General features: G+C 41.6%; 4 protein-coding genes across 9 annotated transcripts in view; 3 read left to right on the forward strand and 1 right to left on the reverse strand.

The window, feature by feature from the left end:
• The window catches only part of spen (spen family transcriptional repressor), a 25,254-nt gene extending 19,667 nt beyond the window's left edge, over positions 1 to 5,587 (forward strand). For both annotated transcript variants that reach the window (XM_006785352.3, XM_087833660.1), the window contains 5 exons: positions 1 to 2,688; positions 2,828 to 3,166; positions 3,256 to 3,450; positions 3,653 to 3,811; positions 3,928 to 5,587. The exon at positions 1 to 2,688 is cut by the window's left edge and continues 5,113 nt beyond it. In XM_006785352.3, the coding sequence (XP_006785415.2) occupies positions 1 to 2,688; positions 2,828 to 3,166; positions 3,256 to 3,450; positions 3,653 to 3,811; positions 3,928 to 4,059 (3,513 nt within the window). In that variant the 3' untranslated portion in view covers positions 4,060 to 5,587. The remainder of the gene's footprint in view (positions 2,689 to 2,827; positions 3,167 to 3,255; positions 3,451 to 3,652; positions 3,812 to 3,927) is intronic.
• Positions 5,588 to 30,720: 25,133 nt separating this feature from the next.
• On the forward strand, positions 30,721 to 53,509 carry epha2b (eph receptor A2 b). Of its 2 annotated transcripts, none has more exons than XM_035905622.2 (17): positions 30,721 to 30,886; positions 31,542 to 31,621; positions 33,079 to 33,727; positions 44,132 to 44,287; positions 44,650 to 44,994; positions 45,178 to 45,305; positions 45,592 to 45,763; positions 45,840 to 45,936; positions 46,659 to 46,714; positions 46,834 to 46,959; positions 47,679 to 47,876; positions 47,977 to 48,038; positions 48,203 to 48,412; positions 48,521 to 48,670; positions 48,803 to 48,996; positions 49,898 to 50,053; positions 51,423 to 53,509. In XM_035905622.2, the coding sequence occupies exons 1-17, from the start codon at positions 30,721 to 30,723 to the stop codon at positions 51,529 to 51,531; spliced, it is 3,054 nt and encodes a 1,017-aa protein (XP_035761515.2). In that variant the 3' UTR covers positions 51,532 to 53,509. The 2 variants fall into 2 exon arrangements, with proteins under 2 accessions (XP_035761515.2, XP_006785414.3); XM_006785351.3 differs by having other exon boundaries at positions 30,756 to 30,886; positions 47,679 to 47,864.
• An 11,889-nt stretch (positions 53,510 to 65,398) lies between these two features.
• Positions 65,399 to 83,855, forward strand: fam131c (family with sequence similarity 131 member C). Of its 4 annotated transcripts, none has more exons than XM_087833960.1 (7): positions 65,399 to 65,490; positions 66,383 to 66,630; positions 68,120 to 68,178; positions 69,801 to 69,885; positions 76,936 to 77,181; positions 77,435 to 77,524; positions 83,365 to 83,855. In XM_087833960.1, exons 2-7 carry the CDS (start codon positions 66,600 to 66,602, stop codon positions 83,637 to 83,639), a joined length of 786 nt encoding a protein of 261 aa, XP_087690086.1. In that variant the 5' UTR covers positions 65,399 to 65,490; positions 66,383 to 66,599; the 3' UTR covers positions 83,640 to 83,855. The 4 variants fall into 4 exon arrangements, with proteins under 4 accessions (XP_087690086.1, XP_087690087.1, XP_006785413.1 ...); XM_087833961.1 differs by having other exon boundaries at positions 66,539 to 66,630; XM_006785350.3 differs by lacking the exon at positions 65,399 to 65,490 and having other exon boundaries at positions 66,333 to 66,630.
• A 3,019-nt stretch (positions 83,856 to 86,874) lies between these two features.
• Positions 86,875 to 108,995, reverse strand: clcnk (chloride voltage-gated channel K). Its single transcript, XM_087834211.1, is given in 20 exon segments — positions 86,875 to 87,192; positions 87,431 to 87,517; positions 89,059 to 89,139; positions 89,752 to 89,822; positions 90,202 to 90,332; positions 94,334 to 94,550; positions 94,838 to 94,948; positions 95,255 to 95,324; positions 95,889 to 96,041; positions 97,771 to 97,855; positions 98,071 to 98,172; positions 98,539 to 98,623; positions 100,680 to 100,805; positions 101,336 to 101,411; positions 104,106 to 104,183; positions 104,305 to 104,444; positions 105,929 to 106,057; positions 106,137 to 106,268; positions 108,456 to 108,566; positions 108,569 to 108,995. Coding segments are annotated over 20 exon segments (2,049 nt in total). The 5' UTR covers positions 108,594 to 108,995; the 3' UTR covers positions 86,875 to 87,153.
• Positions 108,996 to 116,603: the final 7,608 nt, after the last annotated feature.

The following is a 116,603-nucleotide window of genomic DNA, read 5'->3' on the forward strand; positions in this document are numbered from 1 at the left end:
GGGGCGGAATCTAAGGCAGCTGAAGATCCCATTTTACTTGAAACACCCAGGAAAACCGGAAAAGTTAGAGCCAAAACCACGAAAAAGACAAGAAGTCGTAAAGGGGCTGGTAACAGAAAAGGGGATGCTGCTGAAGAGGTTTCTCAGTCAGAGTCCACTCCAGTCAAGTTACCTGAATCAATCCCAGAAGACCCAGAAACCAATAATTCAAAAGCAGTCACTGTTACAGCTGCGGCCACTTCAGCAGCCTCTGTAGTCACTGCTGTTGCTACTTGTAGGCGAGACTTAACAAGTGCCATAACGGTCGACACACCCAAAGAGGCAGAACAGCCTGAGGTTGAACAGCCTGTGCCTAAAGAATCTGCTTTTCATTCTGGCGCAAACAGTATCTCCAGTGTTAAAAAGCACCCCCAAGCAGCAGAGCCATGTACTCCTACATTTACCCCTGCTCCTGCTTGCACACAACCTGTATCCCAGTTAAGTGTACCTCTGTTGCGGCCTGCCAAAGTGCCACTTTCACCTGACTGGCCTCAGAGATCTGAAGAAAGCAGAATCTATGTTGCCCCTTCAAGTCATGTAAAAGTGGTAACTCCTTCAATGCAAGCATCAGCTGCACTTGGAACCCCTGCAGCAAATCCTCCAATGCCTCCAGACACCAAGGCCTCTGACATTGACCCCAGTTCAAGCACGTTAAGAAAAATTCTGATGGAACCTAAATATGTGTCTGCGTCAAATAGCAATTCTATACCTACCACTATAGTCACACCAGCACTGTCAGAGCCTTCACGGATGTCAGAGAATGAAAATCCCTCTGATGCAGTGGGTTCAAGACAGTTACATTCTGAAGAGAGGCCACCATTACCTCCCCAGCCCATGCATCATAAACCATCTCCACTGACAGAGTCACAGCAGAACTGTGGAGAGAAAAACCAGCATACAATTATTTCTCCTGCTACCTCAGTAATAAGTCGAATTCCAATGCCTTACGATACAGAAGAAACTCCACGTATTTCACTAAGCAACCGAAGCATTGGCCTAACCATTCCCAAGCAAAAATTCAGATCAAACTCCAATGAGAACAGCCGATGCCTTGCTATGGATATAGTAGAAGATGGGACAAGAGGACGCTCTGTTGTCGAAAGCACTCCATACATTACTGGTTCCAGTCCTGGCCTAAGGGTCAATACATCTGAGGGTGTTGTCGTACTCAGTTATTCAGGTCAGAAAACCGAAGGACCTCACAGGATGAGAGCCAAAATTAGTCAGATTCCTCAAGCCAGTGCTGGTGATATAGAGTTTCAGCAATCTGTTTCCAAATCTCAATTAAAACAAGACCCAGTCATCTCATCATCCCAGTCACCTACTCCCAAAGCAGCCCCAACTCCTTCTGGTTATGGTCACACAGGAGTCCTTTTAGCCGGCCAGTCGTATAACTCTCAACCTGTTATTTCTAGTACCAAGCAGGAGAGTCTTGGATCTGACAAATCTGAGTCTCCATATCACACAGCCCCCCAAGGCAGTGTAGTAAAGATGTTCCAGCAACCAGTTAGTTCTTCTCAAGTCTTAATGTACAACCCACCTGTGATACAACAGCAGCATGGCAAGAGAGGACTAGGGTCAGAGCCTCTGTCGAAAAAGATGGACCCTGGCAAAGCTGCGCAGCAGTCTAATCTCAGCCCAGTCACACACCACCCATCACTTTCTGGAACCCGTATGAGCCCCAGCCCTGGCATTGTAAATGATCGGTCAGCTCTGCACCTTAAGCAAGAACCACAGTCTCCACGAACAGCTGTTCACTCTCCTTCACCTTTTGTCAAAGCCTGTCCTCCAAGCAGTTCTCCTATTGGCACATCTGTTGTTCTGACCCATGGCATGCCACCAATGTCTAGCTATCATTCTGCGATGCATCACTCGCACTCAGAACAGTCCTCTGTCATAATTCAACCTCACAGTGTCACTCAGTCAATGGCTCATGATGCCAGGATGAACACCCCACCGATGCCTGGGATAAATTATGGAAGGCGAGGTGATTCGCTGTCTGCGCCGCTTCCGGGGTCTCAACAGCGCTCAAACCCACAACAGCAAAATGTCATTCGAGATATGGTTCTGCACTGTCATTCAAGTCCCCAAGGTTCAGTATCAAGTGGTGGCGGCAACAGTGCAAGTGAAGAAGAGCCTAGACACTTTAACCAAGCACTCAGTAGACCTTCAGTTCCCCAGCTGCAGTCAGATGTAATGATGATTCACAGTGATCACAGAGGACTTCACCCAAACATACGCATGGAGCAGTACAGAGACATGCACCAGCGCATCCTCATGCACCAGCAACGGGGTGAACAGGCTGCTGTAGAGGCAAGACAGTCACGCAGAGACTCGGAGACTGGAACAGCATCTTCAGGCAATATCTCTGGACCTTCAAAGAGTCCTATTTCGGGGAAGAGCATTGATCTTTCTGCAAAGGAACCTCTCAAACCACTCGAAGGAAAGCTTATCCATCCAAACTCCAGTGAAAGCAGAATCCGAGGAGTCCATGCATCTAGTCCTGTCATGGTGTCGCCTCACCCTCATGGGGTTCACCTAATGCATCCAGGTGGTGCAGGCTCCTTTCCAGTTTACAGGGACATTCGAGGCTTCTCATCCCAGTTTTCACCACACAACCTGGCTAACCAAGGTGTTACATCTTCACAGGTGAGTTAAGATGCTTTAATGATTACATTTGTGCAAATAATACTACTACTATACATTTTCAACTTAACAAGCACATTTAAACATATACATAAAATATAAATAAAAAATATGATGTCTCTTGATGGGTTCGGATTATCAGGTACCTCCAGATCCTGAACTGGGTAACCGTGGTAAAATGTCTCAGTCCCATGGGTGTGGAAGTGATTCCAAGTCTGAGACCTCCCACCTTCGCCATGCTACCTCTTCGGACCTCTCACACATTTCCCGAATACAGGGGGATACAGTCTCACCCTCATACCAGTCTCCCATGATGTCCCCTATGGGTCTTACACACAAGTCAGATCTATCTCTTCAGAAAGGCCCTCCAGCCTTCCTGTCTACTTCAGCAGTACCCTCTTCGACTTCAGTACAGCCACGGCCGGATGCCAAACTGGAACATTCAGGACATCGTTCCGTTGACATGGTGCAGCTATTGACGGTAAGAAGAATGACAGACCAGCTCTTTGGTGACGTGTAGAATTTATTTTCAGGGAAAATAAAGACGTTTTTTTTCTTTTCTTCATGCAGAAGTATCCTATCGTATGGCAAGGCCTGTTGGCATTGAAAAACGACCAGGCTGCTGTCCAGTTACATTTTGTTTCCGGCAACACCATGCTGGCCCAGCGCTCCCTTCCACCCCCAGAGGGAGGTCCTCTTCTCCGTATTGTTCAGAGGATGAGGCTCGAGGCTTCCCAGCTGGACAGTGTGGCACGCAGAATGACTGTAAGTATTTGATTTCTGCTACCTTTGAACAGCAGGTTCTAAAATTTGGCTGAATATAGATTTAATCAGGACCCTGACTTTGAAGAACTGACTAAAACGATGGATCTATGAATTAATTAAGCAATAACGTAAGATAGTGCCGTTATCTTTGTTTTTCTACATATATATACATTTTAAGATTAAAACTTGATATGTGTGGCAGGTGGAAAATGACTACTGTTTGCTACTGGCTCTACCCTGTGGTCGAGACCAAGAAGATGTCCTTGGTCAAACCCAAGCCTTGAAAAGTGGCTTCATCACATACCTGCAAGCTAAACAGGCAGCTGGCATCATCAATGTGCCCAACCCTGGCTCTACTCAGGTTTAAGCATTTTATGTTTTTATATTTGCACATTTTACTGTGTTTTAAGACAGCTAAGATGTTGAAGATGTTGCTCCTTCTCTCATCGTGTTATTTTTTCTTCTTTGGGTTTACAGCCAGCTTATGTGGTTCAGATTTTTCCACCTTGTGAATTCTCCGAGAGCCACTTGTCACGTCTGGCCCCGGACCTTCTCAACAGCATATCCAGCATTTCCCCTCACCTCATGATTGTCATCGCCTCTGTTTAATTACCTCCATTTTTTTTCCTGGACTAAGCCAACACCAGCCCTTTTGGACTCATCCAGTTTGTTGGAAGCTGGAATTGCCTCATATTTTTATGAGTTGGACTTCTTTTTACGAAAAAAAACAAAACAACCTAATTTAGCATGAACTCACCTTTTCTCCTTCACTTCACCAAGTCCTTAAGTCACCCAGTGATGTTGAATTCCAAAAACTATACCTTTCTGAAAAGGATATGAAGGGTTGAGGGGGATTTTATTTTTGGATGAGGATTTGCTCATTTCATTCTTGCCATTTTTGGAGGTGTTGTGCATAGCCTTTTTTCTTATTCATAGCATTCATTAAGCTGTGGATGGATACCTTCGTATGGGATATTTTTTATCTTCATAAAAGTGATTGTGATTTTTTTTAAGACTATGTCAGAAGTCATTGCACTATGTTGAAGAGAAATTGTGAACTTTGTACAGATTTGAGTATAAAATGATACATGTTATGGACTAATTCTTGTGATCACATCAGTCATGCTTGTGCAAGATAAAAGAAAATCATTGCCTGGAAAAACGATCAATCAAGATCAGTCATACATGCTTTTGCTTATTCACCATCAGCAAATTTCTACTTAATTTCTGGACTCAACTCTCCATCCCAAAGTGTTCCCTGCCCCAGGAACTCGTAAGGGGACGATTAGAGTTGTACAGTTTACACTCAATGCCTCAACAGGGGACTATATAAAGAATATTTAATTAGTTTATTTTTGTTTGCATCTTCTTTAAGCCTAAAGGTATTGTTGACAATTGTGAAACTGTAAATATTATAAATATTTAAAGACTGAAGCAATGTGGAGAGACCAAGTGAATATTTTACAAGACAGATCATCAGATCTTTCTTTGGACCGGGGCAGGGATGGGGAACAGCGGGGGAGGATCTGTACAAGATTACCGATTGATATTTGCCCCCCAAAAAAACAACAACAAAAAAACTTGATTTTGTGCCAAAACATTTTTTTGCTAATACTCAACACGCGCAATGTATCTAAAACATTTGATCAGAACATATTTTCATATGTGACTTTGTATTTTGTCATCCGGAGGGCAGATTTGATTCCTTTTTTTGTATTGTTCATAAACCTTTCTCTGTTATTACAGTGCTTTTACATGATGGAACTCTGTGTTCATTTCAAAAGGACCATTGTACTGTAGGGTTTGCAATTCTGCTCCTATTCCTGTTTTTATTCTCCCTCCATGTGGTCCTGTACTGCCCCCTGCTGTCTGAAAAACAACTCTCTTACTTATTAGGCACTGCATCTTGAGGTCATTTATCCACGACTTCATGGCAGATATGCATGCTTTTATTTTTCAAATTCTAAAAAGCTAAAGTAGGATCATAAAGGCAAAGAATGTGACTTAAACTTGACATCAAGCCGCTAATGGATGTGTTAATCATCTGTCTCCACCCCTCCCCTTAATTGTGTCCTTGAGCCAAGCTGTAAATACTGATCTCCTTAATCTGTGCTCTCGTGTATTCCCCCCCCCCCCCCCCCCCCCCCACCCTTATAATTGTCTTTCTTCAGGGTCTTTCTTTTTGTTTTGTGCAACAAAACAACGCAGTCTGAAAGAGACGGGAGAGGAGGTGAACCGATGCTGAAAGTAAAAACCATGCTTGTCAGTTTTGTGTTGTAAATATTTCTATGACTGCAAGCTGAATACTCTCATGGTTATGTTGAAGGCACTTATAATTTTTGATAAACAAATGAAAAGAAAAAAAACTTCAAACAGCGATTAATATGAAAACTGTCTTTTGATCAACCTTCATTTTGAGTGTATTTTGCTGTTCCTCCATGAGGACATTTTAAACTGTAAAATAAATGGTTGTTTAACTTACTTCTGAAGATCATTAAATGGTCCGTAACTCTGTTTTTCTTCTTCTCCTTTTGTGATTTGTGAATCTGAAGGTACAAGTGAAGAAGGATTTCACCAGAGACCTTCAGTGCTTTAAACTTTAGCTTCAATGCTTCTCTAACATGTTGCAAAAGCTGCAAATGATTCAGCAATTAAAATGCTTAACAAGAGCGGTCTTACCTTGGATACCTGTGCATCTAGACTATTTCTTAATGTTCTTCCACTATTCTTTCAATTTAGAATTTATTGATGAAAATATGGCACAAAACGTACAATATTGTCTCTCCAGCAATGCAAAGACTCCAGATCTGAATGAACTGGATGAAGTTAGGCCAAACTCTAGTGAAAGTTTTCACATTTTGGATCAATCCTGCCACCAAACGGAAAAACCAGTCACAATATTCTGGGCGGAGGTAGAAATACTTTACCTGGCATCCATGCATCAATCCGTCTTCTTGATGGGCATGTATACTCCAGACAGAAAGGTCGATTCAAGCCCAAACCACTGCCCCAGCATGCTGGCTTACTCGTTATTACAGTTGTTGCTGCGATGTTTACAGCGGTCAGAAGATGTCACTATAACACTAAACTACAAGGCTTATTTTCAAGCCATGGTACGCTTCGGGAGTGTGAATCAGACAACCACAGAAGGCAGTTGCAACATAAACCTACCCTGCAAGTATGAGTTTTCCTTCACATGACAGTGCCTGTCCTGGAGCTTAGATTTTCTACAGTGTTTGAATTAGAAACTGTCAAAGAAATACGTCCACCTAAGCAGAAGATCTTTCTGTCTGTCTTGCTGGGGGAAAAATTCTAAACACAGGATCACTGTATTACTGCTGTAATGGATAAGGAGGATACAATCAGGTCATCTCCTCCTGCATTATGATAACACACAGATGTTGACAGAAGCTGACAAGCTTCGTCACAGTTAACAGAAAAGAAATTGTATCAAATAAATAGGAGTGCTGGCATCTTTTAGACTCTTAGGCTGTTCTGTTGGGCAATACGGTCAGGGAGGATCTCGATCTGTGCCAAATTCCAGGCAGGGTGATAAAGACCTATCTTCACTGACAAGCATAACAAGGAGTCCTGCAACCACTAAGCCTTGATTTCAACATACAGCGCAATATTGTATGAAGACATATAAAACACTGAGTGAGCCTCAATCCACAGAAGAACTGTTTAACTTTGTCAGATATGCACAGAACCACACATCTGTGATAAAAGCAAAGGGCACTCACACCAAATATGATTTTAATTTCCTTATTTTTTTGTTTTGTTTTTATATTTACTGCAATTACCATAAAGTTATTTCAAACATGCGTCTGCACTGTTGTTGAATCAGTCTCATTGCCTATGAATTCTGTCCAAACGTGAGTGTGGCAGAGTCTGAAAACCTCTTTGTGGCTCCGTCTTTAGAGCAGTGCTCAAGTGGATATGGAGCAAGACAAATGAGCACCGTGGCTGTCAAAGCTGCAGTTACAGACTCATCCCTGAGGCAGGCAGCTCTATGGTTTTGGAGGAATTTTAAGACTGTGGCTGGAACATCAGGGTTTCCGGCTTCACCCGTCCAATTCGGGTGTATGCTAGTTGTCAAATTCCCCAGAGGGAGGCCTGTGGGGATTTAGAGACGATTGGATTACTATTTGGGAAAGTTTGGTGGTCGGGGCTGTATTATCTCTCATTAATTTTGGAAGTACTCCTTAGGCAGGGAAGAAAATTCATTCAAACACATGCAGGCGGTGATTTGATCAATATTAAATACAGTTTTTCATTAAGTGTAATGCATCACGTCAGTGCTTCTCAAAAAAAAAAGGACAACAGCTGCTGAGAAGGCTAAAGGGCTCATACCCGAGCTTCACTCATTTTCTCCCTCCTGTCGTTATGCCTACAGTAGAAAGGACCAGAAAGAGGTGAGGCATAAGTGATTTACAGTGGCCTGACAGGCCAAGGCTTGGAATGTTAATTGACACCCTGTTCGCAGCGTGAGAAGAAGCAGGTCAGACATGACAGAGGAACACCAAGACGAGAAAGACTTCCGCTGATGCTCTCCCCACAGCCTCCGCCTTCACAATCGTGGTGCTTCTAAGATTACACACTTTGCCTTTGAGCGTTGGAGCAAAGTGCGTGCTTTTGTCCTTAAAGCGGGCCTCGTTCATATTTCAGAGCTGGTTTCCTCTTCAATACATTTCCACAGGATGACATTTTGAAAGTTCAGCTTTTGCCAGAAAATGAGAAGAATGTTGGAAATTTAGAGGTTCTTTTTTCAGAGACCGATAAGTGCTTGTTTTCTGGTTTGTGTCCTTTGGACAATGAGCTCCATGCATTCCACCATGTGGCTGTCAGACAATTTGTCCTTTCATGAGAGCGTAGAAAGGATACAGAGGAAAAAAATCATTTGCTTTGATTACTTTGTTGCACCTTTTAAAACCCATTGGGTGAAATGAATTCTTAGTGCATTGCTTCCATCATGGGGACCTAAACTACCAGCCACTGCAACAAGGTCGGTGGTTAGTGCAACTGAAGTTTACTGTGGGATACATCAACAGTGATGATTTCGTTTTAGTTCAGTTTCTTAAGATGCCCATTAACTATTCTTCCTGGCGTCATAAATCTTTATATTTAGACAGTGCACTAAAAAACATATGCACACACACAAAATCCAACTGGGATCAAACGTCAGACCAAATAAACATTTTAAAGGTTTTCTAAACCCAGTTTTATTGCTTTCTTGCATTATCTGTATTGCCAGTGAATAGCTGTGTATAAAACTAAACCAAAACTTAATTGGTTCTTGATATGGTTGATAAAAAATGTCCTCCTGTAGCCTGTCTGTTAAGCTATTAATGTCCATCTGCACATAAATACGCATTTTTATGCAAAATGATTGAAACTGCTGTAAGAATAATGCTTGTAATAAACACAACTAAAGAAACAAATCTATTCTTGCAGTTAACCTAATAAGACAATTATGCATTGTTACAATATTTGTAACCCACGTTTAAAAACTGTTTTGACAAGGACACTGTAACCACCATGCTTTTGATTAAGCATCTAATGATAACACATAAGAACTCATTTAAGTTCTTCTTTAGCTTCTTTTTGAACTGAAGCCTGAAATGTGTCTGAGGCCTTGTGATCCATGGTTTTCCTCTGCGGGCACTGTCTTCCTCATAGAGTCCTGGGTTTTGGGCTACTAGCTGTATTTCTACATACTTGGCAGATTTTTGGTTATTTTTTTCATCAAAAAAAATAATATTAACAATAATAACCAATGAAAGTTTTTTAAAAAGCAGCCCTGCGATGGGTCAGGAATCAGTCCAAGGTGTACGTACCCCTTACCTTTTGCCCTATAACAGCTGGAAAAGGCTTCAGCCTTCCCCAGAGCTTGAACTGGTGAGCAGTTATCCTTTTTCTTATTTCCTGACACATACATAGACTATATTGTGATAATGGTGGATGCTCACATTAAATCAGCAGTTAAACAGCTCTGTGTTATGCCCCTCTGCAGTCCCTATTCTCCTGTCAGTGGCAGTACAAGAGCCTTAGGGTTGCCTTAGCCTGCTGACAGTCTAGACCTGTTGCGGAGTGGATAAAGGCACTCCTGTCGTCAGCTTGGTGCTTCTCACCAGATCTCATCATGTCAGATCTACAGAGTCCGGTGTCATTATTCAGGTCACGATGAGCAGGTAGTAACAGAGGTTACACAGGGATTACTTGTGAGCCAGCAGGTAATCCCTGTGTAACCTCTGTTGCCTCAGAGTGTTCTAAATGTCCCATACAGAAAACAATACTGAAACAGCCACTCACACAAAGTGAACATGACTGATTTCCCTGTTAGGCTGATAAGGTACAGTAATACAGGTGTTTGTTTATTATCCATGCATGGAAAAAAAAATTATCAAGGGGAATATGCGAGATATAAACGCTGACTGGAGCCTGAGTGTAAATGCTTTAATCCAAGCAATATATTATACGCTGTAAAAAACAAACGAACTGGAATGTGTTAGATAAGATATTATTTTAGTGTTTTAGTGAACCTATCAAAGCATTAAAGACAGGAAGAACAAGAGCCAAAGGTCATGCAGATAAATACACAAAGGCTCTATTAACTACATTAAAGTTTACAAGTTAGCTTTTTATATTTCCATTAGGTTCCATTAGGGATTTCCATTAGATTATGCATTCTTAAACACTCCTTGGTGCACTTTTTTATAAAGTCAATTTATCTTTCTGACCTGTAAATATGACCAGTTTTCAGAGAGTGAGTGTGACACATGGCCAATTTATAATAACTGTCCATGTGTAGGAATGTTTCTCCAGACTGAAGAGGAGAGGTCGGTGCCAGACAGGCACATATATTGTGATCTCCCCGCTTTACAATGCACAAGAGTCAGAAATGGATTAAGTGACTTACAGGGTCACAGTACACATTAGGTGTGGACAGGCTGCAGTGGAGTTATAAAGGCCTCACCCTGGTGACTCAATCCTCATAAACGCAGCACCTTCCCCTGACATTGTGGCTCGGTGGCCTACTTGCAGTTCAATGTCTGTATCAGACGTGATGCACACATTTTCATATTATGCTTCTCACTTTGAATGCCTGCTAATGTAATGAAAAGTATGCAATGCTGATAAACACATAACATTGATATGAAAATCAGAGTTCCAAGTGTTTATGTCTTTTACATTTCAAGCATTCAAATGATATATTTGGCACCTGAACTGAAATGCGGTCTTTGTCTTGATGGTCTGGAAATAATTCAGATTTCTGTAACGCTTTTTATACGACTCGACAAATGTTTTATTACTAGCGTTACTAATCTGTAAGAGTCAAAACATGGTTACTAGTACATTATCAGTCTAGCAATTTATTCGGTGAACTTCCAAAGAGTCACGCTGTGGAGTTCTTTAAAGGGTTGCGTGATGAGAATTGGCAGAATATTCAGGAGAGTGCGTCATTCATGGGACAAATCAGCTCAACAGTAAAAACAAAGTGCTTATCTTATATCTTGTTTAAAAATAAGTCATGTCAGAGGAGGCAACGCTCTACATCATGCTGAGTGAAAGAACTCAAATGTTCACACTCTGTTTCTGATATCAGAGTTTTATCATGCAAGCATGTGTTTCCTGTTTTTTTTTTAAAGTACTTAGTTTTCGTGAAATTCCACTTCCTGGTCTCGTCTCCAGCTTTGCTGCCCATTCTCCCTCCTCCTGCCAGCCCTGTGCCTCCTCCTGCCCCTGGCGTCTGCCACTGTCAGCCCCGTGCACTCCTCAGTTCTCCTCGGGCCTTTGCCATGTTGTCTTTGGCTTCCTTGTGTGTTCAAAGCTTTCTTGTGCGGGGGAATAAAAACCTTGAATTCTGAAGAATCATTATATATCCAGTGTCTGCATATAAATACTTTTGAGAAACATTGCAACATGTTTCAATGGTACTTCAAAACTAACCAGTGTTAGGGTTCCAAAGGTTCTGCAAAACTTACTGCGTTTACAGTACTTTTAGTTTTCTGAAGGTTCCTAGATGTTGGTGCAAGAAACTAAAAAGGCTGGTCCCATAAAAGTCCCTGTGACATCATTAATGGTTCTCCTAATGTGGTAAAAACATACTGTAGAGACTAGTGTAGTGTAGAGGGAACATCCTGTACTGATGGACACCAAAGTCGTAAAAGTCCTCTGAATGTCCACCAAATAACGACCTACCACTACCTGGATGCATGAGAACCTACACAGACACATCTGAAATATCACCTACATTCAGCAGCCACTTTGTTAGGTACACATGTTTAACTGACAATGCAGTTACTTGGCAACAACTCAATGGAGTTTAAACCGAGCATCAGAATGACAAAGAAATGTGATTAAAGTGACTTTGAATGTGGCATGGTTGTTGGGTTCTGAGTATTTCAGAAACTGCTCAACTTCTTGGCTCTTTGTGCACAATTATATCTACAGTTTACAGAGAATCGTCAAAGAAAGAGAAAATATCGTGTTGGTTCTCTGGGTAAAAACTTCCTCGTTGATGCCAGAGATCAAAGGTGAAATCTCTTCTGCTTATTCTTATTGAGGTCATGGGGGGGTGGAGCATATCCCAGCTACAGTAGGGGGAGAGAGGGGGTCTGATGCAGGGCTAACACAAAGACACAGATGACCATTCGCACTCACATTCACACCTATTGGCACATTTAGAATCACCAAACGAGCACGGGGAGAACATGCGAACTCTACACAGAAAGGACCCGGCCAGATGGTGGCTTTGCTTGCAGCCTTGCTGTGAGGCAACAGTGCTAACCACCATGCCACTGTGCTGCCCTTTAGCATTCAGTTTTATTTACATAGCGCCAGTTCACAGCAACAGTCATCTAAATGTACTTTATATTGTAAGGTAGAGACCCTACAGTCTTACAAAGAAACCCTAACTATCAGTCATACCTATGAGAAAGCTGATAGGAAGGCCACTTTAACTCAAATAATCACTCGTTATAACCAAAGTATACAGGAAAATGGTTGAAACCTTGAAGCATATGGGCTACAGCAGCAGAAAAATACACCACCCTGTCAGCTAAAAATAGAAACTGAGGTCACAGTTTACACAGGAACTCACCAAAATTACGCAATAAAAGATCAGAAAAACTTTGCCTGGTCTGATGAGTCTTAGTTTCTCTGCTGTGACATCTTCTGATGGCTGCTTCCAGCAGGATAACACGCCACGTAACAAAACCCAAATCATCTTGAACAAGACCGTGATGTCACTGCCAAAAGATCTCAATCCGACCTGGTACTAACAAGGTGAATCTAATAAAGTTGGTACTGAGGGTAGATCTTATTAAACACTGACAGTGCTGCACACATGACCAGGTTATGAAACAATCGCCTTTGAGTCAGCCAAATGAGTGTTTTCAAAACTATCGGGAGCTCTTTAACCAAAAGCCAAGTGACATTAAAAATGTTAAAAAGTAACATTGTTACTGCCAGAAGGACTGCTGGCAAACTAAAGAGTTTAAAAAGAAAAGTTGGACTTTCATCCAAATGCACCAGTGTGTTCATATGCTTCACCAGTAAATTTCAAAATAAAGCAAACACTACACATGTAGCGTAAGCATAAAACATGTCAAGTCACTACGAGTTACCACTGCATCAGAATTAGCAGGCAGTAAATATAGTACTATGGTCCATATAGTTACAGTGTGTGTGTGTTGTTCCATTCCTTCTCCAAAGCGGTAGAGTCTGAGTCGTGATCTGGCCCCAGGGAGATGTGAAGCTGATTTGTGGTTGTTTCACTTTTCAGGGAAAATAAAAGACGGGCTTGTGTGTTGCTGTCTTTTTTTCCAGCCTCATCTATTCTGAACTTAACCACTCTCCGCCTCCAGAACCCAGTCTGTCAGCCACTGTGATTAAGTGTGAGAGACTCGAGATTATGCCTCAGGCATTCGACTGGCAAAAGTGGACGCAGGTCACATGAGGCGAGCGTATAGTTTGTATACTGTGTATGCAGGTCTGACTCACTCTCAAATACAGTCGGTTTCCAGGGAGGGACAACAATAAGCTTTTATGCCATCCTGGATGTGCTGATTGTTTGCCTGCTTAACGTTGAGCACACTCTCAGTGAAAATGACAAGGTTCAGAATTTTTTTTAAGACTGGAAAATACAAAAGTATAATTAAGGAAGAGATAAAGCACAAAGGAAGCCATTTAACTGTCAGGATTCCTCAGCAGCTTTTTCCCCCCTCACTCTCTCGCTCCCATTGTGTGTCTGTGTGTTTGTTGGTGAGCTAATTGTTGCTGCATAACTGGCTTGTGAATCTCTGCTGCTAAGCATCCAGGGTACTAACAAGTTATAAGCTGTTTATAGGAATATTACTGCCGCCCTCAAACCTCAGCCATGTTATGATTTATAGAAAGCTGTGGTCTCACCAGAGATTTAGGCAATTACCAAAGTCTAGTTTCATACAGATTTATGTCTTGGAGAAAGTCTCTGGAGCCTTTTAAGTTGTATAAACTGGAACTAAGTCAGTTTCTCATTTGTTCGGCGAGCCTCTTCCAATTTCACCCAAAACTTTTCAAGCAAAAAACGACCCTTTCATGGCTCAAAGTGAAAAACAGTGCTACCTAAACTCTGAGACGTTTAAGGGTGCTACTAATTATCTCCAGACGATGTATTCATAACATCCTTGACGAGCATACTCCCCAATGTCCTATTAAAGGGCAAAACATATGGCATATACTCATCGACGAGTGCCACTGTTCTGCTTGTTCTTATCAAGTCGCTCTACATGTTCAGGATTCGTCCTTGGATGCAGTTATTTTGTATCATAGTCAACAAGATTCCTCTCTTTCTATTTCCTTAAAGGGACAGCTTCTTCTTCTATTAGCTGCTTCTTTAAGGATCATCTACCTGCATCTGACCCTATCCCCAGCATCCTCCTCTGTCGCACCAGCCCTCTGCTTGTCCTCCTTCACTACATCCATGACTCCTCTCTGTGGTCTTCCTTCTTTTCCTCCTGCCTGGCAGCTCCATCTTCAACATGCATGGTCCAATATATTTGCACTATGCCTCTCAATATAATCACTAATCAGTCTAATGCACTCATTTCTAATCCTGTCACTCCTGGTCACTCCCTTTGAACATCCTAGCATCGTCAGCTCTGCGACCTCTACGTCATGCCTTTTTATTAGTGCCACTGTCTAGAGGTGGGTGGATCGATAGCATCAATACAAACTCTGGCATTGGTATCGGATCAGTGACTGGACCAATACTTTGTTTCTATCATTCAGATCAGTATGTATCCCACATACATACTAGGGGTGGGAAAAAATCGATACTGTGTAGTATCGTGATATTTTGTTTGTTAATAATGTATCTATACAGGGACAGCAGAAATCAATATTTTGTTACAAAAAAGGTTTTTGTGCTCTGACTTCAGAGCATGTTGATCCTTTTTCTGAGCAAGAATCCTGACATTCCTTCACTGTCCAAATGTGACAGTTTACTTATTTTAATTTCAGACATGTTTTATTTTAATTAAGTTTAAAACCTTTTTATTTAATGTAAAATTATATTTTGTTTTAATTTACTTTCAAATTCTTCAGTTGCTGAAGGGGCTGCATAGTTTTCACAAATTGCATAGTTCAGAATAGCTATAATTGTACCAGATGGTTGCATTCAGTTAAGTTGGACTAGACTGTAATACAAACCGTTCAGTTTGTCAACAATAAAACTGACTGAAATGAGAGAAAGACTGAGTGTGATATTAGATAAAAATGAATATTGATAAAGTTTACCTTTATGTACAGACTCTGAATATCGCAAAATATTTTTAAAAAATTGCAATAATATCATATCGTGCGTTAAGTATTGTGATAATATCGTATCGTGGGATGTACGGTGATTCCCACCTCTAATACACACCTCAAACATGCACAGTAAAAAATGTTTGAGCCTTTTCACGTCTATTTTATTTACACCTTATAGTACTTACAAAACAGAAGTTGCCCCTCAGTGCTTTAGAGACAGCCACACTTAGATTCCAGATTTCCACAAAACCCAGTTTCAAAATACACGGAAAGCTGTGAAGCGTGTTTTGTCATGTTAACTAATTATTGTGGAAAATAAAAAGTGATTCATTGGTCATTAAAACGTGTTCAGAATTTGCAAATTGAATGTGATTCATCTCATAAGTCATGCACACTCCTCTCTTCTGCAAAAACTACCTTAGTGAGTTAAAAATATTGGCATTGATATCGGCAATTCAGGCGCTGTATTTACTGGGTCAATACCAAAGTTTGCATTATGGCACAGCACCACCACTGCCTCCAAACCACACATCATCATCATCATCATCGGCGGGTTTCACTGCTGTTATAAACCTTCCAAGATGGTAGTGAGACTTGCCATAGCCTATGGGGACAAGAGGCCAGTGTACTCCGACTGCCGATCCCAAGCCTGAAAGAGATGGGGGAGGGTTGCCTTTGGCATAAAGTCTTTGCCAAATTAAATATGTGAATCATCAAGAGTGGCATTTTCTTCAAGACAGATCATGTAAGAACGTTTTTCACATAAAGCTCGACTTAAATAGCCTCAATAATTGCTTGACTCAACTGCGACTTGGTTGTTAGGTGTTCGTGGTTACTTCTTATTTAAGCTGCAGGCAATTTGTACAACACAAAGGAGTTTCCAAGAAAACTCTCAGAATACGAGGATTATCCCGCTTATCCCGACACGTTTTATGAAAAACATTATCTGTTATTCTTCAATTATTTGATCATTGTGTAAGTCTTACCTTAAATCCCAAAGAACTGATTAGCAAATGCTAAAGTCATATGTTTTGTACCACAGTGCAACTCACACATTTCCAGCTGATTAAGTGAATGAATGTGAACTAATTAATTATGATGTTTTAACCAACAAGCACAATTTTCTACTCCAAACCTGCTGAACAACCAAAGACTAAGGCCGATGTGCACAATGGAAGCACAGTGGTATTTGAAGTTACTTATTCCACATAAAAGATCATATTATTAAACAAAAAATGAAGTTCAGTTATGTAATTTTTTTAAATGATTTTCAGCATTTGGGAGTCAATGTCAGGTATATCGCAAAACTTCAGCAGATAAAATCGCAACTATCTGCATGGCTGTGCACCATAGATGTATTTATGAAACATAACTCAACATCTCGCTATTAAATCACTAGCTTATTATTAAATACGCTCAAAAGAAAACTGGTTACTCAGAGTGAGCAGGTTATGCGGGTAATCGGAAATTGTCTCAGTTACGGATGAACTTCCTTTGAGACGGGTGAGAAAATAGTTTGTAGGACTGAGAAAATCTTCCCAGGAACATGTTTGGGCTGGTAATACAAAAGACAAAACTATGCAGCTCAAAAATGCAGCCATTACAAAGCTTATTTTCTCTTTTATTCCCCGTCTCACGCCCACACTATCTATGCGGCCTCCTCGGCCTCACAGGTGCACGGAAAGATTTGCTGTGGTATTTGGTGTTTGTTGAAAGAGATCAACAAGCAAGGACAAGCTCTCTGCGAAGCAGTCCTGACAGCCCGACATCATTCCACGAACAGCTGTCACGCTCGTTGTCTCCAGCACCACCTTCACCCTATTCGGCCAGCGCCAACGGCACCCCATCAGCGCTGATGCACACTTGCTGTCAAATATGGCAAAGAAGTAAAAAGGCACAGATTGCACCTGCATGTGTACAAGCACACACTGTGCATTCCCACACTTGAATCTGTAGATGTGACAGCTGCAGGGAGGGCTGTCCAAACACAGCCACTTCTGACAGCACTTCAAGTGAAAGTGAGCATGTGGAGGTTTGTAGTAATTTGCCATCTGGAGGGTCACTTTTGGTGTCTTTAAGGTGGCAAAAGGTTAAAAGACTGGAAGTTTCAGTCATCTGCGACGAAGGTAACAGTCGGCTAAGAGACGTGCGCTCCTCTCTATACAAGAAAGCAAAGTGATACCATCTCCAGTGATTTGGCATTTTTGATCTGCCCACACACATACATGCCTCGCCTTGCATTATTATGTCATTGCAGCCCACCTCCTTCTGTAATTCCTATTGGCACACCTGGGTGTGGCAGCTTATGAGGATTCATGTTTGGGTACTTTTGAAAATTACTTCCAGACATTTTGTCCCGGCACTGTTAGGTTTCGTAAGACTTTCATCTCCGAAATGGAAATTAAACAAAATCACTAATGTTAAGTATTTACCTCGGGAATTTGCAAAGTGGAAAATTAAAGAGTAGAAAGAAAGACCTTTTCATTTAAACCGAAGATACTGTTACAGCCGCTATCGTGATTACTGTTGCTGCAGCGATTAACTCCACAAGTGCTGGAGTGGCAGCGAAACACACACGTGAAAGCTGATCATGGAGTTTAATGTCAAGATGGAAGAAGAAGAAATGTGAGTGTTAAGGGTTTAAAAGCAGGAACACTGCTCGGTGTGCACTGTGGGCCTATAAGGTTCCACAATTTATCAAAAATAAGTCTGTAATGATCTGTCAATGCAAGGAAATTTGGTTGGGCGACGACTTAACTGAAAGGTTAGTTAACTACATTTGTTAATATGTAATTTGCACTTTCGGACAGTTTGCTCACATAACTTCACACAAAGCTGACAGTCAGTGATTTACACTGCTGCCAGGACACTGACAGCCTTTCACACATACAAACGCATGTATAAACGGGTTCATAAAGAAATTCTTCTAAATCAAATAATGACTCATCCTTTAAATGCAGCTGATGTAGCCTCCTCCTCTGTCAAAAGGGAATTACTTCCGCCAAGGCGGTTGTGTTTGCATGCATGTGTGTCATTCTGTCTTTAAACATGATAGCTCAAAAAAGTTTTGAATGAATTGTGATGAAACTTTGTAGAGGTGTAGAGTGGGCTCATTTTAACAATCTAGCTCACAGGTGTTGAACTCCAGGCCTCGAGGGTCAGTGTCCTGCAGGTTTTAGATGTGTCCTTGATCCAACATAGCTGATTCAAATGGCTAAATTACCTCCTCAGCATGTCTTGAAGTTCTCCAGAGGCCTGGTAATGAACTAATCATGTGATTCAGGTGTGTTGATCCAGGGTGATATCTAAAAGCTGCAGGACACCGGCCCTCGAGGCCTGGAGTTCGACACCCCTGACTAGCTTAATTGGTTGAAAATTGACCAAAAGTCTCACAACTTAGAAACTATGATTCTTACAAGTGTGGTTTATAGAGTCAACATAAAGAAAGTAACGTATAAAGATTTCAAAAGGCTCATATGTGACTTCTGACCTCTCCTTTAAGGTCAGTCTGAAGGTCAAAGTGATAATAATGGTACATAGAGCTGTTTAAACTACCATTATTTGTATTGACAACATAAAGGCATGTAGGGGAATGATATAAATATAATGGGATTTTATCCTGACTTTGTTACATAGATATTTGATATCAAATACAAACATTATAGTAACAGGTTATATTCATTTAAGTATGAATACATGTACAGTGTTTCTGAAGAAGTATAATCTTTGGGCGATCGTGCCTCAAGAGTTGGGAGGTCGCCTTGTAATCGGAAGGTTGCCAGTTCGAGCCCCGGCTTGGACAGTCTCGGTCGTTGTGTCCTTGGGCAAGACACTTCACCCGTTGCCAACTGATGGTGGTCAGAGGGCCCGGTGGCGCCAGTGTTCGGCAGCCTCCCTTCTGTCAGTGCGCCCCAGGGTGGCTGTGGCTACAATGTAGCTTGCCAGTGTGTGAATGTGTGTGTGAATGGGTGGATGACTGGATGTGTAAAGCGCTTTGGGGTCCTTAGGGACTAGTAAAGCGCTATACAAATACAGGCCTTTTACCATTTTAATACAAATTAAATGCAATCTAATTATTGTGGAAGTTTTGATAAAATATAATACATTGGATATTTTAAAAATGAACACCTTAAGTAAATGTGTACATACTGGTATCAGATGCTCAGCTTTTGTAGAAGCATTATGAACAATTAAGAGGCGCAAGTCATGTTTTAGCTAACCCTACTTTTTCTTTCTTTCTTTTTTATTTTTTCTAATTTTACAACAGAATAATTTGCTGAGGTTCTCTTGTTTCATGTCCAATTTCAGGACAAGTGTGCCAAACTCCTGTTTCATTGCTGTGTGTTTTGAGAATGTCTTAAACCTCCCAAGTACACGTCCAGTCTGTGCTTCATATTCTGGGTATGAGGAAGCTCACACCCAGCTGTCCCAACACTTTCACTGCCATAACAGCCCTTTATTACTTGGAGTCAGAGTTAGACATGCCTGACGTGCCTACCTCAGCAAACCAAAAACCACATGGGGAGGTGGGATCCAACCGCAAGGACAGGTGCTACTGAGGTGACATCACTGCCAATTGTGGGTCCTGCTGAAAAAGCTCTCACACATCCAGGACCAAGAAGTGATGACGGATACTAATGTGAAATAATAGAGCTACAATAATCTAGCATGGCCAACATAAGGTCCTAGCAATGCTGTAGTCATTTGTTTTTAGAGATCAGATTTAATGTTTTCAGCAGCAGTGGAGATAAACAGAGATTTATGAGTAAGGCTGGCTCATTGGATCAGAAAAAAAGAGAAGAAGACGTCAACCGAAACCTTCTTTGGTTTCATCTCCGAAATTATTCATGACTGCCGAGCTGTACAAATAATCAAGCCTGAGACTTATACCTAGAATTAAAGTTTTTGTGGGTAGATTTCACAAGTTGATGTTTTGTTGAGTTCGGCACAAGTAATTTCCATGTTGTGTGAACATAAATAAATGATTTGATATGTCAGAATCTTGGCAGAATTGAGAGTCCTCTGTTTGCTTTGAAAGTAAATTGTAAAGCTTGGGCATGTGACCAACTGAGATCAACAGTGAAGCATGAAAGTAGCGTTCTGTGCGGTTGTCAATCACCTGTTGCTAATTGCTACTGGCATGGCGAGTGGTGGGAGGAAGGGAACGGAAACTGCAAAACTGTTTATCTTAGTGTTGATCTTTAAACTTACCTACCACAGCTCCGACATCTGGGGCACCTTTTTAGGCAAGTTTATGCTTAACAGGACTGAGTGAGCAATTTTAGTTTGACATACATCCAACTGAGAGTGCTCGCGCATAAACTGTTAACATAACTGGGTTTGCTGGGCTTTTAGTGTCTGTAACTGTTTGACTGGCAGAGTCTCTGTTGTACTATGCTGCTGTGCTGAATAAGGAGTCAAGACAAAAGAAAAAGCTTTCAGAGAACCAGTCGAATCACCGGCTAATTCCTGGGTGAAAGAATGAGATTATGTTACAAATTAGTCTCCTTCATAGCGGTGGCATGCACGACATATGGCTGTAGCTCAAACTACTCAGAAATATATAAGCAAATAAAACAATCATACATAAAACAGGGGCTGCGAGAGAGTTTGGAGAATGGCTGTGGCAATGTATTTCACATAGGGGATGTTGTGAAGATAGCAATATGAGATGAGTTGCACTGTTTGTGCATGTTTCCTAATATGAGGACTACACAAACACTTATCAAGTGGCTCTGCGCTGGCTCTTAAGAAAACCACATTCACAAAATATCTTTAAGATCAGAACATATTCACAAGCAAAGCAAAGGCTTTACGTCATCAACTAAAAACACTAACACATGTGTGTGTTAGTGTTTTTTTAATGCTCTGTGTGATGGCAGAGCATTAAAAAACTTTTTTTCAGTGCTGAAAGAAAAGTATGTTTGTTGTTTTTAGGATTTACTCTGAGATGTTTCATTAATAACAGTCGCTAGTTTAAAACACATTAGCCTTTTGCTGCCTTATCAGCAAAGAAATGGTAACATACTCAGGTCATCATTATTACTAGTCTAATGTATGAACAACTTATTGATTTGCCATGTTTGGCCATTTTCAAGGATTCGTAAAAATAAAAAAAATCCGTTCAGATTTACGTTGCCATTTTTATTCAAATTTTCATGTTGCTCACCTGTTTGCAACTTTGTGACCACTCTTTAGAAATGGACACTTCAGTTAGCTAAGATCTACTACAGCCAGTATTAAAATCCTTCTGTCAGTTTCAGTCATAACAAGAAACCTTTGCATGACTGTATTTTTTCTCCCATTCGTACGGTGGCCCTGAGAGATCAAATGCACTGCAACTCAAAAGCACACAAAACACAACAGAAGTTGGAAAAAACACCACAAAAGTTAGAAGAAATTAAAATAAATGAATAAAATCCCCGAAACACAATGGAAGAGACAATAACGTAAACTAACAGTAAACAGCTAACAGCAAACATGTATCTGCACCATTACATGAAGCTAACAGACTGTACCTTACAGCCTTTCCTTCCCTGCAACACCAACGAATCCTCTGTTTCTGTGTGTTTCAGTGCAAATCCTTTGCATGCTTTTGTTTCTGACACTTCTGCAGCTCTTCTGTCACATTATCATCTCCCCAAAAACACTTCTGTTGTGTTTTATGAGATTTTTTTTAATAGCTCCATAATGTTTTCTGTGCTTTTGCAGCATTTTTCTATTTGCTGATGTTTTCTTAAGTTGCTGTGCATTTGACCTCTGAGAGCCACCATACATTTGCACCCATTTGGCCTTTTATTTCGACCAATGGTAAAGGGTACGTGACCCGGACCAAACATGCATGGATAAACACATTTCCACACACTTCCAATCACTTCCTGCCTCTTTCCATTCCATCTGATATCACTTATACCTACTTACCCAGTAGGTTCATCTGGAACCAGATCAACAGATGCATTTCAATGGAGGCTCTCAGCAGCCCAGAGGCCTCTTGTCAGAGCCCACGGGACATCCCTCCTTCCCTGACCCTCCAGGAATCCCCCTCAACTATTCTAAGCACTGTCTCCTTTTGCTCTTTCCTCTGCGCCTCCTTAAACGTCCACAAAGGCCTTCAGGTTAGCAGTCACTCGATATGGCAGCAGGAGAGGAAGGAGGCGCCTGAAGGAGCAGGTCATTCTACTTGGGTGAGCAAATGGGAACATCTGCCACTTCATTTTGGTCCGTGTCTCTAATAAAAAAACACAGGAGGCGTCGTCTGAGAAAATGAGCACGTTCCAGCTCAGGGCATCGGAATGCTGAGTTAATGTTGTGATAAGGAGTTCAATGAATTATATGGTATAACTATTCTGCCGTTCCACCCGCAGGCTAGGCCAGTATTTTCCAAGGACAGTTAGCTGGAATGGGTAGAACGGGAGGGAGAGGAAGTTTGTCAGGATAGCTGTTTGAATGATTCATGACTTGATTCACAGGTTAGGTAAGCTGCTAAACCAGGGAGATGATGCTGTAAATGAAATAAGTTTTGAATTTGAATGAAAAGGACATGGAAAAGTTTTATGTAAATAATGCTCTAATAAAGTCTTTAGTTAATGCTTAATCTGACAAATTCCTTCAAAGATAATGACTAACAGAAACATTTGTATGTAAATACATTAGCATTTCACTGTGAACAAAAACCACTTCCAGACTAAAATGAGCTTTTGTAAGGCCTGGGTTCTCTTTACTTAAAGTTACTTGAAGGAAGATTTGGTAAAATCGTTGAATAATTGTGATTTTGTTATCATGTCGGTTTATTTTCTCACACGTTAGAGTTCAAGTTTTACATTTAAACTCGGGTACTGTGGTCAAGAAAAACATTTAATAAATAAATGGATCAACTTCAGTCATAAATCACATTCAAAATCCCACTGTGGACAAAAACTGTAGGGGACGTTGTTGGAGATGGAGTATATTTTGTCTTGGGATACAAGAATTTCAAGTCTTTCAAGTCATAAAAGCCTGCTGCAATTGCATATTTTGTCATTTCCCTTGGATGACTCAGTGGTCTGATGCTGGGTTCATGCCATGTATTTGGAGAACTTTGTGGTTTGATTCCATGTCGGCTTGGGAACATTTCTGCATTATTTCAAGACGGATACCCCGGTTCCTGGCCGTGTATCACACCATATAAAGATAAATTACACTCAAATAATTGTGTTTCACATTTGAGGTATAGTCATCTAAAAAAAAAAAAAAAAAGTTTTCACATGGCTCTATGAAGTCTATTAAAAACTAAGTATGTCCTTAGTGCTTTCACAGGAATTTAGAGCACCAGGTGTTGCTAATCAAATGCACTCAACTAACTGACTATAGAAGAGTGTGACCACCTCTAAAAAAGCAGAGAATTCAGGTGTGTGTTTACACAATGCAACAATCTTCACAGGAGTGGACGTCCCAACAAATTCACCCCTAGGTCAGACTCAACGCTCAGAGAAACTGCAAAAAAAATAAAAATAAAATAAAAAATCCAAAATATTTAAGATCATCACAGTGGGAAAAAAACGACTGAAAAAGCATGGCTTTGTGTGGAAGGGCAGCATAGTTTCCAAACATGCATCCTTTGAAATAACTTTTTCCTTTGGACAGACAAGTAGAGATATTTGGTTATAATGCACAGCGACTTGTTTGACAAAGAAACTCTAACACCCTGTATCAACTTTCGGGCACAGTGGTGGAGGAGTAATGATTTAGATGTTGTTTGGACACCTTGCAGGCATTTAATCAACCATGAACTCCCGAGGCCTGACCAACAACTAAAGCTTGTACCAAACTGGGTCATGCAACAGGACAACTATCAAAGCATAGGAACAAATCCACAACCGAATGAATGAAAAAAAAAATCTTTTACAAATCAAGGAGTTACAGTGACCCAGTCAAAATGCAGGTTTAAACACAACCAAAAGGTGTGTCCAAAAGCTATCAAATCACCCGGTATACTTGGTTTTTTAGAGGACTGTAGATGCCAGCCTAGATGTAAGCCAGCTATAAAACTGTGCTGCTCCTTTAATATCAGAGTTGACATCAATGCAGTGACTTTGCAGCTATTTTTGTACCGAACTTCATTTTTTGCAAAGCAAGCAATTAGAGTCTTGTCATTATGGTCTCTATGATGTGAATTCAGTACAAGAGGAAGATGCTACTGGATGCACTGTGGCACTGTAATAATGTGTGTGTGTGTGTGTGTGTGTGTGTGTTTAAAATTAACCCAAACTAAAGAGCAGTATCGGGATGCCTGGCTTAGACTTCTTTATTTTGAAGTAATCTCTTGTAAGTTCCTCCACCTTTAAGAAACTCAGCAGAGGGCCCCTTTAATCAGCAACATTCAATCTGAGTAGTTTTAGCGCATGACTAGCAAACATACACAAACCCAAAAAAGAAAACAAAATGGGAAAAGTAGACGATAAAAGCAATCACAGACTAAACTCTGAAAGAACCGGAGATTAATCTGAGCATCAGCTGTCCCTGAACGTTTCCCTGCAGCAGTGGCCTCTTTAGCTGTTTGAAATACAAATGACCACAGTGAAACCAGCCACACATGGGTGGTTTACATTACACATCAACACATATCGGTCACACATGCCCCCGGGCCTCCCAGCTTCTCACCTCAATACACGCATCAAGTGGACATTACCACCAACATTTACCCATTACTGCATACTCACATTTGTATATGTAATATATACAGCTCTTACAGATGTCTGCCTTGTATGTTGATGTGTAAAAATCCAGCTGCCATGTGTTTGGCATTTACAGTGACTGATGACAGCTATTAGTGCTGAGTGCTTTCAGGCTGTTGCGCATTGTTTGGGGTTGTATAGCTAAAAATTCGTAGTGATCAGTGTCTTTCCTTAACATGGGGCGATTGTGGCTCAAGAGTTGGGAGTTCGCCTTGTAATCGGAAGGTTGCCGGTTCGAGCCCCGGCTTGGACAGTGTCGGTCGTTGTGTCCTTGGGCAAGACACTTCACCCGTTGCCTACCGGTGGTGGTCAGAGGGCCCGGTGGCGCCAGTGTTTGGCAGCCTCGCCTCTGTCAGTGCGCCCCAGGGTGGCTGTGGCTACAATGTAGCTTGCCATCACCAGTGTGTGTGAATGGGTGGATGACTGGATATGTAAAGCGCTTTGGGGTCCTTAGGGACTAGTAAAAGCGCTATATAAATACAGGCCATTTACCATAACATCCAAACTATCCATGCAAAGCCCAAGTACAAACGGCTTGGTGTTTCTTCTTCGCTCATTTTTTCTCTGTGTCTACGACCCTGGTGCTGTTAAAAATGAGTTTTTCTTTCCCACTGTCGCCAAGTGCTTGCTCATAACGAGTCGTCTAATAGTTGGGGTTTGCTGTGTTATTGTACGTTCTTTGCCTTACACAATAAAGCACCTTGAGGTGATTCGGTTCCATTTGATGCTTTATGAATACAATTGAATTAAATCGAAAGTAGCCATAAATGTGACACGTTACATGGAACTATTTCTCAAGCCAGCTCCTGAATATAGAGAAAACCAAAGGGATCAGGTGCTGAGGCTGAGGTGGGTGGGGGAGGGCACTATTTGGAGGAGATGGAAGTTCTGGGCTGTGCAGCTTATAAGACAAACAGACAAGCCAATGTCCTGTTTTCACATATGCTGGCCTGAGCCACACTTGTTTCCCTGTATGTGTGTAGGTGGAAACAATGCCCCTGCTGTTTGCCCCCCACCGCCTCTGTCACTGCTGCTGTAGTTGCTCTACACCTGTGCTTGGCAGAGCTCCCAGCATTTCCACCCCCTCCAGGAACAGACATTACCTCAATCTAATCTACCCGCCACCCCCGCCTCCACAGACCTCAACCGCACACCCCAAATCCACTTTAGGTCTCAGTTTACACCCTGCACTAACTTTAAGCGCTGCAGTACAAAGAACAATACATATTCAAGAGCTGCACCATGGTCAGATAGTGCACATGTGGCCCCTTTTTGGATGTCTTATCATTTCAAGATGGAAAAGAGGACAAAATCAAAGGTTTCTTTTAGCTACTTGCATCCCATCATGAGCCTCAAACCATAACCTCCCCCGTGCTCGCAGCTTGAGGATGAGGCGTGAGTAAGGGGTGCGTGAAGGCAGCTGTGGAGGAGAGCAGGCGGGCAAGTGGCACGTTTTTTAGGGGGTTCATAAGCTCACGAGAGCCATGATGTTCTTGTGGTTTTAGAGTGGGGGAGCTTTGTGAAACCGGAGTCCCCTGAAGGCATAAAGAGGAGGGTGAGGGGAGGGTGACTGGGACACAGCCTTGACCAGCCGAAGCCCACCTCTTTTCCCGCAGTGTCAGCGTCACAGGTGTGTGAACAACAATGCATGTGTGTGTTTGTAGGAGGCCCATGTCTAATCAATGACACACTGTATTGTAATCGTCTATTGTGGGGACACAACTGGTGCGCAAATGTAAACACAATTAGGAATAAACTCTTGGGAATCAGGTACAGCCCTCTGGCTGGACCGGGATATGCAAGATGGAGTGGGAAGCAAGATGTAAAGCGCGGCAGCGATTTATCGTTTCTATAGCCGGTTCTCAACATTTTGTCATAGAAACAGTGCGCAACAAACAATGAAAGCAGGTCAGATAAAGCTCAACAGTGAATTCCACTCTGCAGCAGTTGCTAGGTAAAGGACTTTTCCTAATTCCCCATATTCATACTGGACTCCCTCACTCCCACTCCCACATACCCTCCTGAGACTGAAAACAAAGATTAAACCTTTTTTTTTTTTTCCTTCATAACTTGACCACTGTCTATCTCCAGGGTTGGCAGGGTGCTGCATTTTTGGGATATTTCCCATAAATTATGATGGGTATCAGTAGGCCAGCTGTACTTTTGAATTCTGGTATTCTGAGTTGCTATTATGCTGATATGAATACATCTCTCTCCGCCTGTCACAATGATTCTGCTGCTGTATGTGGCAATGCACAGAACAAAGGTCGCCAAGTAAAGCGGCTCCCACTCCTCCTTGCGCCCATTCAGTGTGGCAAATAATTCTAAATCAATATTTCCATGCAAATGGTGCCATGCAGGCTGCTTGATAGCCAGGTAGGTAAAACTATAACCAACCCTATGATGCCTTCAAGTGGCCCCGGTAAAATGAGCTTCTTTTGCATGAAAACTGGATGGCTGATGGTTCATAATTTACTACAAGGCAAACAGAGCATGAAGAATTCTTTGGTCTACAAATGAGGAGATTTAAAGTTTAAAGTTTTTTTTTTTTTGTGTGTGTGTGTGTGTGTGTGTGTGTGTGTGTGTGTGTGTGTGTGTGTGTGTGTGTGTGTGTTTTAACAGAGCAAAAAGGTTTCAACACAGCATTTCTTAACACTACCTAAAGAATTGTTGATGCTCACAAAGCAGGAGATATACAAAGTAGCCAAAGCTTTCCAGAGTGTCAAGAACTGGAGAACAAAATATCATTTAGAAATGTAAAGAGAACCACACAGCAAAGAACAAGCCTGGCTGAGGTAGGAAGGGAAACATTTCAAAGACTCTGGAAAGAAAACTAGTGAGATGTTTCTCAAGACCAGCAACTAAAGAACAGCTGCAGAGACACGAGTGAATGACTTTGCCAAGTCAGGCAAAGTAATACTTTCAAAGAAGATGATCACTAGAACCCTGCACAGGAATGGACTTTGAGGTTGTAGACCAAGAAGAACTGAAGTATGACTGAAGTATGCTGAGGTCTATTAGGATTATGTATACTGGAAGTGCCTCGTTTGTTAAGATGAGATGACACTAGAGCTCTTGGGCCACAGAGATGCTGTTCATGCTTGGAGAAAGAAGGAAGAGGTGTACAACACCACCCTCACAGTGAAACAGGGTGGCGGGAGTATTATGTTGTGGGGACGCGTCAGTGCATCTGGTACTGGGAATCTTGGTCATGACTGGTAAGGACTGGTCAGGAATCTTGGTGAAGACTCATTGAGATTTTGAATTTAAAAGAAAACCTCCAGCAGGCAGCAACAATCCTGGGTCTGGGTCATCACTTTGTTTTCACTCACAAAACATCAGTGTTGGGTAAGTTACTTTAAATTAGTAACTTAGTTACATTACTAGTTACTTCTATCAAAAGTAACTCAGTTACTTCAAGTTACTCGTTACTTTCAGAGTAACTAGTTACTAGGGAAAGTAACTTTGGTTTTACTCAGAATTCTCTTGTTAATGTGTTGCTTCCGTAACTGGATACCCAGCAAGATTGCCAGTCTTCTACCTTGCTTACTTGCCACAAGTGCACTGTGCCACCTACCAACAGAAAGGAAAAAATAATGTGCACATTTCCACGAGAGAAATCCCACGCCTGATTCTATCCTAGCCTGCTTTTTACATCCAACACAAAAACTGCAGTCATGGTGCTTTCGATTGTACTCAGAACTCGGAAATTCTGCCTTCTGAATAGGAAGATGTAGGCAACACCAGACTGCAGATGAGCTGCATACAGGGCTGGACTGGGACAAAAAAAATCGTCCCGGGCATTTTGACTAGAGACCGGCCCACCATTATAGGAAAAATCATAAAGCCTTTGAATGAAAATAAACACTGTTGTGACAGTGATGTACACTGTTCTGATGGTATATATGTATCAATCTATCAATCGTTTGTTGTAAGACTCAGATAATTATTTTTTTAAAAGTGAGACATTTTAAATGAGAATAAGAAAAGTATTTCCTTGTGCCCCCTTTTCCCTTTTAATGCCCTACATGGAACCCTGGCAACACTTTGCTAGACCCGCCCCTGCACAGTTACCAGCTGTCATCTCCTGGTTTCATCTTCATGTTTCCCTCTCACCACATATTCAAACCGATATCATGACCAGCAGGTTTACAGCTGTGGCTCCAGCAAACATCAGCTGATACTTAATTAATAATAAATAAATTCTAACAACAGCTGATCAAGCTTAAAAGTGCTGCTGTTGTTTACCGTGACATCCGCTGGTTTCCTCTTTCTGGCGCAAAGTGGGCGATAAATAAACAAGAGAGAAAAGCCGATCAGCTGATCATTGATCAGTTTCATGATTGAAGTAGAAACAGGAGAGGGGGGGGGGGGTGAGAGGATGAGAGAAGAAGAGGCAGCTGTGCAGCGTAAACACAGAATAATTCCAACTTTGTGTCTTTTTCATTGTAGCTGAAGTCCGGGACAAACTGTGTTCCTTTTCAGCTCAATACAAAACGCGTGATATTTTCTCTGAATACGAATTCCGTTTTTTACAGGACGGTTGGCAACTCTAATAATTAACCTTATGAACAAAATAAAGTTCAACATCAGTAACATAGCACCCACCCAGCTGTATAGAAACTCCGTCATGCTAGCTAGCACGCAGTACGAAAAAGTCAGCATAACGAAAATAAACTCCACCTAAACTTGGTTCATATCTGACCCAGATGGACTGCAGGTTATAACTTCTTACCTGAAGTTCAGTTCACCTGACACTCTCGGACCAGCGGCCGCTTCGGGTCTCTCCTCTTGCCTCCCTTTTCCTTCATCCACCTGCTGGCTTCCACCACTTGCTAATGTTATTGAATCTGTGGAAGCTCCGCGTTAGCCACCACACGAAGTAACGAATAACGAGCCTATCTAAATCCCAGTAACGAGTAACGCGTTCCTGGTTTTGGCATAATAACTAGTTACCGTGCGCGTTACCACAATAATAACGTAGTTACTGTAACGCGTTACTTAATAACGCGTTAGTCCCAACACTGCAAAACATACATCGCTCCTTGTGAAAAACTACCTCCAGAAGACCAAAGTAAACATTGCTGACTGGCCTGCACAAAGCCCTGACGCGAATCCCTTTGGAAATCTGTGAGATGAACTGAAGATCAAGATCCGTGCCCGAAGACCGTCAAATCTGGAGAAGCTTGAGAGATTCGTCAAAGAACAAGAAGCTGGAATTGCTCAGCAGACATGTGTTTTTAAAAAAGCTGACTATTAGCATCTATTTTGACCCTGGTAGGATTGGGGAGTTTTGTGATTTATTTTTGTGTGTGTGCAAAGTAAAATAATGTAACTTTCAATAATGCAAACTTGGATGCTCTGTTTGTTTGTTTTTAACAGCATTAGGAAATATTAAAAAAAAATATTACTAATGTAATTTTCATTGGAGGGTAATAGTTCTGTCGTCTAACCCTCCTCTCTCCCAGAGGCTAACAGTGCTTTGCCCTTTTAGTGCAATTTGAGGTTGATTGCACACAGAAATATTTCAGGTTTTCTCTGGAAACTTGCACCAGGCTGTACTAACTATGATAAGCTCTTTGAGATGTTCGTGATGGTTCGTTTGTAATTGTGAAATGTCCAACAGTCCCTAAGTGCCTCACCACCCCACTGCCTTTCACTCCCACCTCTGGAAACGCTAAACACACCATGCACACACACTCGCTCACACAAACACACACACATTCCAGCGGGCGGAGTCCGTGACGTGTCGTGCTGTTTGTGAATGAGCTGCAGCGAGCTGTGCTCACCTCTCAGAGTCCCAGCCAAGCCCAGCAGCGGAGAGAGGAAGGAAAAGTTTTTCCAAATGGATTTCTTGGGTGGAATCAAACGTTATTTGTTTTCATACGTACTTCTCAATGGCATATTTATTACAATACAAACTAAAGAAGGTGAGGGACTTTTTTTTTTTTAAGCAAATCATTTAAAAACCTGTTTGCATTAAATCTTTCTGTGAGATTTTGCTTAAGGGAAGCACGCGTGCCATGCGGGACACCAACTTAAAAGTTGTTTTTTTTAACAACCAGGAAATATTCTTCATGCTTTATGACAGTCCTGCACTGCTCTGTCTCTTTCTTTATTTCAATGTTTTATTTGGATAAAAAAAAGAACTTCCCGGAGTTTGGTTTGATTATTAACCATCAGCAATGCTGAGACTTCGTGTGCGCTTCAGTAAACCACGTCGCACCAGCAGGTGAAATCTGCCACAATTTGAGTGATCGCGCTGTGATGTTTTTTCCTCCCACTCCTTCTCTATATTAAAAGAGGAATAATAGATTTCAACACGCTGACTCGAGTATATCAAAGTTTGCTGGCATGTGGCAAATGAAACGTCTAATACTCATGCAGCGCGCTGCCGCTCTTATTTAACTAAAGTCTGATCGCTTCTTTAGTCTAAGAGCAAAACTCCAACTTATTCATGGCTTCTTATTTACAGATATCTCTTCTGAAGAATCAAAAGTCAAATATTTTTTACTTATTTCAAACCAAACAAAATGTTTTCTGGATAAATATTGTGAAATTGAAATTGTTCTCGTGTCTCCACAGAAGTGCTTTTGGACATGAGGGCGTCAGGAGATGAACTGGGCTGGCTGACTTGGCCCTTAGATCAGGGAGAGAAGACCGGGGTGAGTAAAGCTCTGCTTCTGGTTTCTCCTCCAGCTCCCACGTTTCCTGTTGGAATTTGCCTTAAGGACAAATCAGCATGGAGAAAATGCACGGAAAGGCTCCAGCTGAATGTAGACCCTCCACTTTGATGACACTTGACTATTTGACTCCTGTGGTTAGATGTGGAGCGGCTGCTGTGTGTGTATGTTTAGTTTTTTTTTTTTTTAATGAAAATCAGTTAACCTTATATGCCATAGAGTAGCTGGATCCTATCAGGAACTGCATCCAAGCATGTCTGGACTATACCAAAAGCTTAGGCAGACAGAATAGCTGCTAGCGCTCAACTGGGAATACTTGTGGCTTCTTGTGGTTTGAAGGCTTCAGCTCCAGAATTGTATGTCAGAGAGCAATTAACTTTTAAAGTTTGCAGCATGTGGTGCCTCTCTATTTTTTTGGGGGGGGGGGAGAGGATGGATTTAGGATGGAGGGGGAAACGTAAACGTCTACATTTAGTGCAGTGCCCGGCACATTATTACACCAGTGTACTAGAAACATATAATGCCTTCTGATTGGGCTGCAGTTTCACAGGAATTGACCAGTCAGGCTCATGCAAATTCACAGTAAATGGCTTCATTTCATGTACTGATGAGTCAAAGGCATGTGCAGGCGTGTTCGTGATGGCTCACCCAAATTTCTTGAAGAGGAAAAAAAAGGAAAAGAAATAAAACCTTTACATAAGTTTCACTTTTTCATTAATCAGCCTCAGGTGTTTTAAGGGCCCCTCGTAAAAATTGTGAAAAATGTTCACCAGCTGTTTTATAGATGTGTGGGTTCTGCTGCTGCACATTTAGTTTATATGCACAGCCACACAATCGGCCAGCTAAGCCCTTTTTTTTAAAAATTTAATTAATAGGACAGGGGCTACATGCAGAGACTAAACCACAGCCTCTGTCTCCGTGGGGCCAGTTGTTTCTCAGGAGCCAAGGTTTTGTTAAAACTCGCTGTCACTTTTTTTTCACCAGAGATATTTGTGGCACCATTTAATATGCAAGCAGCAAAGCTATTTGGGGAACATGCCAACAAGTAGCGGGGGGGGGGGGAATTGGAATTGGAAATAATTTGGTATCTTTGCAATGTCAGAAATGCTCATGCTCATCAGCCCCTGAGGTTTGCTGTATTGTTATGCTTCTCGTAAAGTGCACTTTTCCATGTCCCAGAAATGTGTTATTGCTGTGAAGCTGTAAAAATATTCACAGGGAGTAATTAGCAATTTGTGGAGCATGGCTTCCCTGACACACACTCATACCGTTCATACAGTAGTACAATAGCTGAACCCTTATGAGGAGTGCGATGGAGCCTTTTTCCTTTGCTGTCCTGGTAGTTTTGGTTTGCACATGCTTATGGGCTGCCCAGGGCTCAGTGTTCGTACCTCTTAACCTTTTTCGCTTGTGTGTGTGTGTGTGCTCTTATTCTTTAGTGGGAGGTTGTCCAGAGGACTCTAAATGGCTCTCAGTTCTACACGTACTCCATCTGCAACGTGGAGGAGCGTGAGCAGGACAACTGGCTGCGCACCACCTTCATCCAGCGGCATCCATTGGCCTCGCGGGTTTTTGTGGAACTTAAGTTTATCGTACGCGACTGCAACTCTTTCGACGGAGCCTCGTTAATATGCAAGGAAACCTTCAACCTCTATACGTCCGAATCGGATGCAGATGTGGGCACCACCTTCCGCAAGAGCCAGTTTAAGAAGGTGGCCACCATAGCTCCGGATGAGATCACCGGCAAAAATGAAATGCACATCAACACAGAGACGCGAGTGGTGGACGGGCTGTCTCGAAAAGGTTTCTACTTGGCCTTTCAAGACATCGGAGCCTGCATCGCCCTTCTCTCCGTCAGGGTCTTCTACAAAACCTGCCCGGGCACCGTACAGAATCTCGCCACGTTCCCCGAGACGGTGGCCGGAGGTGAGAACCAGCCGCTTACGAAAGTGAGCGGGGTATGCGTGGATAACGCAGCCAGTGAGGAGTCACCTCGCATCTACTGCACCGAGGAAGGGAAGTGGGCGGTGCAGGTCGGACAGTGCCAGTGCAAACCGGGCTACGAAGAGGTCAAAGACGCATGTCAAGGTGAGCACATGCGATTGAGTCTCTGGAATTCTCAAAGTCTTTCTGTCTACAGGCGTTTCGGGTGTAAACCAGGATTCGCTTCCCAGGAGAGTGTGCTTTTTAAAGCACCCATCCAGCATTAGTCACTATTTACCTTTATTTTAATTGCCACGGGGTGTAAAACAGGCCTGGATGGCAGAGTGTGGATCTTCATGACGGGTATTATGATTGTAATTCAGTGGAATTCTGCCTTTGGCTAACATGGTTCTTTTTTGCAATGGAAGGAATGTTGAGGCCTACTTGTACATGCCCTAGCATTATCCCTGACCTTGAACTGATACCTGTAAAATTAGGAAAAGTGTTTTTGGGTTTCACTATGACTAACATGTGCAGTTCTGAGAAAAGAGTCATGTGAAGCACTTTAAAGCCTTTGTAATATGGAGGCTTAAGTTGGGAGAAGAGGTTTCGAGTCAGGTTGTACTTGACTCATTCATTTTTCATCGCTGGTGAATCTCATTTGGTAACAAAAAATATTGAAAATGTATCTTTTAAATAAAGAAACTTTTTGGTTGGAGTCACACTCAGCTTTTAAATCCCATATTTTAAAGTCTTGCTCAAGCACATGGCCTTTCGTGGTTCAGGGCTTACAGCATGTTGCATTAGGTTGATTTCCTGCCACCTCATTATCACCTGTTCTCGTTATCTTTTGAGTGTGATATGTCGTCCAGTGATACATCTGTCCCTTTGCCTTTGTAGTTGTGGTGCAGTTGAGCCTAAAGTCCTGCAAAAGAAGGGTTTTATTATTGCGGTGAGGGCTGTCAGAGTGACTGAAAGTGATCAAAGAAGCCGGGAGGCTACTGTACTGTGATGGATTAGCATCTTTAAAGATGGTTTGGGGAGGGGGGGGAAGTGGGAGGCGGCAGGAGGAAGCTTTTTGAGCCTCACTCACTTTGTTCATATCAAGCGTCACAGAGCGCTGAAGCCCTCCTCTTATGTGTGAACGGGCAAGTTGGCTGTATGTCCCCCTGTCTGCATCCATGTCTTGATCCTCCTCCCTCTGTTGTCACAGATTTACTGAGCTTCCACTGTGGGGTGTGTGTGTGTCTGACTTTAGCAGTGTATATGAACATATTGCACAGCCCGGCATGCAAGGACCTGTTCAGATCCGTTTCCATAACTGAACACCTGAAGACTCAGGAGCCTCATTCTCTGCTGCTCGTGACACTTGGTCGTACCCACCCACATACCTGACCTGAATCACTCGTATACGGGTATGAATACCTCTAATCGTCATCTGAAAGACATTTGGGGGCAGCGGTTGTAAATCCACCTGTGGCTCTGTAACAGATCTACTTTCCCATTTAGTTTCCCCACCAGTGGTAGCGCTGTTTTAAAAGCGATTACGTTTTCTGTCAGTAGATCATTTCTAGCTGCAGGAAAGTGGCAGGTAAGATGATTAGGGAGGAGAAGCAGGAAGGAATGAGCGAGAGAGAGGGGTCATGCAAAAACGAGAAGCTGTGTTTAGAGGAGGGGGCGTGATTTTTTTTTAAATGGAGAGAGGAGAGGGAATGTAAAGGTAGGAGAACAATGGAGTGCTGTGTTTCCCACCGCATGGCCGGTGGAGCACACCTCCACCTCCTCTCCCTCGTGGTTGATACATTCCTGATCGGTTTGCTGAGGAGGAGCCTTCCAGCATTACTCCAGACCTGTGGAATTCCCAGGAGGGGGAAGAGCAGCTCCGGGTCGAGCCCTCACATAAAGATGACTAAACAAAACCCCCCCCGCCCCAAGGGGGGAAAAAACTACCAGGATGAAGTTAAATGAGAGGCCTAAGATGCATGAGGGCAGTTGCAGATGAAGGTGGAAATGAATCACAGAGCTGCAGTGTGGGCCAAGATGAATGGTTCAGAGAGCTTAAAGTGGAATATCCTACCGACGCACAGTTAATCATTCTCCCTGCTTCTTTCCTGTGTGGAGCGTTGTTACAGGAGAAACCACAAAACTTCAATTGTGGCGCTTTTTCGTACATGGGTTGAAAGTTTCCATGTTCGGCAATGTGTTCACTCACTTTTATGACTCCTTGCTCCTCCCGTGGGACCTGTTAAAGTAGAAACCTGTGACTTCATCTGGTTTTTGTCTCCCGTCTCTTCATCACAGCTCCTCACTGTGGTACTTTTTTGGCTTGGAGATCACTCTCTGTCAAACTGTACCGCAGGGATCTTTTTTTCCCCCCCCTTTTCTTTTCTCTCTCTCTCTCCCCCCCCCCCCCCCCCTTTTTTTTTTTTTAAACCTCTGAGGTTTTTTGTTGTTGTTTTTTCTTTTTTCTATTTGGTGTGTTGCGCTGTTCTCTTGGTGGCTGTCGATGCTCAGAACCGAGCAAACAGACCCTGAAGATAAAACGCATCGCTTCCTGCACTGCACTGAGTGTTTAGAGCAGTTATTGTAAGCGTTTTTATGAACTGGTTGTAAATCATATGAGTCAGCAAGGCTGACAAGATGGGGTTTTTTTAGGGGGGGGGGGGGTGGTTTTTAAAATTGGGACACTTTTAGATACTTTACAAGTGTAGATTTTGTAAAAAAAAAATTAAAAATCTCTTTTTACATTTTTTTTTAATTAATTTTTTAATGCTTAAAAATGTTCAAAAAAGTGTATTTAAAACCCCCCACTTAATCTAAACTGTAAATAGAGCACTGAGGAAGCTTTCTTTGATTGTTTCCCTTCACCATCTGCTATGGATCAGGATGCTGTGGAAATAAACTTTGCTTTTTTTATTCTGTGGGGGGAAAAAAATCACAACTTTCTTTCAATTACCTGGTCAGTCTTTTAAACCTCAACACTTTCCCCTTGTGACTCACTTTTGACACTGACACAGTTTTCCTCTGCAGCCGATCACGCCCTTCCTTACCCACAGTCCTCCCTGGCACAATGCAACGGCATACCCGTTGCACCTCCTCAAAGGATCACAGCTGGTCCTCTGGTTTTTGTGTCTAAGTGCCCTGGTCCACACCTCATCGGTCGCTCTAAAGCCTCAACAAATAAGGCCTAATCCCATATTATGGTTTACAGAAGACGCTATAGAAAAAGAAAAAGACACGCAGCGTGGCATATTTGGACTGCTGAGGGCACTTTCGGTGGAACAACTGTTCCCCCGAGTTCCAGTAAAGTTCCGACTCCTCTCCAAAAAGCTTCCAGTAAACCATTTTCTCCCCCCCACCTCTTGCTCTCTGAGTCCGTGTTTCCAAGCTCGTCCTCAGCTGATGTAACAAACAGTTGGTGACTGTTGTAATTGTGACTGCATGCTGTGGTGAGTGATTTGTATGGGTAGTAATTGACTTGGGTGTGTTTAGTCTTTTTAAGCAGAGTAACTACTGGTTCTGCTTGCTTTTTTGCCTTTGTGCAATCTCTCTTTTTACCGTCCTCTGCCCCCCTCTCTCCCTGTCCCTGAAGAGTCTTTCTATTTTAGCCTCCTCAATTTTCCGCCCTCCCATCTCGTATTTATTTAATAGTTTCTCATCTCAGCAGATTATTTGCATCGTCATTTTATCGCAATTTACTCCCGAAATGCGCACTGTTGCAGAAGCTGCCCCAAGTACAATAAACTTACAGACAAACAAAAAGTCTTTCCTCCACGTCTTGTGTTCATGTCTCCTGTGAAATCACTGAGTGGCTGTTATTACTGGCCGGGGTTCAGGTCATGAATATGACACCAATAGAGTTTAAACATCCCGTTTCACACGGCTATGATGGGACTATTTAGACTGTGTACAATTCTCATCTCAGCCCTTGATAAATACATTTCTCCGCAAGTGGCTCGTAAAGATAAATAGAAGCTAAATTAGAACAATTCTGCCAATGGGAGAGTTTTTAGTGGACGGGGAGAGGAAAAAACAACTGGCTTCATGTAATGGTTAAGACATAAACATTTGATGGAAGTAAAATATTTAAAAACAAAATACTTGATCTGGCATTTGCAATCTAAAATGTCAGAGATAGACACTTCAGTAGATGTAAATCTTTTAATCTGGTTGCGCTGAGAGCCAGCTGGTTCCTCATGGTGACTGCAGACTTATTAAAACAAAGGTGTTGTGCAATTTCACTCAATCTGATGGTGACTGTGCAAAGACGTGAACACGGCACCACTCCTCAAGATGACAGGGATTTCATTTAGCTGGCTTAAAGTGGATTTTACACAATGGAATCATCTCACTCCTGCAGGATAATCCCCACACTGAAATTTTCTGCTCTACCAAACTCCTTTAACCTTTGATCCCTGTGGCTGATCTCCAAAATAGGGGAAAAAAAGGGGGAAAAATTGCTTAAGTCACAAACTCGTTGGACAGTGCTGTTCATTTAGATGCACAGTCTAGATATAACCTTGGCTATAAACCCACTGTGATTACACTGATTTACTTTGGATTTCTCAGATCTTACGCCAAGCTAACGTCTGCCTAGCGGGCTGAACTTGAGTGAGCTGGTTAGGTAATGGGGGTGGGGGTGGACTTTCAAGTGGTGTCATGCACAGTCTTGTTGGGCCACGCTTGTAGCGAGCAGAACACTGGCAGTTAATTCAAACAAGATGACAGAAAATGTAGCACAAGTTTTTAATGTGGACTGCAGCTAATCATGCTACTGTGGTTTAAAAAGTGTGACTGGTGTTGCGGTCAAGCCGTGGGGCACTTCATGATTTTATTTTAAAAAATATGTATATATTTAAAAAAAAAAAAAAAAATCTGAGGTGAATACCTAACCCTACAGTGGCCCTGATAGGTCAAACCAAGTGCAACTCAAGAAAACAAGAGCAAATAGAAAAACAGTAGAAGTTAAATAAAACTCAACCGTGTTTTTGCGGAGACATTAACGTGACAGAACAGTTGCGTCTAACCTTGTGAGGGCGAAAAAGTTGCAGGTAATGCATGTTTTAATTCATATAATACCGTAGATGCATGTTTGCTATTAGCCATTTCCTGTTAGCTTACTTCCACAGCTGTTCCATCACATTATTTTCTCCCCCTAAAATTTGGGAGTTTTTCTGCACAGCCTTTTTTCTATTTCCGTTGAGTTTTATTCAACTTCCGTTGTATTTTGTGTACTTTTTGCAGCTTTTTTCTCTTTGTTGGTCTTTTCTTAATTTGCTTGAACTCTCAAGGCCGGCATACAGTACTAACCACTTAAAACACTTGCTGAAAATTCAGTGAGTTCTAATGATTTTAATTGTAGACAGACCTCCTGCCTCCAAAACATTTAGATGTGCACTGTATCAATATGGCAGCCACATTAAGGTTTAGCTAAGCGAAAAATGCAATTGTAGTCACTTGAGCTGCAGAATTAAAGACCAAAGTCTCACACGTCGTCCAAGTTAAATGAAGGAGTTAGTAGGCAGTGGAGCAAACAACTGTGAGGCACATGAGAGGGAAGCCCACTTTTTGAAACCTACAAAATGTATAGCTTTGCATCTACAGTGTAATTAGCACAAATGGTTTCCATGCGTATTTTATTATTTATCATTAAATAATTATATGAACATTGAGGCACTGAGTACAATGCTAGTTTTTGGATGTTTAGCAATCCTCATGTCATGGAAAACCAAAACAATGAGTGAAAAACGGGGGGAAAAGGTTCTTTAGAACTAACAGGAAGTGTTTACTTTTCGTGTTCGTCATGACAAACAAGTGTTTTTGATTTACACGTAGTGCTGTGAATGTATTTTTAAAAAGTTGATTAGTGCAGCTTTAATTGGAGTCCTCAACATTCTGACCAACACAACCAGTTTGTTTTTGCAGTCCCCTTATTTAGTTTCCAAATGTCCATTGGCCCAAACAACTGACCCTTAGCAATTTTTAGCTTTTTAGTGTGTGTTGGTTGTGGTGGGGAAGTTGGGACATATTTCCTCTTGGTGACATTCCTGAGCCTGCAGGCTGTGTGTGTGTGTGTGTAGGAGCCGATGTGAAGCGCATTGTATTGTACTGCTGGTGTGTGAGGTCAGCACTTTCCTTCCCCCATGTCAGTCCGTCACCCCCGCCTCCCCCAAGCACAACACACCACCCACCCGCCCTTCACTGCTAACAGGACGAGCCCACAGCGGAAACCGGAGGTCACCTAATCCCTTGGTGACTCCCCAACCCGTTGGCTCAGGGCTTTCCATTGTCGGTCGATGCCGAGCGGCCTTGCTCAGCCGCTTTCCATTTCGTTGTCCTCCCTGATAACCTTTATTGTTTATTGGTGCATTTCGGTCTCATTTTGGCCACTTCCCCTAGCCAGGAAGCAGACAGTGATCAGCATCCAGCGTGTTACCTGTTGGCTTGTTGTGGTGTAGTAAAACATGTGTCGCGTTTGCCACCTGGTCGTCTGGCTCTACCAAGCAGCTTTGCGGAAAACCACTTGAAGCTGTCCGTGTTGGCTCACCTCAACCAGTACTGGTTTCTTTGATGCATCTGCAAAACCTTAGAAACGCTGAGCACATTTCGTGTCTGCTTGACTCGACCTTTCTCTCCCAGTTTTCCTCCTCCTGTCAGTAAATCTGGGTGGACAAAGGGAGTGAGAGGCGAAAGCAGATCGGGGAATTTATTGTGTTTGTTAGCAACCCCAGATGAAAGCCTGAGAGCAATTGTAAAACAGATGTAATGCCCTTACAGCTGCTCCATTGGTCAGCTAATCCCTTTGACTAATGCTTCTCTACCCACCCACCCACCCCCAACATGCACACATGCACACTCTGCTCTCAGCCCTTACACCTTTACTGCCTTCTGCTGCTCTCCCCTCCTTTACCTCCGTGACCCCCACACCCCAGCTCATATTACCAGTTCACCTCCTCCAACACAGACCCCCATTGTTCCACTACCTCCGAGTACCCCGAAATGCTAATGGCGTGTTGTCACCCTACATACAAACAAAATGACATGACATATTGCAATTACAGGTTTGTCCCAAGGTGGAGAAAAACAGGGGGATGGGGAGTGTAATAAGAAGACAAGGGTACACGCAAATGCCTTCGATTATACTCGGGGAGCCGTTCTGATTAAGATCTAGACATTGCATTTATTTCTTGGTTGGTATTATTTTTGCAAGATGTTTTTTCTTTTCTGTTCACTGGCTGTAGTTCTGAATTTATCCTTTCTCTCTCCCTCCTCCTCCTCCTCACTGCGAGCATGTGTTTGTTTTACTTGGCCACTGACTCCCTGTAAGCCATGCACAGTTTAACTCACAATTGCCCTGAGGCAGACATGACCTTACTGCCTTTAAAAAGCCCTGCACTGGCTTCAATTGTTGGGGGACCAGGGGGGTTTCCCCTTACCATGTGCTGCCCGAGTCCTGAGGGCCGATTCCTGTTGTTGAGCCACCATGTTACCCATTCATCCATCTTTCCGACCGTGCATTCATCATTTCGGCGTCTCCATCCATCTTAACTTCAGCTGACAAGCCTTATGGGGTGGCCATCGGAGGCTCCCACTCCAGAGCCACTCAGGCTCCCAGCAATGTAGCGGGCCCCTGCACTCACTCTCAATAAACAAACACAGAGCCACTCGAGGCACACGGGGCCTCTCAAATGACAAACAGTTCCTTTCTTTGTAGCTACAGGGAGGGGAAAAAATGGCCAGTCTAACTTTGTGAAATGTTTCAACTCTGAAGAAGCTGGCTGAGAGACATTTGTATACACGATCATTCATCTAAGGAGCCCCCCCCCCCCTCTCTTTGTGGGTTTAGTGCCTCTGTTCGTGTTGGGTCAACACATTCTGGCTTCCTTTTGGGTTATTATTCTGTCTCAGGTCTCTGGTAGCCACAGCGGCGGTTCTTCTCCTGGTCACGCTCCCCTTATGCTTCCATGCTTTGATTGGCTGCTTTAGGAAGGAAGTCTGCGTCAGTCTCACACTTCCTGTTTCCTGTTGTGTCCAGCAACAATCCAAAGCCCCTCTCTCCACCTTCTCCGTGGAACAAGGAAGTTGTCTTTCACCGGTCTTTTCTCCTTTGTCGAGGAATTTTCTCATCAAATACCTCAGCAGAGAATCATCTACTTTCATTTACCGTCACAGTGACTCAAATGTTCATGATACACAAACTCCTTGACCTTTTTTTGTTACAGCTGAGACCTGGGCTGAAAATGAATCTGCTCTCAAGGCGCTCTGGTACAGGCCTCCTGTTGGGTGGTGTGCGCTGGAATGCATCTTGATTATAGAGGGGACTCGCAGAGTAAGGCCATCATCTCCGCAGGCCTGACCACGATGCATTGCAGCCGGCACTGTAGCGCCAAAAAGAGGCTAGTCCTCCTCTTTTCAGTTGCCATGTGGCATTCCGGCTATTCCCATCTGCAGCGCTTGGTTGTTTGTATGTTTTCTTTTTTTTTTCTTCTTCTTTCAGCACTTGAATGGCATTGCATTCTCTTTGCCTGTTGGTCAGCGGTGAATAGCAATGTTAATGGGTTAGCTGGGAGGCTTTTTAGAGGCGACCGGGAGGAGAGAAAGGAGAGGAGGAAGGAATTTGGGGATTACGAGGAGGAGAGGTAGGGGTATGAATCGGGGTTTGAGGCAGCAGCTGTTCCCCCTTCTCAATGAGCGAGTTCACCCTGCCCCGTCTCCTTTCTTTCTCCCCTCTTTTCTTCAGTCCTCAGCAGGATACAGTATTTCTTCTGTCCCCTTCACACCACCACTCTCCTGCCTCTCCTGTCCTCTTGCCTCGTCTGCGTTAATGAGTAGCAGTAGCTGTTGGTGAAACAGCTGGCTGAGACAGAAACGAGGCGCTGTCTTGAGGGAGGATTGAGTAACGCGTAAGCCTGTTGGCCAAACTTTTAAAAAACACAAAACAAATACCTCAAGCTGAGCGTCTTTTTCTGTCTTATAATCCTTATATAACACACACACCCGTTCACAGCAGCGCAGCTCCCAACCCGCAAAGATTGAGGGAAAAAAAATAAGCGAAGCTGGAGTGAAATGTACGGTTTATTGAGGAAATCCCCTTGATATATCTTAAACAGAGCCACAGCCATGTGCTGTCTGTCTTCTTTTTGTGTGTCGGCACTTGTAGGTTTCAGATAAACTTTGACTCATTTCGACCTCAGTGAAAGAATTCTGCGTGAATCTGATTTTATCGTCATCCTCGGCTCTCCTTTATAAGTCGCCCCTGTTGGAACGCGTACATTTTGCCTTTGATTTGAATGTTTTGTTGCTTTTCCTCTGTCAGCGGCGTTAACCACAGTCTTTGAATATCATGAAGGGTTCTTACATTGTCTGATCTCTTTATTTCCAGCACCTCTTTTGAATTTTTTTATCACTTGAACCTTTACAAGTGAGAAAATGTAAAGGTCTGTCATTAGCTATTTACTCCAGGACTTGGAACAAAGGCAGAGATGTCTTTTTTTGTGTTTGTGTATGTATATATTATGTATATGTGTGTGTAGTTGAACTGACTTAGCAGAGGGATGTGAACAGGTGACAGGCAGTGGACATAATCCCTGTTCTGATGTCAGATTGTCCCATGTGTCCAAGGCTGTGCTTTGCATACATGTATGTGTATTTTGTGCATGTGTTCGGTGCACACATGAACGCGTGTGTGGATGAATGTGCAACGGCGCGAGGACACGAGCGGCAGCAGGCGTTGGAATGCTCTCGCGGAGTTAATGGGGAGCCATCTCGTTTTCACTCCCCTTTACGGCACGCTCTCTCTGAGATTTCACACCACATTAAGTTCGTATTTCACCGCGGCTACGCACAGCTGGACCCCTACCTGCGTCTCTTTATTCAGAGTTGGACGTGTGAAATCGGGTGTCATCTTATCTGAGCGATACAGTTTCAAAGATCTGCATGTGGTTCTGTAAAAGGAAAAAAAATAGAGACGATGGATTGTCAGGCGCACGCGGATGCAGTTTTGGGCTGATTCTTGGTGTTTTTAATGAAAGCTGTTGCTTCCATTCCTCTCTCCCGCTGCAGCACTGAAAACCTAAGTATCGTCAAATGTGGCATAACTGGTTGTGCTTTGAGAAACAGTGAGAAGCCAGCAGTGGAGTGAGGGAGGAGGCGTTAGTGGTTGAAGAAGTAAAGGGCAGGAGCGCAGGCTGGGTTGGGCTCATCTGAGTATTTTAATAAGTAGAGCCAGCACCATGCAAACTCTTGCACATGTTTTCCCTACAAAATATCTTTCACTTGGAGGTGGCTGAAGCTCAGGAGGTAGAACAGGTCATCTGCTAATTGGAAGGTTGGATCAATCCCTGTCCGCAACCAGCAAATTACTGAGCCCTGTATAAATGTGACTTTTAGTCTTGACATGTCAACTTAGCCTGATTGTGTTGCACATGAGGTCAAAAGTTCACAGCATTGCTGGTCTATTGACGGGTGTAGAAAGATCTGGAGAAACTAGCTTTGCATTGTCATTTGGGATGCTGCCTGAAGTCATTTGTTGTTCTGCTGCTTATGCAAATGTCATCTTTGTCTATGCAGAATGTCGGCCTGGCTCTTTCAAAGCGGAGGCATCGAGTGACGCGTGCGAGCCATGTCCTGCCAACACCGATACGCTGGAACATGGTGCTGTGCTTTGTCCCTGCAAGGATGGTTTCTTCCGGGCCCCAACCGACCCCTCTACTGGACCCTGCTCAGGTGAGATCTGTAGAAGAAAAAAAAAAGAAACATTTGAAATGAGGATGTGTTTGCTACTCGGCCAGTGCAACCAGTGCCATTTCCACACGTGACCTTTCCAGTGTGTAATGAAAACAGACATTTTAAAAGTGACTGTGAATCCTTCAGGATGTGCAGGGGTGTGTTTATGGTTTTGAACTGGCAGCATGACTTTCAGCCGACACCGGACATGTTTAAAAGTTATTTTTATCAAACTTCTTTTCTAAAAAAAAAAGTATATTTCCAGTCATAGCTGGAAAAAAAAATCCCACACATCTGGCATCGTGTGCTTCTCTTCTTTGTTGCTCTTAATGCTGCGTGCATTTCAAACCTGTGCTCACCAGGCCCCCCCTCTGCGCCACGAGATCTTTCGGCTGTCCGTCAGCCCTCCGTGGGAAGACTCATCCTCTCCTGGACCCCCCCTGAAGACACCGGAGGTCGTAATGACATCACCTACAGCGTGGAATGCCAGCGCTGTGATGGAGTTGTGTGTCAGCCCTGTGGGGAGAGAGTTCGCTATGAGCCGGGGAGCACGAAGCTGACTGAGGCCAGGGTGTCAGTGAGCGAGCTGGAAGCTCACCTCAACTACACCTTCATCGTGCAGGCGCACAGCGGCGTGTCGCAGTGGGCTAGTGGGGCTCAGCGGCCAGCATCCAGGAGCAATGTCACTATATTTCTGCACTACACAGGTGAGCGCAGCTGATATGAAGCATCAGTGTGGGGCTATCTGTGAGGTAGTGACAGCTCCACAGGTTGAAAGATGACCTGTCGGATTTTATCTCTAAAGTCTAACTATTATTTTATCTACTGTTTCCTATATCCTCTCAGCTTTTCACATAAAAAAACCCTAATATTCTCTACCCTCTCCTTAGATCCCCCCCAAATTACCTCAATGCGACTGGTGGGACAGACCTCCACCAGCCTGGCTCTTTCCTGGGATGTATCCCCTCGACCACGTGCCCAGCTTCACATCCGGTATAAACTAACTTACCACAAGAAGGTGAGCATCTTTTGTTTTTCTCACCAGGAATGCCCTGAAATCAAACTTTGCCTTATGTATCATTTTTGTGTCAGTGTATGTGTGTTTCGCATGTTGTTGAAATAACAGATCCACTGGATCTATTTTGAGTATTCATAATTATCATCACGAGGCATTTTCAAAATCAGACATCACCATTTTGGCCATAACCTTAAGCCACTGATTTAAATGCTATAAATGGCTGCAGGATCACGTCTTCTGCAGTAACACTGGCTGCTTAGATCCAATTTCTTCCTCTGCCTTCCAGGATGATAACCTTGATAAGACTACCTACACCGTGCTCACGCTCGACAAGAACTCGGCGCAAATCAAAGATCTGGCCCCGGGCACGTCCTACCTGTTCATTGTGCAGGCCCTCGGCAGCGATGACAACTCCGAAGGCTCCAGAAAGGAGGAGCATTTCGAGACCTTGACTGAAGGTACGGAGCAGAATCCCTCTACAAGTTTCACTAGTTTCATTCAGATGTGTGCGTCTAACCTCGTTTCCTCTTCCAGGAAGCCCGTCTCAGAACTACACAGTCTTATTAGTGGCGGCAGTTGGGGTGGCGACGATGCTGATCGTAGTGTTCGCGTTCCTTTTCTTCCACAGACGGTCAGTAAACGTCCCGCTCTGCTTCCCTTCCCTCCACTTTCTGTCTGCTAATCGGTCAGAATAAGTCCTCCTCCACCAGCTTCCTCCCTCATTCTTCTGCTTTTCCTTTTTGAGGGGCCTCCAAATGGCCCCCACATTCATCTCTCCTCACCTCTCACTTTTTCTCTTCCTTTAGCCAGCTTTCTCTTTCTATTTATCTGGATTTGTGTCCCAGCATTCACTGGCGAGGAATTTGCGTTGAATGTGCCTTGTCATTGCTCAATGGTGATATTCTAGTGAGTGTTGGGTGGGTAGTGGGAGGGCCCTTGAAAGGAAATTTGCCCAGAGTGGTACATTGTTGGTGATAAGAGGGGCTTGGTTCTTTCTGCACCAAGCCACGGGTACTTTGTCAAAGGTGACCTGGGTCTCTGCTGTAGCAGATTGTACTGTAGCCCGCCTGTCTACTTCCCTCCCTCCCCGCCTGCTCGTCTGTCTTTCAGTCTTTAAATCAGCTTTGCAAACACAGCCTATCGACAGCCGCTATCAAAGGGCCACTTCTTTCTGAATGGATGCAGCAGTGTTGGTATCCTTCTGAAAGCCTTAGAGCAAAAGAAAAATTGCTACAAAGGTTTCCATGTGCTCTTGATGTTAAAGGAGGAAAATAATAAAGAGATAAAGTAGGGCATTAATTTGCAGATGGATTTTATTTATTTATTTATTCCTTTTTTTTGTTTTGTTTTTAGAAAAAGGAACTCTCACACCAGGCAAGGACCAGAGGACACGTACTTCTCCACCCCAGGTAAAAAAAAAATAAAACATTCTCCCACCTTTCTGTCTCATTTCAATGAATTGACTTGATTTATTTGTCGACCTACGATAACAGTGTTTGTTGTTGTTGTCGCTTCCTTTGGTTGACAGAACAATTGAAGCCTCTGAAGACCTACGTGGATCCACACACATACGAGGACCCCAACGTGGCCGTCCTCAAGTTTGCCACCGAAATCCACCCCAGCCACATAACCAAACAGAAAGTCATCGGAGCTGGTGAGTGACATCCCTGCTGAGACGGTCTGTTGTGGGTCTTAGCTCTGAGACGTTGAAAGATTTTTCCAATCCCCCAAATTCGCTGTTTACATTGTGCATTTTCCACAGCTTAGCAGGGTGACTGACGGTGGTTACTTCCGTGAGATTAACATCCGTCAACAAGTTGAGACATTTTATCGTATGGCAACTTCTTGGCTGTGGCACCTTTTTTGTCGTGGCTCAAGTTGACACTTACACAAAAAAGGAACTGTTGCAAGAACGGTGTTTTGGAACGATATCAGAGCACCTTCCTGAGCGCTGTCTGCTTCTTTTTTTTTTTTCCCATTTTCTGCCCCACATGATGATATGTTTACTCAACTGCGACCACCTTTTACCCTGTAAGCAAACAGCCTTTTCCAACACCCACTTCCCATGACCGCGTGCCCCCCACCCGTTCTCCTCTCGTGACAGCTGATTCCCATGCCCACCCCCCACCACCACCCTGAACTACAGGCTAATAAAACAACAACAGAGAATCAGGCTCTGAGAACACACCTCTATGAGAGAGCCCCGGGCAAAACAGCCGCACAGACTTCCTCATTTTCAATCTGTAGCACAGCCAAACCCCTGTGGGTAAAATCTTGAGATGTATCAGATGCATGTTCCAATATTGGGCATCTAGTTTTCAACTCAAGTGTCTGAGTGATGGTGTTTTTTTTTTCTTTCTTTTTTTGTTGCAGGGGAGTTTGGCGAGGTGTACCGCGGTATTCTGAAAGCGCCGGGGAGGAAAGAGGTGGCAGTGGCTATCAAGACACTGAAGCCTGGCTACACCGAGAAACAGAGGCAGGACTTTCTGAGCGAGGCCTCCATCATGGGCCAGTTCTCCCACCAGAACATCATTCGCCTAGAGGGAGTGGTTACCAAATGTAAGGGTTTCTGTGAGTTTGACCGCTTCTTTTCTAAGTTTTATATGTTTCAGTTGTTTTGGTGCAATGGAAAGATGTGTAATTTATTATTCTTGGTGGCTTCTTTGTGCAGTTAAACACGCCATGATCGTAACTGAATACATGGAGAATGGAGCTCTGGATAGGTACCTCAGGGTAAGTCCACAACATACAGTTTTTACTAATGCAACTATCTCTGTGATGTATAGCCACAACGAAGCTGTTAAAAACACAAGAACGAGCTCTGAAGTTCAGAGTTTGATCCTTTTTCTGTTTTGTTTTTTAAGTTATTATAATAACTGTTTTGTTTCTTACACCAGGACCATGATGGTGAGATTTCTTCCTTCCAGCTGGTGGGCATGCTGCGTGGCATCGCTGCAGGCATGAAGTACCTCTCTGACATGAGCTACGTCCACCGAGACCTGGCTGCCCGCAACATCCTCGTCAACAACAACATGGAGTGCAAAGTGTCTGACTTCGGCCTGTCCCGGGTGCTGGAGGACGATCCTGAGGGCACGTACACCACAAGCGTGAGTATATGTGGGCCTTCCTGAGAGCTTTTCTCCAGCCAGAATCATCTTACCACGTTTTAAAGATCTGTTTCTTACCGTTTTTTAACTTTTTTTTTTCTCGCATAGGGAGGTAAAATTCCGATTCGCTGGACAGCTCCAGAGGCAATAGCATACAGGAAGTTCACCTCGGCTAGTGACGTGTGGAGTTTTGGCATAGTCATGTGGGAAGTTATGGCTTTTGGAGAAAGACCTTACTGGGACATGAGCAACCACGAGGTATGTGCCAGACAAGCAAACTTCATAGAATTTAAAAAAAAAAAAAAAAAAGACCACAAAGTTTGAAGAACCCTGCCATTTTAAAGAGAAAAAACAAACAAAAAAAGGGCTAATGAGATCAACTGTTTCCAGGTGATGAAGGCCATCAATGAAGCTTTCAGGCTCCCGGCACCTATGGACTGTCCCTCAGCCGTTTACCAGTTGATGCTGCAGTGCTGGCTCCAGGATCGCGCCAAGAGGCCACGTTTCGGAGACATAGTGAGCCTGCTGGACAAGCTGCTGCGCAGCCCAGAGTCCCTGAAGACCATTGCAGACTTTGACCCACGGTAAGATTTATTTAAACACTAGGCAGAGGGCTTATAGTGCATATTTTTCTAGCGCTGACTCTACAGTGGCTGCCACTATCAGCAACCAGTTCTTGGAAAGAGCCCTTTAATCAAAACATTTGGCAATACAATAATAATATAAATTACTTCTTTTTCCCTCCTTCTGTCTCATTTATGTAAACGTCCTTTGAGCTCTTTCAGCTTCCCTTCTGCTAGATGTTAAGACAGAGCCATGCGATGTGCATTGAAGACTATGCACATCATTATTAACAAGTCTGTCAGGGAAATGACTCAGTTTATTTAATAAATCAAGGCTTTTTTCTTTTTTTTTTTAAACAGTTTGACTGACGTCTGACTGGACTTTTGTCACAGGCGTTTTAAAACGTGACTAATCTGACTCGACACTCAGCTCAGAGTTGGCCGTCTGACTTCAGACTCAACCTTTCCTGGCTTCAAAAGAGAGCTTTAGGCAGCAGCTCAACCATTAAGTTTAATTTTACAAAATTGCAGGATGTTTAGGGTCAACTGGGGCAGTGGCAGTGTTTAAGATGTTATACTTAAAAACATCAGGACACACTGACACCTTTGCTGTTGGGCTAATGGAAGAATTATGCGTGCACTCCTTTTAAAGGAAGACTAAAGATTTTTTTTGTTGTTGTTTTCCGTTCTTTTGTTTTTGATGTTTTTTGTGTGTGAGAATACATACTTTCACCTTTGTGAAAAAGCATTAGAGCCAGAAACGGTGAGACAGGACAAAGGATGCCACGCCATCTTTCGCCCCAACTCCTCCGACTGGTTTTTATCACTGGTTTCCTGCACAGTAATTGCAGTTCAGTCATCAGCCTTTGTTGTGGGGAAAGCCTGCTGATTATTATCATTTGGATCCATTTTACTTTACCAGCGTATCCATCCGCTTGCCAAGCACCAGCGGCTCAGATGGCTCTCCCTTCAGGTCGGTGTCTGAATGGCTGGAGTCCATCAAGATGAGCCAGTACAGCGAGAACTTCACCTGCGCCGGGATTGTCGCCATGGAACAAGTCCTGCAGATGAAAACTGAGTACGTGTGACATGATATTAAAGTAGCAGTTATCTTATTTGCTCACAGGTTTTAAGATTGTAGATCCAAAAATTGCACACTTGTTTTTCCTCCCAGCCCCTGACGGACTTCTCTCGGGCAGTTCATGTATCTGTTTTCCTAAAGATGTTAAGTTTTAACAGCCAGCAAAATAGTTTGCACTCAATATAATCGCCAGCCTCGGTTACAACTTAAGAAATGTTTGAGATGGAAAATTTAATCGAGGGAAGGAGAAGAAGTGGGGCTCATTTGTGGTCGGCTGATGGTGGTGGCTTGTGGTTACTGCAGTTCTTATTTTTCTTACCCTCCTCCATCCTTTCTCTCCCCCCTCCCTGCACCCAATCACACCCGCTGCCCTGGACGGCACTTTTACTCGAGCCCCTAACAAACCGCCAGTTTTGCCCGTTTAGATCGGAGGCCTTTTGTGGCTTCTTCAACATTAAAGTAGGGGAAAGAGGGGGGGAGGAGGGAATAGGCTGTAGAGGAGCAGCAACTAGAGGAGATTACTGAATTGAAATGGATGGATGTGATTTCTGGAGAGATTGAAGAGGTGCGCTCAGAAAGTACTCCCTGAACTCATCACAAGATGGTCGAGGCAATTAGATCTTCCCTGACTCCCCCGGTTACAAAAGGGGTAATTTAATGAGATGAACTCAACGTTTCGGGAAGAAAGGCTTAGTGAAGCATATAGTATAAGGTTGCTTTAGGTCTATAACGAGGGCCAGAGCATTTTCTAACCACATGACCAACCAAAAATAAACCCCTCCACACCCCATTCTGCCACAACGTATATATGTAGGTCTTGATCTTGGGAAGATGGGCAGACTGTGAAGCAGAGACAAACCCTTTTGAAGTATTTGTCATACAGTATGGTGTGATTTCATGGCCCCATGTTTCCATCTCGGGGCATCTGGTAGCACTCTTGGAAAACCAGCAGTTATTTACAACGCGCCCTCTGCTTGCCAGACAACTGATTCATCGTCAGCAGGGAGAATCCTTGTTAAGTAATTAAGGCTGTAATTAAGGCTTTGACTTTAGGCTGCTGCGTTGCAGGGCTTTCGCAGGTTCGCGTCGTGCGCTCGTCGAGCCCCCTGTGATGTCCTTTTTTTCATTTTTCTTATGAAAGATCAATCAAAGCCTTGGCAGACTGCACACTTGGAAAGCATCCCACGTAGGCATGAATCGGTTCAGCTCCGGGCTGGCATTTCATCACGTCGAATGAGTCAGTGATTACTTCAAGGCTCGAGAGGCAGGAAGGATGTGCGTGAAAAGTGTTGGAATGTGGCCAGACTGTAAATCCATGTGGCGCTTCTCTTATATATCCTCCTTGGTGTGTGTGTCTCCTTTGCAGGGATATTAAGAACATCGGAGTGAGGCTGCCTGGACATTTGAAAAGAATTGCCTACAGCATCTTGGGCTTAAAGGACCAGACCAGCACACTGAGCGTGTTTGCAGTGTGATCTTTATAATGAAGGGAATTCAAATCAGGCACTGCAGCCGGCAGCCCTTTGAACTCTAAACGGAGCTGGAGCACTACTGCGGGGATGGCTTGGGATCATCAGAATCAAGAGGACTGTGCCATCCTTTCAGGCTGACTGAATAAGACAAGCTTACTGTACATTTTTTCTGATTTCTTCTTATCTACAGGGAATGGAGCAAATACACACCGACAAATATATCAAGTAGACTGTGTATATTTGAATATCTATTTTTTTACTATCCATAATTTCTGTACAGATGCAATTTTATCTTTATTTTCTCTCTTTTTTTTTCCATTTACGGTTCATAAAACAGTCTACTCCTTGGAATGCTTTACACAAATCGTACCCTGAGCTTGTTGTATCCAGTACCAAACAAACAAGCGAAGGCACAGTTAAGGTGTGATCAGCCTTTTTGTTGTGACTGTGGTCGGCAGTGATGTCACAAAATCTTCCTTTAAATGGCACCTTGCTCCATTTCCTGTTAGGCCGGCCGGTGAGGACGGAGCGCCGCAGTGGCTGAAATGAGCTTGAGCTGGCCCAGAGTTAAAGAGATGGTGTTGCCTGGGTGCGTAAACACAGATGGACCTTGTGTTTTTACTGGCCGCCTCCTGGCTGTGTGCAGAAATTAAGCTATAATCTTATAAGTGATGTTTATATGAGAAAAAAAAGAGAGGACATGTGAGGTACTCTATGTGTACAGAATCCCCCCCCTCTCTCTTAGTTTATAGGAACGAAAACCTACAATGTAGCACTTGGATCGAAGAATCAGGAATTGCAATAAAAAGTTTCCATTGGAATGCAGCACGTTTGTTTGTAGTGTGCCGGCAAACGAAGAGGGGAAAAGAAAAAAACATACCCTGGGGAGAAAAAAATGGGGAGGATTAAATAATGAGTGGTTGTGGTTGAGACAATTTCACACTAAATAATAGTTTGGTTTGCAATTTCAATGTCTCCTTTAGTTTTGTAAAAGCTTTACAGACATTCGTTCATATTCTTGTTGGTTTGGGTAACACGTCGACTGGATGAAGCTCTAGGAATAGACAGTTGCTTGATTTCCGACATTTAAAGACTTTATTTTTTTGTTAAAGTGCCTCTTTCTAGGAGTTTAGCGAGAGTTTGCTTCCATCTATATAAAAGAAGCGGCTCTATAATGTACCATAGTAAGTAGTGGATAGTGGACAGTGTGCCCCAGTGCTTTAATTGATGACTGCAATGCGTTGTGTTACTGATGTACACCTTCCTTTACTTGAATTTTTAATGTATTTTCAAAGTGTATCTCTGATTCTGTTGTAGCAGTTAGACACCCATCTTTGGAAAAGGGATTTTTTTTTTATTACTGTGTTTTATTGATTGCAGTTACATTTTGTATAGTTTTCATGATTTCGCTATTTACCAACTACCAAACGGATTATTTTTCTAAGTTCATCACTTTCCAAAGCAGCATCTCCTACTTTTTTTTTTGCTTTCTTCCTTCATCAAAGAGCAATTTCCTCCCTTTGTGCCTGTTGTTTTATACTGTATTTAATAGTGTATTTATTTTGAACTTGTATTTATTTATCCTGATAAACATTGAGCTGGGTTTATAATTGGAGCTTGCTCTCTTATTGTCAGTAATTAAAAAAAAAAAAAAAAAAAAGGAAAAAAAAAAAGCTGTAATGTCCCTTTTTTCATTCCTGGTTTCTTTTTACTGCCTTTGTTGCATTTGCTGAGCAATAAAGTCTTGAGTTTGGCAAAGCCTGTTGCATGATGGACATTAAAACAAGCAGAAGAATGTGTCTTTTAAAAGGCGCCATAATGTTTTTACACCCACCTGGGTATGCTGATGCTATTAGCTGTTTTTAATTCTAGAGTTGGAAACTGTAATAAAAATCAGAGTGCTCGACGAACTCTGTGGAAACGGATTACAAGGCTGCTCCTGAAAATGTTTTACAGCAGTTATATGATCTAACCAACATTAAAAAAAATCTCACATTTAACTCTGATTCCTGCATTTATTAAAAACTTATTTGAGTGTAACGTGGCATTTAATTACTTCTTGGGAAATGATCTGATGTGTAGTGCTGTGAAATTTTACAGTCATGAGAAAAGGAAAGTTTTCACTGGACTCTATGCAGTGCTGTGAAAAACTAAGAACACCCTTACTGCTTCCATAGGAATTATGAGGGTAGGTAAAAGCCAGGTGCAACAAGTCGATGAGCTGATCATCGGCGAACACGGCATGGAGGAGTCGTGATCTCGGCTTGTTTTGAAGCCACAGGACATGGCCAACTCTCAGTCATTGAGTCAACCATGAATTCCGCTGTGTACCAAAATATTCTAGAGTCAGATGTGAGGCCATCTGTGATGGCTAAAGCTTGGATTGAACTGGGTCAGGACGACGATCAGAACAGACTGACAGGAAAAAAACAAAAGTCCAGGTTTTGCAATTGTGTAAAGTGCTGCAGTGGGAAAGGAGGTTATGAGAGCTGTGCTTAGAGAAATGCCCACAAAGAGGCTAAAGTCGTATATAAAATGATCACATCAAGATATCGCTGCTCAATGTGGTTCTACAAGCTACTGAATCCTGGTGTGTGTATATGAGAACAAGAAAGGCAAATCTTACATCCTTATAGTATAGTCATGCATAAAAACCAGTTTTAGCATCACAGAAAATCTATCAATCATTTTTTAAGCATGAGATACGAGACAAAAGTGCAGAATTTCCCTCTGTTAGTTGTAGTGGAAGGTCGTTTCAGTTGATTACACGTTGGCCTTTTCCCATAATGTGGTCATTAAATTATCATTTTTACGTCACTACACTGAACTCGGTGACTGATAAAGGGGGAAAAACAAGACGTTCCAAGTTTAGCAAAACTAATCTTAAAAAAAGAACAAAAAACCCATAAAAACACCTGTTGAAAGGTCAGATTGTAGTTTCCACATTCTTGCAAATTCATGTGATGACAGATTACTATCATCTTCCAAATAAACTGATTCAGACAATCTGATTTAGCGGCTGGCAGGTTTGCAATGTCTGCGTCTGTCCGACTCTTCCTGGTTCTTGTCCCGTCCCGACAGCGTAACAAAGACTGTCGGGCTGGCGAAAAACAGGCTTAAAACAAAATGTGCTTACCAGAGAAGCTGAAAGGGTGACTATTAAGAGTGTCTTGTAATACAACAGAACACAGAAACGGCACCTACCTGTCACTGAAAGCAGCCACGCTTTTAATTGTCTTAATTTTAAGCCTTAATACAATATAAATGGGGGAGTTATAAGAAGATTAACCCATGACAAAGGACACTTGCTGTTCTTTTGTTTTTATCTAACCAGCCTGTAAACTGGTAAATTGGCCTTAAGTGTCCAGTTTAGGAGCTGCAGTTCTGCATTGTTTTCATTTTTCAATGCACCACAGGTTGCTGCTTGGTTCTTCCACACCTGTGATACTGCCTCTCTTGCTCTAGTGTCTGCACCATTATCTAAACTAACCAAAAAACGATGCAAAAAAAAAAGTCCCAGCGTGATTTCTAATACTGTAATTTTCACCTCTGCCCTGAAAATAAGAACGCACTAACCACAGATCAGCTATTTCTAATGCTGTGGGACAGGATTTTATAAAATAAAGTCATGTTTGTTAACATCGGAGCTTTTCTTTTAGTCATCAGAATGAATAAGGCATTTCTTCCAGCAGGAATGTGGGTTTGCATAAATGTAACTGATCAGCGCAGTGCACTGAGCCAGGTTCAGTTTTTTTTCTTTTGCTGGTCCGTTCATGTAAACGATAGGGTTATAATTTCTCCTTTTTTCTTTTTCCTTATTTATCTTTTACACGGGACCGTCTCGGGCCTCAGAGTCTGCTGTGTGTCAGTCCACATTTGAACCGTGAATGACGACCAGCCCAGCAAACTTATAAATAAAATCACTGGATCACTGAAAAAGACATCAAGGCCGTTTTATATTTGGAGCTCCTTTCTATGTGACCTTCATGGGAAATAGAAATATTGGTGTTGAAACAGGAGAATGTTGTATCAGTTTCTTTTACATTCACACACCTGCTGAGGACAGAAATTACCAATAAAATGTAACCGTGCACAAGCCCAAGAATCCAACAAGTCTAGACATTCCCCATACTTCTCACTTCACCTTGACTGATCCACTGCGCCTTATCTGACTCACTCTAACCTTGCGCCCACATTTTGAAAATTTATCAGCTTTGATTTACTGATGTAAAGAAGGAGGGGGGGGGGGGGGGGGGGGGGGGGACTTAAATGCACTCTTGAGATAAGAGCCACACACTACAAGGAGGAATGTCAATATTTAGATATTGAATTAATCTGCAGGCCAGTGTAGTAGCAAGAAAAAGACCCTACAGGGCCGGAGCATGGGAACTTGGATCTGCCGCTAAGTCCCTCACGAGTCTTTGTCCTTGACTTCCAGCTGGCTGCGTGTTCTTGCCTCTGTTAAACCAATAGGACGCCTAGGAATAGTCTTGGCTTTATGTGGCGACTGTAAACTGAGAAAGTATTCCACTATTTTCCATCCATGCCTTTAGTGTTTCACAGCGTGGTGGATTTTTTTCCCCTCTCTCTCTCTCTGTCTCTTTCCCTTCCAGCCGCTATGGAAAAAGAAGAGCAGAGCCACACAGTTTAACTGCTGATTGTACTGTTTGGATTTATGCAAATCCACGTCTGAGTGCGTCCAAGTTGAGTTCGGTTTACGTCCCTGTCGTCGGCTGTAATGCGATTATCCTCGCTCGCCGAGGGTTGAATGTGTGGAAGTTTGCGTCTTGTCATTAGGACTGTAAATGACAGGGATGCATGGAGAGACAGACAAAGAGCAGGAGGTGGGACGGAGAGGCCTGGTGGTGAGAGTGGGGGTGGAAAGGGTTAGCTGCAGATTTGAGCCATACCAGAGCTTTACTGCAGGCCACAATAGCATGTGTGGTGATTATGTTGAAGGCTTGGCGTCCAGGGCCCGAGCCTCCCCCTGAGGACTGTTGTGCGTGGGGGCCGTGGCTTTCGCTTTCAGAGTTTTTCCCTCCTTCTTGTGGCTTGTTAGATGTCTTTGTTCTCGGGGCGAAGGTCAATTTAAAAAGAAATAAAAAGAAATAAGGAAGGCGGAAAACATTACCCAGGCACTTTTTCATGTATGACCTCTTCCTATACCGCCGCCCTTCCTTTACTTTTTGTTGTTGTTGCTGTTGGTTTGTGTTGTTTTTCTGGCAACTCTCAGTGTCACGCGTGGATCTGAAAACCGGCAACGCTCAGGAATTTACATCCCTGCTAATTTTAGCATCGGGTTCCTGACCAGAAAACACATGCTCCAATTTCTGTCTATACTGGTCTTCCTGCGTCTTTCCGCTGCTGTTCCTCTCAGCAGCACTCCAGGCTTTTGCAGATTATTCTGCTAAGCTAACTCTCCCCCGAGCCCCTCAATTTTCCCATTTTCACCGCATTCTCAACTAGAACATCTTACATGTCCTGATCCAACAAGCTCCTCTCCAGGTTTAATCCATGTGAAAACAAACTAAGCTGCTGGAATTAAATGATTTAATGAACTTGTTTAATAGGATAGTAGCTGAGGAGCAAATAATTATTACCGGCATCAAGAGTTTCCCAAACCGCGCTGCTGGGATCTGTTTGATGTTAGCGCAGGCGACATGAGGGGGCAAGTGGAGAACAGTACCACATGCTGCTGCCGCTGGCCTCGTCTTTCCACAGGCTCCTTGTATATTTTGAAACGGCAACCCTAAAGTCACTGCACATTTGCGATAATCACTGTGCTGATGTCATTCACTTAGAGTGAGCGTGCACACACACACACACACACACACAAAGAAGGGCCATGAACACATTAGTGCTTTGCAATACTGCAAATTTGTAAATGCAGGGCTAATATTGGCGACACCGATACTTTCAGCCTATGAAGAGAGCTTACGCAGAGGAGAGCAGTGCGTTATGACTTATGACAGAAATCATCATCAGTTTGCAATCTTGGAACACATTTTAATGACCATTAAATCTATAAACTAAATCATAAAATCTAAATGTTTTACTTTCCATAGTTAGTTAGTACAACAAAACCCACTTTTCAGCTTTTTATATATTCCCTAAAGCACTTTGGGTCAACTTCTGCTGAAGGCTATAGTTAAAATGAAACGTGTTCATAGTGCATGTTAGATATATATTTTTTCACGTCAAAAAATAAGAAAAACTTATTTAACACAATTCAGTTTGCCATATACTGAACTTAGAGGACAGAATCAAAGTATCGATCCTACTGAACGAGTATCGATCTGATACCAATACCAAAGCTGGTATCAATACTCTCTTAAAGAGAGCTCTTTGGCCCACCTCTGGTACACATCATGATGCTGCTTTTCTGGCTGCTGCGGTATACAAGAAGGTTTTGTAATTAACACAGTAAATAAAACCAAAAGCTAGATAGTAAATAAGGCGACAATGTCCCATTAATACAGAAAAAAAAACTTTCTTTGTATAGGTGCAGACATAGTTTCAAATTTTAAGATGAGCTTTTGTCACTGTCTAACTACACATGTGACAGATTTAAACATGTGCTTCCATTCAAAACAGATGTCAACTGTGAGAATGGATTAAGGCAGTCCAGTTTATGGTTAAAGGCTCTCGGCGTGCATTAAAGGAGAAAAGTCATTTGTGATTTGACTGAATCACTGCACAGTACAATGCCAGCAAAATCAACAGAGACCAAATACGTGCAGTTGTGCATGTGGAATATATTGTCTTATGGCTGAGTCTAATTTTTACTTACAAGGTAATACATTTTACAAAAACATGTCTGAAATGTGATCTACAGGATCCTGAATGGTTCTTTTCATAGACTAGATTAGAGTTTACGCTTCACTGATAGTGTTTTATGATTCTGGAGCCAGAAAAATCCAGATTTGATTAAAGAGAAGTAAACATGGGCAGACCAGTCGAATGGGTTGAGTGGCGACCGCGCTGATAGGCTGAGACACCTGTCGCGTAAGGAGACATGCGCCTAAAACAGCCAAGTGAACTGCCGGCCAAGTATGTTGACACAAGGAATTTGACTCGGGCGGTCCATGGTTCTTAGCATACACAGAGCTAAAAACAAATACGGGAAGGTCCAAATACAGCCAGACACAGATAATGGGATGCAGCATAAACATGTAGCCATGTACAAGAATTTAGGTATGAAAATAATATTAAACAGCTGGAAACAAACACTCCATTTCTACAGGTCACATACTTGCTGTGTGCTATAAACAGTGGTCAGCTGTGCTATACTAATGAAGAGTACATAAGTTCCTTAATGGAACAATAATTCCCATCAGCCCCAGACATCAACAGTGAATCTATCTAAATATTCTCACAGTCGACTAATTGTTAGCTGAGCGTTCCCTCATTATTCTAACATGGGAAGATTTACTGCTTTTTCATAACATATAAACTAAAAGAAGAATTTTTTTAACGGCTGAACAAATGTGCAAGTAATTTTGACGGGAATCTTTTTTTTTTTTTTTTAGTTTAATTCAATATAATTTTAATTTTCATAGCATCAAATCACAACAACAGCTGCCCCAAGGTGCTTTATAAAACCCCAACAATCAGACGACCTCCTGTGAGCAAGCACTTGCCGATGGTCGGAGGGAAAAATTCCCCTTTAACAGGAAGATATTTCCAGCAGAATCAGGCTCGGGGAGGGCCTGATTATTCGAGACCTTATGTGTGAGGAGAAGGATTTTAAATTGAATTCTGAATTTAACAGGAAGCCAGTGAAGAGAAACCAGGATGCTCTCTCTTTGTAGTCTCTCACTGCAGCGTTTTGGATCAACTGAAGGCTTTTCAGGGAGTTTTTGGAACAACCTGATTATAATTTTGAAGATATTGCACAAATATTTCACATCAAACAGTTTATTGATTAACTGAAAAATATCACAACCCCCCTCATGCCTCCAGCGCTGACCTGTTGGTTTCTTTGCTTTCTGTCTCTTGTCTTTCTCTTGCTCTGCGTACCTTTGGTTGTCTGGACTTCTGGCGGCGTGACTATACTCACCAGTACCTGCCAGGTCCTTTACCGGCACACATGGCTGGCATCAACTAATTACCAGCCTGCTGTATATCAAAACTGGCTCTTCCACCCACACGATGTCACATTATCTGCTGTAGTGTAGTGGAACTCATTTCCTCCCAGGCTCCTCTCTTTGGGTTTTAAGTTTCTTTTGATATTCACTTCTTGTGTGTCTGCTCACTGTCCCGCACCTACACAACTTTAGCTACAGGCCTCTTCCAGCACCTCAGGAAATCCACCTGCATCCTCTATGTCATAATGAAGCTTTTTAAATCTACCTCTAGGCGTTGCATCCACCATTAGTCAGTCAGTTCCTGTTTTAACCATTAGAGAAAATAGGTCCTTTTCAGTTTTATCATGTGTTGCTATTTGTAACTCCAGAAATGTGCATTTACTCAGTCGGTCTCCCCAGTGATAGTAAACAAGAGAAATGTTGTATACCAATTCTTTTAACTCGCATATGAGGAAAATCTCTTAAAGAGAGCACCTACAGGGCATCAGTGGTACTGCAACCTAACTCTTTTTTTAATATAAGTGGTTGTTCATATACAGATGTTTTCCAACACATCATTAAGGTTAACTTTTACCTTTTAACTGTATGGGTGGCATATGTTTTATATGTCCATATGTGTCTCAGATTACATCTCATTAAGATTTTTTAACTTAGTAGAAGATTTCAACCAATAAAGTCCCACAGAGAAAAGGAAAAAAGCTCAAAGTGCTGTGTCATTGTTCTGTTTCTCTTAACCAGCAGGACGTGTCTCCCTCTGCAGCTTTACGGCTCTTTTCTTCTGCACAGCTATTCTTTGTCTCAGTGCCCCCCTCTCTTAATTTCCGCCTGTCTGCATATGTTTTGGAGGCCATTAATCGTCCCCGGCACAACATGCACCCCAGCAGATAATTACAGTCATTAAACCAATTAGGGAGCACATGGAGGGGAAGGTTTAGTCAGCCCTGAGGCCTCCCACTCCTGTTCTTCTCTAACAGGACAGCCGAGGTGGTCCGCTGAAAGTCTGGCAAAGCCTTAAATAAAGAAGGGGGTGAACTACTTCATCCCAGCTCTGGATTAATGAAATTTCCTGTTGGTGTAGCCTTGAGAGACCTCGCTAACTTCGCTGCAGGCCAAGTAACCAGAGCCATTAGCCAGCAAAAGCCGTCTGAATTTTCCCATCTTTTTTGGAGGGCGTAGCAGCCGTTTAGGTCGGTGTCATCAAAATACGTTTTCACGGAGCCAAAAGGGCTATTTTGGTGATTCTGTGGCAAAACACAAAAAGAGATCAGAAGTGGCAGGAAAGGGAGGGAAGAGTGGTCAATCTGCAGACAGTGGTTTTCAGTATGCTCAGTCTATCATGTGATTGTAGAGCTAATATTATGGTTTCAATGCCCTGCACAGTGGGAGTTCTGGCAGAACAAGGCCGTAACACACAATAAATTAAACTGGGATTTCTTAGTTATTCAGAAAGATGGGAGTGAGACTTTTAGTTACTGGCTACATGTGCAGGCAAGCCACAGAAAGTCCCTCACGCTCGCTTTAAGTCACCATGTTGGATGACAGATTGTCCTCCCTTGTATAAGAGAGGTATTTCCCAGCATTCATGTTATGCTTGGCACATGTTTTTTTTTTTCCAACCTCTGAAAAGAAAAGAAAAGAAAAAGAAAAAAAACTGGGAGCGCTTTAAGTTTTGTCTGTCCTTATGAATGACATAGAAAAGTAAAAGGCAGATCTTGTAATGAATCCAAAATAAGCAAAGAAAAAAAAATCCTGCAGGTTAAAAATATGAACATGACCAGCACATATGGTCTGAATAAGGCTGGGCTAAGCTATACTGATGGTGTGAACTTTATTTGCAGGCCTGAAAAATGAAACTTAAAGAAAGAGAGACGTTACCGGCTCAGTTGTAGAGACAAGCAGTTATTATCTGTGCAGAAAGCATGGGGAAAGTAGCTACCTTGACATTTTCCACTATTAGAAAAATACACTTCTAAATTTCAAGAAGAGGGTAATTTGTCCAACCATGCATTGTCTTAACCATTTGACCAATTCAGGGTTGAGGAGGGGGCCTGCTGTTATAGGACAAGAGGTAAGATACAGTCTGAGTAGTTTAGCAGTCTATTGAGGTTTTATAGATACTTTTCCACCATTTTCCACCAATCCTGGTAACAATGTAGGATCAAGTGAATAAGTCTCAGGTCACGCAAGCCTAGACCCGGTCCACAACCATCTGGCAAACATGACAAACATGAAAAACTGGCAACTGTGGCAATCTGCCAGGCTTTTGGCACATCATCTTCTTTGTTACCAGTGAGATCTGGAAACTTTTAGGAATCACTGCCAATCACTTGAGTAATACATATGTTTCCCTAGCAACCAGTGTAGCACATCCAATATGGAGAACTCGGGAGCAACATGGCACGATGTAACATGAGATGCCTCATAAAAAAAGGATGTGTTAAATAAGTGCAACAGTGTGAAAAGTCTAACTAGCTATTACCCAAGTCCAGTCTTAGACTCTGCATTTTAAAGCTTCGCTGTTCGTGTTTTGAAGTCAAATGCTACATTACTTGAACGAAAGGGTAGAGGGCTTACTTCTCAGCTAATACTAGCTAGCTTGGTTAGCAAGCTGCATCCATAGATCATATTGGTGCAATGCTAAATAGCTTGCATGGTACCAGACTAACAAAGCAATAGCAATATTTCACTCATCAAAACTGAAGCCAAAGTTCTTGGATGGTCTGTGTCACACAGCAAGCCAAAATCTTAGTCAAATAATACACAGTGAAAAAGATCCAGTTATATTACTCAAAGTAATGGAGGTGAGGGCTGTCATGCTCCAGAGTTGGTGTGAGGACAGACGAGAAGAAGAGGATATAAAGAACAAAGGATGCCTAATATATAGAGCAACCAGGCAGGAGGAGATGATAAAGACCACAGAGAAGATTCATGTTTATAGTGAAGTAAGATATTGGTTTGATAGATGAGAAGATAGGGTGAGATGGAGACAGATGAGCTGCTGTGGTCACACCTCAAGGGAGCAGTAAAAGAAGAAGTGTTGAGTTGTATGTGTTGTGAAGACAGTGTATAATCGACTAAGACTGAATGAAACCAGTTTGCTCTCTGTCCTGTCAGGTTATGGTCTGCAGGTCTCATGATCCTTGATATTCAAATTTTTGACGTGTGAGCTTATCCTATATTAAATGACATGATTTATGTTTTTAAAAAACTTTTTTTTAGATATCAGACTGAATTTTAACATCATAATTTGCACAAAGTAAGACATAACTATAATAATAATAATGGGTATATTTTGCTTTAAGCTAACATTAACTTTAGTTCAGATTTTCATCTTTCACTTGCATGTTTCTCCATTTTATTTATGTTTATTGTGTTCGCCAAAGAAGTCTTTGTCAAAGATTGTCAGGCCTGATGTTATTGTTGGCTGCACATTTAAACCTCATTGAGGTCAAATGTTTGATTCTTGTTCTTCTTGAAATGCTGAATTTTCTCTGGGCTCCCACTGACTCTCACTGAAGGACTGCTGTAACATTCAAAAGTGGATCTAAAAAACAGAAAAAGCATGGCGGGTGGACAGCTCGACTTTTTTTTAAAGGATTAAAAAGTAATCGTTCAAGAAAGGCTTTTTAATTCATTCCCTTTTTTAATCCTTGGAAATTCCCACATTGACACAGACTGCAGCAAACAGAAGTTGAATTTCCCCAGAAGCCGAATGACTACTTGCTTTGCAGTTAGAGAATCAAAGTAATCACACTTATATTCAATCAAAACTTGGCTGCATGAAGTAAAAAAAACAACTTTCATGTTGAGTACACTGTGCATCATCCGAATCATCCAGTACTGAAAGGCATCCAACTTTCTCTCTGCCCCGAGGGATGACAGAAATGACTGTTGCTGAATGATTGTGGCTTCCCACTGAGGAGAATCGCATACGCGTATGTGGATGTTAGACATTCCTCCTTCTCTTTCTGCTCTCTCCTCGACTACTAAGCAAAAACCCACATTCCCCTCAAAGCCTACTCGAGATTGGTTTCGTTTGATGGACAGAGATTCAGTCACACCAAAGGATCATAAAGAGGCCGGTTTTATTGGCGCTGTCTAACAACTGCACACGGTGACAAAAAAAGGTTTGCACAGCAGCCGGCACTGAGACGTGTTGAGGCGTGATAAAGAGCTGATGTGAATATGTCACAGCAAAGGAATTGACTTTTCTTCAACATGCAAGGTGAGAAGTGGGATCTGACCCTTGGGGTTTTAGTGAACATTTCCACCTGCTGGTCTGAATTATTCATGAAACACTTCCCTAAGCTCTTCCTGTCTAATATCCAAGCTCCGGCTGCTTTAACCACGCACCTTGTTTGGTTTAACAATACATTTACAAGCAACTGAAACACAAATGTCATGAAAGGCTGTAACACAACCTTCCAAGTTTCTCATGCACTTTTGCCTTTTTGCCACAAGGTGTCAGGCTGCTCCTAACCTTGACCCCATTCCTTTCACCAAGCGTTTCGTGATGGGATGGAAGGACATGGGGGAGTCTGGGACTACAACAGAGATTATTAAGAATGTTCCAGACCAGGTTCAGAATTATTTAAAGGATAATAAGAATCCTTGAGCTTCTCAAAGGGTTTCTGGAGGGATTTCAGAGCCCCCAAAGTGTATTAAAAGGGTCAGTGAACACATTACAGCCCTCCTTGAGACTGGTCCTGTGGCCCTGAAAGAGGTTTGAGGGGCTCTGGAAGGGTTCCTGCGGCTGGAATATGCTAAATTTGAAGTAGTGAGTTCTTCATTTTCCTCTTAAGGTTTCTTTTAGGGGAGCTGAATGGATCAGTGAGGAGTCTCTTTTTCTTGAAGGTGTGTGGTTTCTTCACTGTGTTTAAGGAGGAATTTTCTTCACTGTGTTCACTGATTGTTAGCAGAAGGTCTCAGAGGTCCTTAGATTTTTGGAGGAACATCTGGATTTCTAGAACATTTCTAGATGAGATGTTAGGGTTCATTAAGTTCTCCTTAAGCACAATTTTCTGGAAAAACGTCAGTGAAGGTCAACAGTTTTTATCGGGGTTTCATTTAATTAAAGCAACTCATTGATTATATTATTCTGTAAAGCTACTCATCAGCTCATACTTATCCAGCTCTGTGTCAAATTAGCCAGAAAGAACTTCTCTTTTCCAAACATCGAGTTTCACCCCATCTTCTTTCTCCAATGTGCGATTTCAAGGCTCACTTATATTTGCAGTTAGTTATTTATTGTATGGTCGAGAGTTAGGGTCTCTGGGAATGTATATGAAGGAATACCCTGTGGAGTTTCGGCTTAGTGGAAATGATCTGCCCTTGGAGAAAATACAAAGAGCATTGTTTCTTTTAAAGGGAACGTAAACGCAGCACGATTTGCTTCAATGTTTGAGGTCAGCGTCTGCTGTTTCTCTAACTTTATCAGCGCAGTCCTCCCATGTTCATCAGATAATGTTTCTTTGCATCCTTTCTCCGTCCAATTACAGCAAAACGCTTCAAAAGTACGGAGCAACGTGGTTGCCACGGCAACAGGATTTTCCCCACGTTGCCGCGGGTGATGTCAGCAAAGCCCCAGTTACTACTGTGCCAGCAGGCACCGGGCTCTGAGACCAACTTGCGAAACACACAGGGACAAGAAGAGTCGAGAAAGAAAGAAAAAAACCGTTTCAGGTGAAATGAGCCACTGTGTTTAAATGCTGTGTTTAAACAAGGGCAAGAAAATCTGAACATTCAGCTCAGGCTGGCAAGTTCAGAGAGAAGATCGTCTTAAAGGCATCTCAATAACGCCACAAAATGCTTTTAAATGAAGATTTGGCTTCGATATCATCCATAAAAGTTTCATATCCCCGGATAAATTAATCAGGTGAGACAGAATTCGCAAAGAAAAACAGCAAATTATATATAGAGATATATAATTTATGTGCAGTGTGCGCTGTTGGTCTGCTGTCCTTCTGTGAACTGATGCGCTTTCCCCCTCGTCCCTCGTATAAGGTCCAACTATTTCTTTGTCGTCTGTCGGGGTTCTCTCCTCTGAACTTGTGTGAGTGCTTCTGATGTGTGTTGGGTGTCTTCTTGTTTTTGTGTTGCTTTGTTTGTTTTTCTTCAGTCGTTTTCCTTCTTTTCGTTTTTAAGACCACCCTGTACGTGTTTTGCATTCGGAAAAGTCGGGCTGGTTGCTTCTTTAGTGCTATTGTCTTAAATACGATGTCATATGCACATAATGAAATAAGAGATTGTCTGCCCTTCGTGGTCAAAAGATAGAAATGGAAATGATTGCGTAAAAATGAGTGAGATCCACCAGAATCTGCACTTAAACATTTTGCACTTTCTGCATGAAACATAGTTTAAGTCGTGAATCAAATTCCTATCTATCTATCTATCTATCTATCTATCTATCTATCTATCTATCTATCTATCTATCTATCTATCTATCTATCTATCTATCTATCTATCTATCTATCTATCTATCTATCTATCTATCTATCTAATATTATTTGTCCCACAACATACTTGCATACCTCCATCAATAAGCCCTCTTGTCACAGTGTGAAGTCAAATATATAAAGTAGCATGAAGAGTGGGAGGAGAATCGAAGAAAGAGTGGGGAGGGGATTCAAATCGTCACCGAATAGACATTCATGCTTTCTCCCCGTTTTTCTCTCTCTCTGTCTCTTTTTCTTTGTGTCCCCCCTCCCCACACTTTGTGTCTGTTGCTCTCTCTCTCTCTCTCGCCTCCCCTCTCCTGTATGGAGCAGTGCCTCAGCCTCCAGCTCATCAGGCATTCGCTCTTACTTACCCCCCAACGCACACACACACCACCACCACAGTTTCTCACTTCCCTCTGCTCCTCTGCTTACTGATACTTCTGCTTCCACTGCTGCCTTCCTCGCTCCCTTCCCTCCTCTCTGTAGCTCGCTCCTCATCCTCAACCCACCATGGTGAACAGATAACCGCCCCTGCCGTCCCGAGACCATGGGTGCCTGCCTCTGCAAAAGTCACAAAGGTCAGTGCCCGACTCCACCTGCTTGCTCTTCCTCATCTGTGTGTATGTCTGAGGGTTTAATCAGCCTTGAAGATAATGTGACAGCATTCACAGGCTGTTTCAGAAAGTTGCATTATGCCTTTCAGGAATAACTATGCACGTGAGGACGTGGAAAATCATGGAAAATGTTTGATTTTTGATTTTGGCAGATATTCCTGAAGTTCTAACAGCAGAACGACCACCTGAATCACATTTTGAGGCATGTTTACAATGCACTCCATCATGCGAATCCAGAAACTTATTTTAAGCTGATGTCTTATCTATCCTCGAGTGAATCTGTTGAGGCTGCTTTAGAATAAAGACTCTGGGAGAAGAGGCTGATGACGAGGCTTGTGTGGATCAGTGAAGGACAATTGTAGCTGTAGGATGTCAGAGCTTCGTCAGAAGCCGATTCCAACTTGTCGTGACTTGAAGATGTGACTTGGGTTGCAATTTCTTTTTTCTCCTACTGTGTTTGCTCACTGTCTCTGCTTCTGGGGAAATAAGTTAGTGTTCCAGCACTGCCTAGATGAAATAACAATACCTCAGCTGAATGCAGGGCCTCTTCCAGGGAGAACATAGGTAGTAATTTTTGCTGTCAAAACAAAAGGTTCACTAGCATCGAAGACAGATGTGAGGTGTCTGTGATACCTCAGAACAGCAGTCTACTTAATATTTACCCAGTACATGACAAAATATTAACGTCACACTGCAGTCTTATATATTATTTTCAGCTGGAGCACAGAGTGCTGTTTGAAAATATTTTGCGAGACAAAGGTGAGAGAGTGAGCAGCGCTTTCAAGCTGGGAGGAAAGAGAGAAGGCAGCTGTGAGTTTCCAGACAAACAGATAAGAGAGCAGCGGAGGTGTGTGTTGTGTGTACGTGCACAGGTGTGTGTGTGTGGGAGTGAATCAGTGTGGGATTTAACCCCACAAGGACAGTGTATTGGATCAGGAATCGCAATGGGGTTTCTTGACCTGCTGATAGGATCCGATGAGGCCAGAGAGCAGATACAGCCCTGTGCACCAGTGTGTGTGTGCATGTGTAAAAGTGTGCTGGCAAGTAAATGGAAGGGCATCACTAGTCACCTTTTGCTGTAGCGTTTCCATAGCAATACCCAATTGTATTGAAGGCACCTCCCGTGGGAAAACCCCTAATGTGTGAGTGTGTGTGTGCGTCTGACATTTCTAATAATGTTAAGTCGCCATCGCACGGGCCTGCACTTTATTTCCTCCTGTCATTCATACGAACCTCATCACCATCAATTAGAAAGCAAACAGTGTGAGCTGGGGCTGAGCTAAATATGCAGAGAGGCTTTGGTTAAATGACTCTAACAGGATTCAGCCGTCTCCATCTCATCATTTATATATGAGGCTCACTTGACCCCTGGAAGCACATCGACACACACAAAGGAAGCCTAGACACGTATGCTCCAAGTGTAACACCAGGGTTTGTCTGTCACTCCCTACAGAGATCAGCATTCCTGTATCAACACTGCACCCCGAAGAGGGTCAGTCATCCCCTGCCAAGGTAAGTGGAAGCCCCCCCCCCCACCATCAACTTGTCAATACGCCCTTTTAGATTTTTAATGCTAGCTTTAATGGCTGTCATTACTAGCTAATACCTTTTTAAAACCAACAACACAGATCATAGTTTAGCTAATTATCTCCCAATGATATCACCATTAGCTGGACCAGCTCAATTTACGATGACATCTAATATGCTGGCAGCTCTTTCTATACCCGTAACACAAATGTTACAACATTTACAAATTCTCAATTATTATAAAACATTTTTGTCCTGCTGTCTCTCCATTTTTGTAACCCTTTAACATTTTTATGTATGTTTTAAGGAATAATCTTCACGTTAGCGATGTCACAATTAGCATTTTGTAAAAAAAAAATGTATAAAACAACACATGTATTAAAACCTTCAAGTGAAATTGAGGTTAAAGGAATCTATATTAACTTTTTAATTACTGTTATGGAAATCTGAAATAAATCGATTTACAAGCAAACATGTTGGTTTTGTGAGGTTTTGATTTGCCTCTACAAAGGGAACAACAGTGGCGTATTTCTCAAAAACCACGAGTTACAGCTCATACATTGAAACACTGCAACTACAGTAACTTACCCTAAACCTTTATTTCACCTGTTAAAAGTGTTGTTGAAAGCCTACCCAGTCAAACTGGTCAAATATTCAGTCATGGTGAATTCCTCGATTTCTAATTTCTTCTACAATGGTAAAACAAAAATGCGTGCTGCTCCAGGCAGGTTATTTTCTGAGGATAAATGACTGCTATTGTCTATCAAGGTGAAAACTGGGGACCCTGATTTGAAGAGACGACGATTTCACTTGCTTTTGTAAAGCAAAAGAACATCTACATTTGGATGTAATGGGGAAAAAAAGATCAAACTTCCAGCAGTAACATTAAGCTATCAACTCGCGTAGATTGTACAAAACTGAAATTGAACACATTCCAAAAACATGCAGTCTGTCTGTACCAAAGGGAAAAAAATCATATTGTAGAAAACTGAAATATTTTTCGAATTCTGACAAATGATAAGAAATCGCCGTTCTGTGATGCACAAAATGTGAATGTCATTTATTGTTATACATGAAAAACTGTAATATCTGTACAAGTGGATTTTAAACTGGTTTCCAGCAGTCTGGAGTGGAACCTTTATCTGTGCTCTAATGTGAACAGTTTACACCGTCAGCTTACTCTCAGTTCAAAAATACTAAAACCGAGAGAACACTGTTTGAAAAGTACCTCTCAAGTCTGTATTGATTGCAGCTTCTTGGGTGTAAACAGCAGACACGCTTATAATACCTTTTGTTTGCAACTTATTCAGGCTGAGTGTGATTACTGAGGGACTTATGGATGTTATTGTCATTATCACCATTTTGCCAGGAAGAAAAAAGTGGGAATAGTGTGGGTTGAGGCTCAACGTGACTGGATGCGGTTGCTAGAAGAGGGTGTATGCAAATGTTCTGTTGCATGCATATGTTTGCATCTACTGTTTTTTTGCAGTTCCCTGCCCCTGAATTAGGTCAGATGTCATAAATGCATTGATGGCAACCTAAAAGGAAGCTCAGTCCTGAGAAGTAATGAATATAAATCCCTTTTTTTATGCTATTATACTGTGCAGGATGACCAAAATCCCTCCAATGGCAGCGTATCAGACAAAACCAGTCGCTATGACATTGCAGAGCTGGCCACATCCTCTTTACTGGGTGAGACACACACACACACACACACACGCACGTGTTTAGTTTATGCTGTGTTTAATTCCTGCGTGCTTCATCATGAGTCACTGTGCTGGTAACTACGGGAGATTATAATGTCATTTCCGCCTTTCCTTACTCCCTCACACACAGTAATGCCAAGCAGCACACATATTTCCTTCATCCATGTGTATTTTTTCCTTCTCCACCTTTAACTCTGGCTTCCTGCTCCTCGTCTTCTTCCTCCTTTCCCCATTCTGTGTCTGTCTGCCTCATCTCGACTGCTTCCCCCGCTCAGTGGGGGGTTCATTATCTCGGTTAATGTGTTATGCCTTGCTGAACTTTTCCGAGTGAACGCTTCTTTATTACAGTGACAGAATAATTACGGAGGCCATGAAAACCTCATGAATGCAATAGACAAATACAGACATTCAGGAAGACGGCTGAGATGCTGGCACCTGCTTTGAGAGGCTCCGTGAGGCTCCGTGATATGATATAAAAAAAAAAAAAGAATCAAAAGGCTTTTTAACATTTACTCAATCTTAATTAGTCTTCAGTCATCACTTAAATTGGCACTGTAAGTTCTGTGGACGTGGAGCTGACATCCTAACTGCTTAAATGAGATCACACTGTGCTAACGCAAATATTATTGTACCACTGTAATTGCATTTTGAATAATATTGAGCAGCCGTTGCTGCTTTTATTCTCCTTGTATGATGCTGTTTGATGAATCCGTCAGGCAGACGTGATTGTATTAAGAGCCAAAGGTGCTAAAGCGCTGTTAGCGACTCTGGGAAGCTAAAGTCTTCATCAGATTGCAAAGCTGCAATAATATTGGACTGAAAAAGAAATGACAGTTTTGTTATTCTTAGAAACCCCGTGTTACTAAACATGCAGTGTTTTTCTACACGTATGTTTACGCTGGTCTTTAAAATGAAATAGGCTTCGCACTATCAGAGTATGAAGGTGCTCAGTGAATTCAATGTCATTTGAAAGGTAGTCATAATCATAACTAAACTTCAGTTTATATAATGCTGCTGATTCTTTCATCGTGGTATACAGCAGTTCTGCAGGCTATAACAGTAAATCCTGTTGCCACCTCCTAGCAGAAGCTCTTGCTTGACTGCTGTGGCTGGGTAAAGTCAGTTGTAAACACCAATCTGCTTGTCCTGTCATTACTTTAGATTTAATTAAAACCATAAAACTAGAAGCATATTCTTGCTAGCTTTGTGCAGTCACGGTTCATTAATGATACTGTAAAGGCCCGATCTCCTTTATCTGGACGTCTGTACAGCTAAAAGGATCTGCTCAGCAGATCTAGTGGGAGTGTGCAAAGTTAAAATAAAAAAGATCAGAGAAGTAAGGAGGCACAATCCATGCAATGACTTAAAATCAGCGGGGACAATGGGACCGATAAAAGGAAATCAATATGGTTGAGCTGTTAAGACCCAAACATCTTAGCCCAGCTGCAGACTGAGCAACAACTCACTGACAGGTGAATAAAGACTGTTATAACAGTCAAGTCACGAAATGAAGGCATGAATAGCCTTTTTCAAAGTCTGTCGAGCAGAGAAATAGCCTCACCTTTTAAGTACCCAAAAGCTAAAAGAGCCTAGCTTTAACAACAGTATTTATCTGTTTATCAAAAGGAAAAGAGCTGCCGCCGGTCATTCTCAGGTTCTTCACAGAGGTTTTGTTTGTTTGTTTTTTAAATTGATTTTTAAAGGTCTGAGTCCAGTGGGTGTCAGGTGCTCCACAAAAATCACTTCTGTTCATTTAAAGTAAGAAAATTTAATGCAATCCATGTTTTGACACAGACCAGACAGTCCAGTAGGGCCTTCAGAAGAGCCACGGTTTTGCATTTTAAGCAGATAATTCTGTGAATTATCTGCATAACAGTAAAATTAAATATCATGTTTGGTTTTTTTTGTAGATTAAACTCAAGCAGAGCATATACAACGAAAACAGAAAGTGGACCAAAAATGGATCCCTGAGGGACCCCACCTTAAAAGTGAAGCTGGTGTGGATGGTGCGTCCCCCACCCTAACTAGAACAATTCTGTCAGCTGAATAAGATTTTTAATAATTACAGAGCAATACCTTTATTTCTGACAGTGCTCAAACTGAGCAGTTAGAATATTATGCATATTGTAGATAAGGGTACTAATCTCTAAAAGGTCATTTAAATTTTAAAAAAATGCACAGACTAAAATACTTCTGTAACTCAGCTTCAATCTAAAAGGAAGCTTTTAGCTTTTCGGTCTGAAACTGATAACAGCTTTCTCCAGCACTTTAGTCAAAGTGAACTCATTAAATCACATCTCTAAAGAAGCAGCCCATTAGCAGACCTTTTAGTCTTTCTGTGTGCAATTTGAAGAACATACAAAAATTTTGAACATGCCATTTCTTTTTAATAAATATTAAATTTAGTAATGGCTGTTTCTGCTTACAGCTATGAAAACAAGGCAAACTGCTCTGAAGGCTATTTTAGACCAGATCAGTGCAAGTGAAAATAAATGGGACAAATTTGCATGTCATCAAGCCAACTCTTCTAAATGAGGAAAAGTAAACAAAGAGCACATTTGCCTACAGTTATAGATCAAAATTAATGCCCTAGGTTTTCTTGAGTTCAGTTAACAAGTTTAACAAATTAAAAACTTATGAAGACTCCAGTTTAAGTTCAGTTAATGCAGATTTTTAACACAGCACTTCAACTTTGTGTTTTAAAATCTCTATTACAGTGGCTACATAAAATGTAATTGTTCATCTTGAAGCGAGCTGAATGTTCCCGGCAGTTTATTTAATACAAAGTTACAGCTTAATATACAGAATTGATGGTGGCTTTGAAGGAACATTCAGGAGCTCCCCTAAATATTGCACTTAATTTGCTGCTCCTTCCCCAGTGGCCCACCCTGGCAAGACTGTGCTATATTGGTAATAATGTAGTAAGGCTGCAGAAAAGGTAATGCTAACCCATGAACAGTGCATAGAGACATGGAGACAACATAGAGACAGGCAACAGGTCACACTCTTACATGAAATAAAACTGCAAGTTCTGTTGTTGGTGTGCCACCCCAATATTTTTAGTGGCCCCCATATGGCCATGGTATAAAAAAAAGTCTGGAGGCGCCCCTGCTTGTCACAATAGATAAGTGTGAACATGGACGTCTGTTAGCAGGTTAATTTAATGGTAACAATGAATACTTAAATACCCCCCAACAATGCAAAACCCACACTACAGCTCCAGATTTTAAAACCACAGTTTATTCATCTGTCTGTGTTTGCTCATAAACAAAGCACACCAGGAAGTCGTGCTCCACACAACGCAGTATATGTTTTTGGTTTTTATTTGATAAAATCACTTACTCCAGACTTATTGGTTGTTTAAGTAGTACCACTATCTTGATTGCAATACATGAGACATTGAATCATTTATTACAGTCCCCAAGGAATTTCAGATTATTATTGATATGCTTGTTGCCTCTGACATGCTGAACATGGCTAAATGTTTCATTTATCATCTCATTTCCTGTCTTATTTTAGCGGTGACTCATTTTTAACAGCAAAGTGACTCTTACATATTTTCTGTCAGTTTCATTTTTATGACTGCTTGCTTTGTTTCCACAATCACCTCTACTGAAGCTGCCCATGTTGTGCAATAATATATGTGTTTAAGGCCAACTTTGTAGAGTTAAAAAAAAAACTCATAAACTCAGAAAGCAAAAAACCATTGGTTGAAAATGTTGGTTTGCATGAACCATTCAGTATTTTAAAAGGAATGCCAGCTCTACACCAATTTAAAGCTTGTGTATGTGTGTATCAAATGACTTTGAATGTGGGATCAAAAACAGAGCAAAAAGCATAGTTAGCAAACGGATTTGAGCAGCCATTCGGCTACAGTAAATGATAAAGGGGGGGCATTAGTGGAGAAAATAGCTGGCGACAAGCAAACCAGTCATGGAAATGTCTGAAAGCAGACTCTTAAAAGCTATGTGGTTTTTTTAAATCATAAAAGCATCCCCATCCCATCCTTTGTTAGGTAGGTACTTTCAGCTGCCCCCTTATTTCCCATGAGGTCACCACAGCAGATGGATTGGTATATTTGATTTGACACATATTACACCAGATGCCCTTCCTCACACAACCCTGCCATTTATCCAGACTTGGAATTTAGGACACTAGGAACACATTAACTTGTAACCCCCTAAGGGTCGGCATGCGAGTTCTCAAACAAGGGATGTTTTGCATATTAGACCTATGTGTTAACTACTGCAACATGGAGCCACTGGACCGTAGCCTTTAGTTCGTGTACCACAGACCTCTTAACAAGCTCAATCCGGGTTCTTTTTGATTTTGAAATAGCTCACACAGTCACTATTCAACCCAGTAATAGCATATTTCCTCTGAAGTTGTGAAGATAAATCTAATACATCAAATGTGTCTCTAAGGGTCTCCTTTGAACTCTTGTTTGATTGATCTGATTGGCTGATCTTACGTAGAAGCAACCAAGCAAATGTAAAACTTGACATGCTAATCCTCTCTATCATGTGCTTAGCTATCAAACTATTTCAGCTACCCAGGTCATATATCAGCTTGTTTGTTTGTTTCATTTACTATGAGCTTCTCCTTTTGTTCCCTTTTTTCTACAGCAGTTCATCTCATCCTATTCCTAGGATCCACCTCTCTCACATTAATATCCTCCTTCTCTACATCCATGAATCTTCTCTGTGGTATTCCTCTTTTCCTCCTGTCTGGAAGCTCCATATCCAATATCCTCTGTCCAGCATATCCACCATCCATCCTCTGTACCTCTGAGCCTGCTAGCCCTTCACCTCAGCTACGTTTTTGGTCTCTACCAGGTCTTGAGGGAAATTTTTTTCTCTTTAATTGCCGACTGCCTAGCTAAAGGCTAATCACCATTTAACCAAGCCTCTGCACGCCCTCCTTCAGTACATCAGTACATCCACGAATGGTCTCTGTCTGCATTTAAAAACTATAAATCAACTGATTCTGTTCTTATATATCCCAGTTCACTCTGTTAGCATAAATGTCAATCATACAGTATAATCTTATTGTTCTTACAGCTTTACAGAATGGCATAAAATAATGAGAAAAAAACATTTCCTGTTTAAAGAAATATAAATGAATTTTTTGTGTCTGCTGTTATTGTCAGAATCCATACGGCTCCAGTAATCTTAACAGGCAAGCTGGGTATGGGGTGAGATGCTTAACTAAAGGCAAAGAAGGACAATATCACTGTCTTTTGTGCTCCACTCACAACTGCTTAATAGGCTCATTGCTTTCAACGCCCAGCAATAATTGAGGCTGACTCAGACAAGCATATGTTTCAGAAGTTTTCAAAAAGACTTCTGTGATAAGGGGAATTATCTGAAACAACAAAAGCGAGGATGACAAAAATAACATCTTGAAAAAGCCCTTTCAGTTAACTGTGCAAACTCATGAAAATGTTTTACTTCTCTTCACACACAGACGATGCAAATGTGACATTTTGTACATTTTCAGAAACATAATAACAGGCCTCTATAGAGGCATGCAGCAGCAGCAGCAGCACAGTCAGTAGCTCCAAACAGCACGCTGTGCATCAGCCTCCCATGGACCTGGCGGTCCCTTAAACACTGTTTCTTGTCTGCACTGTACCTTTGAAACAGACAAAAAACAGACAGATCTGTACCTACAGATTAACAGCGAAAATCATGCCTGGCTTACTTCTGCCCACTGCGTTCCAGGAACAAATAGGCTGAGCTATGTCAGCCTATTATGATTTAGTCCGTTTCATAACGCAGTGTTGACAGTTAGTGCAACATACCCCGTTTGGAAAACAGATGGGATTTTATTGCTGTGTGCACATAACATAAATAGATGCAAATATAGCTTTTCTCACATCAACAGTCAGCCAGAAAAGAGCCGCAAAAAAGAGTCGTCACTGTGTGAACGCAGCATGAGACGGAAGTGGGTGTCACAGTGTACAACAAAACGCTGAGAAGTCGGTGTTGAGCTCAGAAGGGAAAGAAGAAAAGGTGATACCAATGTTTTTTTTTCTCAGCTTGAACCCAGGTGTCCAGCACATTTGGATCCCTTATCTTATTTACACCATTTCTCAATCCTCAAAGTCGCCTTTTGATTTCTAATCCTTGGTTTTCCTCTAAGCTTTTGTAGTCTTAACATTTTATTTCTGCTTTTTCCATAAATTCATCTCTTTTTTTGACCTTTACCTTTTCAACCTTTCCTTTGTTTGTCCTTTGTCAATTTGACTTTAACTCGTCCTTTCCGAAGACCTTTCAACTTTTGTCTCCTTTGATTAAATTAAACGATGGATCCTTTGAGGTTTTGCCCGGTGATTCCGCAGGTTATGAATAACACATTAGCGTAGAGATACGGGAACACAGAGACTTGATATTGCTTGACAAGACTCCATTTAGGGCAATATTCAAAGACCAGAGGGAAATGCACCTGATTTGTGGGATCCTTCTGGTTAAGCTAACAATTATGATGTCTATCACAACTACAAAGGAGTCCAAACAGACTGAAATGATCTAATAAAATGATAAATGTCACACAGTTTTTGTTTCAATGGTTTTCTAGCTAAGTGAGACTCATACAATACTGTTAAAGTGCTGAGAGTTATAAACAAGACCTGCCTGAGGCGTGCAATGCTCTCATTTCTGTTCTGTCCAGTTTCGTTTCAGTGGCTCGCTACATAAGAAGGCAGCAGTAGAAGTTCTTCTTTTTGTGGTTCATGTTATGCAAATCAAGAATAAATGCTCACCCTCAAGCCTGAATTATGCAAAGCTGTAGAATTTCATGTCAAACAACAACCATCTCATTATAGTTCACCTTTCTCTTGCCCTCTATTAGATTTCATCTCTTTCCTACTCTACATCATTTTCATAGAGCTATTTCATCTTTACATTGCCTTCCCCTCAATTACTTTCTCTTATTCCTTCGTTACCACACTTACTGCATGCTCCATCTTTTCACCCCGGACAACCAAAATCTAATCTTGAGCTTCATCCCTTCTTGTCCTCCTTCCATTATTTAGGTCTGGTGGCCACAATAAAGGAGCACATCACCAAGCCGACGGCAATGGCCCAGGGGCGAGTTGCGCACCTGATTGAGTGGAAGGGTTGGGGTGGATGCGGTGAAGCCAGGGGAGGCGGAGGTGGATGGAGCGGGGCCTGGGGTAGAGGAGGCGGCGCCTGGGGGGGCATGGAGGCCGAGCTGCAGGAAGACGAACAGCTTTATTCCCAAATGACGGACGAGTTCAAAGAAGCTCGCTTCGCTGCAGGTGAGGCACACGGAGGAGTTTCATAGGAGGAAAAACAAGATGTTTTCTGTGGAGATGAAGCGATGCTGTGATCCTCCCCAACATTGTTTTTGTGTGATTGGTTTGTGCCGAGGGAGCATCTACAAAAATCAATAACCTTTAGACTCAAACCTCGTGCACTTATTGAATTTCCCTTTTTTCTTTTGAGAAAAACAACTGATCGACTTCTGAGAAGCGCAGCACGAAATGTGTTTGTTTGGCTTGTGTCTCGCAGGTGTTGCGGAGCAGTTTGCTCTGGCTGAGGCAGCCATGAACGTGTGGTCCATGAGCGACAACACAGAGCAGCCGTCCACCAGCTTACAAGGTCGGTGCCTCCTTTATCGGCGTTTCATTTTCGTTTTTCATGCTGCGATTGTGGCCAATCCATTGTGTCTGAATACAAATGAACCAAATGCATTCATTTCTTTTATAACGGTCTCCGTCTGGGTTTGATTAATTATTATCCCAAAGTCATAATTTTACCTTCAAGTCGTTGCTTTAATGTTGACAATGGATTTTATTGGCAGACAGACATAAAAGATAAAAGAATGAATTTGTCTTTCACAACATACCTGATTTATAGCTGCATAGTGATGTAAGCTGCTCTGTTGTCTTCTTTATTTTGTTGCTGCTGCTTTGGCATGGAGATTAATCTGTCCTCTATTAAATAAGAGCCATGAAAGAATCCAACTGACTGACAGTTACTTTACTTGACATCAAACGTCATCAGTGTGTCAGGATTTATTTTGTCTAGTAGTGGTGGAGATCTCAGAGGAACTGTTTATGCCGTGTGCACCTATTGCTTGAAGGTGAGTGGTGCTAAAACTTTACAGACATAAACAGCAGAAAAATTCTGTAACCCCAAGAATGAACTACTACCTCAGATATGATGGTGTGTACATCTAAAATCTTAAACTACCAATGGTGAAGACTTTTCATCTTCAAAGCACACTGAAATTATGATTCCTAATATGTTCCTAGATACATATATTTAGTACTTTGATATATGTTTGTCTGTAATATGTAATTCTGGGCTTGTTACACTTTCCAGTCGTTGTAAAATCAAAGTACATCCTCTTTCAAATATAAGGTTTTATGTGTATGGACATCATCGACATCATCTGGTACTTAAAATTGCATAAAAAAACATGGGAACATTGCTTAAGTTTGCTATGCCTTAAGCCAGTGGTTCCCAAACTTTTTTTGCTAGGCCCCCTTTGTTTTACAAGAAAAATGTTCGCGCCACCCCACCCGCACGCACAAACACATCCTCCAACCACACACACCCATATTTTTGCTCCATTGCAGTTTATTTCACACCTCAAACATTTAGTATACAATTAAGCAAATACAAGTAATCTGCAATAAATTACAGGTAGTAATAAAATAAACTACTAACTCTCTTACGCTACGTCCACACCTACACGGGTATTTTTGAAAACGCAGCTGTTTCGTCCACACGTAAACGGCGTTTGGAATCGCAGAAAACAGAGATTTTTTTAAAACTCCTTTTTTGCGTTTACGTGTGGACGAGGAATACAGAGTTCGTCTGGCAACATCAAGGTATGTGCCTTTTTTCACGTCACGCTGTGCGCCACATTGTTGTTTATGTGAGATGAATTGCAGAATGGCAGATAGAGACAAAATACTGTTAATCTGACTGTCTTCAGGTTTTACACGCTTACATAGACACACACAGTTGCTGTCCCTCCATTTAGAAAGGCAGAGGCATCACGATGGGATTATTTTACATGTAGTTGTTTTTTTCCTGTGTAATAATATTCAACATTACTATCAATACATTTTTCAAAAAATGCCTCTCTGTGCAAAATGGGTTCAAAAACATAAACAGCTGTGGGATACTGTTTGTCCGTGATTTAGACAGGGGGAACAAATCGTGGCAGCATCAGCCTGATATTATTTGTATCCCACTGTAACTTTACTGTATAAAGAGCTAACATCTGCAAAATGTCAGGAGTAGTTAGTCATTACAACAAGTGTTTGTGAACTAAAAATCACGAATGTGGGATACTGTTTGTCCGTGATTTGAACAGCCCAGCGCTGCTCCCGACGAAGGGAAAAGCAATTCTGCAGGGGAGACCTACCTCGGCACTTGTGCAGGTGAAGCCAAAGGGAAGATTTGCTTCACCATATTTTCTAGTCTTTGGCTTAGAATGAAGTTGGTTTGGAAACATATTCAGCTATGCTTCATCTCCTGCTTTGCGTTTGTGTGGGCGCCCCGTGCTAGCAGTATCCAAGCGTTTTGTGTTTTTTTCCCCTTTTCATATCGCGCCTCCCCTGCAATGGCTCTGTGCCCCCCCTAGGGGGCGGGCCCCACACTTTGGGAAACTCTGCCTTAAGCAATGGTGTTTGGCTATAACGTGCAGCACCACAACACCAAAAAGAGCATATCAGCACAGCACGGTGATGGAGTGGTGATGATTTGAGCTTGTTTTGCAGCACCTGGGCACCTTAGAGTCGTTGCACCATGAAATAATCTCCACACCAAAGTTGGTGTGGTGGGATCATAAGAAAGCTGTGTGTGGACACATGTCAACAAGTGTCAGTGAACTAAAGCAACACTGTAAGGAAAAGTGGGCCACAGTTCCTCCACTGAGAGGCTGATAGTCAGCTAGAAAACTGTTACTTAAACTCACGACAGCTTAAGGTTCTGGAGCTATTGAGTCATGGGATGAACTCAGGTTGTCACACACTACTCCTGAATTTTGGCTTGGTATTTGTTGAATAAGATACGGTGTAATATCTCACGTGTTGTTGTTCAGCCGAGGTTGTATTTATCTAGTTTGTATTCTTTTTTGTGATGTTCTTACACATAAAACCTTAGAACAAAAGGAGGACGTGCTTTCTGTTTAGCATGACTCTTTGTCTTTTTTCTGTTAGCTGTTTTGTAAGGAAATAAAAAAACAACGTACTGCCTAAAATTCCAACTTAAAGGAAACTTCACCAACTGAAACATCTCCTAATTGTCACAGTATGGAGTCATGCTTTGTTTCAGTTAGTTTCTGGTTACATTTGGGTGATTTCTAGGTCTTAGGTTTCAAAGATTCAAGATTCAAAGTGTTTATTGTCATGTGTACAGAAGAAAGAGCATTTCTCTGTGCAATTAAATTCTTCCTTTGCTGTCCATACACAAATGCCAAGTTAGGTAGGGTCGAAGGAACAAGATAAATAAGGATAAGAATAAGACAAGGTATTAAGATAAATAAGGTAAAAAAAAATAGTGAAAGATAAATAAGTACAAAATAAGTAAATGAAGGCAAGTGAGGTATGGAGTTGTTAATGTAAAAGGATGTACAAAGGAGCTTAATGTGAACGATGAACTTAGTGTGCAAATTGTTCTGATGTGCAAATTGCGGTTGAGGTAGTTTAGCTGTTCAGGAGTCTGATAGCAGTGGGGAAGAAGGAGTTGTTGAGTCGAGATGTTCTGGATTTCACACTTCTAAACCTTCGTCCTGAGGGCAGAAGTGCGAACAGTCCATGTTGAGGGGTGTGTGGGGTCTCTAAGGATGGAGGCAGCTCTCCTCTGGACTCTGTGATGGTAGATGCTCTGCAGAGAGGGCAGCGGGGTCTTGGCCGACATCTCAAATTTCCTCAGCCTTTCCTTAGGTTTGTTCCCGTGCCTCCCACGTTTAGAGTGTAATGATTCAGTGTAGGTTTGGTTCTGTCTCCATGTTCATTCATCTGTTTCCCGGTCACATCTTTTGCTCCCTCTCTTCCTTATGTTCTGTCAATCCGCGTCTCAGTGTGAGTCTCTGGTTTCCTGTTTTATGGTGATAGTTCTGTGTGAGTGTATTTTGTTTTGCTTCCTCCCTGACTCATCATGTCTGATTAGGTTCAGCTGTGTCTTCCTTCTGTTGTGTATTCCCTGGTTACCCTCTGTGTATATACAGTGGGGCAAAAAAGTATTTAGTCAGGCACCGATTGTGCAAGTTCCCCCACTTAAAATGATGACAGAGGTCAGTAATTTGCACCAGAGGTACACTTCAACTGTGAGAGACAGAATGTGAAAAAAAAAATCCATGAATTCACATGGTAGGATTTGTAAAGAATTTATTCGTAAATCAGGGTGGAAAATAAGTATTTGGTCAATAACAAAAATACAACTCAATACTTTGTAACATAACCTTTGTTGGCAATAACAGAGGTCAAACGTTTACTATAGGTCTTTACCAGGTTTGCACACACAGTAGCTGGTATTTTGGCCCATTCCTCCATGCAGATCTTCTCAAGAGCAGTGATGTTTTGGGGCTGTCGCCGAGCAACACGGACTTTCAACTCCCGCCACAGATTTTCTATGGGGTTGAGGTCTGGAGACTGGCTAGGCCACTCCAGGACTTTCAAATGCTTCTTACGGAGCCACTCCTTTGTTGCCCGGGCGGTGTGTTTTGGATCATTGTCATGTTGGAAGACCCAGCCTCGTTTCATCTTCAAAGTTCTCACTGATGGAAGGAGATTTTGGCTCAAAATCTCACGATACTTGGCCCCATTCATTCTGTCTTTAACACGGATCAGTCGTCCTGTCCCCTTGGCAGAAAAACAGCCCCATAGCATGATGTTTCCACCCCCATGCTTCACAGTAGGTATGGTGTTCTTGGGATGCAACTCAGTATTCTTCTTCCTCCAAACACGACGAGTTGAGTTTATACCAAAAAGTTCTACTTTGGTTTCATCTGACCACATGACATTCTCCCAATCCTCCGCTGTATCATCCATGTGCTCTCTGGCAAACTTCAGACGGGCCTGGACATGCACTGGCTTCAGCAGCGGAACACGTCTGGCACTGCGGGATTTGATTCCCTGCCGTTGTAGTGTGTTACTGATGGTGACCTTTGTTACTTTGGTCCCAGCTCTCTGCAGGTCATTCACCAGGTCCCCCCGTGTGGTTCTGGGATCTTTGCTCACCGTTCTCATGATCATTTTGACCCCACGGGATGAGATCTTGCGTGGAGCCCCAGATCGAGGGAGATTATCAGTGGTCTTGTATGTCTTCCATTTTCTGATGATTGCTCCCACAGTTGATTTTTTCACACCAAGCTGCTTGCCTATTGTAGATTCACTCTTCCCAGTCTGGTGCAGGTCTACAATTCTTTTCCTGGTGTCCTTCGAAAGCTCTTTGGTCTTGGCCATGGCGGAGTTTGGAGTCTGACTGGTTGAGGCTGTGGACAGGTGTCTTTTATACAGATGATGAGGTCAAACAGGTGCCATTCATACAGGTAACGAGTGGGGGACAGAAAAGCTTCTTACAGAAGACGTTACAGGTCTGTGAGAGCCAGGGATTTTCCTTGTTTGAGGTGACCAAATACTTATTTTCCACCCTGATTTACGAATAAATTCTTTACAAATCCTACCATGTGAATTCATGGATTTTTTTTTTCACATTCTGTCTCTCACAGTTGAAGTGTACCTCTGGTGCAAATTACTGACCTCTGTCATCATTTTAAGTGGGGGAACTTGCACAATCGGTGGCTGACTAAATACTTTTTTGCCCCACTGTAGTGTGTGTCTTCTGCTTTATTCCCTGTCAGTTTGTCTGTTAACTTTCCCATATTTCCCCGTGTTCCAAGTTCCTCGTATCTCAGGTATTCATGTGTTCCTGGTGTTCCTGGTTTTCGTGTATTTGGTTTTCCCATTTTAGGTTTTTGTGATTAGTTTCTCATTCATCTGGTTTTTCATGTTTGGTTCCTGTTCTGTTTTTCGGCTTCAACAAAAGTTACATCTTTTGTTATAATCCAGTTCAATTTCCACATTTCAGTCATCTGCATTTGGGTCCACTACTTTCCACTCCACACGGTGACACTAATAAACACCTGCTGTTTAGGTAACCAGATCATTTACCCTTAATCCAGGCATTCATATCAAAAATATGTACTCGCACGCACGTCTTCACATAGTTATATATATTTTCAGAAGGAAATAGGTCACAGTGTTGTGTTATCCAAGGCAACAGTCGAGTGCTGTGCAGCAGGTGGTTTAGAAAAATTGAATTTTTTTTTTTTCATTTGATTTGAGCAGCATGTATGTAAAGACCTTCTTAAAAAATCACAGCAACCTGTGATGACTCACTTGTTTGTGAAATCCAGATCCTTTTTTTTCCTTTTGTTCTTACAAAGCTACCATCTGACTGATACTGATACCCCTCCACAGCAGCACAGAGCCACTACCTGTCTCAGTTCCTGCTCGATGGTGGAAGCGTTGGCGTCCCTCAGCATCTGTACAGCATTCACACCCAGGCGTATGGCAACAACACTGCAGTCAACCTGGTCCCCCCTCCACCACCACCAATCAGCTCCGCTTCCCTGATGTCCAACGCCCAGGACAGAGATCATCCTATTCAGGACAGAAGCACTGTGATTGCAGAAGCCGCTGTCCGACACGTAGACAGCAGCTCCTTATCCGAGGACGATGTTTTTTACAACTAGGCTGTAAAAAAAGAACTCTTGGTGGCAATCTCTAAAATGAGCCTCGGTGTAAGGAGTCTCAACCACCAGCAACGAGCGAGAGGAGAAGTAAAGGCAGACATTTAAGAGGCGACTCTGTAAATGGCTTTTCTGAAAAGGTTCAGAAGACTCCAGATAGTATTTTCCTGAGAGCTGAGGCATATAGTTTTGTGAATGTACATAGTTCAACTGTCACATTAAAAAAAAACATTTTTTATTCCATGTACATGAAGTAGTTATATAGAGCTGAACAGTCAAATGAAATATGCTGTAAATACCTTGTTATAAAGTATGTTTTAATATATGTGATGAACAAGGCTGTCTTGTTTGTGTCGCGGTCTCTTTTCTTCTAACAGGTGAACTGAAGGAAAAGGTTTCGCTTATAAATTAAGGATTTTTCGTGTGAATAGAGAGGTGACGTAAGCACACATCCAATTATCCGAGTTTCAGCCGTGATTAGCCATAATTCACACTTTCCTGTCTGCGAGCTGAGAGCAGATGCAGGGAGCGGTGAGAGACGAGGAGAGCGTAGAAAAAAACCGAGTGAGAAGAACACAGAATATACTGTGCAGCCGGTGTGTGTTTGAGAGGGAGCGAAGGGAGAGGAGAAAGGTGGTGTTGCTGTTTCCTGTCATGATGTTCTTTTAGCACAAGCTTACACAAAGTGAAGCTTTGCCGCGCGGCGTGCTGTGGCTATTCTGTTGCCTCAGTGGCTGTGCACGGCTAGTGTGATCGCATCCATCAACAAAGTCTTTAAGGAGTTTATTTATTACTGCAGTGCAGCAGCATCTAAAGTTAAATGTGACGCAGCTGAATGAAAGCTGAATGAAAGGTCAGAAGTGTATGTTAGCAAGGGAAAAGTAAACAGAGGCTGTTTTTCAAAAGAGGGCCTCGGTCTAACAGTAGGACAAGGATAAAAAAAAAAATAAGTCAGAGATGGCAGCGTCCTGCAAAAGAAGAAGAGCGACTCCTCTGGGAGCTTATGTTTGACCACCAAACGTCTGCGACTGTGGCTGCTTTCGTTCACCGCAATCAGATTACCCATGTGCTAACTTGAAATGAATGGACAGCAAAATTGTTGGCTTGGGTTGATGATTTGGAATTGAATGCATGAGCAACTGAAAGGCTTCCAAGGGGGTTTTGGAAGTGGAGCCACTCAGACTCAGATCACAACAGAAATTAATGCACCAGTGGCCTGCAATTACCACTTGTGGCCACAGAGGCTCCTGAAAGCCAAAAAGTAATTTATTGCTTCAAAGAATTTCTCAAAGGATGACTCCAGTTTATTCATGTTTGCCGCTGGAGCTTGTTATTTTCTGCCCTTGTTCTCAACAATTACTTACATAGTTATTACACTGTCAGCATAACTGAAGAATGCCAGTGTCTTTTCCTTGTGGTAACTCTAGGAAGGATGTCCAAGTCACAAACTGTTACATTCAACACATAGCAGCTATAATTTTAAATTCAGGGGGCCTTCAGTGGGCAACAAGTTTATAAGATTCAGTCAAAAAGTGGGAATAGGTTCGTGAAATTTAGGCACCTTACCTTGTTTGAATTTGGTGGATTTCCAGTTTCCTGTTTGTTGATCACTCCCTTGAAGTCTAGTTATGACCACCTCCACTGTGCACTCAACAATTTCTCCTCAGACCTCAAATTTGTGCAGAGGAAAAGTGAAGTTATGTTTCAAATTAACCTGAATTTCACACGGAGGTGGTGATGAGAGAGCAGAGCAATTTTCTGCAGTTTTTAGTGGAAAAGTCACTGTTCCCAAGCCCAAGGGCTTCGTGTTAGGCTGTCAGTGCAGAGTTGTAATATAACAGCCCAAAGAGGCTGAGGAAAAAAATTCAGCAGGAACGATCTGAACCGTGAGGTGTGGCAGCGTAATATATGGCACATGTGCAATGAAAAGGTCTTTTGGTCACATGAGCATAGAGGTCTGGCTCACATAAGTACAAATGTTCAGAACAGGACTTCTACTGAAAGGTTTAAAAATGAAAACAGCCCAGGGGCTTACAGGAAGACCTGGAACCAAATTTAAATCAGGACAAGCTTTTTGATTTTACAACCCAAAGTCTGAAACTTCTGAACTTTCAAAATTAGCTCTCATAGATACAAGTCACAGGAGAAATCATAGGTCAGTGTACCAAAGTAGTGCTGTGTGATACTAAAATGTTGGTATCGATTACCAATACCAACACCAATATCGCTACTTTGAACTTATAAATGCAGCTTATGAGTTGAAGCACAATAAAACACAGCTTTCAGCTTTTCATCAGAATCCAAAATGGTAAAAGGCCTGTATTTGTATAGCGCTTTACTAGTCCCTAAGGACCCCAAAGCGCTTTACACGTTCAGTCATCCACACATTCAGACACAGGTGATGGCAAGCTACATTGTAGCCACAGCCACCCTGGGGCGCACTGAGAGAGGCGAGGCTGCCGGACACTGGCACCACCGGGCCCTCTGACCACCACCAGCAGGCAACGGGTGAAGTGTCTTGCCCAAGGACACAACGACCGAGACTGTCCAAGCCGGGGCTCGAACCGGCAACCTTCCGATTACAGAACAAACTGCCAACTCTTGAGCCAAGACTTTATTTATCCCCAAGGGGCAATTATGTATTTTGAAACTTTTTTTGGAGATCTGAAATGTAAATGTGCCCATCTCAAAAGCACTTTGGATTAGCTTCTGTTGTTTAAATGTGCTGTGGGCTGTAAATAAAACAGACGTGACTGTCAAAGGTTCAGACATTTTTCATAGTGCATGTTTTGTTTAACACAATTCATTGGGCTACACACTGAACTTGGAGGATAGAAACAAAGTATGTTATCATGCTGGTATTGATCTGATATTAATACCAATAGCAGTATTGGCATTATTGATATTTGGATTGATCCGCCCAGTTCTTTACCAAAGATACACTACACTGATCCCTTAAAAAATGCCATAAGCAAAAAATAAAAACAAAAACATTTGGGTGTATTTTTAAGGAAGCCTCATTCCCCCCCCCCCCCCCCCCCCCCACAAAAAAACCCCCAAAAAAACATGGCTGCCCCTGGGTTATTATTTAAGATGCATGGTCACATAACTTTCAGTTGCACCCCACAGGACCTAATATATACTGAACAGAGACTGACTGTTGTTACTTGTATACATTTTAAAACTGTTTTTCTTCTTATTAGCACTGGTTAATATTCTTTGTACTTACAATTTTACTGTGAGACAAAGTGCAAAGCAGTAAGTGAGACTGTGTGCTTTCTGCTTAATGGACGAGATCCTTCTAATTACAAAAATAAAAATGAAAGATAATAGGCTCTGATAAGTGTTTTTCACAGGAGTATGCAGGTGATAACAGTATAGTTTGGTGTGCAAATATTGTTAGAGCAATTACATCATTATTAAACACGTTGAGCTAATCAGGCAGAGACGGATACATGTTTATTTAAATTAAATTTTGATAGGATGTGCTGTGGTGATGATGTCGCTGTGATGTCGCTCAGATTTCTTTGGCCAAGTCCTCTAAGATCCTCTTCATCTGGAGGAGAAAAGGGAGAAGGAGGAAGAGATGGAGGTAAGGAACAAATGAGACTGCTTTGAATCCATAAGTAGCTATTTTCTCCCAGCGCCCTGCATAATTTTAACAAATCCATACAAGGACGTGGTCTCGTTTGCACAAAGTAAAGCTCATTAGAGGAACATGGGAATGTGACAAAAACGTGCATGTTGAAGGTAACATCTGTGCGTGGGTGAAAGTACACAAAAACACTCCCTACCTCTGGCCACGTGATAAGCCCGACCAGCTTTCCTTCGTCTGCAACAAACAAGGTTTGGGATCCGAGTAAACTCAGTATACTGTGGGCCTGAGAACACGCAGAGGAAAAAAGGGTTAATGAAAGCAATTTTTCAGATGAGATCATAAATATTCATCTGACGTCCTGGAAACTGCAGGCTTTTTGTTGTTGTCGCTGTTTTGTTTCTTTCCCACTGTTTTGTCAGACACGTTGCAAAGAAGACTTTTTTTTTTAATTATATGCCCTGTGGATCAGACTGTCTTTATCTTCACATATTTAAGTAACTGAGTGTTTAGAGTGTTTTTCAGCCATCTGTTGAATCTAATTTTAATTTGCTCTCATTTGGCCTCATTTTTTGTCTCTTCCAACTTACGAGAGAAATATCCTGCTCTTTATGTGGCAGGGTAATGTAATCCAACAGTATCTGTCCACTATCATTTGTTAAGCAGTGTAGTGGAGGTTATTATTTCTGAGAACAGCTACCTGCTTATTTATAAAAAAAAAAGTCTAGCAAGTCCTCCAAAATAATTACATATTGTTGATCAGAAACACAGGGATTTGGGTTCGCTGTGTGCAATTCAAACATCTACTTCACTCTAATTGGCTACAAAGCTTTCTGTTTGAGTGTGCAGCGAGAGAGGGAGAGAGGGAGAGCACCAGTTAACAGGGCTTTTAACTGTTGGCACTTGGTTGCTGGTTGTTTGATTGGTTGGTTTGCTGTGGGTATAAAAATATTTTGCAGGAAAAAAGATGGTGACATCAACAAGGAGCAGGCAACGCCAGAAGGTGGAGGAAGTGTAGTCTCCTGTTGCTGTAGCAGCTGATGAGTCAGTGAAGCACACGTGCCACAGCCTCTGCTACAACTTAAGGTTTTGTGAGGAAGGGAAGAGGATGCTTTTGCAACCCAGCAAGATAAACCCTCTGTTCGGTTCACCTGCCAGAGACAAACCTGAGCTCACAAAAGAGATTCATGATCTCATGAATTTTGCTCCTTGCTTGAATAAAAGTGTTGTGCATTAAAAAAAGGTTTGTTGTATTTATATTTGTGATCTAATCATGAAAAAAGTGAGATTTTCTGGCATTCTGACTGCATTCTTTTTATGAGAACAACAGCAGAGAGAACAGGTGGAGAGAGATGAAGAGTGTGGCAGATGGTTGAGGCACTCTAAGAGCTAGTGGAGAGGATCAGATAGACACAGATAAAGAGTTAACACAGTTCAGTTTATCCATTCAGAAAATTTGCTCATTACTTAAGAGAAGCAGGAGATGTGAGACCAGGTAGGTCCATTTTCAGAGACAGACTGCATCAGTGTTTTACTCATATCTAAATATTTCAAAACTAAGCTAGCTCCAGTTGCTTTTATTTTCAATTTCAGTCTGTGCATAAATGGAATAAAACAGTGAATGAAACAGCTCATTAGTTATTAGCTGTTTCCGACTAATTATGCTATGCTCTGCTAACTGCCTCCCGGTTTGTGCTTTGGAAAGTGTGCATCATCCTCCAGTTCTCAGAAAGTGATAAACAGGATTTCTTGCAATTGTTGGGCCAACTGTTGCTTTAAATCAGTGACTGGTAACGCTGCCAGTTCCATTTAACAAAGGGCACCTACCTCCTGAACAGTGTTGTGAGGTGATATCACGATGGAGGTTTGGTAAATGCAGCATCCTTCATCCAGATGTTTCTCCGGACTCTGCACACACACACGGTTTTCTATTGCTCATAAACATGAATCAGTAATTTGGAGTAAAATGCAACTGAAATATACAAAATCAAATGTTTATTTATTCAAATTATAATTGGTTAAGAATAATATTCATGGTATAAACTCAAGTAAATCAAGTAAATGCCTTGATTGGTTTTATGTTGTACTTGCATAACAACACTAAAAACTAGAAAATTTAAATTTAATTTTGTAATTACAATACAGTCAACATTTTGGGCAGACATTGTTTTGGAGTTTCACAGCTAAGCATGACCTGGAATTAATACCAGTAGGTTCCATTTTCTTGAAAAACTGATTTCCTACTTTTAACAGTTTATTGTAATCCTCTAAAAAAAAAAAAAGAAGAAGTATTTTTCTGTGAATGGAAAATCCTTTAAAGTGGATGTGAGTTGTCATGAAATGAGCTCTTCCATCAGCTTGCAGTCCTGCCAGCACATCCTACTTCAATCATTTTTTTCCCCCAGCTGTTTCACATTCAGTCAATGTCAAATGGATTGCACGGACACGCTCTGCTTTTTAAATGGCTGCTTTTAAAAAAACACCCTCAGTGAACTCTCTGTATCCATTCAGCCTTTTCACCTCAGTCTTCCAGCGACGCAGGAACGTCAGCAGCTCTGATCGCAGGACAAACCCCAGCAAAATCTGCGACTCTTCAACAGAACAGAGGAGAGAAAAATCAATTTTCTTTGCCACAGTCGGTGCTGCAGTTTAAAGTGCGCGCAGCTCTCTAGTGGCTCCGAGTCATCTGTTCCAAACACAAAAATTCATCCGTGCAACTGCTGCCGAAAGGCTCAGCTGCCCAATTGACTATTTTCTCATAATTGTCACCTTCTTGGGGAAGCACTTTTATGAAGCTGAACTGCAATTTTTCATCATTTTATTTTACTTTCAGTTGATCTTTGTGATGTCATACCTGTGCGTGCGCTTTAGACCAGCATGTATGTAAAATTTAAAAGCAATAAAATGAAGAAGAGATAATATAGGCAGACGATTGGAGTGAATTATGATCAAATACATTTGTCCGCTCACCGTAGGAGTCTACCACAGGGATTTGCATTTCAGTGCTGGTTCTGACAGCTTGCTCAGCCTCCACTGGCCCAGCTGCTTTCTGAAGCAGCACCGATTTCACCGCAACCTGTCCGACTGGTGTGGATGGAAGCCTGCAAGAGAGATGAATCGTGTCACACCTGGAGAAAAAGCAGCAGTGCTTAAATGAAATGATCAGTTCTGAAATTACATAATAGCGGCTGCCTAATGATAAACAGGAATGCATAAAGGAGAACTGCAATGCTCTGCTTTTACTGATGCTTTTGGATCACTTCCACCCCTCATACTCAGGATTCATGTTGTATAAGAGCTGGTTGGAAGTCAGACAGTACAGCTGCTGCTGTCAGGGCAGTGATGTAGAAGACCTTTTGTTATTCCAACAACACTTCATCTGGCAGACATAGGCTGATCCATGTGTTGTCTGAACTTACCAAAGTGGTGTCATGATATCTGTTAGTCCTGTGTGATACCGTCGATTTCAGTATCGATCTGATACCAAATAAATAAAGGGTCAGTATTGCTGTTACTGAATAATTAGTTAACACGACAAAATACACTTTTCAGCCTTTATTTATTTTGAAACTGGGTTTCTGGCACTTTGTGTCAACTTCTGCTGTTTAAACCTGCTATAGGTTATAAATAAAATATATCTGAAAGTGTGACAGCATTAAGCATGAGAAAGCATTAAGGGCTGAAATCCTGTGTGGGTGGCAAACAGATGATGATCAAAGTATAGACACATAAATCTCTGTTAAATCTGAGTTCATTTGGATTTTCATTCTAATTACAGTTCTAAGCAGATATATGATTACTGACATTCAAAGCCTCTGTGCCCAGTTTCCAGATATTGTCAGTGTGGGTTGTCATGATGAGTTTCTGTTGTGTTTTTTGTGGCTGACTTGGTTAAAAGATTAAATTCATTGTTGTGAGTGTTTTGATTCTGATGGTCGCCTGTGCTCCTGGGAATTGGAATGTAGGGGAGACAGGTTTGTTGATTGTTGATTGGTGAAAACGTCTTGATGCATTCTCAATCATCCAGGAAAGTAAATCTCCAAAAGTCGATTCTGTTCATCTGGACGTAGCGTTTTGTGGGAGAAACGTTTCATCACTCATCCAAGTGACTTCTTCAGTCTCAGCTGACTGCAGGTTTCCCCAATCTTATCAACATCCAGAACACCCTGGATTTTGTTGAGAAGGTGAGAGATGTCATTATTGAGGCAGATGAAACCATGGTCTCGTACGACGTTACATCTCTCTTCACTTGCATCCCAGTCACGAAAGCGTTGGAGGTAGTCCGTAAGAGATTACAGGATGACCCCAACCTCAGCAACAGGACCACTCTCAGCATCGACCAAGTGTTTTTTCCTTTGGAACTGTGTCTTCATTCCACCTACTTCACATACAAGGGTCAGTTCTACAGGCAGAAACATGGGTGTGCCATGGGCTCCCCAGTTTTACCCATCGTGGCCAATTTGTACATGGAAGAAGTGGAAAAGAGGGCTTTGCTATCCTACCCTGGAACACCACTAAGCCATTGGTTCAGATATGTGGATGACACCTGGGTGAAAATTAAATCTTAGGACGTACCACAATTCACAGATCACATTAACTCGGTGGACCGACACATCAAATTCGCCAGGGAGGATATGAAAAGTGACAGGTTAGCCTTCTTAGACTGTGAGATTTCCATCAGTAATGGGGGACATCTAAGCTGACGTGTACCGTAAACCTGCACATACGGAATCCGTATCTAAGGTTTGACTCTCATCATCCACTGGAGCACAAACTGGGTGTCACCAGGACGCTACAACACAGAGTGAATACCATCCCCACTGACGCCAGGGAGGCAGAAGAACAGCACATCAAGAAGGCCCTGAGTAAATGTGGTTATCCCAGCTGGACTTTTGTCAAAGCTGGAAAGGCACCTAAAGAAAGCTCCAGCCAATCCAGGAGAGAAAGACAACCGCTGCCCAAGCGAAAACCTGTAGTGATCCCATATGTGTCAGGAGTATCAGAGCAGTTGAGGCGCATTTTTTCTAAACACTGGGTCTTTGTGGCTTTTAAACCCCAAAACACGCTGCGCCAAAAATTGGTCCACCCCAAGGATCGGGTCCCCCGACACAAACAGAGTAACATAGTGTACGCCGTTAAGTGCCAGGAGGATTGCCAGGATTTATACATCGGGGAAACCAAACAACCTCTGGCGAAGCGGATGGCACAACACAGAAGAGCTACCACGTCAGGCCAGGACTCTGCAGTCTATTTACACCTACAGGCCAGTGGACACTCTTTCAATGATGAGGATGTACACATCGTGGACAGGGAGGAACGCTGGTTTGAGCGTGGAGTCAAGGAGGCCATTTACATGAAAAGGGAAAGACCATCTCTGAATTGAGGAGGGGGCCTAAGGGTACATCTTTCGCCATCTTACAATGCTGTGATTGCAGCCATTCCCCAACTCTCTGTGAATGGTACTCATGGCCATTGATCAGTGGTCTTTGATCAGTGGGTTTTGGTCAGTGGTTGTTGATCAATGGTCATGAGAATTTGCATAATTAAGATTAAGGAACTGACCTCCCAGCCCATTGTTCCTTCAGTGGGCTGGTTTCAGTCATTATGCAAATGTACTGTTTATAAGATTTGGGGAAACCTGCAGTCAGCTGAGACTGAAGAAGTCACTTGGATTAGTGACGAAACGTTTCTCCCACAAAACGCTACGTCCAGATGAACAGAATCAACTTTTGGAGATTTTGATTGGTTAGACAGAGCGGTGGGTTTCTGTAGTGATCTGGCATTCTTTCAACAATGGAAGTAGAGTGCGTGTGAATATATGCATATGCGTGTTTGTATACTGCTGTGAAAAATTAAAGGAACTCTTTCAAAACACATCAAAAAGTCGTGCTGGATGCACTGATATGGACTGGATAATGTGCTTGGAATGAAAGTAAGGAAATTAAAATACAACCTACTGGGGACTGAATTAAAAGACATACCTAAAATCAAAGTGCAAAAATGTTGCAGCAGGCTGGCCCATTTTGCACAAACTTCATTGCAGAAACTAAAAATGGTACTCAGTAGTTTATATGACCCCCACGTGCTTGTATGCAAGCCCGACAATGTTGGCGTGTGCTCCTAATAAGACAATGTCTGGTGTCCTGGGGGATCTTCTCCCAGATCTGGTGCCAGTCCGGATTGCCTGTACTGTAGAGGTTTGAGCATCCCTCCATGAACATGATTCCCCAGACGATCACTGATTTACCACCAATCCGGTCATGCCGAATGAGGTTAATGGCAGCATAATTTTCTCCACGGCTTCTCCAGATCCTTTCACGTGTGCTCAGGGTGAACCTGCTGTGATCTGTGAAAAGCACAGGACGCCAGTGGTGGACCTGCCAATTCTGGTATTCTATGGCAGTGATCATCCTGTTCTGTCAAAGGAGCAGACATCAGTCCTGCTAATGGTTTAAGGACCTTCTACGGTCCTGTCAGCTCTCCTAGAGTAACTGCCTTTCTCCCGGAACTCAATAACACCAAAGCAGCTAAAACTGATGAACAACCTGACCCGATCAATATCCCAGACGTTCAACTAACTTGATGCTGTACTCTGATTAAAAAGTCTTCCTTTAATTTTTTAAGTAGTTTATATACAGCCATACATAAAAGTGTTAGTTGTATGTTTATTTACACTTTGGTTGGCTTCCTTATAGTTTTATAGTTTCAGTCATGGACTGAAGTTTTGTTGAAACTTTTGATACTCGGCATAACTTCAGAGTCTGAGGATCCAAACATCAACTGATGAAATATTTCACTGTGAAACACTGTTTGAAAAACAAGCTTTGAACAGCAATGAGAAAACCTAAACTTAACTAAAACAAACTTTATATTTTATTAATATAAACTTTATATTCAGGTTTTTTCACATTTTCACACATTTCCCCATTTCTGGCTAGAATTCAGTAATAGTGTACATTTCCATGCCTTATATATTGATAATACTTTCTTACTAATATAATGTTATTACACACACTGCTCAGCTAGATGCATAAAACCCACAATCAGCACCAAAGTCAGAGGTTTACTACAGATTGTCAGACGGCCTTATGTGTTTACTTACTGAGGACTTGCCTTCTTCAGAGAGGGAAGGTGTGGGAGCCTCTTGCTGATGGACAAGGCATCATAGAAAGATGGGCGTTGGCCAGAGCGTGACAGGGCATTGGCCAGCAGAGTCGCCAGGAGGATGGGTACAGCATGGGTGAACTGACCAGTCAACTCTATAGCCACGAGAACTGGGGACAAAGTGTGTGTGACAGCGCCAGAGAAGGCCGCTGCACCTAAAGCAGACAAACCATATGATGCACTTTGAATTGTTGCTTTGTTAAATTTTATGCCACATTTCAGCAAATTTACTTAAAAACTTGAAAAGTTGAAAAGCATGATGATGATAGAAATGAACTTATTAGCTAAAACTGGATTCAAATTGTAGCTCTAGGAAAATGTTAAGCAAAATTTGAAGTAAACTGATTAATGCAGGCAAAATTGTCCCTTTCAGACATTCAGGCAAAAGTCAATGCAAGTGTAAAATATTAGCACCAAACTACAGCTGGTCAGGTTTTTCTACCAGCAAGTGCGTAGCCTCCTGGGTTTACAGAAGCCCACTGCTGGCCTGGAGTCACTCCAGTGGAAGACAAATAAGCGGCTCCTTCCCCAATCAAACGGCCAATAGCTGCCCCTGGAAAAGAGAAACCAAAACGACCAATAAGAAAGGGGGTCTTACTTAGTAGCTTTGCCATGTTAGGAAAAAGACAGTGAGACTGTGGGGGGACACTCCCACTAGGTTTATATCTGGGACTCTCCACCATTTGACCTTAGAACTGAAGAAGCCTCTCGGATGAGAGGTGAAACGTCTTCAAGTAACTTAAAGAAGTCCAGACGCTTTTCTTTGCAAGCTCCTTTGACTAGGAAAAAGACAGTTTTCACTCCTGCAGATGCAGTGAGACAGACTTGTTATATCAAAATTTAAAGTTGAAACACTCACCATAGATGAACACTGGCATGAAGTATCCAGCTGGCAGAGGCAGGGTGCAGGCGAGGACCAACATCCACATCTCAGACACAACAGACAAAGACACAGAGCATCCAGAGGAGTCACATCAGGCTGTGTTTGCACTGCTCTCATTTATGCGCAAATGATTCCATTATGTGCATTTGCGTTTCATATTTAAATGTAGAAATGAGAGAACTGCTCATTGGTTCCTGCTAAAGTGACTGTCAGAAACTGTTCTCAGTGCAGAAATTTTCTTTTAAACTCTTTTTCTTTTTTGTGCGTTTCCAAGGTGTTCTGTCTGCTTCAAACACAAATGAGAAGAAGAGATGTGTGGACACATAATGGGACTGATTAAAACCAGTAACTGGGCTATTACTTTAATAGTTGTTAAAGGTCAAAATCCCATTCTTTCCACCCGCAGTGTTGCTATCAAGCATCACAAGACATTTCATCCTCAAAGGTTAAACAGCCTTTAGTTTGCCTATTCTATTGTGAAAATGTCAATTACTGTATTCCAATTATGGGTCGCTGTGACCCAGCAGAGAGGAACAAGAGGAGTCGCAGCCTTCTTAGGATTCCTAGACAGATAAAAAGATGATTTCATTGACCTTTGCATTGGCTGTACCTTCATGAGCAGAAAGAAAACCAAAGAGAAGTAGACAGAAGTCCCTGATGAGCTCCACTCCAACAAAGGCTGCAGCTGCTCAGAGGTGTTGTGGGATTGTGAGGTCCACTGCCTGCTATCCAGGAAAGAAGTGAGGAGCTCCTTCATGGTGTACTGATTAAAAGATTAGTAATATTAGTATTACTACCTCACACGTGCCATTATGAAACAAAAACAGACTGATGCTAACATTGGTCCTCATTTACAAAGAGCGCATTTGCACTGGAGCTGGGCGGATCGATCCAGATATCAACAGTAACGCCGGTGTTGGTATTGGATCGATACTTTGTTTCTATCCTTTAAGTTCAACATGTAGGAATTGTGTTAAATTATTTTCTAAGAAATAAAAAATATAACTCAATCAGGCATTATGGAAAATATATGAACTTTTTCGTGTTGACTGTCTTGTCGATTTTACTTATAAACTATAGCACATTTAAACAGCAAAAGCTGACCCAAAGCACTTTATAAAAAGGCTCATTTGCATTCCAGGTCTTAAAAACCCCAGTTTCAAAATACACGAAAAGCTGAAGTATGAGTTTTGTTGTCTTCTCTAATTACAGCCACAGATTTAGTGGCTGTTAAAATCAGAAAATGCAAATTCACGATGATTCATCTCATAACTCATTACACACTGCTCTCCCCTACATAAGCTGCCATTAAGTTAAAAGTATCGATATCAGTGTTCGTATCGGGAATTCTGGCCCTGTATTTGGTATTGGATGGATACCAAAATTTGCACACAAATCTGCATGTGTACCAATATTTTTTAACATTAATTTTTTGACCTTTATTAGATAGCACCGTGGTGAGCAGGCTGCAAAGGTGGCAGAGAGTGGGGAAAAACAAAGGGCCTCATGTTCGAGCTGAACCAGGGCTGCTGCCTAAACTGGTAGTTTTTCATGGAATAATTAAGCAGTGGCTCATCAATGTTTTCTGAATTTGTTTGTACCCTATAAATTTTTTCAGAACTGCTTCAGATGCATACAAACAAACGATGAAGGGCTTCTTATAAAATTTATTTTAAATCTATTTGTTAATTTATAAATTTATTTTTTACTCGATTGGAAACACTTTGGAAAGATTTTCCTGCATTTTCCTGTTGGGCACTTCACGTGGAGGTAAACATGTTTCCTGTTGCAGAGACATGGATGAGCTGTAGCTGATGGTATGCAGATTGCACAAACCTGTTGGTTTAGACTGATTCAAAACAGGCCAGTGTCCACGTGCACGTCATTTTCAGATGCACTACCTCTGCTAAGAGCATTTCTATGCTGATATTGATGATGATGTGATGGTGATATTCAACAACGGCATCGATTAGCGTCTTTGCTAGCTTAATGGGATTATTATGATTTGAAAAAAAAAAACAGCAATCAGAGCTTTTTAAATGGAATTAGAAAACAAGAAAAGTTTCTTTTTTATGTTAGAACTGGGAAATTATTCGAGAAGCTTTGTGCCAAAAATCTCAGTTATGAGTTACTGAGATAGAATTAGATATTGTGAGCTGACACCCTGACAGAAATAAAAGTGAAATAAGCCTCTGTGGTGAGTGTAATAATGTCTAAGGAAGAGCAAAGTAATGACAAACACAAACAAAGTGTTTGAGCTTGTAATGGAGTTAAACAATCTGATCAGGCTCAGATCAAGTGTTGGAGTGAGCGGTGAAATTGTTGCAGACTATAATTGTGGATTAATAGTTACAATTTATAGGAGGATGAGAGCAAAGCAGCATACACGGGAGTGACTCAGAATAAAGTGCATTATAATGAAGGAACATTCAGACGAAAGCAACAGCGTGACTCACTGCAGTGTTATGTCTTTAAATGCTGCTGATGCCCACCTTAGAAGCCATGTAATGACCAGCAAAATGGGGAAACGTCAGTGATGCCAGGAAGAAGACAACCATGCCTGAGTACAGAGCCTTCCTGCAAAATACAGCCATTTGGTTCATTCCATTAGCTTTTAAAATTGTCTGTCCGACTTCTAAATAACCTGAAAATTTTTCCTATCTACTCTAGTCCATGCTTTCAGTGGTTTAAAGTGTGTTACTCGACAAATATTTGTTTCTATCTGGAAAAAAAGGCAAATAAGTTGTCAACCAGATTTTAAAGCACAATTCCAGGTTGCAAAGAGCTCTCACTCTGTCGTCAGCATCTTGGCGAAAACTGGGTTTGTTTTAGTGAAACGCAGGATCCACCTGTGGCAGAAGAGGTAGCAGCAGCTCACAGCCCCACACAGCAGCCTGTTTTCAGACAGTGACACAAACCACAGTGAGAGATGAGAGGCTAATTTTAATCCAGGCAGCAACAGACTATCGGAAGTCATTACACTTGGAGAAGTCATGGGAAGGAGAAGAAGGAGGAGGAAATGGTTGAGATGAGACTAAAAAAATTGGAATGCTAATTGGTACAGCAGGAAAAACAGCTGCTTTTCATTGTGACTGATATGAATACGAATGCCAGAAGCGCCTTGAGGCGACTTTTGTTGTGATTTGGCGCTATATAAATAAAATTGAATTGAATTGAATTGAGAAGTCAGGGATTATCTGTCAGACAGAGAATAAAAGAGGACCTGTTTGATTATGCAGATACTGTCAAAATAAACCTACCCTAGGAAAGCAAACAGCAGAATTTCCAGCGGGTAGAAAGGTAAAGCATCGGGGAAATTAGTTCTGAACAAGGCCTGGAGAGTCTCTGTGGACATAAAACAAATTGCATCACTTCAATCTCCCCCACAGCCTTTCAGATTTAATAATCCCTCACATTACTGAACTCAAAATGTATTGGATTTTACAGTCTGCCAGCTTAAATGCTTCCACTAACTTTTCCAAAGTTGATGTTTGACATGGCGAGTTATTATATAGCCGTCAACATTACTGACAACAGAAAGAAATAAAATCAGAATTTAAAAAAAGAAAATATTTCATTTAATTAAGGATTTACTTCAACATGAGACATCTTCATGATAAATACCATGAGAGAGATGGAGAGTTTGTTTATGTCAGACAGTCTGGCACATGGGTTTCTGAGAGATCCATGTCGTCAACATGATCAACAGGCCTCTGAAAAAGCTGCAGTGACATACATCTTCTGCCCACTGGTGGATTATTGGTGCACTGCAGGCAGTAAAGGAGCTGCTGTCATGTAGACAAAGCAACAGGCCACACAGTCTCTTCTTTGAATTCAGGTGTTTTCAGTCCATTTACCACAGGCTCGGAAAAATCAAGCACCTATCCACGCAGTCTGCTTTTACAAACACTGGTAAGAGAACAGGTCGTTCTGCAGAGCTCACTGAATTCCAATGCTCCTCTTAAGTGGATGCTGGATGCTTAAGTGGAAGTGAATGCAGATCAATGTAAAAAGAAAACATGCTAAAAAAGCAGAAAGTAAAGCTAGACAATGCAAATAACCAGGAGCCACTAGGAATGATTTTACAGAAAACTCTGGAAGTGGATAGACTTTGTGGTCGACCTGGCAAAGGTCAAGGGGTGACTGAGACAATAACTATAAAAGGACATGAGCCTAGAGGGAAACAGGTGGGAAAAGCAGTGGGGACAAATCAGGGATGACAAGGGAAGTAGAACCTTTAGCAAGGCACAGGGGACAAACATCTATCAAAATAAAACAGGAAGTGGCAAGACAAGCAACACCAAACACAGAGATTGAGACGGGCAGGATGAACTGAAACAATAACTTAAATATAAACAAAACCAGGAAAACCGAGGGAAAACATAAAGCAACTGTAAACGGTAAGTATTAAAATAACCAAAACTAAGAGGTCCTTAACTTAGAAAAACTGGGACAGCAACCCAGGACCATGACATGATCAGCTGTCAATGGTACTATTGCACAGTGGAAACCAGGGTCACCAAGTACTAAAGGCACACAGTGTAAAAAAAAAAAAAGTCTCCAACGCTCTGCTGACTCAGTAACAGCAGACTTCCAGATCTTCTCTGACATTAACATCAGCATAAAAACTGTGCGGTTGGAGCTTCATGTCCTGTGTTTCTACAGCTGAGCGCTCATGTAGGTGTAGCATGTAGGTGGCCCAGTATAATCTAGGACACTTATGTTTAAAATGTCATTATTTTCCTACGCAGTTGTTGGTGTTAAGTGGTCCAGCTTTTAAAAAGGAAATAGAACAGTGTCCTTGTAAGTCTGACATCAGTAAAATCTCAGCTCTTCAGTCTGTTAAAGAAAATATTGCACAACTAACAAAAAAAAGTTTTCTTTATGACATGCTCAACAAGTCCATCTTATTATCTTGGACTTGTTGCTGTGAGGAGCTGTTACTGTGGCCCGATTATTGAGCTGTTAGCTGCTGGAAAGCAAGCTTATTACCCTAACCCTTTCCTGCAGGAATTTGGTGTTTGGATCCAGTTTGAATCAACACGCTGTCTGGTGGAAGGCTGTGGATAATTAATAGATTTGGACCCTCTGCACCACTTACTCGACGTACTGCTGAACATTTTTCTCTGACATCTGTTTCAGCTCCACTGCCCCAAGCACTGATACAGAAAAACAAGGCGTGCATTCATATTAAGCTTCTCATTTTAGAAAATTTAGATTCTGATTGAGTGAACCGTGTTCTTCTTTCTTTTTTGGCCACTGCAACACAATAATTTTCCATATTTGGGGGGAATTTCTTCTTCTTCTAGGCTTTATTTGGCTTTTTTTTTCTGTGACTCTAAAGTAAACCCTCTACTTGTAGACTATTAAAGGAGCAAGTGGTGTTTAGTGCATCCATCACCTCCATCTCCACCCCACACTGCTAAAAGTCGGAAGGTCAACGCCCCACAGGCTGCTGAGAAGAAGCATGGGCAGTAATGCCTCAGGGCGAAGTGAGAGCTCATCACCTCCACAGAGAACAACACACCTGCAGGGGAAGAGGAGCAAAGACACAAAGGAATAAGAGGAAGGTGCGGATGACATTTTGCATGCGACGGCAGTAGCCCTTTCTACTGTAAACAGTACAATCTTTGGAAGGCTGTAATAAATAGTGTTGTCTGCATCTGTGCCAACAGAAATAGGGGTATATTTCAGGTGTTAATAGACCCCCTGCTGTTTTATGTAAATTGTGACATTTTGAGCTTATCCTTCAAGCACAAACCTTTGGCAAAGAACTTCCAGCAAGGATGCAAAAGAGAAATGCAAGTAAGAAGATCAAAATATTAGGCGGAGAGGTGATCAAAGGAGGAAGAGGTGAGGGAGGAACATATACAAACACGATGGGGGACCAAAAAGGGCTGAGGGAGGATAAAAGGGAACAGCAACTTTGTGATGCTTGCAAAAGGGAAATCAAAGGCAGAAAAGAGCATTACCTGAGTAACTGTGAGAAAAACAGATTTGCTGTAAGCAGATACATAAAAAGTTATTGATTGTAAAAGCTCAACCTGGCTTTCTCACCGCCAATGGGAGCTCCGAAGCAGCTGGCTACCCCGACCCCGGCAGATACAACCAACATTTGTCCAGCTGCTTTTTCCTACAAGAAACACATGCTGTAGTGTGTGTGCTGTCTCTTTTTTCAGACCTTTATGCTTTAAAGAACGTAGCAGGATTTCATTTATTGTTTTCCAGAGAAGCATTTCACACCCCGTCTGAGCCCATCTGAGGTTCCTTGCTATGATTCAAATAACATGGCCTCCAAACAGTGGAAGAATCAAATGCAAAGCTCTTAACATTTAGATATCACTCAGGCCTTAACAAGCATGTAGAGCCTATGTTCTCTTATTGTGTTTCCTGTAAAGATTACTGTCTTTACTGGAATTATTTCCTAGTCCTTCGATGTGATTTATTTTTTCTGATGTGTCAAAAGCTGCAGTTCCTCAAACGGCCACTCGTGGCTGGCTCCAAAAATGAGTCGTCCTCCATAGACCATCATGTTAAAACGCCCAAATTTAAAGTATAAACCAAAAATGTTTGCAACCTGAAACAAGAAGCAATTTTAGTTTTTATCGCTAATTTTCTCATTTAGGACAACTGCATGAGGGTTGGAGTTTGCATTATTTGCTTATGGCAGCTTTGGCTGAGAGGTGGAAGATGACACTGGCCACTTACAGCTAGAGCATTTTGGAAAGGCTTCACCTCAGCACTGATCTGGACCTCCCAAAAACATTTGCGTCCTTTTGAGCATTTTTAATGGAATTATCTGACAAATAATGGGCTGCTGTGCGATTAATATTTCTAGACTGTCCAGGAAGACTGTAGACAAATTCTAGTATTTTATTTATGCATCACTTACTTTTATTTCACTTAGCACTTATTTCAGCACTTTCATTATCAGGTATCTGTTACAGCAGTTAGGCTTTGATCTTAACCCAAGGATTAAATGTGTTGCAATGAGGTAATAATAATAATAATAATAATGGAATGGATTTATATAGCGCTTTTCAAGGCACCCAAAGTGCTTTACAATGCCACTATTCATTCACTCTCGCATTCACACACTGGTGGAGGCAAGCTACGGTTGTAGCCACAGCTGCCCTGGGGCAGACTGACAGAAGTGAGGCTGCCATATCGCGCCATCGGCCCCTCTGGCCAATGGCGCAATATGGCTCTGTAAGCAGACAGAGATGAAGATAGATTGGCAAATAGATTCTGAGTCAGAATTATTTGTCCAAACAGATTAGGGGTCCTATTTACAGCAAAATGATGACATCCAGTGTTCACACTAGGGCTGCCACAAACGATTATTTTGATAGTCGACGATTAGTCGACTAATCAGATCATGCATCCACTGGACATAAAACTACAGCTTATTGCACCAGCATGCATCTGCTCTTATATAACTATCATTAGCTTACAGCTTTAAGTGTTTAAGGTGTGTGCTAACTAAACATAAAGACAAGATGATAGTTTATTAAATTTTAATGAAATTTGCAGATTGTTTCGGTGAAGTTTAATAAACTCCTTGCTATCTAAAATATAACAGGACACCGGAGTATATTCTCGAGCATCTCACACTTCTGATAATCAGTTGTCTGCTTGATGTTTATTCAGCTGTGTAAAAACTATAACTTTAATCTCAGCCAAACCGATTTACTCAGGAACAAATAAAATACTAAAAAAAAGCCAAACAATAACATTTTTAAGTTATCTAAGTGACTTATATATGTTTAACCTGAGTAGCGAAAAACCACGGTGGGTTTGAAAACGATTTGCCGGGAGTCCGGTGTTCTCACGGGCTCTAGTGAGCCTTGCCCTCAGGCTAGCTATCGAGCTAGTGGGTAACTGACATCTCTGAAAACATCGGAGCGCTTTTGAAAATATGTGGTGTCTTGATAAACTGAGCAGATATCTGAGGTTTACACAGCTACATTCTCGCCTGAAAGTATGTTAAACGTTTATTTTGTGACCCAGAAAGAATAATAAGAGTAATATTAAAACTAACCAGCTGCCGCCATTGTTGGAAACTGAGCTGGGCCCTGCTCTGAATTCTGGGACACAGCTTCTTCTTCTTCTTCGGGGTTTAACGGCAGCTGGCATCCTTGTACATGCAGTGCTGCCATCTTCTGTTTCAGTCTGTTATTACACTCTTAAATTCTACTACTTATTCCTGTGTCTTTTGTGATCTTACAAAGCTTCAAACGACGCATTGACTAATAAATCAGTCGTCGACGATTTTGATAGTCGACGTAATTGTGACTAGTCGACTAATCGTGGCAGCCCTAGTTCACACTCCTTTAGTTTTTTACTAACTTCTAAATCTCTGTCATTTTAGCCACTAAATGGATTTATATAGCACCTTTCCACTCATGCTGAGCACTCAACTTTCTGTCTCACTCAACTGTGTCATTCACCCGATCAAACATTTATTTAGGCCTAAGCACACGTACTGCTTTGGAGACAAGTAAAAGTTCTGTATTTTGTCCAAAGACACTTGGATTGGTGGACTGGAGGGGTCAGGGATTAATCCAATGACCTTGTGATTGGTAGATTACCTACTCTAACACCTGAGCTTCAGCTGTGCCACTAAATCATCTCTGGCTTTGTTTGCCTGGTGTTTGGTACTTGATGTGCAATATAAGGGGTTTATCAAAGCTTTTCTCTTTTTTTTTAACTGCAAGGTTTCTGGGCTTAAATATCAAAAAAGTTGAATTAAAATGTGCTTTATTTCTAACATACACAGACTGTTTTAATGTACAGCATCCTTTTTAGTTACTTCTCTGTGCTTTACCTTCTTATCACGTTGTATGAGAGTGCAGAGATTGCTCAGGTAACCTCCCACCATGGTGGAAAGATGCACAAATGGACCCTGATGTTTTGAGGTAAATATACAGAACCGTCACAACAAATCAGAAAACACACCATTAGCAAAATGATTACATTACTGCTGCGCATTCTGATTAAAAAAAAGACATGTTGAGTCATCTTACCACTTTGCCCAGGAAAACAGTGCTGCCAGCTGCCAGTGTACAGATAAGGCCCAAGAACTTGGAAAACAAATTAGTGAGAGACAAATAATGCGGCATTTCAAATCCCGCCAACATGGTTCTCACCTCTGGTATCCCTGAGCCTGAGAAGATAAACAAGATTGTTTTGACTGAGTTTGAGGTACAAAAGCAATCACAAAGGGAAAAAAGACTATTATAGGTGAATACGCAAGAATGATTTTTGAATAATTAAATAGAGGGGAACGGCAAGGCAAGGATTTCTTTGGGACTTAAAAAGACCATCAACACAAAACAGGCAAGCTGAAGATGGCTATATCTGCACAGGGGGGATTTTGGTTGCATAAATCAAACCAATTTCTCCTTTTTTATGGTTCAGCTGAGATGTCTTCTTGTTTGCTTTGTTTGCAAGTAAGAGACCAGAGGGGCCAGTGGGCTACAGTACAGAGCTGCACGGAGGACAGATAGAACACATAGTCCCTTAGATATGCTTTATCCTACATCCTTCATACAAGATTTCTGAGACTGCTAATATCATAGTTGACTTCTTCATATCTCATTTGACTGTTTTTCAATACCATTTATTTTAGATAGACAGAAAGACGTTTCCAAGAGAAAAAGTGGGTGATGAAAAATGAATGTTCACATTCATTTGTGCTCATTTATCTTTTTTCTAAGACTATAATGAAGATAAAAGGGTTTAATGTCCTTTCATGTTACAATGGGGCCGCACAAAATCATCTTTGATAATTAGCCTTTCTAATCTTATGCCATGTTGTAGCCAAACACTACATAACTTCCACGGTGATGATCACTTGTAAGTGAATAAACGGCAAAAGCTTGCTACTGCAATACTCATTAGCTCACACACATCCACATTTGGTAGAGACTCAGTGTTTGCTTAGCTGTCACATCTAAAAAAAAACTGGTGCTTTAATGCATGGGCTCACAATTTTTCCAAGTCTGTCTTACAACAATAATCAGGTTTGCATGTAAATATATGGAGAGTTTTTCGTGCTGTAGTAGTTCCTGTTGCTCACAATAATAATCACTTTCTATTGACTTTTAACCATGTAACAAGTGTTTGAGACCTCTATATCATTAGCGTTATTGTTCTGTATGTTTATGTTAAAGTTGAATTAAAAGTATAAATAAATAGTATAAATAATATAAATACATTCGAGTCTGAATCTACAGGCATTATGAGGCGTTGATGATACGAGTTGTAAAGAAAAATCAAGACTTTTTAGTTATAAACATCATCTTTGGACACAAATAGTTTTGCTTTTTTCTTTCAGTTTTGACATGGACACCTTTGTATTAGGTAAGCTTGTTGATTAAAAATGTTCTCACAGAACTAAATTGCATACTGAAGAACGTTTCAAGGAAGGGGTGTTTTCTGCTAGAGCTTTGTTTGTAGTGTGTGGTCACTATCCCCCAAGCCACAATCTAACCAAGATAGATTTGAGACCTAAAATAAAAACTAATTCCCTCTTTCTTCACCTGTGGACGGTTGCAATGCCATGCTCTCAGAATACAGAGAAAAGCCGCACAGCCTGTAAAAAAAACACCAGAACTAATCATGTTTCCTGCTTGTTGCTCAACAGACCTGTGGAGAAAGGACAGATGTTGTGGGAGAATGATGATGCAATGGCACAAATGCATGCTGGGTAAAGAGTCCAGCAGAGAAACTGCAGCAAAACATTTCCTTCCAGCATCGTATAAAGCCACTGGTGAGCTGCAAGAGACACGAGAGAGAAGCACTGATTATTTGTGTGCTTTGCTTACCTAGTGTGTGTGTGTGTGTGTCTATCCACCTCGCAGCAGCTTCGCTACACTGAGGTCCATGAGGAAACTGAGGATGGCAGTCAAAATACCCAGAGCAGCGTAGCCATACCATTCAATCCCACACACTGTTCCCAGACAACACCTCAGCTTCAACAGCAGCTCTAAGGAAACAAAAAGGTTTAGCATGTCAGAGCAACAGCGTTGTGCTGAGATGTTACAGAGGTGGTAAAGTTAAAAGGTAAAGTTCACAATTACTTGGAAAGCTGTGGAGCATTAAAGTTTTACATTTTTCATCAGATTGGATTCAGTTCAGTTTCGATTCAGCAGTTTCCAGAGTAGGTTTGAATCTTTTAGGTGAGTTTGCATTGTTTGATTCCAGCCTTCTAGTTGTTGCCTTTGTATTAGATTGTACAAAACAATCTGAAAATACAAACACTTGGCTCACAGTCGTATGAGCATCCCAACGTATTGAACATAAATGATCATATTAAAAATAGGCCGAAACTAAGGATATTTTTTTAATAATAATAATAATAATACATTTTATTTGAGGGCGCCTTTCAGAAACCCAAGGTCACCTTACAAAAAACACAATTAATAAAAGGAACAGTAGTCATAAAATACATAAAATAAGTTAAAATTACAAAACAGATAAAATCAGCATTAAAGCGAATAAGCCGAGCGGACGGAACAGTAAGATGAATAGCAGATGATGATCTGAGAAGGTGGGAAACAGTGGTGATATGGAGCAGGTCAAACAAATATGAAGGAGCAGATTTATGGATACACTTGTATGTAAGAAGTAAGATTTTAAAATTTATCCTGGCTTCTATGGGCAACCAGTGATTGTTTTCGTCATCTTGTTTTGTTCTATTTTGTTTGTCCACTTGGAGTTAACCTCTTAAATGGTAAATGGCCTGTATTTGTATAGCGCTTTAAGCCCCAATGACCCCTGATACGGCAGCAAAAGGCAGGAGATCAGGTAGGCTTGGAGCTTAAGAGGTTAATAATAATAATAAGGTATACTTTATTGATCCCCGTGGGGAAATTCCTCTCTGCATTTAACCCATTCCCCCAGTGGTGTATCCTGGGTAATCAGTTGGTTTGGGTCTCACAACATCACAGACCCTCGCTCAGGCGAGCAAGCCGGGGGTGATCAGGCCCCGACTTGCATACCAGTAGCTACCAACGGATCAGCCCTCTTAATCCACAGCCACCTTGTGGCTTTCTCTGCCGCTTCTCTCACAGCCTGGATGACATTCTTTTTGGCTGCCCCAGCCACACCCAGCCAGCCGAGGACATTGCAGTGATCATCCTGCAAAGCCCCTGGATCGCAGGAACGCCAACAATACCGACCATCGCCCGGGCCTTCGGGCAGCTGCTGACGTGTTCTAGGGTGCCTCTTCCAGAGCACAGGGGACAGACAGATTTCCCCCACACTTGTGTATTCAACTATGTAGCTGTGCACAATCCTTATTTCTTTAGATTTGTCCAAGGCTTGAGTCAGATGACTTAACTTGAAACAACACCTACAGAATCGCATAAGCTAATATTGAAGTAAGCACCCATCTGAACAAACACTATGTTCAAACATGCTGTACTTAAGTAGAACTACAGACACTAGTGCTAAAAACACTGAAGTACTGATTCAACCTCTTTACTCAAATAAAAGTGAAAAAGTACAGGATCTGAAATGTACTCAAAGTATAAAGTAGCTCTTTGGAGGAAGTTTCTACCACATATATCCGTGTAAAGGTAACAGGAATATTTTCGCACTAGTATTTGTACTTCTACTGCAGTAAAGAATGCTTTTACTTACTTCAGTATTAGCACGAGTGGTTCTGTAGTTGTTGTTTCAAGTTAAGTGACCTGACCCAAGCCTTGCATGAATCTAAAAAACAAGGATTGTGCGCAGCTCTGTGGTTGGATACACAAGTAACAATGAAATCAAATGACAGTTTAGTATAACTGAAATAACAGAAGTATAAAACTATAATATGAAAGTTAAATCACCAGATGTATAGTATGAAATATAACAGCAACCGATTATACTTGGGTATGAGAAATTGAATATTAATGTGATATCAAATCAGTAATTAGGTTTCAGTGTTGCACCCTGTCCTTAGAGCAGAAAATACATATTTAAAAGATGTGATAATATCTTATCAATAAACTCTGTTACTGAGTTCAAGATTCTAATCAATGTATGACTTTTCAGATTGAGGTCAAACCAAACTGGAGCTCCAGCGTAAAACTACATACTTGATTAAGATTGCAGACGGCTGCTCTCAGATAGATTGATTGCATCAGTATTGATCAGATTATAACGATTTTCCAACCACTCTGACCTTTGACAACAGCACGGTGCCGTCTGCATGGTTTCCATGGATCCGAAAGGAGCGGGCTCTTATTGTGGGATGTGTCCGATTGATTTTCTTGCTCCCAGTTGTTGTTCTCGCCATCTGCTTTACTCCTTCGAGGCTCATCCGGGCGCTTCATTTTGTCTTGAAGTGTTTGCATTGCAGTGTGACTAATGCAATTACAAATAAGCTGCTTGAATGAAGATAAAATACTTACATGTAAGACAAGCAGACTTACCTTCAAGCCCCAATTGAAGTAGTATGATGTGTTACAGACAAACGTCTGTGTGTAGTACATACAAACTGGTAGCTGGTTGTCAACTGACCTCTGTTAATGTGTTATTATTAAGGTGATGGGGCAGTCACGGCTGAAAGGGTAACTAATATTAACTCTTTGGGGGAACATGGGTATGTGCCCTTCATTTGTCTGGACGTGCATGATATTCAGCTTTTAGGTAAAACAAAATATGCTTAAAATAGATGTTCCACTGTGTGAATTATCTGATAACTTTAGCTATTAGAATCTGATAAATTTAACTGGTTAAACTAAAAATTGCGATTTCTTATATATATTAGATATTCAGTGTCTATTTTCCAAGGTCATAGAGGACTTAAAATTGTAAAATAAATGATTTTCTTTTTTTTTTCTTTTTCAAATAACTTAATGGTCCGACTTTTAAGAACAAAAACAGAATATTATATTATATTATATTATATTATATTATATTGTATTAGATTAGATTAGATTATATGGAAATGCATTCGTTTAAATATAAACTTGAAGGTAGGTCCGTTGAAAATCAGTTTTAATCTGAGCTTTTGTTACTGCAATAGCTTTACAACTGCAAGAATTGCAATTAAAAAAAACTATGACCTTGCTTAGAAGAGTGATTGTCTTTAAAGGCCCTGAGAACCAGAAAAAAACGTTTTGCACTAAACTGTCATTGTGAATTCTCTTAATGTCCCAAACTTTGCAGGAAATGCAGGTTTAGCTTCAACAGGTTGCTGAAGGTCAAGGTAATCATTGTTCAGTCCTGGAATACACATACACATGTGTGCGCGCCCACACACACACACACACACACTTTAAATCAGCCCTAAGTTAATGGCTGTCAGTTATACATCCAATTTATTCTTTCATCTGTTTTGTTTTAAAAAACTGAAGTAAAGTATGCATTCTCTCTCTCTTTCACACACACACACACACACACACACATACAATTACTCAGTATAAAACTTGTTTCCATGGAAACAGCACACTGAGGTTCCTAGAGAGCCAAACCGAGAGACCACGCTACTTTACTCTTGTGAACAATGACTGCTGCCGACTTGAGAAGTTTTCCTCACTGTCAAATAAGTGAATAAACCAATCAATTTATTCCTTACAGTTTCTGAATCCTGAAGCTGAAAATGAATGCACTTGCAAATATAGATAAAGCTTTATTTGAGAGTAAAGTCACAAATTAAATGACCTCAGTTTATTTTCTTTGTGAGGCTGAGGAGAGCTGCTTCTCTGTGATAAACTGAGGTTGAAAATGTTTCACTTACAGCAATCTCGACAAATGACTTCTGCCTACATAGCTATGTTTTCATGGAAATACGATAGGTTAATGAATGAAAACATGTAATGACCTTCAAGCACAGCCGCAGTCTGTTACAGTGGGATCTGTCTGCAACATTAACAACCAGCAGCTGAAACCAGCAAAATCATACGTGTTCTGTGTGTGTGTGTGTCGCAGGTGACATGGTGTCACTAGTTAGTGAGAATGTCATGCTTGATCATTGTGTTTTGTCTATCCACACTCACTCTGACCCACAGTGGCGGTCCTAGCCTGTTTGGCGCCCTGGGCGAACACTCCCTCTGGCGCCCCACCCACCCACACACACACACACACACACAAAACATATTAAGGATTGTACATTAACATAAAACTGTTGTACACACACACACACACATATGAAGAGAGAGAGAGTATGCATATGCAAACGGCTACCAAACAGCCATCATAATTACAATGAGAACAGGACAAATCAACAATTGACAATGACTAATTAATATTAAAATCTGTAACATAATGTATTGTTTGGAGTTTAGTCTGTTACTGTTGCTATTTTTACCATTTCTTCTTGGAGCAACTGTAACCCACATAATTTCCTTAGGGATTAATAACGTATTCTGATTCTGATTGTTTCAGGAAGACCTGCCATTATCCAATGACACATCTGCTTACCTGTATCTTTTGCTCGTTTCTCCTCCACTTCTTTTCTATTTTTTCTAAACTGAAGACATGATGGCTTTGAACTTTTCTTGTCCATCTTCCATTGGTTTTAATTTTGCACTCCAGTATGAACACCCATCTCAACCCAAGGATTACCAAAACATGATCTAACACACCTACACTTTAGTTCACAGATTCACTTTGTCTAAGGTGTATTTCTGGGATTTCACACAACCCAGGATTCAAATCATGAATACATAATGGGCTTGGATTTACAACATTATGAATGAAATGTGCTCTATTTGGAAGTAGCAGCCCCCCCCCTTCGACGGGTTGTGTGTGAGACTTTAAATCATCAAACTGTAAATTTAAAATTGTTATTGATCCCTTTACCCCTAGTCCTAAAGTGTATATTTATTTTCTTACTCTTCTTATATTTATTGTTTGTTTACTTGCACTGCTGTAACTGGAGCCTCGTCGTCTCTCTATATACTGGACTTATGTAGCGGAGATGACTAGTGATGGAATTTCCGGCTCTTTTTAGAGATCCGTCTCTTTCGGCTTGGCTCACTAAAAAGAGCCGGCTCTTCAGGTTGTTTTGTTGCTTTAATTAATTTATCTTTAACAATAATATAAAATTATGCAGAAAAGGAATTACTAATGTAAAAAAAAGTGGTTTTATTTATATATGTTTATATATGGCCCCTAGAGACAAAGCACGTACAAACTCTAAAGCATATACAAACTCCAAAAAGCACGTACAAACTCCAAAACACATTTCTAGCATTAACTGAACTTCCAAAACAGAGCTACCCAGATCACTTAAATTACACAATTGAAAGCATGTGTGTATTGTTTGTGTATTTATAGACAAGCACTCATATTTATTCAAATAATTTTAAAAAAGTTCATTTACCTGTTACTACCACACACCAAATCCGGTTGTTGATACTTCCTGGCTTGTGTAGCCACTAGGTAACAAAAGCTCAACACTGTGCCTAGCATTCTGGAACACTTCTGTTGTCTTTTGTACGTGAGTCTGAGTTTGCATGTGCTTCTGAGTTTTTACGTGTTTTGGAGTTTGTACGTGCTTCTGAGTTTTTACGTGTTTTAGAGTTTGTACGTGCTTCTGAGTTTTTACGTGTTTTGGAGTTTGTACATGCTTCGGGGTTTGTAAGTGCGTCTGAGTTTTTACGTGTTTTGGAGTTTTTACGTGTTTTGGAGTTTGTACGTGCTTTGTCTCTAAGGGCCACCATAAATATACTTTATTTATTCACTCCACATAAAATGTAATAATTAAATCATATAATACAAAAACCAACTAGTCACAGTTCAACTTTTAACTATTTAAATTTTCAGCTTTTTCCTTTTAAACAAATTTAAAATGAAACAACACAAAACACTGCAAACCACAACACAATTAAATATAAATTAAAATATGAAAACAAAAAGAAGATGCACATTCTCTGTCATATGGGCCTGCATGAATAAACTTTCTGACTCCTTTATCATCTGCAACTGAAAATAGTTGTGGATGATTACTATACCTTTCTAATGTGACGTTGTTGTCCTTGGCTCTCTTTCTCTCCCTCTCTCTGTCCGGTTGTTAAGTGTCCTTGAATCCTACTTCCGGGCCTAAAGTAGTCTGCGTTTAATATGGCTTTTGTGTTGTTAACATGTTTAATGTTATGTATTTTCTTCTATTTAATCTCAAAAAGCTCCTAAAACAGTCAGTGATCACTGTTGACCTCCCTCGGCTTTTATTACCGCTAATCATTTATTTAAGCTCAGTTTTTAAACCTTAGGATGTAACTACAGCCCAGCCCATGCAGCAGTATATGAATGACTAACCTCGTATTGTGGATGGATTATCTCAGTTGTTCTCCTGGCTGAAGTTTGGTCCTTTTACAGCATCCTGCCATGCGATTACATTTGTTCCTGACCACCGAGAACACTCACGTTAACTTTTATCGAGTGGAAAAAAGTTAGCTTGTTTATATTATGCTAACATACGATAATTTTTAATCCTACAACTGTTTATAACTTGCATAGTTCACATTTCTGTATAACTGTATATCTCAGATTTCTGTAGTTTTTTTTATTTCATATTTATATCCTGTTTATAGCCTGTACATAGTTTGTACTCACTACAGCCTGTACATACTTATAGTTATAGAATATTCATAACATACTTCATACCGTGTACATTATAACATACCATAATAGACCCATTTCTGTAATATACTTACATATCTATATTATTGCTAATATATATTGTAATATATCTATATCACGGCTAAAGCACTTCTGGATGGATGCAAACTGCATTTTGTTGCCCTGTACCTGTGCATGTGCAATGACAATAAAGTTGAATTCTATTCTATTCTATTCTAACATAGCTGTGTCGCTAGCGGTCACGTAGCACATCATTATATACCAGCTAGCCAAACTTCAGTAACCCTACAAACGTCACTGCTGTTTAGTTTTCTGTCTTCATTTATGTTGGAAGTGACAGAGCTGTACGTTTGAATTTGTTTCCAAAACCCCGCAGTCAGGACATGCTATAGGGCTTTGGAGTTGACGTCACGCCGCAATGCATTGTGGGAGCGCGGCGCCATGTTCGGGGTCTACGATAGTGATGTGCGATACCACTGATTTCCATTCCGATCCAATACCAAGTAATATTCAGGGTGGTATCGACGATACTGATCCGATACCGATACTTTGTACAAAAACATATTTTATTTATTGTATCTCACATTATAACGTCATAATGATTACAGGGCATCAGACACAGGACATCAGGACAGATTACTTGTTCTTATCACTTAATAATGCAGGGTTCATCATATAGAAATAAAAAAAACTGAAGTTGTGCTATTTGAACACCTTGCCTGCCTGCAGCACTAAAGGACTCCGAGAGAGACGTCTGTCTCGCCCTAGCAGCACCTGTCCCTGTCCTCCTCTTCAGTTCGCCTCAACATACACTCCTCATATTCTGTGATATGATTTACTCTGAGGTGTTTGACAAGGTTAGTGATGTTGCCATATGTTACCATACATGCCAACCCGCCCGATTTTTCCGGGAGAATACCGAATTTCAGTGCCCTTCCCGAAAATCTCCCGGAGCCACCATTCTCCCAAATTTCTCCCGATTTTCCACCCGGACAACAAAATTGAAAAACCATATCGCAGAATTCATAGAGGGCCCAGCCAATTCCAGTTTCCAACAATGGCGGCAGCTACTTAGTTTTAATAAAACTCTTATTTCTCTTTCTGTGTCGCAAAAAACTTTTAACATATTTTCAGGTGAGAATGTAGCCGTGTAAACTTCAAATATCTGAGCCAACTGACACATTGTTTTCAAACCCCCGCGGTCTTTCGCTACTCGAGTTAAACATGATATATAAGTCACTTAGATAACTTAAAAATGTTATTGTTTGGCTTTTTCAGTGTTTTATTTGTTCGTGAGTAAATCAGTTTGGCTGAGATTAAAGTTATTAGATTGGATTAAATTAAATGTAACTTTATTAATCCGTTGGGAGGGTTCCTCCGGGGTTTTCAGAAGTGAGTTTACGTCAGCGCCCGGTTATATTCACCCTCCACCGAGGGAGCTCGTGACCTACTACCCGGCTTTCTGTAGACCGAGACATTTATACAGCCGTATTTCGCACATGACTATGAAAGGCGGAAGAGGAAGTAGTTCCTTTGAATGTAGACAATCCGAATGTTATAATTTCTTTCCACTGTGTTCCTGTTAATGATAAACTACAAATTTACCCTAAATTACTAAAATATCGATATTTTAAAGTGAGAATCGATTCTAGAACATAAATGATTGGTATCGGAGGAATCGATATTTCAGGATCGATCCGCACATCACTAGTCTACGAATCAAAACAAACACACGGTGTTGGAACGACGATTACAAGATGCTTAAAAGCAGCTTAAAAGAAACGGACGGTATAGAGACCGATTGCGTCCAGAGGCGAAGCGGCGGTACTTGCAGAAAATAGCGTGCATTGGAAATGTGGACCCGTATGAAATACGGCCGTGGAGTAGAAACCCTGAAGACCAACCGCTACTGACATAGCCTGACATATTTTCGTACCTTATCTGTGGAGTCAGCGCGTACAAATCGTCATTCAAACAAAGGTAAGTCAGCTCGAGTACTGCGTGTGAAATGCGTTTGATTTCCCTGCAAACATTCACATTAGTGCAGCATAAATTCATTCATGAGGGGAAACTACAGTGAGAACATGTGGAGGCTGTTAGAGGGAAAACATGGTGAGTTCAGTGCATTGATGAGACATTGTCCTGAAGGATTTAGTTATTCTCTATGGTTAAAGAAATTGCAATGATTTATTCATATTTATTATAAATAATTCTAATTATACATCTTGCTTCCATATTTGTATCTTGTGTCACTAAAAATACATTTTATTTTAACTTTATACATTGATTAATGACCTGCAGAATCTCCTTATCATATTAAGTGATTCATAATTGTCACTTTATGCTTTCTCCATCTCTAAAGTGATGACATCCTTGCATTACATACTCTAGGTTCATTTTTTGCAGGCAGGTTTCTGACAGAGAACAGCCAGATTTACACTATAACCTGCAGCGTTCTATAGATGGACACATAAAGAAATGAAAATTACATGTATGTGCTAACTTTCTAAACACTTTGTTACATTTATGATAAAGTAGATTAAACACATTTATGTCGGCCTTGGCTCATAGTTCTTGTCTTTAAATGAACTTTGTGTGTTTCAGGTCCTGCACTCTCAAAGACTGAATGAACCAGCATTGCAGCCATGGGTCACTGTGAGCATCACAGGGAAGGTTGAAGCCGCCCACTGCACCTGTAAGGCCGGAGTCGTGGAGACCTGCACCCACGTCACTGCTCTTTTGTTTAAAGTAGAAGCAACAGTGCGGATCATGGCACAAGGACTGTTACAGATGAACCTGCATGCTGGGTTTTGCTGGGTAATGTGACCAAGATACAGTCAGTGGTTGGCCATAAGATAGACTTCTCCTCTTCAGCTGCCCAAAAAAGGCTCTTGATCAAAACATAAACAGACCATCTATATTGAAAGGCAAAAGGAGCCGTCCTCTAAAAAGAAAAATCCACCTGCTACTGTGGAGGAGTTGTCACTGCTATAATGCCATAATGTTTTATCTAGGGGTCTAGATTTATGCCTGTACTGCACTGTGTAAATAATTTGCATTTACTGAATATGTAATGACTGAGTCCCACTGTTCAAAAATTGAATAAAGAAACAAACTAATGTATTTAGATAGAAGCTAGCAAGCTAACTTCCTGCTAACTTCTAACTCCGTTAAATGTCATAAATTCCGTTTTCATGGATGCCTGGATGTTAAACTCAATTGTTACACCTGGTAGAGCAGAACGCTGATCATTTTATTAAAGATGAAAGACTTTAGACAGTTTTTCAATTCTCAGTAATGCCATAGTGATCGTTTGATATATGGACCTGCAGCAGAGTTTAGGTCCTAGTGACGTCAGACTTAACAACCGGGTTCCTGTGCTACTGCCAGTGTAACTACAGCCCCTCACCCCTCTTCCCCACGCAAAGCACAAGGCTTGCATGCGTAGTGAAGCGGGAAAAAAGTGCAAGAGAGAGGGTGAGAGAAGGAAAAAAAAAACATACGGCTTGCGATAATGAGCCGGCTCGCGTGGTTCACGCCAAAGACCGGGCTCTAAGAGCCATTTCGTTTGCGACCGACACATCACTACCATCTTCACAGTCTTCTTGATGTTCCTCACCAGGAGTCACAGGTTGCTCTGACTTTGCAGGATCCGCAGCATCTTGCAGGATCAGATCTGGCAAAACAAATTAACAACAGCAAAAGAGCCTTTATTACAATTTTAGACAAAAAAAAAAATACA

This window comes from Neolamprologus brichardi, chromosome 20, assembly GCF_056152115.1.
Source record: "Neolamprologus brichardi isolate AB-2024 chromosome 20, ASM5615211v1, whole genome shotgun sequence".
In the NCBI taxonomy this organism is placed as follows: domain Eukaryota; kingdom Metazoa; phylum Chordata; class Actinopteri; order Cichliformes; family Cichlidae; genus Neolamprologus; species Neolamprologus brichardi.

Bases quoted from the DNA above. Each gene is read 5' to 3' on its own strand.
- epha2b (XM_035905622.2), top strand. From the start codon at position 30,721: ATGAGCTGCAGCGAGCTGTGCTCACCTCTCAGAGTCCCAGCCAAGCCC. The intron at 31,622-33,078 runs GTGAGTAAAGCT...CTTATTCTTTAG, and splicing joins ATCAGGGAGAGAAGACCGGG to TGGGAGGTTGTCCAGAGGAC. The intron at 44,995-45,177 runs GTGAGCGCAGCT...CCCTCTCCTTAG, and splicing joins TATATTTCTGCACTACACAG to ATCCCCCCCAAATTACCTCA.
- fam131c (XM_087833960.1), top strand. From the start codon at position 66,600: ATGGGTGCCTGCCTCTGCAAAAGTCACAAAG. The intron at 68,179-69,800 runs GTAAGTGGAAGC...TATACTGTGCAG, and splicing joins GTCAGTCATCCCCTGCCAAG to GATGACCAAAATCCCTCCAA. The intron at 77,525-83,364 runs GTCGGTGCCTCC...ACCCCTCCACAG, and splicing joins GCCGTCCACCAGCTTACAAG to CAGCACAGAGCCACTACCTG.